General features: G+C 36.8%; 1 protein-coding gene across 5 annotated transcripts; it reads left to right on the top strand.

Annotated features, from left to right (window-relative positions):
* Nucleotides 1-24,442: 24,442 nt before the first annotated feature.
* Nucleotides 24,443-86,845, top strand: LOC121975077 (importin-9). 5 transcript variants are annotated; one of them, XM_042526456.1, is made up of 33 exons: nucleotides 24,443-24,733; nucleotides 25,352-25,413; nucleotides 25,547-25,639; nucleotides 25,951-26,122; nucleotides 26,257-26,372; nucleotides 26,481-26,567; nucleotides 26,656-26,772; nucleotides 26,921-26,984; nucleotides 27,067-27,209; nucleotides 44,919-44,966; nucleotides 45,062-45,130; nucleotides 45,354-45,429; nucleotides 46,673-46,803; nucleotides 47,657-47,716; nucleotides 47,885-47,954; nucleotides 48,033-48,097; nucleotides 48,229-48,290; nucleotides 48,363-48,483; nucleotides 48,558-48,615; nucleotides 48,734-48,846; nucleotides 76,548-76,625; nucleotides 76,725-76,787; nucleotides 76,943-77,038; nucleotides 77,133-77,242; nucleotides 83,573-83,762; nucleotides 84,792-84,906; nucleotides 85,541-85,653; nucleotides 85,722-85,799; nucleotides 86,008-86,073; nucleotides 86,147-86,278; nucleotides 86,366-86,425; nucleotides 86,493-86,573; nucleotides 86,659-86,845. In XM_042526456.1, exons 1-33 carry the CDS (start codon nucleotides 24,610-24,612, stop codon nucleotides 86,707-86,709), a joined length of 3,084 nt encoding a protein of 1,027 aa, XP_042382390.1. In that variant the 5' UTR covers nucleotides 24,443-24,609; the 3' UTR covers nucleotides 86,710-86,845. The 5 variants fall into 5 exon arrangements, 4 of the variants coding, with proteins under 4 accessions (XP_042382390.1, XP_042382388.1, XP_042382389.1 ...); XM_042526454.1 differs by having other exon boundaries at nucleotides 86,490-86,573; XM_042526455.1 differs by having other exon boundaries at nucleotides 48,731-48,846.
* Nucleotides 86,846-144,179: the final 57,334 nt, after the last annotated feature.

The following is a 144,179-nucleotide window of genomic DNA, read 5'->3' as shown; positions in this document are numbered from 1 at the left end:
CTTTAAGTTTACTGTCGTTGCCGAATGCAACCGATCCTAACTTTTTGTACTTCAGTTTAGTAAACTTCAATTTATCTCCAGTCATATGTCTAGAGCATCCGCTATCCAACATCCATTGATCTAACTCCTACACATGAAGGAGTTTGAGTTGGATTTAAATGGATTTAAAGATGGCTTATTTGAAGTAGACTCTTTAGATTTCTATTTTACTCAATTATATTTGAAGTAATTCAGCAAATACTTAAACCTATTTTGAACTTTTGAGTTGATATAATTAAATTTTGACAAGAATAATAAAGTTAGTTAACTTTGGAATAATATTAAAGATAGTTTTAAAATATTTAAGTTTAAAATAATTTTGAAATTTGAGTTTGAAATTTGAGTTTAAAATAATTTTCAAATTTAAGTTTAAAATAATTTTGAAATTTAAGTTTTTTTTTTTTAAATAATTTTGAAATTTAAGTTTTTAAAATAATTTTGAAATTAAAGTTTTTAAAATAATTTTGAAATTTAAGTTTTTAAAATAATTTTGAAATTCGAGTTTTTTAAAATAATTTTGAAATTCGAGTTTTTAAAATAATTTTGAAATTTAAGTTTTTGAAAATAATTTTGAAATTTAAGTTTTTGAAAATAATTTTGAAATTTAAGTTTTTGAAATAATTTTGAAATTTAAGTTTTTAAAATAATTTTGAAGTTTAAAATAATTTTGAAATTTAAGTTTTTAAAATAATTTTGAAATTTAAGTTTTTAAAATAATTTTGAAATTTAAGTTTTTAAAATAATTTTGAAATTTAAGTTTTAAAAATAATTTTGAAATTTAAGTTTTTGAAAATAATTTTAAAATTCGAGTTTTTTTTTTAAATAATTTTGAAATTTAAGTTTTTGAAAATAATTTTGAAATTCGAGTTTTTAAAATAATTTTGAAATTTAAGTTTTTAAAATAGTTTTGAAATTCGAGTTTTTAAAATAATTTTGAAATTTAAGTTTTTAAAATAATTTTGAAATTTAAGTTTTTAAAATAATTTTGAAATTTAAGTTTTTGAAATAATTTTGAAATTTAAGTTTTTAAAATAATTTTGAAATTCGAGTTTTTAAAATAATTTTGAAATTTAAGTTTTTGAAATAATTTTGAAATTCGAGTTTTTAAAATAATTTTGAAATTTAAGTTTTTGAAATAATTTTGAAAATAAGTTTTGAAAAGATTTTAAAATGATTTTGAAATTAAGTTTTGAAAGTAATTTTGAAATTTAAGTTTTTAAAATAATTTTGAAATTCGAGTTTTTAAACTAATTTTGAAATTTAAGTTTTTAAAATAGTTTTGAAATTCGAGTTTTTAAAATAATTTTGAAATTTAAGTTTTTGAAAATAATTTTGAAATTTAAGTTTTTAAAATAGTTTTGAAATTTGAGTTTTTAAAATAATTTTGAAATTTAAGTTTTTAAAATAGTTTTGAAATTTGAGTTTTTTAAAATAATTTTGAAATTTAAGTTTTTGAAAATAATTTTGAAATTCGAGTTTTTAAAATAATTTTGAAATTTAAGTTTTTGAAAATAATTTTGAAATTCGAGTTTTTAAAATAATTTTGAAATTTAAGTTTTTAAAATAGTTTTGAAATTCGAGTTTTTAAAATAATTTTGAAATTTAAGTTTTTGAAAATAATTTTGAAATTTAAGTTTTTAAAATAATTTTGAAATTTAAGTTTTTGAAATAATTTTGAAATTTAAGTTTTTAAAATAGTTTTGAAATTTAAGTTTTTAAAATAGTTTTGAAATTCGAGTTAATTATCAATTTGATTTTAATTACTTAGTCATCTCACCCGATCTAAATTTTCAATCAGGGAATCCTATTATTTTTGTGAGATGAAATATGGTTGAATTTTTAGGGTAAGGTTTAACTTTGTGTTAGATTCAGGTTTAGCTTTGGGTTCAACAGGTAGACATTCTTTGGATAAACTTCTGGGCTATGGTGAGTCACAAGGAGCTCATTAAAGTAACCATGCCTTTGAGGTCTTCCAAATAGTCCTACCCATTGAACTTAATACTAATCCTTGGTCTAACTAGTTAGGATCCATTTAAGGGTAGCTTCGGTCAGTTCCACTTGGCCAAATGCACCAGGTCGAAGCCATATCTTCCTAGACATGCGATGCCCAAGCTTCCCTAACGTACTATCATCCAAAAACTTCACCAGTACTGAGGTTCAAGTTAAACTTATCCCGTTTTAATCTGACCTTAATTACCTTGCCGGGTAATCTATTCTTGTTTTACCCATTCCGGGTAAATTAGGTTCAGTTACCCTGTCGGGTAGTTCAGTTGGAGGTGCCAGCTAGTTTGGATCCTCCATCTATTTTTCAATTTAATTTTGAATTTTTAATTTAATTTCAAATTTTGAATTTAGATTTTGTAATTTGAATTTTGGATTTTTAATTTAATTTTGAATTTAGAATTCTGTAATTTGAATTTTGAATTTTAAATTTTGAATTTAGAATCTGTAATTTAATTTTTAATTTAATTTCGAATTTTGAATTTAGATTTTGTAATTTGAATTTTGAATTTTTAATTTAATTTTGAATTTAGAATTTGTAATTTAATTTAATTTCGAATTTTGAATTTAGATTTTGTAATTTGAATTTTGAATTTAGATTTTTAAGATCGTTTTCATATTAGTTTTCCCTAGATCACGGTCTCGATACGGTCTGTCGAGGTAGTATATTTGATCCTTCGGAACCCAGTATTGGCCAAGTCCAACTTGATTGATCAATTTGGACTTGGGGACCCATGCTTGGACTGATTTACTACTTTGTTTGTTTATTAGGGATAAATAAGATTTATATTTCTTTTTACTTTTATATCCTAGCCCAGTTCTATTGTAGACGGCTCTTTGTGTCCCAAGAATTAGGTCCAGATTCTTGGATCCTAGAGAGAATTTTTCTAAAGTAATTTTTAAATCTTTTAACTGATTCTTCATATTTGAATTTTCTTTCTCAAGTTGTTGTACTTGAGTTGAATCTTCAGTTTGAACTTGATCAGGTAAAGATTTTGAGTTAGTTACTCCTTTAAGAATGGTTACTTCTTTTAGAAGTGACTTAATTTTCAAATTTGATTTAGCTAATTTGTGAAGTAAATAATTGACTAAATTATTAAGCCTAGGAATACTTACAGCGGAGTCTGGCCCTTCGGAAACGGATGCGGATCCGTGGCTTTGTTCGGAGTCAGCTTCTGACTCGCTCTCGGATTCGATGATCTGGTCCCGGGCCATCAATGCGAGTAAACTCGTTTGGTCGAGTTCGTCGTCTTCGTCCTCCGAAGAAGATTCGTCCCAGGTTGCTTTTAGGGCCTTCTTCCTTCTTTGCTTTTTGGCCTCTTTTTGGTTGGGACAGTTGGCCTTGATATGGCCCTTCTGGTTGCACCCGAAACATGTGACTTCGAATTTTACCTTTGAGTTCAATTGGGCCTCCTTAGATTGAACTGCCTTCTTCAGATCTTTCTTGTTGAAGCCCTTCTTCTTCTTGTAGAGTTTCTTTACAAGATTCACAAATTCGCTGGCCAGTTCATCTTCTGAATCTTCTGAATTGGGTTCGTCTTCTGATTCTGATTCAACTTTTCGCCGTCCTCTTGATTCCCGTGTTCGACTCGTTCCTGCAATCAAAGCAATACCTTTCTCGGATGGCTATGCATTAGTTTGTTCATGGAGTTCAAATTCACTAAATAACTCGTCTAATTTTAAGGACGACAAATCCTTAGAGACTTTGTAGTCATCCACCATTGATGCCCACAATGTACTCCTAGGAAATGAGTTAAGAGCATACCTTATTATATCTCTGTTTTCTACCTTTTGCCCGATTCCATGAAGGGAATTCAGAATATCTTGAATTCGAGCATGTAAAGAACTTGCCGTCTCTCCTTCCTGCATTTTCAAATTGTATAGTTTATTAAGTAACAAATCACGCTTACTTACCTTGGTTTCCGAGGTGCCCTCGTTCTCCCATAGTTCCTTTGCGGAGGAGAATGGACCGACTCTGTTGAGCTCTTCTTTGGTCAGACCGCACTGGATGGTGCAGGTGGCTTTGGCGTCGGCTTCCACTTTTTTGATAAATGCGGGCTCCCAGTTCTCACATGATGTAGGCTTACCGTCTATACCAGTTGGTAGTTGTAGTCCTGTTTTGACGATCATCCAGGTGTCGAATTGGATTTTTAGATATATCTCCATCGTCCCTTCCAATATCCGAAGTCTTCTCCGGAAAATAGTGGGGGACGAACGGTGCTATATCCTTCTTGTTGGGCCATTTAGATCTACGAAAACAGAAACAACAAGATCTATTCCAAGACTAAGTCTTGGATTAGTAGTGCGGGAGGAAAGAAAGAAAAAAAATAACAGGCTCAAGTGGTATTGACCAACTTTGAGCAGAAAATCGATTCGTGAAAAGAAATTAGAATATAGCTATGAGGCTAAATTCTAATCGACTTCGAACAAAACCACGAAAAAATTTGTCTCGAATAGTGGTTGCACTGATTCAAGACGACCCCGCTTTGATACCAATTGTTGGATCGAGAAGCGCTAGGGGGGGTGAATAGCGCTCGTGGCTATTTTGTACGATTATCGGAAATCTATCGAATTATCGGAGTAATAAGCAGCGGAATAAAACAATCAACCACAGAGACACAGGGAATTACTTCGTTCGGAGCCTAAGGCGACTCCTACTCGAAGGCCCGCGATCCTTGATTGCTTCCGGTGGGCAACAACTATAATCTCGATAAAAATTACAAGCTTCTTACAAAGAAAGTATTATAATAAAGTTATACCGACAACTTGAAGAAGAAGAAAGCGGAGCTCCGGGTTGTCGGAATGTTGTAGCAGCACTTCGGAGTGATTTTGTTAGCAGCACGTTGAAGAAGGAAAGCCTCAAAACTTGATTCTTGGAGATGTTGGTCGAAACCCCCTTATAAAGGGTGTTCAAGGCGCCTTGAAGGCTGATCAAGGCGCCTCCATGCTGCCTAGTCTTCCGCGTGGATCAGATCTGAACTGGTCGAACTTCATCCCTTGGAGGCGCCTTATACCCTGCTTAAGGCGCCTTCCAAGGCGCCTTATACTCCCTTCAAGGCGCCTTCGATGACGCCTCGGACACTGTTCATCCGAGGCTTTAGGTTGTTCCTTTGCACCTGCAAGATACGTTAGTCCCAAACAATATCCTACAACACAAAGTTAGCACAATAAACATGATAAATGGTATAGACAGTCTTCGGACTGTCCGAGTCTGACTTCGGATTTCCATCCGGACACCCTAGGTCGACCCGACGCCTATTGTTCCCTCTACGGGGAACGCGTCCTCACCTACTCCACTCAGGAGATTTACCTGTTGCCAGTCGATCCTCCAGATCGACTGGACTTTTGCTCAGCACTCGATGCTTCCGGACTTTCTGCTGGACATCCGTTTCCCCGGCTAGTCCAGTCTTTCACCTGGTTCGCGACACCAGGACTTTTCACTTAGGGTTACCACCCCCTAGGACTTTTGCCTGAAGCCATCGACCTGCCAAGACTTTCCGCATAGGGTTATCACCCCCTATGACCTAGGGTTACCGCCCCCTAGGGTTTTCCCTTTGCCTAACTGCAACTAGGACTTTCCTGAAATCCTCAAGTAGACTTGTTAGACTACAAAACATCTTAACTTTGAATTCTTTGCCGTTATCAAAACACGAGTTCGATTGTCGGATGCTTCCCGCACCAACACATATTGTATAATCATTGAAGGGACTAAACTTTAAATGCCAAAACATGTATAAGACATTATTAAATTGCAAGAACCACTAGTATCTCTTGTGAAATAGGTTTCATGTGCATTCGTCTGAAAATATTTATTAATTTACCCAATAAACTGTGTGAGATAATAACACCAAGTAGAACAATCAAGTCGAGTAAATGAAGTATCTTATAAGGAACCTTCGGCCTGCATAATATGTTGGGCGGGATGCTAACGCTGAGTAGAATGACCGAGCCAGACAATTATAATCACTCAATATATTTATGATATGACCTCCCATTAAATTCATCATAACTGATTACTGGATTGAATAATAAACTGGACAAGATAACGATTCCGAGCGAAATAACTAGGCCAGCTAATTCAATAAAACCCTTGTAATAAGAACTGGTATAGAAATTTAGAAGTCCGGAATTTAAAGACGCGAGAACATGCTCGCTTATAACCTGACCAGCAGCTCGGGAGTCTAGGATAGACCAAATTGAAGACTTGAGAGCTTAAAATTTATAGGCGCGAGAACATGCTCGCTTCTAACCTAGTTGGTGGCTTGGGAGTTTGGGACGAACTCGATCGAAGACTCGGGGCTTATAATTTGTAGGTGCGAGAGCATGCTCGCTTATAACCCTGCCGATGGCTTGGGAGTCTGAGACTGGCCGATCAAAGACTCGGGGGCTTATAATTTATAGGCACGAGAGTATGCTCACTTATAATCCTGCCAGTGGCTTGGGAGTCTGGGACTGACCGAGTCAAAGACTCAAGGGCTTAGAATTTGTAGGCGCGAGAGCATGCTCACTTATAACCGGGCTGATGGCTCGGGAGTCTAGGACGAACCCGATTGAAGACTCAGGGGCTTATAATTTATAGGCGTGAGAATATGCTCACTTATATCCCAGTCAGTATCTCGAGAGTTTGGGACGGACCCGATCGAAGACACAGGGGCTTATAATTCATAAGAACGAAAGCATGCTCATTTATAACTCTGCCGATGGCTTGGGAGTCCGAGACAGACCCGATCGAAGACTTCGGGGCTTATAATTTATAGGCGTAAGAGCATACTTGCTTATAACCTGGCCGGTGGCTCAAGAGTCTAGGACTGACCAGGTCAAAGACTCGATGACTTGGAATTTATAGGCGTGAGAGCATGCTCGCGTATAACCTGGCTGGTGGCTCAGGAGTCTAGGACTAATCCGATCAAAGAATCAAGTGCTTATAATTTATAGGCATGAGATCATGCTAGCTTATAACCCGGCCAGTGGCTCAGGAGTATGGGATGACCCAATCGAAGACTCGAGAGCTTATAATTTGTAAGCGTGAGAGTATGCTTGCTTATAACCTAGCCGGTGGCCCGGGAGTCTGGGACTGACCCGGTCGAAGACTTGGGGGTTTTTAATTTGTAGGCGGGAGAGTATACTCACTTATAACCTGGGGTTGGCTCTGGAGTCTAGGACAAACTCGATCAAAGACTCGAGGGCTTATATTTGTAGGCCCAAGAGCATGCTCACTTATAACTTAGCTGGTGGCTTAGGAGTCTGGGACTGACCTGGTCAAAGACTCGAGTGCTTATAATTTGTAAGCGCGAGAGCATACTCGCTTATAGCCTAGCCGGTGGCTTGGGAGTCTACGATGGACCCGATCAAAGACTCAGGTTCTAGGCATGAGAGCATGCTCGTTTATAACTCTACCAATGGCTCGGGAGTCTGGGACTAACCCAATCGAAGACTCAGGGGCTTATAATTTGTAAGCGCAAGAGCATGCTTGCTTATAACCCGACCGGTGGCTTGGGAGTCTGGAACTTAAGGAAAATCTTAGATAAATTCACCTGCATTCTCATTAAGTGTAAAAATTCCATATAATACACGAGTAAATTACAGGTGTACTTTTCAAGCCCTGTAAGGCTATAGATGATTTGTACTCTAAGGTCGCTCCAACCTTTTACCTTCTGTATCTTCGAGGTAGTAGAAGCCCGCGGTAAACTTTTGCATCACTTTATATGGTCCTCCCCACTATGGTTCCAACTTGTTAACATCCCCGACTGGCTTAACCCGCTTCCAAACTAGATCGCCAACCCTAAAAAATCAGGAGATAATTCTTCTATTATAATTTTACCTTATCCTTTGACGATAAGCCATTAGCCGAGCTACTGCATTGTCTCTAACTTCTTCTATCAGATCAAGCTCTATAAGGCGCTGGCCATCATTATCTTCATCGTACAACTGCCTCCGATCAGACTCCACACCAATCTCAACCGAGAGCACTACTTCACCACGATAAACTATGTAAAAATGGGTTAATACCCATCGCTTCTTAAAGGGTTGTACGATATGCCCACAGTACGATAGGTAGCTCATCAACCCAGCTTCCTTTGACATGGTCCAATTTAGTTTTGAGCCCTTTGATGATTTCTCTATTTGTTACCTTCGTCTGGCCATTACTCTAAGGATAAACCATAGACGTGAAGGCCTAGATAATACCATAGGTTGAGCACCACTCTTGGATTTTCCTACCTTGAAATTGTTTTTCATTATCTGAAACTAGTTTATGTGGGATTCTGAACCTACAAATAATATGCTACCATAAAAATTTGATAATCATCTGCTCGGTTATCTTAGCTAATCACTTGGCCTTCACTTATTTAGAGAAATAGTCTACTGCTACTGGTAAGAATTTTTCTAAGCAGGCGCTATGGGAAAAGACTATCCATACCCCCCTGATCGAACGAGCAGGAGACAATGGAAGTTTTCAATAACTTTGTGAGATGATGTGTGATGTTCTGGTGCTTCTGATAGGACAAGCAAGTTCTTACTAATTGAGCTGCATTAGCTTGCAAGGTAGGCCAAAAATATCCGGCCAACAATATTTTTCAAGCAAGAGATCGTCTACTCGCATGACTTCCACAGGAACCTTGATGCATTTCCTATAAAATGTATTGTATGTCATTTGATCTAATACATTTGAGCAAGGGACATGAGAAAGCCCGTTTATAACGATGATCTCCAATCATAGTGAATCGTCCGACCCTTTTCTTGATCAAGCGTGTCCGTTCTCCCTTGGCTGGTAAAACGCTTTGCAGTAAAAATAAGATGATTGGCGTCCTCCAATCACTTTGCATTTCAAGGGCGACCTGTCGCACAATACAGGATACTAGTAATGTTTATTCTATAAACTTATCCAAGGTCCATGGTACTATAGCGGAAGCCAATTTGGTAAAATCATCTGTTGTTTGATTTTTTTTGCCCGAGGAACCTTTCGTATAATCACTTCTTGGAATTCAGCTCTAAACTTCTCAAATGCCTCTATATAGAGCTTAAGCCACTCATTATTGATCTCAAAATTTTCTAACAGTTGGCGACTAACTGAGAATCTGAATAAATTAAAACCCGAGAAGCTCACACATGCCTAGCGGCTTGTAGGCCAGTTATTAACGCTTCATATTCTGTTTCATTGTTGGTAGCCTAATAATTCAGCCGAACATATAGCCGCATCCTGTCCTCCCTGAGTGATATCATAAGAATGTTGGATCGAGAAGCGCTAGAGGGGGGTAAATAGCACTCGTGGCTTTAACTCGTTTCGGATTCGTAGAACTCGTTCAGAATAAAGCAGCGGAAAGATTAAAAGAAATAAGCACACACACAGAAGATACTAGGAGTTACTTGGTTCATAGCCTAGGGCGACTCCTACTCCAAGGCCCGCGATCGTTGATCGCTTACTGTGGGCAACAACTATATCGTGCAAAATGTTTACATATATGTATTACAATAAGTGCAATAATAAAAATTTATACCAACAACAATAATCAGAATCTCGGAGCTTTGGGTCGTCGGGGACTTGCAACAGCACTTCAGGGTGTCTCTTATGCAGTAAGATGTAGAAAGGTCACTTGGAATTGAATGCATTGAGTGCTGCCTCAAGAGCTTCTTTTATACACTGCTGGAGGCGCCTCCAAGCCTGTCTAAGGCGCCTCCAAGCCTCCCGAGTCGCCGGCGTGGATCAACACAGAACTGGTCGCAACTTATCTGGTTGAAGGCGCCTCCAAGCCACTCCAAGGCACCTCCAACCTCAGGTCCAAGGCGCCTCCATCTTCATCCAAGGCGCCTCCAGCACTGCTTTGCAGCCAGCTCCATCTTTGCACCTGAGGCGCCTCTGATACTGTTCATCCTAGGTATAACATGCTCCTTTGCTCCTGCAAAATGTGTTAGTCCCAAACACATACCCTGCAAAACAAAATTAGCACATAATAGTCAATGTAAATAAGATATTGACAGTCTCCCGACTGTCCGAGTCTGATTTCGGATTTCCTACCGAAAACCCTAGGTCAACCCGACGCCTACTGTTCCCTCTACCGGGAACGCGTCCTCACCTACTTCACTCAGGAGATTTACCTTTTACCAGTTCAGTCCTCCAGACCGACTGGACTTTTGCTCAGCATCCTAAGCTTCAGATCTTCATGCTGGATGTCTGGTCCTCGACCCATCCGACTTCTACCCGATTCACGACACCAGGATTTTAACCTAAGGTTACCGCCCCCTAGGATTTTTGCCCGAAGCTCCGACCCGTCAAGACTTCCCGCATAAGATTACCACCACCTATGACCTAGGGTTACCACCCCCTAGGGTTTTCCACTTGCCTAACCACAAGTAGGACTTTCCTGAAACACTCAATCATACACATTAGATAACAATTAAGCTTAACTTTGAATCCCTTTGCCATTATCAAAATGAAGGTTCGATCGTCAGATGCTTCCCGCACCAACAATCTCCCCTTTTTTGATTATGGCAACCGAAATTCAAAGTTAAGTAAAAAATGCAATAAAGATAAACATAAATGAGCACAAGCATAAATCAAACATAAGCACATACAAAACTCCCCCTTAATAAAAATTTTCTTGTTATTTTGAAATTTCTTTAATTTTCTTTGAATTTCCTTATACTCTCCCCCTTTGCCATATATCAAAATAAATAAGAGAGAAATTGAGTATATAAATAAATGCTTAGCATTTTAGAATTAATTTTCTTGTAAACATTTAGCTAAGTTAAAAAAAATTGCCATAAGTTTGAAAACATAACTTTTTTCTTTTAAAATCTAAGTTTGAGAAATACTTTCATCTAAGATTTATCTAAGATTTTTCAAATGATTTTTAAAGAATTTTTAAAAGATTTTTCAAATAATATTTAAAGAATTTTTAAAAGATTTTTCAAATAATTTTTAAAGAGGTTTTAAAAGATTTTTCAAATAATTTTTAAAAGATTTTTCAAATAATTTTTTAAAGAATTTTTAAAATATTTTTCAAATAATTTTTAAAGAATTTTTAAAAGATTTTTCAAATAATTTTTAAAGAATTTTTAAAATAATTTTTAAAATAATTTTTAAAGAATTTTTAAAAGATTTTTCAAATAATTTTTAAGGAGTTTTAAAAAAAAATTAAAATAATTTTTAAAATAATTTTAAAACAATTTTTAAAATATTTTTTCAAACAATTTTTAAATAATTTTTAAACAATTTTTAAAATAATTTTTTGAAAAAATTTAAAATAATTTTTAAAATGATTTTTAAATAATTAATACATCTGATTATAGAGTTAATTAAGTTGATTTGAATTGAATTAATTTATTTTAAATTGAATGTATTTGATTATTTTTAGATTAAGTTTAACCTAGATTCATCTCACCCGATTCTACGTTATCAATCAGGTAATCTTAAGTAATTTTGTGAGATGATTATCTTTAATTTAGGTTAATTTTAAGGATTAATTTACATTTGAGTTAAACTTAGGTTTTCCAATTAGTCAATTAAATATGTATTTCAAATATTGGTTCCCAAGTCGTGGCGAGGTGCTTGGCCTTCTTGGGTATGGGATTATCCACCACTTCCTAGACAGAACCGCTCAAGGAAATTATATTTAATTTTCTTTTTGAAACCCCTAGATTTAACTGGACAAGTGTAAATTACGCCTACGTCCTTAAACTATCCTAAATCTAACCATACATAAAAAAATAAATAAACAAGCATCAATCAGTTCTATCTATTGGTAAAGATGGTCTTTCTATTGGCTCCCCCTAGATCATAGCCTCGATATGATCTATCAAGGTAATGGATCTGATCCTTGAGGACCCAATATTGTCCAAGTCCAATTTGATTAACCAAGTTTGACCTGGGGACCCATGCTTGAATTATGTTTCTATTATTTCTATTAATTAAGGATAGATATGATTTATATTTACTTTTGGTTTTGAATCCAAGTCCAGACTTGTTGTAAACGGCTCGCTGATTTCCAAGAATCAGATCCAAATTCTTGGAACCCATGGTGAACCGTTCCAACGTGTCCTTGAGTTCATTAATTTGAGTTTTCAAATTGGAATTTTCTTCTTCAAGTTGTTCGACTTGAGTTGAGTTTCCAATTTGAACTGGCTCAGTTAAAGAACTCAAGTCAATCGCTTCCTTAAGGGCTGCTACCTCCTTTTGGAGTGACTTGACCCGAACGTTGGATTTAGCCAACGTTTTTATCAAGTAAGGTACTAATTCTTGCAATTCATCTAAATGAGTTTCGGCGAGTAGGGCACTTACAGTGGGGTTCGGTCCTTCAGAAATGGATGTTGATCTGTGGCTTCGCTCGGACTCGGTTTCTGACTCGCTCTCAGTTTCTGAATCAGTTTTGACAATGTTCGCTTGCACTAGTAACGCGAGGAAGCTTGTCGGTTGTTCTTTATCAGTCTCGGATTCATCTGATGACTCAGACCAAGTCGCCTTCAACACCTTCCTTCTTTTCTTCATGTTTGGATAATCTGGCTTGTAGTGCCCCTTCTGGTTACAGTCGTAGCAGGTGACCCCAGTCTTGTCCTTCGTCTTCGTTTGAGTCACCTTTTTCAGCTTGCATATCTTCCGTACGAGCTTTACCAGTTCGTAATAGCATCGTCATCGTCTTCTGCGTATGATTCGTCTTTAGACTCGGGTTTGGTTTTGCGATTTACTTTAGCTTTTCGGGTTTTGCTTATACCTGCAATTAAGGCAATACCCTTCTCGACCGGGTGTGCATTAGTCTGCTCATGCAATTCCAATTAGAAAAAAGTTGATCTAATTTTATTGACGACAGATCCTTGGATACCTTGTACGCATCTACCATGGATTCCCACAAGGTATTCCTCATAAAAGCGTTGAGTGCATACCTTATAACGTCCCTGTTCTCCACCCTTTGGCCGATCGCATGAAACACGTTGACTAGGTCTTGTATCCGGGCGTGGAGTTGGGTAACCGTCTCACCTTCCTGTAATTTAATATTATACAATTTATTCAAAATTAAATCGCGTTTACTTACTTTAGCGTCGGAAGTGCCCTCGTGCAAGTCGATCAGCTTCTCCCATAGCTCTTTGGCGCTTGAGAAGGGTCCAACTCTGTTGACTTCTTCTTTTGTAAGTCCGCATTGTAGCGTGCAGGTTGCTTTGGCATCGGCTTCAACCTTCTTCTTTATACTAGCGTCCCAGTTGATGCATAGACTAGTTCTCCCACGCCGTCACGTGGAAGTTCGAGACCGGTCTGAATAATAATCCACATCTCAACTTGCGTCTTGAGGTGATATTCCATCCGGTTCTTCCAATAACCAAAGTCGTCTCCAGTGAAAAGCGAGGGTCGGGCTGTATTGAAGCATTCTTGGAGAGCCATGAAAGCAGAATCTCGCACACAAAGAAAAACAATGGAAAAGAATGTCCCAAGACTTAATCCTGGATTAGTAGTGCGGGAAAAAGATAGAAATGGAGATTCACGAATTTTGAGAAAAAAAAAATAATAAAATATTATTAAAATAATATTAAAAAAATATTATTTCAAATTTTTGAAAATGCGATATTTTGCTAATGCCGACCAATGGTGAAAAGATAAGAATGAGTTTTTTGAAAATGGTTTGGAGGGAAAAAATGAAAGGCGTACCTATTCAGAGCGACGAAAAAAAATGCTCGAACGGTAGTTGTACCAATTCAGAGCAACCCCGCTCTGATACCAATTATTGGATCGAGAAGCGCTAGAGGGGGGGTGAATAGCGCTCGTGGCTTTCACTCGTTTTGGATTTGTAGAACTCGTTCAGAATAAAGCAGTGGAAAGATTAAAAGAAATAAGCACAAATACAGAAGACACTAGGAGTTACTTGGTTCTGAGCCTAGGGCGACTCCTACTCCAAGGCCCGCGATCGTTGATCGCTTACAGTGGGCAACAATTGTATCGTGCAAAATGTTTACAAATATGTATTACAATAAGTGCAATAATAAAAATTTATACCAACGACAATAATCAGAATCTTGGAGCTTCGCCGGGGACTTGCAACAGCACTTCAGGGCGTCTCTTATGCAACAAGATGTAGAAAGGTCGCTTGGAATTGAATGTATTGAGTGCTGCCTCGAGAGCTTCTTTTATACACTGCTGGAGGTGCCTCCAAGCCTGTCCAAGGCGCCTCCAGGTCTCCCGAGTCGCCCGCGTGGATCAGCACAGAACTGGTCGCAACTTATCTGGTTGAAGGCGCCTCCAAGCCACTCCAAGGCGCCTCCATCTTCATCCAATGCGCCTCTAGCACTGCTTCGCAGCCAGCTCCAGCTTTGCACCCGAGGTGCCTCCAAGTTTCATGGAGGCGCTTCGGACACTTTTCATCCTAGGTATAACATGCTCCTTTGCTCCTGCAAAATGTGTTAGTCCCAAACACATACCCTGTAAAATAAAGTTAGCACATAATAGTTAAGGTAAATAAGATATTGACAGTCTCCCGACTGTCCGGGTCTGACTTCGGATTTCCTACTGGAAACCCTAGGTCGACCCGACACCTACTGTTCCCTCTACCGGGAACGCGTCCTCACCTACTCCACTCAGGAGATTTACCTTTTTCCAGTTCGGTCCTCCAGACTGACTGAACTTTTGCTCAGTGTCCTAAGCTTCCGGTCTTCATGCTGGATGTCGGTCCTCGACCCATCTAGACTTCTATCCGGTTCGCGACACCAGGATTTTAACCTAGAGTTACCTCCCCTAGGATTTTTGCCCGAAGCTCCGACCCGCCAAGACTTCCCGCATAAGGTTACCACCCCCTATGACCTAGGGTTATCACCCCCTAGGGTTTTTCACTTGTCTAACCGCAGTTAGGACTTTCCTGAAACACTCAATCATACACATTAGATAACAATTAAGCTTAACTTTGAATCCCTTTGCCATTATCAAAACTAATGTTCGATCGTCGGATGCTTCCCACACCAACAAAGAATGCTTATGCTATTGTCTTGCCGAGTTGAGGACCTATCCACATATATTTTTCAAGTCCCCTTAGGCACAGGATTTGCATCTCTGTTATGAAATTAGCTAAGGCTTGAGTCTTGATAACCGCTCGAGGTTGATATTGTATGTCATATTCGTTGAGCTCCGTGGTCCACTTAATTAACCTCTCGGAGGATTTTGGGTTAACAAGTAGTCGACCCAAAGTACTATTAGTAAGTACCATGATTGGGTGAGAAAGGAAGTAAGGACGCAACCTCCGAGAAACTAAGACTAATCCATGCACTAATTTCTCGAGTGTGGTTTGACGACACTCAGCTCCTTTTATAAATGACTTAAGAAGTACATAGATTGTTGATCTTTTCCCTCCTGCCTCACTAACTTTGATCCGATTGCATGCTCATTAACTAACAAATACACCCACAAATGTTCGCCCGTCACTAGCTTAGCAAGTACAGGCAAGGCAAACAGATAATCTTTTAACTCCTTAAAAGCTTTATCACAGTTATCATCCCACTAGAACTTGGTCATCCTATGGAGAATCTTGATAAAAGGCAAGCTTAGATCGATTGACTGGGAGATGAAATGAGATAGGGCGGTGATTCGGACAACCAATCTTTGTGCCTCCTTCAGATTGTGCGGGGGAGCCGTGTCTCAGAGGGCTTGAACTTTGCTCGGATTGGCTTATATCCCTCGCTTGGTCATAATGTATCCTAGGAACTACCCGTTCTTTACTCTGAACAGATATTTGCTGGGGTTGAGATTTAGTCTGTAGTGCCTTAAAGTCTGGCAAGTTTCTTCCACATCGATATATAGATCAGTCGCTCGGAAGGACTTGATAAAGATATCATCCACATAAACTTCTATATTTCACCTGATCTACTTTTGGAACACCGTGTTCATAAGTCGTTGGTAAGTAGCACCTGCATTCTTAAGTCTAAACAACATAACATTGTAACAGTAAGTGCCCTCAGCAGTTATAAAATTAACCTTCTCCTGTCATCCTTGGCAAGAGGTACTTGATGGTAACTTTAATAGGCGTCCAGCATGTAAATTAGCTCGCATCCAGAAGTTGAATCTACTATCTAGTCAATCTTTGGTAGGGGTAGTAATCCTTGGTGCATGCTTTGTTGATGTCCCTGAAGTCGATGCAGACCCTCCATTTGTTTCTCGGCTTGGAAAACAGGACTATGTTGGCTATCCAGCTCAAGAATTGCACCTCTCGGGTATAACCGACCTCCAATAGCTTGTCCACTTCTGTTCGGATGATTTTATTTTGATCAACCTCGAAGTCTCTTTTTCTCTGCTTAACTGACCAGCTTCAGGAAAGACATGGAGTACGTGCTCCATGACCATGGGGAAAATCTCGGTGATCTCTTTGGGCTCCCAAGTAAAAACATCATTGTTGCGTGTTAAACATTCAACAAACTCTTCTTTAAGGTCTTGAGGTAGGTCGGACGCTAGTTTAGTAGTGGCTCCCGACTGACTGGTCAGATTTGAACCTCTTCTTTGTCTTCATAGGCTAAGATGGGTTGTGCCTCCTGGATGATATTGACTTCTATTTGTTGCATCTTCTGGGTGGCATTAGCCTTGGTCTTGACAATTTTCATATAGCACTTGCGTGCTACTAGCTGATCCCCCTTAACTTCCTCCACCCGGTCATCCACAGAAAATTTTATTTTCTGACAGAAGGCTGAGATTGCTGCCCGTAATTCATTTAAGGCCGGCCGGCACAAAATGACGTTGTAGACCGAGGGAGCGTCCACAACTATGAAAGTCAATCGTTGTATCCTCATTAGGGGCTCCTCCCCTAAGGATGTGACCAACTTTATTTGGCCGAGTGACTGGACCTCATTACCCGTGAACCCATATAAAGGAGTTGTTATGGGTTAAAGCTTGCTCGGGTCTATTTGCAATTGCTCAAATGCATATTTGAAGATGATATTGACTGAGCTATCTGTGTCAATGAAAGTACGATAAATGTTATAATTTGCTATAACAACCATAGTTATCAAAGCATCATTATGGGGGGACTTCCACCCCCTCTATGTCTCTAGGCCTGAAGTTGATTTTAGGGTCGACCGTCTGCGGTGTATTGCATCGACCACATGAATCTCTAAGCGACGAGCATATGACTTTCTTTCTCAGTTAGAGTCTCCATCAGTTGGACCCCAATGATCATGCCAATATCAGCCCGAGCGGTATTATTACGGTTCTCCTCTTATCGGGTTAGGAGTTCTGGTTGGACCCGAATGGGAGCTCGCGCTGCTTAGCCTGTCGTCGGTCTCTCCTAGGCGAGCCGTTCGACCTTTGATAAGGGCGACATTTGGGTGACGGGAGCATCGAAGAAATATTTGGTTATTGGTCTAGTGATTTGTCAAATTATAACAATCCATATTATCGTAGGTAGCTGACCAATGGTATGTGTACCACTGCTGCGGGGCTCCCGAGGGGGTTCGGGATATCTTTGCTGCTTGGCCTCTATATACTGCATGACCTGAGGTCATGGTTTTTGATGTTGAGGCTGAGGACCTGTTCAAGGTCTTCTATGTGGCAGAGCGGGTAATGCTTGACGCTCAGGCGCTGGAATCGCAACTGTTGCAATGACTTCCTTCTTCCAAGTAGCCTGCACCTCCTCAACATTAATAAACTCAATCACCCAGTCCAGCAAATGATTGAAGTTTCTCGGGGGTCTTCTCACCAAGGAATGAAAGAAATCATTATCGGCAATGCCCTGGGATAAGACGCTCACCAAAATTTCAGTAGTGGCCATAAGAACATTCATGGTCACTTGATTGGATTTTTTGATATATCTAAGTGTCTCTTTGGGCCTTTGCTTGGGTAAGAAAAGGCTCAGGGGTGTCTTCTAGTAACGGTGACTATTGACGAAGTGATGAAGGAAAGCCTTGCATAAATCCTTAAAACTCCGAATGAATTAGACTCACAGTTGCTTGAACCATCTTTGTCGAGCCGGCAAGTGGTGAGAAACACTTGGTATTTCACATCGTCAGTATATTAATGCAAGAGGGCGACATGCTCAAACTTAAGGAGATGATCCTCAAGGTCAGTTGACGCCGAGTATTCTCCTATCGCTAGGGATTGATATGTTTTGACAGTTTGTCTTCTAGCACCCTCTGGGAGAATAGGGTGCTATTTGCTTAGGGAAGTTGTAAGTTATTGAAGCCTTTCCCCTACATCCATCTCGGATAGGTGCTTCTCTAGAGGATTATTAGTGTAGTCCTTCTTGACCTATATACTCAGGTGACATGCAAAAGAGTGCTCGATGGTGTAGAACTAGTGAGTGAGACGCGGGTGGCAAATGAGCTGGGCTTTTCTCCCTAGCTCCTCTTTTCCTTTGATGGGTTGTCATTGATATGACGGGATTAGGTGATGGCAAAGTACTACCGATAGCTACATTTTGTTGTTATTACTGTTGTAATAGTTTTTGTGCTCAAACATTGATGAGCAGATCCAGATCCTCTTGGGTTAGCGTATCGGTGGTGAGTCTTTCAGCTTCTTCCATCTCTGATCTTTAGATATATACAATGCCAAATTTGATTCTATCTGAAAACTACATAGATGATGTAACAACCCACCCTTCTTACTACTACTCTCTAAGGGCGACCGTTACCTGACTTCTACTCTACTTACTAGTGTCACTTATGCTAGGCCCTCCGACTCTCAAGTCAGTATAAGTTTTGACAGAAGAATGAAGAACAATAGAGAACATGCGCACGAGAGTAAGTTACAGATGTTCAGAGAATGTACCTTCACTACGGAGAGGACTCCTCTTTATATACCACCTCATATAACCTACGCAATCACAAGATGGTGAAGTGTGTCAGAGTTTGTTAGGTAAAGAAAAGTATATGACATAGGTTGTTAGAGTGTATACTAAAAGCCTAGCTTTTGGTATAAACATTTATCTAGAAATAAGAATCACATTGGTCAAATGTCTACATTTATGATAAATGAAGTTGTTCAATTAATTTATATTGTAGATAACATGGTGTGTGGTAAGTCTTGCAATCCCCCTCTCGACCTCTCCATAGTTCACCACCACACACATCCATCATCACCACCACTGTATTCCTTTATCTTAGCTTTTTCTTTATCTAGTAGGAGGAAAAGAGTAAGTATACCGAAATATTAGTAAGTACTAACTATCTCAAAACTCGAAATGCATAAATGAAAATAAGTGCTTAAACCGAAATAATAAAGCTATATGTGATATGTATACTGGAAATTATCAATGGGTCAGATTTAGTTCAAGAAACAATAACAATGTAAACTTAGAATCAAAGAAACTAACCATTCTTATTTATTCTAAGCTTGGAACTTATTTCATTTCTTGTATCCTTGTTAGAAATTAATCTTTTAATTTCTATCCTTTACTTTCTTCTTCTTTCTTTCTTTCTTTACTTTTCTTTCTTTCTTTACTTTTCTTTCTTTCTTTACTTTTCTTTACTTTGGGCCCGTGCTTAGTACCATCTCAAATAGGTGGAGCCACCATAAAAAGAAGGAGACCCAAATGGTCACCGGATTTGTTTAACGACAAGCTCTTGGATGGAATGACTTATTACTTAATTTACTTGTTATCTCCTTTTAATTAGACCTTGGTCTTTTCTTTACTCCTACTCTCACCTTTATTAGAGCTTATTAGAATCCTTTAGATATATATCCAACAAGTATAGGATTACAACTAACCAAGCATGCTATATAAAATGACATAAGTGAATCTGAACTCTAAGCATGATATAAAATAAAAACTAAAAGCAAATCTGAACTTTCTAAACATGAGAGTAAAAAGAAAGCACATCTGCTCTTACTAACATTCTACAATAGAATAGAGAAAGAAGACTAATTTGATCTTTACTGATTAGTAGATTAAATGGATGCTTTACTATTTACAAAACAAAACTAATGATCTAACAGCTAACAATAGGAAAAATCTAAACAACATGCTAAACTCATTCAAATTTCCTTCTCCTCTTCTTTAACAAACCCATGGCAGCAAAGGTAGATTAACCAAGCTAGGGCAGCAAAAGGAAATTAACTGTTCATGCTCATTAAGTGGCAAGGAAAACTAAACAATTTAATTTGAGTTTCATAGCAGCAAGGGAAATTACACATGCTCAACTAATTGCTAATGGGAACTACTCAAATTACTTAAAGCTTCTTCTCAGCTTCCTATAAGAACTCACGGCAGCACAAAGGGAAAGGGTTGATACCGTTCAGTCCACAGCAAAGAGCCAAATACAAACCGAGCACACATTTTAGGGCCACACGGCTTATCAATTCCAAGCTAATCATGTACAAGAAGTAATCTACTATGCCAGGTTCCAAAATTCTGTACAAAGCAAGGAAAAACTATAGGGAGCTGTTACCCGCAGCTTCTGATCCCAATTGTACAGTAGACCCGAAACCACCTTGTTAAAGAAAATTCTGCACAACATGATCCTAAACAAGAGGAATCATATCCCTAACACAATGACAACCAAATCCGGAAGCAAGGAAAAAAAAACGAACAATGCAAAGCTTCGGAAACAAGATGTAGGACTTACAAGGAAGAAAAAGGGAAGGAGGGCTTCTAGGGCTCGGGTAGCAGCTTTTCCGGCGTGTTCTCGGAGCTCTCGGGCTTCTCTCCGTCGGGAACAGCCACCGTGGATGAGGGACGGCTGGAATCAAGTCTCGCCGGCGCCGGAATCTCCAACCCTAGCTCGCTCTAGGTTTCCGCCGCAGCTTTGCGCCGTCGCGAGGGAGAAGAGCGAAGGAGATTAGGTTTTTGGGAGAAAAAGTTAGGTTTTCTTAAAATCCCAAAACTTATTTCCTTTTATAAGTATTCGGATATAACCCAACTATACTATAACCTTATTTAACTCTATATGAGATTAACATAAATCTCTTATCCCAGCTGGTCAAGCCGGTTTGGCTTGGTTCAGTCCGACCCGGGTCCCGGGTTCAAACCTCACTTCCAACGCTTTTGCCTAAACTTTTGATTGTGCTTAACGGTTAACCTAAAGTTATTTTAGGAAATTAAATATTAGATTTCTATAAAAGGTTTTGTCTAGTCGGTGGTGGTTGCTCCCATATCCAAGAAGGCCGTGTGCCTCGCCACGTCAGTACTGGGAACCGATTATGGAAATTAATATTTAATGGAATTAATAACTTAAGGTGATTTGGGTCGAACGTGTTAAGTTCCGCAGGAGATCCAAGTCAAAACCTAAAAGAACAAATAGATTAAGTTTTGGATCAAACGTGTTAAGTTCCGCAGGCGATCCAAAATTTAATTTAAAAGAACACATGGTAGCTAGGAAAAGGTTCAGACCTTTGTACAAAATTTTTGTACAATGGAACCTCTAGGTTTTCCGAGTAGCAACCAACATAGGCAATGTACAATAATTATCTGAGGAATCTTCCCTCTACCTATATATATACCTCTTTTATCGTTTATAGCTTTTGTTATTGCTAGGGTTGCTAAAGGAATATGTTGTAATAAATCGTCAACTAATGAGAGACATGATGGTTCCTAAAAAAGTTTCCAGAAGAATATTCTCTGACACATAGTTATTATTCTGACAGGTTGTTAGAATCCTCTGATTATGCTGTCAACTGAGTATGTCCAGGCCGACCTATAAGGTGGCCATCTTTATACATGTTCTCACATTAAGATGCTTTATTAGGTATTGAAAGCTATGTAGAAATCCGTTTGAGAAATAATATGGTGCCCTTGGCGTACTGGAAATTCATCTCTGAGCAATATGATAACCCATGTGTTTTGAAATCCATTTGATAATCTATGTGTGTTATAGATCCGTCCGGGCTGCAATATGAAGATAAGCGTCATAGGCCCGATCGGTCTTTTGTCCGACCGAGCGTATAATGGGCTTTTGGAGAAATGAGATTGTGTTATGAGAGGTTCGGTTGGTATTTTAAGCCAAAGTGTCTTAGGTCCAGTCAACCCTTATCCGATCGATATATAATAACTTGTATGTAAAGTGCCCTTGGCATTTTGATCGGGTTTATAAAGTTATCTTATACTTATGCATAGAAGAGATGGGTATGATGTTATATAAATCCGTCTGGTTCTATTATTGAACAGATACCTATAGGGTTGACCGATGATCAAGTCGACCGGGCATATGTAGAAAGACTCATATAGAGTAAGGAATTTGACCTTCCCTTTGACCAGGTCTATGACTGGACGAATGTGAGGTGGGTCGATCATCCCGATCGACCGTCCTTAAACTCGATCAGCCATTAAGTGATCAGGCATGCCGTCTCTTTAGTTTAAGGGTAAAGTACTTAATCCCTTATGTTCGACCGGTTTAAGAGCTGGTCGACTTTTTTTCGCATAGCTTGGAATCCGGTCAGGTTAATTTGGCGAACCTTAGCATTGGGTAACCAATCAGAGCCATATGGGGAGATGTCCTCCTCCATTGTCTTTGACAACCATATTCCTTTAACTGACCATTATATCATCTCTTGAGTTCGCTCATTATAACTCGTATCAATTATATAATTTTGATATGTTCACAAAGAATTTAAGTTAAATTAATGTTGTGTTTATTGATGTGATGTATCAAATGTGTAAGTATAAAGTAGTTGACATGCCATGTATAATAAATGAAGTCTAAATAAGTCCAGGTCAAATTAAATAAGTTCAAGATTTCTTAGCACGTCAATTGTAAGTCAATGAGGCTTGTATTTTTGTAATTAATTGGATAGAACTTTCGTTTAGATGAGAATCAACTAAGAAAAAAAAAAGTTGTTTCATAACTAATAACTCAATCAATTGATAGGTACTAAATTTTTAATTAAATCAGTTTAGATTAGTTGCCAGTATAGTAGGTAGAACTAATGTTGTTTCTTAACTAATAACTCAATCGATGGGTACTAAATTTTTAATTAAATCAGTTTAGATTTGTTGCCAGTATAATAGGTAGAACTAATCGATCAGGTCATGTCTACTTATAAAATTATGAATCTGTAATAATCAATCAATCTTTTGTGATAATCTCAATTATTTATTTAAGTAAAAAAAAAAGTGAAAAAGTACTTTGGGATGCAGAAAATATACTTCCTCGTTGTTGGTAAGGTTGTATTGATAATCATAATTTAATGTTTTTAAAGGTGCTGGTTGGCAAGGAGTAACAGATATATTCATGGACAAAAATCAAATGGGTATTCATCATCATATGAGCATTTTTTTTTATTAAAGTTAAATGAGCACACCTCTACACATTTTTTAAATAATCGATCCAAAATATCTTTACATTATCTCATCATTTGAATTATCTCATCATTTGATCGTATTGTAGAAGTTAACATCTAATTTCTATAACATGTAGAAGTTAGAAACTAGCTTCTTTAATATATTATATTATCATTCAACCATGTAGAAGCTAGATGCTAACATGTAGTAGCTAACAACATAGTTGCTACAATTATAGAAGCTAATATAATTTTTACAATGGTAAATTTATATCATTTTAACTTTTTTTTTGTGAGATAACCTGATTAAAATAACATTTCAATGAGAAAATCAAAGGATGGGGGCTCTATGACACTTATTACTTTTTCAAATGAATATAATTTAATCGTAATCGAGGATGTAAAATCTAACCTATAACTTTTACAACTTGTAGTAGTTACGGGCTAGTTTCTATACATTGTAGAAGCTAGTTGGTAGTTTCTACATGTTGTAGAAGCTGACAGGTAACCTTTATAATAACATTCGAATGTATGGATATTTTTGGAATAAGGGGTGCTTATTTTTTTTAGAAGGGGCTCATTTGACTTTTTTTTAGAAAAGTGCGTCAATTTGATGCTTTTGTTAATTTAGGGTGTCCTTTTGATTTTTTACCCTATATTTATTAGTGGTTATGGACCATCCATCCAAACCCAACTTTGCTTTTTAGATTTTTTTGATAATCGATGAAAAACTTTCGTGGAGGTGAAATGATCACTAATAAAATTAATACTTGGATTACTAAAAAAAAAAAAAAAAGATATATATTCATTTTATCATGAATGGGAGCGTCATAGTCCCCACATGTAACCGAATTGATACTCAGATAAGATTTTGCCGTTAGAAAGGTATGGTTTAATTTCCAACTGATATAAATGCTACTTAGGATTTTCTCATGCCCCTATCTAGTTATCTCCATCACAAATGGGAGGGGCATATCATTATTTTGAATGAAAAATGATATGCTCAAGGAAAAAAACTCAAGAAAAAAATTTAAGAATAGACACATAAAATAATGAAATCCAAAAAAAATGAAATGATTGACCATAACTTTATATGTCTATTCTTAAATTTTTCTTTAAATTTTTTATCATTTTTTATCATTGAATGTTTGGGCCTAGTTTAGTAATTTCTGGACTTTTATCTCAGCCCAGATGGTAATGCATATAGCTCGTGCCAATTCCAGAAGGCGCGCTCAATCCCATACATCGATGTCCTATAAAACCCTAAACTCACTGGCCCCTACCGTTCCCCCGTCCTGGAGCAGCCACCCGACGAATCCCCGACTCCGATCCCGCCGCCCTCACCTTCCCCTTGCCGGTCGGAGCCCCTCACCTTCACCGTCTCCTTCCCTGCGTTTATCTATATGGAGGACGCCGTGGATCGGGACCAAAGGTGGTTGTTGGATTGCCTCTCGGCGACTCTCGACACTAGCCACGACGTCCGGTCCTTCGCTGAAGCCTCGCTGCAGCAGGCTTCTTTGCAACCAGGTTCTACTTTGTTGGTTTCGTTCGTCTGTGGTCCATGAGTGTCGGAAGCTGACAATTTTTCATGATAGTATTGCTGTTTTTGAGATCTTTTTTCAGTAGGACTTTTGGCTGCCTTTTTTCAACGCCATTTAAGTGATAGTTGCATTTTGTCACTGGAAAAGTGACTCCAATAATTTATCGGCGTCATTGCTTGAATGATGAATTGTTACTGGATTTTGTTTGATAAATTTGGACATGCAAATTCTCCTGAAATTGTGAACTTGAAACAACTTAACGTTACTATTATATTACTCTCTAATTTATCGATTTGAAAATTCTGTGTTTTTATTGCCTCTACTTAGATTAGCTTTTGGCTTACTGCCATGGAGATTTGTGATTATTACTTAATTTTATTTCCCTTCCTCGTTTTGTCTTTCTCACTTGATTGATCTTTCGCATGATTTTCTCATTTTATGGTCACTACTGCAGAGGTGCTTATCATTTTGATTCATGTCTCTTTAGTCAACTTTTTGATGCATCATATTTTTATCTCTCTGCCGCTTCATTCTTCTGATAGTAAAATATCTACTTAGTGCTTCTCACTATTGCTATAACGCTGTTACATTTTTCCTTGTGAAGGTTTTGGTGCTGCTCTATCAAGGATCATAGTGAACAAGGAGATCTCATTTGGATTGCGACAAATATCCTTCTTAATTTTAAGTTACATGTATTTCCATTGGTCATATTTTGATAGTAATTGCTTTCATGCTGCATTGCTTGTTTTTTTTTTTTGCTCAACGAACTCTATTTATCGCTAGACTTAACTTTCAGTACTTGGCAGCTGTCTTGCTGAAGCAATTTATAAAGCAGCATTGGCAAGAAAACGATGAGAACTTTGTACATCCTGTTGTTTTGCAGGATGAAAAGGTTCTTTTTCCTTTTCTTTTATATAAACTAAAATTTGTGTTTTACATAGATGTTTGCTATAGGGGATGAGAGGGAAGTTCAAATTTGTTCCATTTATATCCATGTAAACCAGACTCAAATCATTTCTAACCATGTTAAGCATTATTTTCACTATTCTTAAGTTACATGTTTCACGTACACTTTTCTCGTTCAATTCTTTTGTCATAATTTGGAATTTCCAAAGGATCAGCTGATTCCCATGCATCTGTTTGGTTTGCATGCCTTTTCATGTAGATTCTGTGAACTTAAGTTGTTTTTTATTTGTGCGACAGGCAATTATACGTCAACTTCTTCTCTCTAGTTTGAATGACTCTCATGGGAAAATTCGTACAGCTGTAAGCATGGCAGTAGCATCCATTGCTCACTATGACTGGCAAGAGGATTGGCCTGAACTTTTGCCCATCCTTCTGAAATTAATTAGTGACCAGAGCAATTCCAATGGAGGTAACTTTAGAATCTTGTTAATTTCCCGTGTCATACTGCTCTGCATTTTGACATCTAACTAATACATTTTGTATTTCTTCCCCATATTTTTTCTTTTCCTCACTTGATTATGTATGTTTTTGTCCTCCATGCAGTTCATGGATCTTTAAGGTGTTTAGCTCTTCTCTCTGATGATTTGGACGATACACTGGTTCCAAAATTAGTTCCCAATTTGTTCCCATACTTGTACACAATTATATCTTCTTTCCATGTAAGTCCTTGCATAAATAAGCTCTGGTGTTGATACTACATATACACTGGTTTACTATGAGCTAGCAGCTTGTTTGGTCTTGCTTAAGTTTATTTTTTCATTTTATAGTTGTATGATAAGTCCCTTCGCGCAAAAGCTCTTTCTGTGGTACACTCTTGTGTTTCTGTCTTGGGGTCCATGAGCGGAGTATATAAGGTGAGCAATCTTCTTTTTCAGTAAGGTAAAACTATACCGTTTATTTCCCACTTTTGCTCAAAAGTTTGTCACTGATTTCTTGGTGCAGTCGGAAACCATAGCGATGATGATGCCCATGTTAAATTCATTGATGGAACAGTTCTCCATCATTTTGCAAGATCCTGTGAAGTCTGAAGATCCTGATGACTGGAGCATCAGGATGGAGGTAGATGCATTATGTTTGTACACTTGTGTAATTTTTTTAATATGATGGAATTATTTATGTGAATGTACTGTTGTGACATTAGATGCTAAAGTGCAATTTTTTTTATGACGATAGAATTCTTTATTGGAATGTGCTGTTGTGACATTAGGTGCTAAAGTGTCTCTTACAGTTTGTTCAGAGCATTCCCAACCTTAGTGAAATGCAATTTTCTGGTAAGTTGTGCATCTGGAAATCTGGAATGAACTATGAAGAGTAAATTTTCTATCTCATGTCAACAATCAATTTGTGCTGCAGTCATTCTTGCACCATTGTGGCAGACATTTATTTCTTCCCTAGAAATATATAAATTATCATTAATAGAAGGGAGTGAGGATCAACATGCAGAGATGTATAATTCAGACGGCGGTGAAAAAAGTCTTGAATCCTTTATTATTCAGGTACATGATTCATTTATGAACTCTTTTGTTATGCATAGTTTTACCATTTTTATTTACGCTAAAAATTACATGTTTTCCAATGAAAAATCAATTCAGATTTTTACTAGGCTGATATGTAAAGTATAAGTGAATAATAAATTTATATGAACTTCAGTTGACGTGGCTTTCATTGTTATTGCACCATAAAACATCTGTAGTTGCCTGCTTTCAGGCTGAATATATTGTACTAATCAACTTAGCAATCCATGCAAACTACTTTAGTCATGCCCCAAATGAGTTATCTTCCAATGGCTAGGGAATATTCACTCTGATGACACAACAATGCCATTGGTACAATTCTTGTGTTGGCTAAGGAGTATGCCATTACTCAATTTTACAAGATACAAGAGCGTTAAAGGTTCATTTGAACTCCATTCAAAGTTTTAGCAAGAGACTCCGGCAATATTGTTTTGGGTTAATATTGTTCCGTTTTGGTCTTGTGCCAGTCACTCTAAGGAGAAGGAGACAAAGGAAGAAGAGTACAAGATAGATGAAGCATATGAGGAAAAGGTGGAGGAGGTAGAGGAAGAGGTGGAGGAAGGGGAGGTAGAGGAAGAGGAGGAATAGTTTTACTTTTCAAAGTTGCGTAGGCCTAATCTGCTTTGTTGCTTGTAGAAGAGGAAAGCAACTTGCAACATTCGTGGAGGAGGGAGGTGGCTCTTAGTTCTCATAGCATCCATCTTGTGCCTTTTGTGTTCCGATTAGTGGTCGGAACAAAATTTTTTGCACATGCCAATTGATATGGAACTAAATTTGATTACTCTAAGAGCATCACACATACACACACATGAGAGCAAGGTTTAAAATTTCGACCCGTGTCGAGGGTTCGGTCCCAGATTGGAACGATACTGTTTTGGTATCGTATCATACCGTGCCGATACAGTTTCAGTATTTTTTATTTATATATAGTAATTATTAGATAAATATGTTTATTATATATAATTTAAAATAAGTTGTATATTCATTTTATATAAATTTTCAAATATTGGACAACTTATTATGGTTAGAAAATTATAATTAAATATATTTTTTAAAGAAAATTAATTATTTATTCATTTAATTAATTATTAATTTAAATAATATATATTTTAAATAGTAAAAAAATATCAATTAAAGAAGAAAATAGTAAAAAAATATAAAATAATAAAAAATTATCATAATATAAATCTAATTTATTAAAAAAATTTAGAATTTTTAAAGGAAATTTTAAATAATAAAAAAATATTAGAATATAAATCTGAATTATTATAATTTTTTAGAAATTTAAAATATTAACAAATAAATTTTCAGAATATTAATTAATAAAATTAATTAATTTTTTTTAATTTTAAATATATTTTTTTATATATTTTATTAGGATAATTCAATTAGAGTTTATAAAAGTCTGTTTGAAATATCACACATACCTTGGGAATTGTTTAAATTAATTAAATCAAAATTTAATTTACTCGGTGTTAAAAACATCGCTGATCGTTGCGGGGATTGCGGGGGGCGTCCGGTGGCACCGCAAGCGTCCCGCGACACTTCAAAATGAGAGTATGTAATATTAACCAAGAATAAATAAAATATTATTTTATTATGTATACAATCTAAAATTTTGAAATAATGTATAACAATATTACAACCATCAAAATTAAAATTTAAGAATAAATAATAGTAAAATGATAGAAAAGTTCATGAGCCATGCGAAAATTTGAACTTAAAGTAGCAATGATGGCATAGAGTAGCAATTAATATTCCTAACGACTTAACTTGACATGCCTACCACCTGCCTCAGTTTAATTTGGAGGCAAGGATGACGCACAAATAATCAAAGTAGAAAGGAAGCAAAAAGAATAATAAGAAAGTTAAATGCAGATGCATAATAATATATAGAGTCTATTCATCACTATAATTACCCAAGATCGAACACAATATATCATGTATATCTCCATCCTTAATGAAAACAACGCATCATTATACAAGAAGGGTGAAATACCCCTATTGGCCCTAGGGATTGTTCCAACATAAAATGTTGCTAAGTCATTTGATCTTCTACTTTAATTGTCACGTGCACTCTATATCCCTTGAGTTGTGCTATCCCAATTATGCATTGACTATCTGAATCATAGCATATCTGACTATCCTTGATTAAGCATTGGTAACCTGACCCTGCCCCGCGTCATCAATAACCATGGATCACTCTAATCACCTACTAATAAGCCTCTTGGATGAGTCTTCGACCACTCCTATCGTACCCGAACTCATCCCTGTGCTATGAATAACAAGTACTCTATAGGTTTCTCTATGCTAGGGTAATGTAATAAATATGCACACATTAGTGGAATGCCATGCACATTGCACAACAAATACCTAAACATAAGTAAAAACAAGTATATTATAAATCCACCACATCATTAATAAAGTGAATGCAAAACAATATCGGATTCTAAAATCAAGAAAGTATATTTAAAAATATATTTTTAAATATCTTTCCTTCATTTTATGTATAAACTTTTACTTTTATATATTTTATATGTAGCGAAAAAAATATTGATTTATTCCCATGGAGTATCCAGCAAGAAGAAGAAGTTTCGAGTTTTTATGTGTATCAATTGGAAATATCGACAAATTCTTGCCATTGGTATTATGTGTATCAATAATGAACAAATCCATGAATATTACAGGTCAATTGATAGAATTCGTGCGTTGTTCCCGGGGGAGAGAGAGGGAGAGGGGGGGGGGGATGGTTGCATTAAGTGTTGACCATGGACACTTGTCATCAATGTTTCCAATTTCCATATTATCCTTCATTCAAGTTCTAACAAACATCTTTCCGCTTAGGGGAGAGGAAAAAAAGGTTACGCTATACAAACAAGTTTCGAGTTTTTTTGTTGATGAATTTCTACCAGATAACTCATCACTTGTGAGCAGCCCATTGAAATGGCCATGATATTGGAGCGATGTTTATATTCCAATTTTGACCCAACCCAAAACAATCTTTTGAGGCCCTCTTAATTTATTGGAAGCCTTTTCAGAAGTGCGAAACCAGAATTCCAGAATAGTTTGAGCCCCAACTTCAGTTAATTAATTCAAGTCTTCCACTATATGAGAGGCTAAAGTGAAGCAAGTCATTCTTTTTGCCATCTCCCTTCAGTTCCTCTTGAGATCATGTGGTTTTTGACTTATTAAGAGAAACACTTTGTTCAACTCATTCTAGGCATACTCTCAACCATGGTTTAAAGTGCTATGCCGAGATAGTCGAAACGGGCAAAATATTTCGTTCCGTCCGATGACCGGCACCGGCACAACCCCGACACCAAACCCGTAACAGTTACGACGTGTTGAACGACCCCATGGCCGTAATGGAACGGTCGCTCGACCCCACAACAACAGCTAAGGGGTCGCATAACCCTTTTGTTGCCACCGCGGAGGTGTTACGTGACCCTGCGACCACTGTAGAGGGATCGCACGACCATCGCGGTTGCGTCGGAGGAGTTATGCGATCCTCGCGACCATGGCTGAGGGGTTGTGCAACCTTGCGGCAGCGCCGAAGTCGCGCGAGCTCGCGAGTGGTGTATAATTTTGGATTTTTTTAATTAAACTTAGGTTATTTATTTTAATCAACTCTTAGCTATGATGAAGATAATATAAAGAAGTTTTATTAAATCCTAATAAAATTATCTAATTAATTTTATATTTAATTTATTTTAATTTAAAAATTATAATAAATTTCTTTTTATTTATTTATTTATCTATTTTTATATCTTTTCCTTTTTTAAAGATTATTTTTTATATTATTTATTTTTTAAATATTTATGTTAACTATTTTATTTTTTAATGAATATATTTTATATTTAAAAAATGCCGAAACTATATCGGCACGGCATGATACGATATCGAAATTGTATCGTTCCGGTCCAAAATCGAAACCTTGGCACGGGTTGAAATTTTAAACCTTGCTCTCAACTAGTATTCCTAAAAATAGAAACAAAGAAGATAAGAAGATAGGGCAAGGGAAGTTTCATTTTGAAGCAAGCCCTTCAACTTATCCACTATCAGAAAGAACAAGGACCTAATACTTACAGACTTGGGTTGGGATAGAAAACTGATTGACACCTTCTTTTTGATTATCTTTATTCTTTGCTCAGCAATTTTAAAAAAGAACTGAATTGGGAAGAAAGTGACCTTTTCATTTGGGATGAAAGGGAACAAAATAAAAGGGTTATCGGGAAACCTTGAAAGGTCTTCGACGATCTTAGACATCCCAACCTCAACCATGGTTTAAAATTTCGAGTTATATCGAAATTTTGGTGTTACTATCGTGCTGATATGATTTCATTATTTTGTAAATAGAAAATATATATTAATTAAATATTAAAATTTAATATAAATATTAAAAAAATAAAAAAAATTAAAATAAAATAATCTTTTTGAAAAAGAAAAAAATATGTGTTTTATTACATATTTTTAGAATTAAAATAAATAATATATATATATATATATATATATATATATTAATGAGATAGTTTTATTAGGGTTTGATTAAGTTTGTTTAGATTATATTATTTATAGTAGGCTAGGAGTTTATTGAAATTATTAACCTAAGAACCTAAGTTTAATTATTAATTTCTTCTGCATCCCACTCGCAAGACGTGCATCCCCACTGTTACCCAGCCTCCATTATCTCGTGGAGTTCGTTGCAGGGTCTGGACAGTTGGTAGGCAAAAAGACATTTCGCTCGTTTCACCTACATGGAATGTAATTTTAGTCCATTCCTCAAACACAATCAAAGTCCATAGACTAAGGTCTAAAATTTTGAATTGTGCCAGAATTTTGATTTTGACTATTACAATATTGTTTGTGCATTGTGACGATGATGGATTAGAGGTTAAAGGAGGAAGAAGATAAGACAGAGGAAGGAGTCATTGATTGTGTCGAGTGCTATTGAGTTTTGATAATTTACCAAAATGATATATTTTGATTATTTTGCTCGGCATGGTACGAGATTTCAGACCATGCCATAGACGAAGGTAAAGGTAAAAATCATGTAATTTCTAAGGAAAAGCAGCCAAGTGAGAGGTAATTGAGGATGATCACTTAATGCAATTGATGAGTATTAATATGATTAGAGTGACGAAACATCATCGTCTTAAAATTCTAGTCTAAAAACTTCTAGTGGTGAATCAAAATATGTTGACGTATATGTGGAGAAATCAATAATAATGCCAAATTTAATTTGAGTATTGGAAAAAATTATGGTTGATCTTACAAGGATGCTGCCAGAACCGATACTTCCATTCGATATATGACATCCTTTTGATGTTAACAAAGTGACATGTTATGTGCTTACGGAATATATTCTAATTATCCATATAAATTTTAATTTGAAATTATGATGTATCATTTTGTATATAGAAATACATTTATTTGTTTTTATCCAATAATTTTAAGTTGTTCAATGATCGAAAACTTATATGAAGGTAATACAAAAGAAGTATAACAAAAACTATTTTTAGATAAAAAGCAAGAAACATATAGAGCATGGTTTAAAATTTAGTACCGTGCCTGGCAGTACGGGTGGAATTTGCCAATATGCCCGCAAACAGGCTTACCATCAGCGTCGCGGGCTGTCACGATCCCACAGTGACCTCTGCAGGGTCACAAGGGTGCCGCAATCCTGCAATTTTTTTTAATATCTTGATTAAAATTTTTATTTTTATTTTTTAAATTAATATATTTTATATTTAAAAAATATTGAAACCATATCGCATATTAGCATGATACAATACTGTATCAAAGTCATATCCTTCTAGTGATAAATTGAAATTTTGATACGGCTTAAAATTTTAAACCAATAACAACTCATGCATTTATATAATGTCTTCACCATATCAATAAATCAAAATCACCATATTTTCAGCCCTTTACTAGAGAATATTAAATCTGATGTTTTACCACATATAAATAATTTTACATATTCTCAAAATACAAAAATTACATTGAATTAATTTAAAAATATGACAATTTGGATTCAGTGTACATCTATATTAATATAACATAAAGCAATGTTGATAAGCATCCAAATTTTTGACTTGTGACAATTTGAAGTCAAAGACTAATCTTAATGATCATTCTAGATGCAAGTTCTCATATTTGATGTTTCTGTAATAAAACTTTGAATGACAAATTATTTTATCATGTGCAATAACAAAACAAAATTTGAAATTATACTTTATTAATATCAAAACATGAGCTCAATAAAAACCTATAACATAAAATTACTAGTGAACATCTATAGCAACTAAATGTTAAAAATTATTTTTAATTAATATGTTGTTCCACTTCGGCACGACTTGAAATTTTAAATCTTGGATATGCCCAAAGGAAAAAAGATCAATAGTTAGGAGGATTGCTTCTTTTTGTAACAATAATTTTTGTTTGTAGACTAGATTATAGTTTCAAGTGCCTATTTATATTGCTTGGTACTATTAAAATGCATTGTTCTGGTGGATGATTGAGGTGAGTAAAGGCTATTGTGGTGCTCGTGCCAACACAATTTCAATACTACTACCAACCGAGATATGACCTATCTCAATTTGTACTATCTGGAACTAAAGCAAGAAGATTCTCCTCCTATGACGATTATGCTTGTTGATTATGGAGAGGAGATGCAACACTAAAAAGAGGAGGGGGATCAAAAGAACCAACTAGAGCATAAGTGATAAAAAAGCGGAATGAAATCAAAGTTGGAGAATTTAAGATCTATCCATATCTCATATCTCATAGTTGTCAAAAGCGCGTGGCGTAAAAAAATGCTCAAGGGTCTTGACGCTTAAAGTGAAAAGTGCACACTTTATGGAAAAGGGCACCTTTACTGAAAATAGCACAATAAACAAAATATTTTCAAAAAATTAAAAATAAATCAAAAGTTTTTGAAAATGTGATGGGATTGTTATATTTAACATGGTTAAGCGAAATAAATAATAATCAATTAATACAAAAAAAATACAAAATAGTAAAAAATAAATAAAAAAATTAACATGGATTAAGATGACTTAAATTAATAATAATCACAACTGCGACTCAAATAAATAATAATTACAATTGAAATCATCAATAATCAATCAATAAAAAGACAAAACAGTAAAAAAAAAATAACAGACAATGAGATTCTTACCAATATTGAGGAAGCAAATAGGAGAGGAAACTGACAGAAGATGTGGCGACGACTTGATGTGAGCCAAGAAGAGGCATTGAAGGGAATTGGGGGACCTATGATAAGGTCCAAGACTAAGAGAATGAAGCAAGCTTTGGAAGGCTTAATAATGGGGCTCAAGGAAAAGGAGGATCAATGCACAATGGAGGCAAACAACTAAATGGATCACATTCCTTCAATTTGAAAGTGAAATTGAACCAACATGAGGACCATTTTCGTATGCATTTTTGGGGGGTTTTTCTAAAGTGATTTTTGATGTCCTTTGGGGGGTTTTAATGCATTTTTGGAGAGTTCCTAAGCTAGTATTAAAATACCATGCATGCATGGTTGCATTAAGCTAGTATTAGGGATTAGTGGTTGCATTAGTGGATAATAAATACCATGCATGCAAGCATGATATTTATTGCATAATTAGTGCTTAGTGGATCTTAGGGGATGTTAAATAGGAGAACTCTTGTATGGCAAATCAGGTGAGTTTGAATGAAAATTTGAGTTTCTCTTTCGTGAGAGCTTCCTTCTAGTTCTTAGGCAAATAACTAATTCTGATCTTATCAAGACAACTCGTGGCGATCAAACCCCATGACTTATTACTCATCTTCTCATCTTGAGTGTGGCATCAATACCCTTCCCCAAGCTGAATTTCAAGGCGATCCATTTACAAGGTTCTTTATCACGACTAGGCAGATGGAAGGCAATGAAAGGTGGATGACCAGAGGCGAGAGAAGATTGATCGATTTTGTGAGGGTTTAGGGCTTTAAGCCTTTCACCTTGGCGGAGCCAAGCGGGAGGTGGCGAGAAGCAGAAGGCAGAGGACCAAAGGCAAGAGAAGATGGGTTTAGGGCTTAAGCCTTTCACCTTGGCGGCAACGCAAGGCAAATGGGATGCAGCGAGAGGAGGATGGGAGGCAGATTGATGTGAATCCAAAGAGAAAGATATCTCAAGAACCCACAACGAATGGAAGAAGAAAGAAAGAAATAACTAAATCGATAAGATTGATGAAAAGAACCTCGACCCAATGCTTAGGAAAACATGAACCTTGGTATAGAAGATGTAAGACGCTACAACCTTGGGATGGAGGTTGATAAGTCTTCGAACGCCACGGAAATGCCTTGATAAGTTCTAATTCAATGAAGAACCAATAAGTGAGAGCCTCACCTCGCTTTGAATTAAAAAATATGTCAAAGATATATGTGTGGTCGTCACCCTCTTTATTTATAGCTATAAGGTGATCAAAAAATCCTAAAAGGCCAAAAGAAAACCCATTTAGTAAAGGCCTATGTTGAGCCTATAAATCCCTACTACATAAACATGAGTGCTAATTAAGTTCATCTAAGGCTTGAATTAGGTTGACTATGCCGAATGACTTGCTTTTGATCAAACCTTCTTTAATGGTAGCTTTGGCCTTCACATCTTCAATTAGTACATTAAGTGCTTCCTTCATTTTCTAGCCTTAGCCTTTGTAATTGGGCCTCCATTGATGCATAATGGATCATTATTAACATCTGGAGTGGGTTGAATGATTCATATCGTTAGCTTATTGCTCTCTTTCTTTGACTCCATCATTCCCCCTTTCCCCAAAAGGATTCATCTTCGAATCTTGATCACCTACATCAAAGGAAGAAAAATCAGAAACATTAAATGTAGCACTCACATTATACTCACCTGGTAAGTCAAGCTTGTATGCATTATCATTGATTCTAGCAATGACTTGAAATGGATCATCTCCTCGTGGATGCAACTTAGTACGACGTTTAGTAGGGAATCTTTCCTTCCTCATATGAACCCAACCCAATCTCTGGGTTCAAAGATCACTTTCTTTCGTCCCCTGTTGGCTTACGTAACATATTGTTCAGTTCTCTTTTCAATTTGCAATCGAACTTTTTCATGCAATTGCCTCACAAACTCAACTTTTCTAGTACCATCTAAACTGACATGCTCAGAGACAGGCAAAGGTGACAAATCTAATGGAGTTAAAGGGTTGAACCCATATATCACTTCAAAAGGTGAAAAATTAGTAGTAGAATGCATAGATCTATTATAAGCAAATTCAACATGTGATAAACAATCTTTCCAACCTTTTAAATTCTTTTGAATGATAGCTCTCAATAACGTAGATAAAGTTCGATTTACTATCTCAGTTTGTCCATCTGTTTGTGGATGACAAGTTGTAGAAAGCAAAAGCTTTGATCCTAATTTTCCCTATAGTGTCTTCCAAAAGTAGCTTAGAAACTTTGCATCACGATCTGAAACTATGCTCCTCGGTACTCCATGAAGCCGCACAATCTCCCTAAAAAATAGATCAGTAATATGGTTAGCATCATCTATTTTCCTACAAGGAATAAAATGAGCCATTTTAGAAAATCTGTTCACAACGATAAAAATAAAATCCATACCTCGTTTAGACCTTGATAGTCCTACAACAAAGTCCATGGAAATATCAACCCAAAGTTCACTAGGAATTGGTAAAGGTGTATACAATCCATGAGGTAAAGATCTAGAATACACTTCTCACAAAACTTGATTACATCTCGTTTCATGTGTGGCCAAAAGAAATGCTCTACCAACACTTCTAGAGTTTTTCTTATTGCAAAATGCCTTATTAGTCCCCCACTATGAGTTTCTTGGATTAATAATTCCCTTAATGAACAATTAGGGACACACAACCTATTCACTCTAAAATGAAATCCCTCATGCCTATAAAACTTTCCAAATGCACCATGTTCACAAACATCTAACATATTTCCAAAGTCAGGATCATTAGAATATAGATCTTTAATGTATTCAAATCCTAACAATTTAGTGTTCAAAGTAGAGATCAAGGTATACCTTCGAGACAAAGCATCTGCAACAATGTTTTCCATATCTCCTTTATATTTGATCATATAAAGGAATGATTTAATAAACTCCACCCATTTTACATGACGTCTATTCAACTTACTTTGGCTTTTCAAATGCTTCAACGATTCATGATCAGTGTGAATGATAAACTCTTTGGGCCACAAGTAATGTTGCTAAGTCTCTAAAGCCCTCACCAATGCATACATCTCCTTGTCATAAGTTGGATAGTTCAAACCTGCTCCACTAAGTTTTTCACTAAAATAAGCAAGAGGTCGACCTTCTTGTATGAGCACAGCTCCAATACCTATTCCTGATGCATCACACTCAATTTCGAAAGTTTTAGCAAAGTTAAGTAATGCGAGTAATGGTGCAGAACATAGCTTCTCCTTAAGTAAGTTGAAAGTTGAAACTTGTTCACTATCCCAATGAAACCCAACATTCTTTTTAACAACTTCAGTCAAGGGTGCAACTATAGAACTAAAATTTTTAACAAACCTCCTATAGAAACTTGTCAACCTATGAAAGCTACGTACCTCAGTTATCGTTTTTGGTGTTGGTGACTCACGAATTGCCTTAACCTTTTCTTCATCAACTGCTATTCCCTTAGCGCTAACAATATAACCAAGAAACTCTATTTGACTAGTGCAAAAAGAATATTTTTGAAGGTTAGCATACAATTTTTCATTTCGCAAAACAAGTAGAACTTTTTGCAAATGATTGCCATGCTAATCTAAATTCTTACTATAAATCAAGATGTCATCAAAATATACTACAACAAAGTTTCCAATATAAGCACGTAGAATATGGTTTATTAATCTCATGAAAGTACTAGGTACATTAATTAGCTCAAATGACATGACTAACCATTCGTACAAACCATACCTAGTCTTAAAAGTAGTTTTCCATTCATCTCCCTTACGCATGCGAATTTGATGATAGCCGGACTTTAAATCAATTTTAGAGAAAATGCAAGAACCACATAGTTCATCTAGCATATCATCTAATCTAGGAATAGGATGACGATACTTTAACATAATTTTGTTGATAGTCTTGCAATCAACGCACATTCTCCAAGTTCCATCCTTCTTAGGCATAAGCAAAACAGGAACTGAACAAGGACTCAAACTTTCTCGGACATACCCTTTTCTCATCAACCTTTCAACTTGTTTTTGAAGCTCCTTCATCTCCATAAGATTGCTCCTATAGGCTGGTCAATTAGGAATGACTGCTCTTGGAATGAAGTCAATTTGGTGCTCTATTCCCCTAAGTGGTGGTAATCCATCAAGAACTTCTTCAGGAAAGACATCATCAAATTCCTGCAAAAGAGATTTAACAACACTAGGCAAAGAAGGGTTAAAATTGTTAGTATTGAAATAAGCCTCCTTGTACAAAAGTATAATCATCGGTTGTTGAGAATAAAAAGCTCTCTTAACCTTTTTTTTTTTTTTTTTTTGCATAAAACCTCCCTTTTTTACTCTCTTGCTCTAGATTTTTTGTTTCTTTTTCATTCTTTTTTTCACTCATCTCATCCTCACGTTTTCTTTTCTCACACTCCTTTTCTTTTCCATTTTTTTTCTCTCACAATCTTCTTTTTTCACTCTTTTTTTTTATCCTCAATTGATCTTCATATACTTACTTAGGAGTTAATGGTACAAGAGTTACAAGTTTACCATGCATCTTAAAAGAATATTTATTTGTGAAGTCATCGTGCATGACCCTCCTATCAAATTGCCATAGTCTACCTAAAAACAAATGACTTGCTTGCATTGGTACTACATCACAAAGAACATCATCATGATACCTACCAATGGATAATGAAACCAACATTTGCTTAGTGACCTTAACTTCCTCGCAATTATTCAACCATTGTAGTTTATAAGGTCTTGGATGTTTAGTGGTAGGTAAACATAATTTTTCAACCAAGATAGTACTAGCAACATTAGTGCAAATTCCCCTAGCTATAATCATACTGCATACCTTGTCTTTGATGTGACAACGGGTATGAAATATGTTGTCTCGTTGTTCTTCATCTTCTTCCTTCACTTGCACATTTAGAGCACGCCTAGTGACAAGGGCTTCATCTTCGACGGGATACTCTTCTACATCACTTTCCATCAATGGTGGCACGACATTATCATCTTCGGACTCACTCTCATTTTCAATATCACTATTTTCTTTCAAAATCATAATTCTTTTGTTTGGATATTGTGAAGCAATATGTCCTCTTCCCAAACACTTAAAGCATTTAATATCTCTATTTCTTGAAGATTGGATAGGTTCTTTAACTTTGACCAATGGAGAACCAACATCTTTATTCTTCAAAAACTCGGTCTTACTCTTTGATGCAAATTTATCATCTCTTTTGTTCCAACTAGATTTCCAAGTGGATGAGTTTTGACCATGCTTGATTGAACCCTTCCTTTTTGAGTTGCCTTTCAACTTTCATGGACATATGCACCATATCTTCCAACTCCACATAATGTTGCAACTCCACTACATTTGTAATTTCTGAATTCAAACCTTGTAAAAATCTTGCCATAGTTGCTTCTCGGTCCTCCTCCACATTGACTCGAATCATGGCAATCTCCATCTCCTTGTGATATTCCTCTAAAGTTTTGGATCCTTGGGTTAGACTTTGTAGTCGTTGGTATAAATCTCGATAATAATGTGATGGCACGAACCTCTTTCTCATAATAGATTTCATCTCTTCCCAAGTACCAATGAGTCTCTCGTTGTTTATTCTCCTGCTTAGAATAATTTGATCCCACCAAATAATAGCATAATCAATAAATTCAATAGCAGCTAGTTTTATCTTCTTCTCTTTAGAGTAGTTATGACAATCAAACACTAATTCAACTTTCTTTTCCCACTCCAAATATACATCTGAATCGCTTTTGCTTTGAAATGAAGGAATCTTCATCTTGATATTTCCCAAGTTTCTATCAACATAATCATTCATTCTTTCTCTTCTACCACCAATTCTAGCATGACTAGATCTGCCACAAGAAACTCTATCATCAATGTCCTCAAATACACCATCATCATCATCATCATTGTTGTTGTAATTTAAACTCCCAAGGGTATTAGGATAAAAGATAGGAATTGATATAAAAATATAAGTTGCATAATTGAAAACTGATATTAAGGACTGAAAGGAAATTTGTCAGAATTAAATCTTGGATGAATTTAAAAGGAAAATATGGAATTGGAAAACGCAAGTATACTAGGCAAGACATGCGGAGTATACTAAGCAAGACTTTAAAGTAAATACGGAATTAGAAAATACAAGTATACTAGACAAGACTTTAAAGGAGATGTGGAGTATACTAGGCAAGACTTTAAAGAAAATGCGGAATTGGTAAATGCAAGTATACTAAGCAAGACTTTAAAGAAAATACGGAATTGGAAAATGCAAGTATACTAGGCAAGACTTTAAAGGAGATGCGGAGTATACTAGGCAAGACTTTAAAGAAAATACGGAATTGGAAAATGCAAGTATAGTAGACAAGACTTTAAAGGAGATGCGGAGTATACTAGGCAAGACTTTAAAATACGAAATTGGAAAATGCAAGTATATTAGACAAGACTTTAAAGAAAATGCAACATTGGAAAATGCAAGTATAGAAATAACAATTCTCTATACCCTCTTTTTTTTTTAAAAAAATTTTCGGCCCTTTTTTTTTTGTTGAAAATATTTTTTTTCTTTTTTTTTTTTGAATTTCAGCCATTTTTTTTAATAGCAACTTGACGACTAAAACTCACTAAGATTGAGATGATAATGATAAGTAGATAATGTTGAACAAAATAAATAAAGATTCAAGCACAAAAGAAAAAGAATAATGAAATCGATTTAGAAAAACCAAAACTCTGATACCAAATGATGTGAATCCGAAGAGAAAGATATCTCAAGAACCCACAACGAATAGAAGAAAAAGGAAAGAAAGAGCTAAATCGATAAGATTGATGAAAAGAACCTCGACCCAATGCTTAGGATAGCATGAACCTTGGTATAGAAGATGGAAGACGCCACAACCTTGGGATGGAGGTTGATAAGTCTTCGAACGCCACAAGGAAATGCCTTGATAAGTTCTAATTCAATGAAGAACCAACAAGTGAGAGCCTCATCATGCTTTGGATTGAAAAATATGTCAAAGATTCATGTGTGGCCGTCATCCTCTTTATTTATAGCTATAAGGTGACCAAAAAATCCTAAAACGTCAAAGGAAAGCCCATTTAGTAAAGGCCTACTTAGCCATTTTAAGCTTATGATTTTATTATAATCCAAATAAAAGTAGAAATTGAGTCTAAATTGAGCTTACAAATCCCTACTACATAGACATGAGACTTAAGTGCTAATTAAGCTCATCTAAGGCTTGAATTAGGTTGACTATGCCGAATGACTTGTTTTTGGTCAAACCTTCTTCAATGGTAGCTTTGGCTTTCACATCTTCAATTAGTACATTAAGTGCTTCCTTCATTTTTCTAGCCTTAGCCCTTGTAATTGGGCCTCCATTGATGCATAATGGATCATCATTAACATCTGGAGTGGGTTGACCATGATTCATATCATTAGCTTCTTGCTCTCTTTCTTTGACTCCATCACAGATGGCCAGAGGTGAGACTCGAGAGAAGATCAATGGGTTTAAGGCTTTTAAGCCTTTCATTTTTTTTAATTAACAACTCTGCCAAACTTTTAAAAAAAGTTGACTTTTCTAAAGTGCGAAAGCGCATGCCGCGCGCTTTAACACAAAGTGCAATAAAGCGAGTGCTTCAGAGGCCTCGTGCGCTTTTAAGCTCTCTAAAGCACATGGCTTGTGCCTCGCGTTGCTTTGCACTTGAGCCAACGAAGTGCTCACTTTTGACAACTATGATATATCTATATTTATTCTAGCTCCAATCGTTCTAGTGCAAGTATAGAGGTGGATGTGTGAATAGATGAATATATAGATTGTTTGCTTTGAATGCCCATTTGGAATTATAAGTCTAATAATGGATGTGTAAATGCATGAATGGATATATCTCCATCCATTCATTTGATTGTTTGGTTAGAATGAAAAATCAATCAAGGGGATTAGGTGAAGGATAAAGATTTTGTTTTATCCCTCATTTTTGATCCACCCAAATTGGTAAGTTGGAAAAGATGAATGAGAATAATTATTTAATTACTAAATTACAAACTTTGGTTTTGGTTCATACCTAAAGGAGGCGAACTTAAGCACACCGAAAAACTCAATTTATTCAATCCTAAATTAATCTAATTTTTGTCAACTATAAATAGTTGCTTGATTAAATATGAAATATTAGTCTTAACATGTAGTAAGAAACAAACTTGAAACTCAATTAATGTTATTCAAACCTATTTTTCTGCAATCGTAAATGATTACTCCATTGATATGCAATTTTCATTAATCAACTTAAATATGTTAATAACTATAAAATATAGCTACATAATATGAGTTATGCACGAATAAGTATTTGAATTATCAATAAATCCTTGACCCATCATTGAATTTCATTGTACTTATAAATTTTCTACTATTGTTCTTGGTTCTTGGACACTTGTTCGTATCTTTATCATGTACCTATGCTTCTTTTAATTTCAATTATGCTAGTTCAACTTCCGATTATACAATACATTATGATACTTGATTGACCAATTTAAATACCAAATATTGGCAATATTTATTTTAGAATGAGTGATGAAACATTATGAGGTTGATCTCACATGTTGCTCTAGGAAGTAATGCTCCTATCCAATGCAACATTTAGGCTCCTAGTAAGACAATAGTGATCATGGTTTAAAATTTCCTACCATGCTGGGCTACACATGCGGAATTTGCTGTCTTGCTCGCCGTCAACACCGTGGGCTACAATGATCCTGCGTCGACCTCTACGTGGTCGCGGGAGCATTGCGATCTCACTTTTGTTAAAAAATTATTATTAATTTTTATTTTTTGTATTTTTTAAATTTAGATTAAATTTTTTATTAAAAAAATATTTTTAATTTAAAAAACATTTTTAATTAATATATTTATAAAAATATCAAAACTATATTAGTATGACACGATACGATATTGAAACTGTATCGTTCTGGTCATAAATCAAAACTCTGAAATAACTCGAAATTTTAAACTATGGTAGCTATACTCTTACTAATAATTTATTAATAAAGTATGATATAATTTAATTTGATTGTTACCATAGTTGTTTCTATGAGATTTTAGTAATCGACTATGCATAGTTATTTAAGGTGTGAGGTGCCAAAAAGTGCATATGTGCTATGGGGCCTGAGGTGCACGGTGACGCTTTATCGAAGTAAGACATTTTTGGGTATAACTTTTTACAATTCAAACATATATAGGGAATTTTTACTAAAATATTTCTCTAACAAAATCATAGTTTATAAAATATTAAAGAGTATTGTAAATATAAAATTCACTAGCGAATAACTATGTTATACACATAATTCAAATTAAACAAAATTCAAAACTAATTTACAATTTTAACTACTAATGAAACAATAGAATCGATAATAAAAAATCTGAACTAATTTACAATTTAAATTTGCGAGGAAAAGAAATATACCGTTATTATGATGAAACAAAAGAGAAAAACTACCAAAATTTGACGCAAGAAAGTGTAACCAAATCCAGAACACCAATGTTAATGTTGTAGTAGAGAAGAGTTCACATTTGAGAAGGGAGGTTGATGTTGATTTTTTAAGAGAGGAAGAGTCATGTAGAGAAATAAGTTTGCAAGGGAGGTTGATGTTAATTTTTTAGGGGAAATAAAAAATTTAGTGCCGCATGAAATAAGTGCTGGATGAAATAAGTGTTGCATTGATGTTACGTAATTAATTAAAAGGGTAATTAAATGTATGAACTGACCTTTAAAAGTTTTTTTTGGGCCTGATTTGCATCTTGCTTCAATGAGGCGAGAAAAATTGCGCTTGTCTCCTCACACAAGGTGCGTGCTTAAGTGCGCTTCTTTCAAGCAGTGCGCCTGAGTCACTACCTAGGTGCAAGAGGCTCACTTGGTTGTGCCCTGCACCTAGGCGCAATTAGGCAAGTGCCTTTAATAACTATGCGACTATGAATCTATTGTATTCTTGTTTAGGTAGTAAACAAATGAAATGATATGAGATCAAAAGAGTGGGCCTGGCCCATAACCATGTTGGCATGGTCTGACCTTGGCTGATCATGCATAGTATCAACATAGCTTAACACATCTTATCTGAGTGTTTCTATGATATTTTAATTTAATTAATTAGAAACTATTGTATTCTTGTGTTTGGAGTTGGAGGTAAACAAATGAAATGAAAGTGGATTCATAAAGGGGCCTGGTAGCATTGTCTGACCCTTGCCGACCATGTGCAGTATCAGCCTGGCTTAACACTGAGATGGTACCTATATACCTAATCGCTACAAATGCCTATTAAAATACATGCTTTTTTATGTTCACTTTGTCCCAATATTTTCATTTAAGGTAAGAATCTAGTTTGTGTTTTGTTCCAACATTTTAATCTAAGGCCAGAATTTAGTTTTTGTCTTATTCCAGTATTTTCATCTAAGACAAGAATCTAGTTTGTGTTTATTTCTTGATGGATCATCTTATGGTTTTTTTATTGATGTTAGTTATTTGAATTCTTATTAACTTTGGTGGGGAATTCTAGATTGGCAAAGGTATATATGTTCACACTCTACCATCATTTTTTAATATCTAATCATTTTCTGAATTTTTTGTTCATCCCAAGCTGGTACTTGTTTGAAATTTGAAGGTTATTGGTGGGAATTTGAAGGAACTGATTTATTACACTATAGGGTTCCTGCAGATAACAAAAGAACAGGTATTGCCTTAAATTATTCATTGTTATTTTTTGTTGCCAGAGTTTGGTATTGGTTTTTCCATCAGGGATCCCTTATTTTGGTTATTTTAAGCACACATGTAAATATTTTGACAGAAGTATTTACACTTACAGGGACATAAATGATTTTTTGATCCTTCATGTCGATAGTTATTTATCAGTGAATTTCATTTGTAGTGTCTAGTTGGTTTTCTCTTTTTTGTAGGAACACAATTGGCTACTAGATGTTAACCAATATGTTGCAGATGAGGATGATGCAACTTACAGCTGTCGTGTATCAGGTACACAATTTTGACCAAATGATATTTGACTCTTATCTTCCTTAATAGGAATGAGAGACAGTCTGTCCTTTTAAATTTACTTGGCTTGTATAGATTCTTAGAATTTTGTGCTTTAATTGGACAAGAAAACTTGATTCTAGAAGAATTATATCATCTTTTGTATTGGTTGCGATTTATTTAGTGTGTTTCTTAGCCATGTTAAACAAAGGTTTGAAATCTGGAGCTGGAGCCGGAGCCGGAGCCGTGTCAGAGTTTCAGACTTTGACGGGAATAGTATTGTTTTGGTACCATATCGGCGTTTCAACGTATGGTGTTGGTGGAGAATTGGATGGAGAAGTCAGAATGAGATGAAAGGGAAAAAATAAGAAGAGAATATCTATTCCTAATTCTCATATGGAACGATACAATTTTAATATTGTATTGTATGATAAAAACTCAAAAAAAAAAAAAAACAAACAAACGTAGCATGTCAAAGGGGGTCAAATGTTAGTATGAGATGATATTCATCGACATGATTAACACAATAATATAAGATAAATTACTTGTGCCAAATAGTTTCAATTAATCTTTGAGTTTCGGTAATTTATCGGAATCATACATTTCCATCATGCTGCCTGTCACTGTACAAGATTTCAACCCATGTGTTAGACATTTGACTATGAAATAGTGCAGTGTTAATGGAAATATTCATTAATGACTTATTACTTCTCTAAAGGGAGGGAAAGGAAAAGAGTGCAAAAGTATTTTTTCTGGCAATTCAGTTAGGTAGATTTAGGAATCACATAAAGGAAGGCAAAATAGGAAGATGTTTTATGGGGTAAAACTTCCTTATCTTTCTTGCCTCGAATAACTAGCATTCAGAGGAACTCCTTCCCTTTTATGTGCTTTGAGTATCCTTGAATATCCATCGTGTTGTTATGCCAACTTTTATTTCAATTTCCTTTATGTTATGTATCTGTCTTGTAATGCCAACTGGTAATGGATCCTCTTTTACAGTTTCATGCTGTTGTGCAGTGAACTAGTTGATCTGTAGTCATTCATTTGTAGTTTTACTTAGTTTTACTGTGTTGTGGATGGCTCATTTGTAATTATCACTTGATGAAATTAAGGAGAAGTAGCTAACATCTGTCGAAACATCTTTTTTAGTGCCTAAGTGTATTTTTCCATGATATTACTGGATTTTTATTTTATTAAAATATCATAGTTTGCTGGGCCTTGTATATTTTTATAAATTACCATGCAGGATCTATCTTACTGGAAGAGTTAGTAAATGCTTTTGATGGCGAAGCCATAAACTATGTGATTGAGTCTTGTCAAAGCCGGTTTTTTGAAACTTGTCAAGCGAAAATCACTGGTTCTGCTCATTGGTGGAGAGTGAGTGCTCTCTCCAGTTAATCACTTTGCACTATTTTGGTCTTTCATTTGTCTGAAATTTTTTTATTTGTTACAAGGAGCATGGAGAGATTAATCCCACATCTTGAAACGAGGATATTTAGATATACTTAAATATCAATAAATCTCCCCCCTAATTGCCTTTGCTCTCTTTTGGGCTTTAACACGCTATTAAAGTCAAGCTCTCACCTCTTAAAAAAAATGTTAGGCCCAAGGGAGCATGTTATAAGTAGGAAGTGAGATGAAGACCCTAAACTCTAGTCTCTAGTTCCTTCTCAAAATTTTGATTATTAAAATATACTTAAATATCAAGAGATTCCCCACGTATCACCTTGACATTTTGAGTTGGATTGGACTCTCTTAAGCTTTTGACATTACCTAATATGATATTCTTCTATAATATGTATTAACAAGTTTATTTTTATCTTCTCTCGCCATGTACTTTTAGCTCAACAAGCTTAGACATTCTAATCATTGCATTTATAGGTTACTTTGCAACATCTCCATCCTGTGTAAACATTGAATCATTAATCATTTGGCTGGGAATCTTTAAATTATAGTATTTATGAGTGCAAGAAAAACGCAAACAATGATGTCAGATCTCTTTTCTTTATACTCTTTTTTGTTTTGTTTAATATATACACGAAACTCACTTGAATACCATTTTTGCAGAACCATGGCTTGCACTTTCTATTTGGCTATTGATGAATTTAATGAGATGACATCTATTTCTTCTTTTCTTGAAATTGATTTTTATCTTATGAAATGGTGGTTCTCATATTTGTTTGGTTGTATGTGCCCATTGTCATATATCTAACCTGTATAAGTGTTTCAGTTACGTGAAGCTTCTCTATTTGCGCTGGTTTCTATATCAGATCAGTTGATTGAAGCAAAGGTCTGCTTACTTTTCTACTTTATTTGAAATGTTGTAGGCAATAAGATTTACATTCAGATTACCATGTTATTGTGTCCTATCTATGATTGAGTTTCTGATAGTTCAACCCTTGCTTTCTTTGAGTTTCTTTTTCCAAATTTGTAACTTGGCTGACACTCTTGTTTTCAGGGTTCAAAAGTTATGAAATTAAATTTGGGCAATCTTCTTGAGCAAATGATCAATGAAGATATGTTAACAGGTAACCAACGATTTATTGGGTCACTTGAAGAGTTGCTACATTTTCTAGTATCTAACTCAATTGTCCTTTTGCTGCTAGGGGTCCATCAATGTCCTTTTCTTCATGCACGTGCATTTTCTACTATATCCAAGTTCTATTCCCTTGTATGAAATATTTGGTTTCAGATAAGTAGACAAGTATCTGAGTATTTTAATGGCCTATGCAGATACTTGTTTCTAGTGTACATTTTCTAGCCACTAAATCTGGTTTCTGAGTATTTTAGTGGCCTATGCAGATAAGTAGACAAGTATCAGAACAGTTATTATATGCTGCTATTCAAGTAATTGCATCAGATGTGTAAGAGATGTTTTTTAGCATTTGCAATTTGTTCTATAAGATCTTTTGCTAAGACTATACCTCATTGTGCAGCCCAGCACCTGTAAAAGTTGGTGCCTGCAGGGCTTTAATTCAACTTCTGCCTCTTTTTAGTAATAATGTTCAGCCATATATAATGGGCTTGATGTCTTCCCTAACAACTCTTTTGAGACAGGTAGGCTATGTTTTACTTTTCACGTTTGTTTCCCCTCTTTTAGATTGTCTGATTACTATTTTATCTATATGTAGGCATCGGAAGAAACTTTGCATCTTGTACTTGAAACACTGCAAGGTGCCATCAAGGCCGGTTGGTATATTTGAACATTTTCAATCTCATTTATCAAATGTGGAACCTGAATATTCTCTCTCTTACATGTTTGCATAGGCAAATGTTAATCATTCTTTTTTCATTTTTACTGAAGTAGGTCATGAACAATCAACAACAATTGAACCTGCTATCTCACCCATCATTTTGGACATATGGCTACAACATGTTTCAGACCCGTTTATCAGTATTGATGCAGTTGAAGTGCTGGAGGTAATTTCATATATTGCTTTGGACAGTTGGAAATTTGATTAATTTTGATTTGTTTGGTTGCTATGCAGTATATCTGTATCATGGTACTTTAGTAGGTGGTATTTGGCAGCTAGAATGAGTTGTAGAATAACTGAAGTTTAGGGCTGAAGATTGACCATCTTATTTATGGCTTCAAATGCTAATCATAAAATTGTCTCGACCAAACATATCATTCAAGCACCAATAAATATTGAGATATTGATCACAGACTGACACAATTAGAATTTTCTCGTTCTGCCATTGCACTATGATGTGGAATGGGTTAATACTGGCATGTCCAAGGATAAAGCCAGAGGCGCTTCCAGAAAGCGAAGCTTGAGTGAAGTTTGGACCAAAGATTTACTTGTTCTTATTTATTTTATAGAGGAAATGAAGCTTTTACACAATTAATTCATATCAAATACCACTTGTTCCCTATTACAAATGGTATAGTTTCATCAATTTAGCTTTATTTTGATATTAAAAAATAATGCAATTTTTTTTAAAAATAAATATTAGTTTTTGTATCTTGTCCAACGACAATAACTACTAGACAAGTAGGCAATAAAGTTGAGTAGAATAGAATAGTTGACTATATTTTACAAAGAAAAAAAGAATGATTTTGTTTTTTTTTCTCTTTTGGATTATAGTTATTACATTTTGATCTCATTTTGACAGTTCTCAACCTACAAAAATAATGTTGTTGCAAACATAAGCATTAATTTAGGTGAATATAAATTTTACATAGGTCTTTTTTAAGATGTAGAATACACATCTCATATGATGAAGCCCTTTCTTGCTCTTTCTTTGGTTAGTTTGATCCATATTTTGTACCTCCAATATCTATGCCTATTTCAGCATTAATTTTGCTAGCACAAGTCTATCTCAGCCGTTAATTATGTTATATTTATGTACATGTAGAGAACACATTCTACTACCATATATACGTGGTCCAATATTTAATTTATGATTTTTAGAATATTATGAGTTTTCCATAACTAGAATATTACCAGAATTAATAATCCCATCTGATGCACAAAACTACTTTTGCTATTATAAGGTATTATTAGTTGATATACTTGTTATATTTGTATTGTTGTTATTCTAAATTTTAATTCACTTAATTATGTTTAGTCTAATAATTGGAGGAGACAAGCAAACTAGGTAGAAGAGGATTCTAAAAATTAAAACTCATTTGAGTTGAGCTTAGCATTCAATGAAGCATGCCAAATGTGCGCATGCCTCATTGTATTAACACTTAATCTAAGGATTTAAGGAGTGACACGACCTAAGCTAAATTTGGGAAAGAATTTTCAACAAACATTCGGTAGCTTTTCCTATACATGACCACGGTTCGGAATTAACAATTCAGTTCAAATAATTTTGACCCTTAACTTTAACCTTCAAAATCGATTACAATTCATGGTATGGAACTGTTGGTTGTGGTTTGGTTCACGGTTCACAATTATTATTTATATTTTAATTTTTAAAGAAATATTTAAAAAATTTAAATTTAGAAAAGTAAAAAACAAGACTTGAATTTTTTTAAGTTGCCTATATATTCTCTTTAGGGTATAAGGAAATTAAAGCCTATGTAGTTTGCTTATTTTTTTTACCTTTATTACCTTAGGAAGTGATGTTCACTCACTTTCATTTCTGATTCTCATAGTGGTGCTCCTTTAGTATCAAGATATTTTAGCTCGTCCTCTAAAAGTTGCATTTCTTTTATTCTTTTTATGGCTCTTGTCCAATCTAGTAGCGCTTGAGCTTCCAAAGAGTTGGGAGCTAAAATAAATTGTCTTTTATTTAAGATATTACTTCAGAAACTAAATGCTTGTTTTACGAGAGTTGACACTAGACAAGCTATAATCTTCTTAGCTATGACAATGAAAATGGGATAACTTTGGATCTTTTGTGACCATCATCGTAATATATTGAAAATCCTTCCGATTCATTAAAATTAAAGGAAGTCATAAAATAATTCTCAAATTTTGTTTTGAACTTGTGGATCTTCGTGAATTATTCATACATTTTTGTAATAAAAGTTGTGCCTTTAATGGTCTAAAACTACTACTACCACTTTTCGTACTGTGTGTTTTAGGTGCATTACCTTTTAATTGATATTTTAAACTATAGTCTTTTAAATATAATATAAATTGATTCTAGTATCTTTTACAATTAATACAGTATCGAAAGAACAAGCATCTTTAAATGATATTAAAACATCATACATAACTAACATTTCATGCAAAGCATCTAAAGTGTATGATTTTAAACAAATGCAACTAAATAAATATTAAGAATATAATAAAAATATTTTTACCATTTTACCTTCATTGCTAACAGTAAGAAGATAGAAATTTATTAGAATTATATTCATTTAAAATAAAATTCATTACAACTAATTGAGAAGTAAGATAATAAACATGAGATAATTGTTGCATCATTAAATCCCTTTAAAATTTCATAAATGCGGTTACATATATTCTATTGGTGCAAAAGTAAATATACATTGATATTATTAACATTTTATACAAAAGTAAAGACAATAATTAAGCCCTGTAATAATTTATACATTGAATTCCAATGTATTGGTACATCATATAGAAATTTTTTAGGTCTCATTCCATTAATTTATAAACTCTCCCCTATTATTTTATTATATTAGAATGTGACCACAAATAAAAAATAATAATTTTAATTGGTCTAATTTTATGTTTTTGAAGTACTTATTCCATCTACCACTTTAAATTTAAAAATGACATACACATTGAATATGAAAATATAAACCACCACCGATAGTAGGTTGACATACAATTTTAAATTCTTTAATACTTGCAATTTAGAACTGCCATTATCAAATATTATTTAAAATGTTTTAGAAGTTAATCCATATTCTTATTCTGATATTAAGCACATCAATTTAGATATGTTATGAGCTATATATACTTCATCAAACACTATGCTAGCAAATATTTTTAGATTGACCAAGAGTTATCAATCCAATGATAAATCACACCTATATATGAATGAGTTTGCTAATAGTGAACATAACGATACCTTTTATTTAACTTACTAAAATTTTCAATTAAATATTTTTTTTATCTTGCCTTATTAATTTTTTAATTGTGCGAGTAAGTGTAGTTTTGGGAACACCTTTAGCAATTGTGTAATTTGGTTAAGTGATCTTTGATAAAAATCTTTAAATGTGTATTTAAAACTAAAATCATAAAGTGTTTAATGAAATAAATCTAGCTAATGATTCTCATAATTTAATATTAGATTATTTAAATGCATTAGAATATGTACCTCCACTAATCTATGAAAGTCTGGATAATTGTGTTTGAGAACGATTCAAACTCAACCAAATGCTTAGTTTTAACATATCACTTCAATGACCAATAAGTGCAATCCGATTGAAATTTATAATACACATTGCAATGCTTGTTTTTTTGCATGCATTTCTCCAGATGGAAGAGTGAATGTTCTCAAAATATTTTGGTAAAAATAAATGATTTTAGAGGTGTGGTATCTTGAACTCTAGAAGTTTCTATACTTTTTTGCGACTCGATGTCGGTAATAGCTCTAGCTCATCATCGGTAAATTCAATATCATTGACATCCAAATTCGAAATTGTTTTTGTTCAAAGCAAAACCTAAAATCGTGTCTTGGTAACCACGAGTTACGCCTTTATATAGGAAAAAAGATATACAATAAAAGACAAAAATACCCCTATAATTATTCTAACACTCCCCCTCAAGCTTGAGAATATAGATCATATGCACCAAGCTTGTTACATATGTAGTCAATTCGGGGACCTCTAAGCGACTTAGTGAATATATCTGCTAGTTGATCATATGAGTTGACAAAACTAGTAGATATTTCTCCAGATATGACTTTCTCTCTGACAAAGTGACAGTCAACTTCAATATGTTTTGTTCTTTCATGGAAGATTGGATTTGAGGCAATATGCATAGCGGTCTGGTTGTCACATATGAGTGACATTTGTGTAACCTCTCCAAACCTTAGTTCCTGAAGCAATTGTTTTAACCATATAAATTTTTAACTGGCAATAGCCATAGCTCGATATTCTGTCTCTGCACTGGATCTTGCCACAACATTCTATTTTTTGCTTTTCCAAGAAACAAGGTTACCTCCGACAAATATACAAAATCCAGAAGTAGATCTTCTATCAGAGGGAGATCCTGCCCAATCTGCATCAGAATACCCCATGACTTGAGTATGTCCTTTGTCTTCATATAGAAGACCCTTTCCTGGTGCACCCATGATATATCGAATAATGCGAGTCACGGCATTCCAATGTTCTTTGCACGGAGAGCTAAGAAACTGACTTACTACACTTACTGCAAATGAGATATCCGGACGAGTGACAGTAAGGTAGCTTAGTTTCCCTACCAATCGCCTGTACCGTTCAGGATCTGAAAGAGGCTCCCCCTGATTTGGCAGGAGCTTGACATTAGGATCTATGGGATTATCGACTGTCTTTGAGTTTAACATTCCTGTTTCTTCCAGAATTTCCATTGCATCTTCCTTTGGGATATAATGATCCCATCTTTAGACTATCCCTAGGAAATATTTGAGTTTGTCGAGATCCTTTGTCTGGAAATATTTAAAAAGATGTTTTACTTGTGAAATCCCAAGATGATCATTACCTGTGATGACAATATCATCAACATAAACCACTACATAGGTGCAACCAGTAGATGAGTGGCGATAAAAGATAGAATGATTATCCTCGCTTCGAGTCATGCCAAACTGTTGAATTACGGTACTAAATCTACTGAACCATGCTCTGGGTGACTGCTTGAGACCATATAAAGATTTCCGCAAGCGACATACAAGACCAGAGGACTCCTCCTGAGCAACAAAACACGAAGGTTGCTCCATGTAGACTTCCTCGAGCAGGTTACCATGTAAGAATGTATTTTTGATGTCCAATTGATGAAGGGGAAAATGACAAATTGCAGCAATAGACAGGAAAAGACTCACAGAAGACATCTTGGCAACAGGAGAAAAAGTGTCTCCATAATCCAATCCAAATACCTGAGTATAGCCTTTAGCGACAAGACGAGCCTTAAGTCGATCAACCGTGCTGTCTACACCAACTTTCACAGTAAACACCCATCGGCAACCAACCACTGACTTCCCAAGAGGTAGAGGAACTAGATCCCAAGTCCCACTGCTCTGTATGACACTCATTTCATCAAGCGTAGCCTGTTTCTATCCTGGATGGGCAAAGGCATCACCTGCAGTCTTTGGAAGAGAAACAGACGACAAGAAAGACAGACAAAAATAATAGGATGGAGAAAGACGATGATAGCTCAAAGAAACATAGTGAGGAGAAGGATTACGTGTGGAACGCATACACTTTCGAAGTGCAATAGGAACATTAGAGTCAGGAGATGGGACCGGAGGAAACGACGAAGGACTTGGCTCCAAAGATGTGCCCACGGCAGTGTCAGTGTTGGTCGGCGGCAAAGCAGAACGAGGACGATGCTGATAAACCTGCAAAGGAGGGGACGAGACTGGAGATGATTGAGGCGCCTCCGAAGGACAAAAGATAGTTACTGGTGCAGGTGGAGAGGGAGAAACCTCGGTCTGTGAAGCGGAAGGATAAAAAAAGAAACCGACTCAAAGAATGTGACATCAGCAGAGATGAAGTACCGACGAAGAGTAGGGGAATAACACTTGTACCTTTTCTGAGACCGCGGGTACACACCAAGGAAGATAGAAACCCTTGCGAGGTGGAGGTCCTTTGTGTCGAGAGACCAAAGCTGACGAGCCGACAGGAACAGAAGAAGGCATCGTCAAGACTTTGGCCGGGACACGGAGAAGAGTCGCCCAGGTATTGTTCATGGTAGCTTCTGTGGGGCTGCCCAGGATCTGGTCACGGACATGAGAATAATATGTGGGCAGACCATATAAAGCCAGAGACATAAAAAATTTCTTCCGATTTTCAAACTCTTCATCAGCAAAGAAGGCTAGAGACTGAACCCAGATAAGTTGACATTGAATCCTTAATCTGATGGGCGCTGAGGATGGTCATGAGATCTTCACAAACTTGATAAGTCGTCGAGAGGTGTTTGTAAAGAGTTGTTGAGCTTGTGTCCAAACAGCTTTGCAGGTTTTGTGAGTATGAAAGACATTCCTAAGAGATGGATGGATGGTGGCTCGGATAATACAACACAATTGAGCGTCAACCTTCTTTCACAGAGGACGATCGACGACTTGAACATCTTCTTCAGTTTGAGTGAGATGTGTCTCATAACCCTGTCCAACAAGCCAAAGCTCAATGTGAGATGCCCAAGAGATATAATTTTTACCATCCAACCTCTCGGAAGAAAGAGGTGCAGTGATATGGTTGGTAAAGATTGAGGTATCTGACTTTGGAGCGCCAGATGTAGCCATGAATAGAATTGTGAATCGGGCTTGTTGGCTGCTGGTGACAGGGCAGAGGAAAAAGGTTGGCCTCGACGGGCGGGAGGAAAAGAGATCGAGGGTAGTAGAGGCAGAGGATGGAGCAGATGGCGAGCAAACAGTGTCTGAGCCGGCGCCGGAGGGGAAGCGGAAGGTGCGGCGGGGTCCAGGAGTAGGCGGAGGATGGCTAGGGTGAGAAGCCGACCTGGGAATCCCTGGCGACGAAAGCAACGCCACGGTGGCCCGCGTGAGCGAGGTGAGAGACTCGCCGTAGAGGGACGAGACACGGAGGCAGGACTGCGGCGGTGGAGGACGCGGAGAAGATCCGTGAGGTTGGATTCGAAGGAGTCCAGATGAAGTCGATGGTGAAGCCTCGATCGGAGAGAGAGGCGTGGTAATCAGAGCGGCGGCGCAGGGGGAACGGATGGGGAAGAGGCAGATGGCTCGGGAGAAAAGAAATTAGGGTTTTAACTTTGGCTCTGATACCATGTTCAAAGCAAAACCTAAAATCATGTCTTGGGAACCACGAGTTAGGCCTTTATATAGGAAAGAAGATATATAACAAAAGACAAAAATACCCCTATAATTATTCTAACAGTTTTCATCTTGACTTTGCAAGATCGAGATGAAGTTCCTTCCATTTTAGAGGTGGGGTATCTCGAACTCTAGACAATCCAAATTCGAAATTGTTTTCATCTTGACTTTGCAAGATCGAGATGAAGTTCCTTCCATTTTAGAGGTGGGATATCTCGAACTCTAGACAATCCAAATTCGAAATTGTTTTCATCTTGACTTTGCAAGATTGAGATGAACTTCCTTCCATTTTAGAGGTGGAGTATCTCGAACTCTAGAAATTTCTATACTTTCCTAAGTCTTAGATGTCCATCATCGGTAAATTCAATATCATCAACATCCAAATTCAAAATTGTTTTCTTCTTGCCTTTGTGTGGCCGAGATGAATTTCCTTTCATTTGAATTGAAACTTGAAGTTGAAAATGGTCGAAATTTGAGAATTTAGAGACACGAGTAGAGAAATTGGTGTAAAAATAATGAAACAGAGTAGCCTATTTATAGCATTTATGGAAAAATGGTCCCTTGTTAAAAAAGAGAGAAAAGAGCCATTTGTTAGTTGGAAACACTTTCAATGACTATTTTTTTTAAAAAAGCATGTAAACGGGTAATTCAAACCGGTGTTTCATGATTAATTTTGGGCCAGAACTATGATTGGTTAGTCTAGCGACAGACTGATTACAATTCTTGACTATTAACCCGGGATGAGTAACTGGCCCATTGACCTTGTTAAAGTTCCGGGGTGGACCTAAACTTGTGGTCAGGTGTAGCATCTCTCCTGTATTATGCTTAAATCCTAAATACAAAAATTCACTAATAGGTTTCTTACAGCTCAAGTGATGCCACATAAACACAAACAATCAAAATACTAAACATTCAAACAAATATTTTAAAAAATTTCATTGAAAAGAACCTGAGCGACAATCCAATTCAGGGTATGAAATATGAAAGTCACAAACACACACTAATAGAATCCAACTTCTGCACTCTAAGCAAACTGTATAAACAAACCCGATAAAATAGCAAATCCATAGGATGATCTTCAAGAGAAACACTCAACTAGATCAGATAAAACCCCTAAAGAGCAAGTAGAAACTGATATGGTGTTATATGGTCCTCCCCTCTAAGATGATCATAGGCGTGAAACACTTTGTACCTAGAGATCTAGGGGCAACACAATAACAAGTAGGGCGTCAGTCCGCAATATATCAAGACCAACAACTGATATAAAATGTGAACAAGAAGTAAACTCTAGAAACATTAAAATGATAGCATTAAACCACTATTGATGTCTCTTGGATGCAAAGATAGCTATGAAAACATAATATTTGTCTAGAACATCCATATAATCTGCATGAGAGTGATTAATTCACCATTTAGAAATAATATAAGTATCCATAAACATGACAATGAATCGATGTAGCCATGTCATCATGCAACCATATAGAAAAAAAATGCATTCTCGGTCGATGCTCCATCTATGTAAGCACCTTTCAGCAGATGTCAAATGCGACTACCCATGCATGTTGTGTGCCTGCACCATTATGTGGTTGATGCTATTAGGTTATTTAGTCGACGCCAAATGGTTTAAGAGCTATAGTTGCTGTCTCAACCTTATGCAACAGAAACATGCAAATAACCAACATGTCCCTAGTTTGTATTTAGTACCCTACCTTAGGTGGTTAGCCAAAATTTAGGATTTAGGAGTGTCTCCAAGTCATTCACAGTCCTGCACTATTGCATCAACGATCCTCAAGTCATCCCCGTAACTAGAGTTAGGTCAATATCTAAAGTATGCTATTTAGCTATGAGGTTAAGAGGATTTTCAACTCTTCAAAACGAGGCTTAGTTTTCCCTCTAAGAATGCTCTTACTAGATTTAAGGGTGCTGCACTATATAGCAATAAAATCCTTGTTAATGCTTAACAAGCAACACATCCTACCTCATTCTCGTAAGACAAGCTTACACTAGCAAGTTCCTTATTACGTCCCAAAGCTAGGATTGCCAACCACAAGCATAATTTTTTTTTTTACGTCTTTTGTAAACATTGGAGGCTCACTGTGTTTATGCTCGTGCCAAAACCATTCCTTCGTCACTGAGAGATTGCTTCTTTTGGACATTCGTACATATTTATGGAGTGCAACTTTGGATTCCAAATCTTTATTTTTGGCTAACATCCCTTAAGGATTCTAAGTAATCCATCTAGGGTTCTAAACGATTTTATCATAGAAAAAGTTAAGGCCTAAAGTTTACCAAAGTCCCTAGGATTTTTTGATGTTGTTAACCACCATGGAGGAAGGAGAGGAAGAAGAGAGGAGGGAGTCTGCCATAACTTTGAATATTGTTCTTCCCTCAAGGATTCCCCCACCAACATGAAGGATCAGATTTGGAGAGTAGAGGAGAGGGAGGTTTAGTTAGGGGAGGTTGAGAGGGGTTTCAATAATTTGTGTTGGGGGTGGGGGATTTCAGCTCCCCTTGTGTGTAGACAAGCATACCCAAGCCTCAGATCGTTAGTTGGGTAAATTATCTCTTGTGGCACATTATAAAATAACCCTTAAAGTTTTTCCTATCCACTATTAAGCCCTTAGACATCCTTAAGTAATGATAATACTGAGTTTCATTATTGACAATACTGGAGTCTTGTGTCAGAGTAATGATGCTTAGTATTAATGGTAAATTAGAAATTGAGGAAGGAGATGAAGAAGGTCAAAAAAGAAAAGAAAAGAAAAGAAGACAATAACTAGAAAATGTTTATTGTTGTATGTCGTAGTTTTGATCCTCGACAAGTAAAAGGTGGTTTCAACCCCATATTGTGCTCACACTTTGCATGGTTTGTGACATAAATGTAGCATGCTAAAATGAATTTAGATGTCCTCTATTTTGTTTAATATTTTCACTTTTTTTTTTCTTATAAACATAAGATGATATCAATCATATGCTTAATTGAATTTAATTTTGTTGTATATACTGCACCAATGATACATTTTAACATGTATTGAAGCATGATATAATCGTTCGAAAACTTTTGTGGGTCGAGCCGATCATCCCAGGATTAGTCGGCGTAAGCTTGACACATGGTGCCAACTAAATAAAAGGAAGCATGATATATAAATCTAGATGTGATTATTCATTTAATTTTTTAACATAAATTTTCTACTATTAATAAACTATATCAATATTATATTAAGAATGATTTTATTCATTTTTACTAAAATGCTTTTTGACATAAATTAATATAAATTCTACTCTGATAATTTTATTGTACTTAATTTATTTTTTTATAAAAATCATAGTAACTAATTAGCTACTTGAATTAGAATTTTAGACAAAAACAAGCCACAAAATAATAAACTTTATTGAAAATTAAGGTGTGTTATAGTATACTAAGGTGGGACGAATGTTAGCATGACATGATACTCATTAGCACAAACAACATATGGGAGATTACCTATGTTGATTAATATTAAAATTATATGTTGTGTGTGTTGCTCGACATGGTAGTAAATTTCAAACCATGCCATTTATTAGTTGAAAGTTCATCAAAATTAGTTATAATATGAACCTTCTTAAAACTAAAATTGTTAAGGAATCAAACAACTATTTAGAACTATCATTTTGATTAGCTTATTCCATATTGGAACCTTCAAAGATTCATATGTACTTGGAATTTATGAAATTGCACATCTCAAAGAGGTTCTATTACACTCCGTAACGTAATTATCTTGTAAGGATTTTTGATCTATGCATTTTTAGATCTTGTTCAACTTTGAGCTCAACAAGGTTTAAAATCTCGAGTTGTATTAAAGTGTCGATCTTTGATTGAAATGATACCAATTCAATATCATATCGATGTTTTGATGCATGGTGTCGGTAATGAATTGATGTTGAAGAGGGAAATGAAGCGTAGGAAAGAGACGTATTGTGGTTTTCATTCTTATACTATGCTTGACGAAACAGTCAAAACATATCATTCCAAAATTATCGACACTCGAAATCACTCAACATAGGTAATGCCTCATTCCTATTTGAACCTTCAAGCATCAGAGCGTCGACCTGATACTAGAAGTATCTTTTCAGTTTATAACTAAAATTACAATATGGCTCTAGATTTTGAACTACAGTGTTGACTGGCATTGAGTTTCAATGATTTACCGAAATGATATATTTTGATTGTTTTACTCGGTATGGTATGGTATGATATGAGATTTCAAACTATAGAGCACAACATATAATATTTTGTATGCTTGGTGTTGTTAAGGAAGTCAATAAATTTGACAAGAGCAAGTTGTGTCATGCCTCCCACAGTGTAGGCATGCTCAGTGTTTAAAATACCATACTTGTTGATACTGTTAGCATTTCGAGCCGCAAAAATCGCTTTTGCGTTGCGGAAACCCCGAAGCTAGCCACGGATTCATGTGAAGATATATTTAAAATTAAATCATGTACATGTTTCTACCCTAGATCTACCTTAGATCTACATGAAAAGAGAGTTACCCTTGTAGCGAAGCCCTTCGTTTATCCCGCTCGTCCAAGAGTTGCCGGATCTTGTAGGGTGTCAAGTGTATACCCCTCTACAAGTATCCACACGGACAAAAGGTGGAGAAGAACCACTTAGAGTGTGCTAGCACTCTTGGGTGGCTCGGCAATGGAGGAGAGGGAGAGAACAAGAGAATGAGAGGAGGAAGAAGAAGACTTCAATTGACACACAAAATGCTTAATGCACACAATCAGTGGCCGACCACTTTTAGAGGCTTTTAAACCTTCATGTAATACCAAGAGTCATGACTCTTGGTCTCCCTCATGAGGTGGCACACACTTGATGTAGCCATGATGATGTGGACCATCATCATTGGCCGACCCTATGCCAAGTCACAATGAGGTGACAATTGGTCAAGTCAAACTTGACCCTTCATCTTCCCTCTCAAGTCAAGTCAAACTTGACTCATTTATCTCCCATGGTTGATCAAATCCAACCATTGATTCAAGTCAATTTGATATAATGAATCTCTATTCTTTGAATTAAATTGATTCAATAAGTCATAATCTAAATTAGACTCATTCAACACATGAATCAAATTAAGTCTAACTCAATTAGTCTAATTTGGATTACTCTTAATCTAATTTGGTTCATCATATGAACCTAATCCTCTTGATTCATCATATGAATCTATTCTTCATCTAATTGCCCTTTGTGTATGACCCTATAGGTTCTTGTAACGTTGGCAATGCTCCTAAACCCATTTAGAAGCATAAGTAATGAGTGGTATCTAGCAACACATCATTACTACCCAAGTTACAAGAATGTTGAGATCCAACATCACCTTTGTGACCACTAATTGTGACTCTCACAATATGCGACAATGTCCTTCTATCCTTGACATCTAAATTGATCAAATGAGGCATAGATCGTGTCATCCTCTAATCAATTTATATCTTGAACTCCAAGTAGACTCACTCTAAACAAATGAGCTCAATATCTCATATTGACTCATTTGGGCATGACCATGCACTTAGTGGTCTCACTCTATCAAGAATCATGATGTCACTCCCGTCATATAGGAGAGATAGATCCCATCTACATCACTCACATCCCTCTGCATAATTTGTTACATACCTAGTAATCGTCTTTATAGTTCACCCAGTTACGGGTGACGTTTGACTAAGGCAAAGTATGCAACTCCTTATGTAGGAACCATGGTGATTTCAGGTCCAAGGACTAATAGTCATACTAATAGTCACATGAGAAAGTATATGACACTCATATAACGATCCATGATACTTTCTCATGGCGGGTCATTCAGTATACATTCTCCAATGCATACCCATGTGTCAACTTGATATCTTTATATCTATGACTTGTGAGATCAAGTCATCGAGTTGACCTATATACTAGTCTTATCGCATTAACATTGTCCCTGAATGTTAATATTTGACTAGAAATGATTAAAAGTAGTGTTCTCTATATCATCTCACTATCAATTCAATCAATCGATTGATATAGATAAGAACCTTCTACTCAAGGACGCTATTATACTTAGTTATTTGGCACCAATACAAGTAAGTATAATAACCATATAAGAAAATGCATTTATAAATATATAGGAATATGATACATCGAGTCCATACAACAATCATCATATGATTGACTCTAGGGCTCTAACTAACAGATACAACAACAACCAAGCTTTATCTGAGGTCAGCTATATGAATCCTTTTACGTCATTGAGCTCTATCTCCTACTATATCATCTATATTTAAATAAATTTCATCTTATTTTATTGTTGCTAACCAAGTCTTTTTTGGTCTTCTTCCTCGTTTGATATGCGTGTTTGTCATAGTTTCACATCGCCTAACTGGAACATTTATTGGTCATCTAAGTATATGTTCGTACCATCTTAAATGTGTTTTCGGAGTTTTTTCTCAATAGATGCAACTCCGACTTTCTCTTTAATGCTCTCATTTCTTATTTTGTCCATCCTCGTATGTCCACATACCTACCTTAACCTTAAAATACCGTACTTGTTAATATGGGAGGAATTTATCGTTTCGCTTATCGATCGAGATGGTATCCATATCGGCCTCGCGCGAGGCCGTGTGGACGCGCGAAGCTTCAGCACGGACCCACGGTGACACGAATCCTCACGTGAGGACTCCGCTACTGCATGATGCCCCCATAGACCCTATGGTCGTGCGAGGCTGCCATGAGCTTCGTTCGGTCCTGTGGTCTCGTGGCGACATTTTTTAAATATTTATTCCTTTATTTTTTTGAATTTAAATTTTCATTTTTGAATTTTTTCCTTTTTATTTTTAAATTGTTAATTCTATTCCTCTTAATTATTTTCTTTCTCCTCTATCAATTTCTTTTCTTATTTTTTTCTGTAAACACATGGAATTTTTTTTAGGAATAGAGTTTCTTTTTCTCTTTAAATTCGTTTCCTCCACCCACTCACATGGGTTAATACAAAAACTATAAGAGAAAAAAATACCTCTTGAAAGATAAAGGAGAAATTCTCTTTAAGGATAGATTAGACATATTGTTAGAAAATATTAAAAATAAAATTAAATATAATATAATTCTTAAATACTAATACGATTGAATTAAATTATTTTTCGGATATCCAGATATTTCTAATTGTCTAAAAGTTTCTCAAGAAGTTTATCGTGCAATGAAAGAGGAATTTGATGGCAAAAAAACATTAAAGTATAAACAACAATGACAACATGAACTTGTTGATAGTCGAAGCTCTAAAGAACTAACATATGATGAATTTAAAGGTCATTGGGAAGTTCCAAATGACAATGATTTTTTAGAAGCTCTCCGTCTCTCGAACTCAATATGATTATGAGCAAAATATGTCACATAGAAGTGGCTTAGCTGGTGCCAGTGGAAGTGACTCAAGTAGTGTAGTAACATTGGGAAGGAGTGCAAGTGTTCGTATTATTTCATCATAAGGTGATATTGGTTGTTTTTTTTCCTTCTATGGGACGAAGACGTGCCGTTGATATTGTTGATATTGATCCACTGACATTCCCAGATCAAGCTAGCAAACAGATTAGGATTGATGATGCATATACAAAAGAGAAGAAGAAATCAATCGGTTAAAGTATTGCTAAATTTTTTTATTTTAATTATATTCTTCCTAATACAGCAAACAACACATACTACCGTAGCATGATGTCTAACATCTAAAAATTTGGTCCTGATATTCAACCTCCAACTGCATATGAAATTATCGGTCTATATTTAGATGAACAAGTGGAAGAGATCAAGACTTAGATCCTATCATGCAAGAAACAATGAAGCTTATATGGGGTTACATTGATGTGTGATAGTTGGACATGACCTACACGGATGCGCATTATCAGCTTTCTACTATATGACAATAAAAGGTGATATTTCATAAATCTATTGATGCAACTCTACATATATCATTTGATGGATAGTATAGTTCAAGAGATAAATGTAGAACATATAATGTATGTGATTACAGATAATGGTGCCAACTTTAAGAGTGTTGAAGAGTTATTGGAGCAAAAGTATCAAACATTATTTTTTGGACACCATGCGCAACATACTGTATCGATTTGATGATGGCAGATATCGGTACACTCGATATAGTAAAGAAGGAAGTGAAAAAAGGTCAATCTTTAACAAAATTCCTCTATAATCATCATTAGGTTTATGAATTAATGAGAAAATTTATTAATGGGGAGATTCTGCGAAAGGAGCGACTAGGTTTACCCTTCATTTTCTCCTGTTAAAATCGTTGAATCAGGAAAAAAAAGTTGGATTGAAAGCCAAGGATTGGGAAGTCTCTCGATATTCTAACACGACCGAAGGTAAGGAGGTGTACAAAATTATTAGATCTGTTAGATTTTGAGACTATATCGCAGATATTCTTATAGCATTAGAACCATTGTACGTTGTTTGACAAGAAGCTACAAATGGACAATGTTTATCACCTAATTCACGAATCAAAAGAGAAAATTAAGAGACGTCTATAATTACCAACCAAGTATCAACATTACATTGATATAATCACTACAAGATGAGACGATTAAATGGGAAAATATATTCATTTGGCTGATACGTATTTTTAATAATAAGTTTTTTTAATATTGTTATTAGTAATTATATATGTTTAATTATTGTAGGTTATTATCTCAATCAGACATATAATATCGTTATAATCTTAGCACAAAACATGATTTATTAGTAGCCCTCAGATATGTAATATCAAAACTACATACAAATAGAGAATCAATTACCGAGACTATTAATGAAAGTCGATTATTTCAAGAGGCATATAGTCTTTATTACAGTGTCATGGAGATATAAAAGGATGTAGATAATATAGTAAAAATTATTGCTAATTATTGTCAATAAATATAAATACTATTTTAATTTTGTTCTTATTTATCTTATAACTGAGTGGTGGTTATAATTTGAGGATCAACTCCAAATTTGAAAATGATTACAATACTAATTCAGACGTCTTCAAGTGGTTGTGAAAAAAATTGGTCAACTTTCTCCTTCATTTATACAAAAGTTCGACATCGCCTTTCTTATCGTCGCTTGGAGAAGATGGTGTACGTTCATTATAATATGCGTCTTCAACTAAGAAGAATATCAAAAGAGAATGATGAACAAGTCTGGTGATGTAGACCCATTTGATATTGGATTTGTCCAAACTGAGAATAATCTAATGATGGATTGGTAGAACGCTGTTGAAGCTGAGAATCCATTACTTGATGAAGCAAAAATCCCATCACGACCATCTCAATTTCTTAATAGATTAAAAAAATACAAGTGAGCGTAGAAATCTATGAGGAAGAAGATGATGATGATGAAACTTTTGATCAAGAATTTTAATTTTCTAGATCTCGGTCTAGTCGTTTTGAAACATCCCAACCCCAAACTCAACCAAAGTCCATAGAAAGCAAAGTTAAAGCTCTTGCAAGTTTTTACTAAAAAGAAAGAAAAAAAAGGCAAACTTCCTCTGCTTTGACGAAGGGGTCGATTGAGTATTAGAGAAAATCCACTCGATGCAATTGATGAGCAAGAACATGATTATAGTGATGAAATATTTGGTGGTAAAAATTATGTAATGTAAGATAGATTACACATGGATAGTAATGTTGATAGCAGTGTAAGTACTCATGGAAGTGATGATAGTGGTGATGCATTTGGTGGTAAAAATTATGTTCCCTCTACTCTAGCACCGGAGCCATGAACATGTGAGATAGATTACACACATGCAACTCAAGATTATGATCATGGAGCTAGAAGTAGAGCTATTTAATTTCAACGTCAATATAAGGATGACAAACACAAGAAAACTCATAAATCTCAAGATATGCGGGAGAATTTAGCTGAGATTGATTTTGGCCGAAGTTCATCATACTTGTAGCCTTCTTATTATAACTCTGATGCATCATATAACGATCCATCATACCAGAGCTCGGGAACATATGCTTATCATTCCGATTTTAGTGGCGATAGTTTAAATCCAACTTCCGAATCGAGACACGCTGATGGACATGTGGAGAAACCAATATCAATATTACATGTCATGAGATAATTATTTGATTTGAGCGTTGGAGACCTATGGAATTAACCTAAATAGAATATTAAAAGAATCAATGATTCCATTTTATTCACGCCACTCCTTTTTGTATTAGTAAGTTAATATGTTATAATGTATCAATTTTAATTTAAGTTATTGATAGATAAATTTTCTTTAAAGAAAATTATATATAATTATTTTTTTAACTATATTAAGTTGTCCAATAATTGAGAATTTATATAAAATTAATATAAAATTTAATTTTAAATCATGCATAATAAATATATTTATTTAATAATTATTATATATAAATAAAAAAAATATCGAAACCGTATCACGGTACATTACTGAAATCATATCTAACTCCTCAAAATTTGCCTTCCGTTTGTCTTACTGTAATTAAAGAAGTCCAACAGCTGGTGCATCCTCCACCAAAGTAGCAGGTACACCTCCAACCTTGCAAAACCCAGATTCAAAGGAAATCTATCAAAATCCGCTTTCTTTCCTTTAACTAATACTGCCTTTATTATTTTCAAGTAATTAGACTATGGAGCTCCAAAAACTACTGGATGATAGAAGTTCTTTGTGTTGTTCCCTTAGAGACTCGTCTATTAAATTGATGTTGTGTACTTCCCATGAATTTGATTGACAATGGCAAGAGAGAGCTGTTCATATCTACTGTAGTCATATGGTAAAGTGGTTGAATCAGCAACATCAAGGTATATCAACAAAATCAGCATCACCCCGAGCAATGATGTAGCGATAGAGCGCCTTCTCAATCTCCTAAGCATCGAAGGATTGAGTCCTAATTTCGGCAAATTAACGGATGAATTTCTCTTAATGGGCGGTTAACCTATGAACATTAGGCTCGTTCACTGTGAGTACTTCTCGATTTATCCTGATGGTTGGTGGAAAACTTCCGTGGGGTCGATCATCCCAGGATTAATTGGCTTAAGTTGGATACCTGGTGCCAACTAAAAAAAAAGAAAAGAAAAGTGGTTTACATTATTTCCTTTTGACGAAAATCAACACTCGCCACTTGTATCCTTCGACAAAGAAAATGTCAGAATAGAGTTTCTTGGTGTTCATCCTCAAGGAATTTTCAATTGTTCACCTATATTTAATGTAGGAGGATCCTCCACTCTGGTGCAATTGCTAGCTTGGCTGATATAACTTCCATCGGCTGAGATCCCTTTGTAAACTCCTGATGTGGAGCCATCATCTCCTCGTCCTCTTGCTGCTCACTCCCTTTATTTAGCCACGACAGTTTGTATGACTTAGGATGACGGTTTGTTTTCAACTGTAATTTTTGGACAACCTCTTCAGACAAAACATTCTTGCAACTGTCACAATCGATGATCATTTTATAGACTTTATTTGCAACTGTGCAAGTCGTGGAAAATATTGATTCTCAACCAATCATTCCTTGAATCGTCTTTAAGAGTCAATAGATTCTAGCGAACGACTAAAATCTAATGGCTATCACCATAAAACACCTCGTCAACTTCATCATCGTCATACACTGGCTCGTTAATCGCCTTAGTCTTGTCTTCCACATTCTCAATCAAAATTTTTTTGTCATGTAATGACTGCTTGATAGAATGTGAATCTTGAGGGTGAACTGACGAACGATTTTAATCACTCGTAATCATTGGCTTTCAGTTTTGTGGCTTTTCACCAACTAGGGTACGCTGGGAATTTACATCCTGCCTCAATATATAAAGTCGCCGAGCTATGATTGAGTGTATCCAAAGGGAAAAAAGTGATCTTTCATCATCTTCTTCATTTTCTCTTAATCCGTGATCTTGGCCTTGCCTTATATTCTCGTGAGCGTTGCAATTACTCCTACCATGTTGATGCTCAGCTCTTGATGACAACCAATTTAACTTTCACTTGATTAGACACTTTTTGATAATAAAAAATTATCTCCATTTCGTTAATTCAATCAATAAATTTCTTTGTCTATAATGTACCGAAAAACTTGGAAAATGAACATGAAAACTGAAGTCTACATATACTCCTCTCGACCATAGCGTTCTAGGAACTAAGCATGATTGCGATATGAGTTTTTGAAAGCAAAACTAGAATCATGATAAAAGTTCTCATGCTCTTCAAAATCTCGCGCTGCTAGATGCTACGATTAATGCCTTTATAAATCCTTAATTGTCATGCTACGATTACGATGTAGGACTTTCTCATTTGGAACTTGTACATTACAATCCGCCATTGAAACTGATGATGTCTCTCTGAAGCAGATGTTAAAGCTTTGATACCAACTGACTTTGGACAGAATAGTGATTATTTTATGACTAAAGTTAGAGTGGAATTGTGGAGAAAAACAAGATACGAGAAATCAACAAATGAAGTAAAACCGCCATGTCTGGAAAAATGAGTTCTATTCAATAACAAAAGATAATCTTTAAAATCAAATTAACCGTTGCTTATATAACCCCAAATCCTAAGATGCAAAAAAAAGGAAAAAAAAAATTCTAATAGAAAAGAAAAAATTTTAATTGACCCAAAATCCAAAAAATCAAAAACATACTCAAAATCCTAAAATGTAAAAGACTAAAATAACTCTAAAAATATAAAATATTCGTATCCTCTGAAAATGCCTTAAACAATGTTTTTTTGCTCAAGACATGGCCATTATGGGTTAAACCCGAATAAAAAATTATAGTCTTTGAAAGTTCGGGCCCTCTTATATCAATATTACTAGAAGCCTACAAATGTAAGATAAGACCTAAGTGTTAGGACCGTTGGCGGCCGGCTAGAGGGGGGTAAATAGTCCCTGCACAAAAACAAACAAGAGTACCTTTCTCGGCTTATAATTTAAACAAACACTTGCATAAGAATAAATAAAAGATAAACTAAAAAGACGAGGCTCACAGATTTACTTGGATACAACCGGGAAGGTTGTTAATCTAAAACAATTGAATCACACTAAGAATTTCCTTCAAGCAGAGAAGCCTCTTACAACAATGAACACACAGAAAAAGAAAGCTAAATAAAACAGAAAGCGTCTACAAGTGTTGTTGCACTATTTTTTGTTGTTTTAAAGCTTTGGGAGCAAGGCTGTTTATATAGCCTTGCTCGGGGCGTCTGGAAGGATTTCAGGCACCTGGAGTGGGATAGAATTCTATCCCCGATGCGTCGGTCAAAGTTCATGTTGATCTTGATAAAATTTGGGTTTCGACCGCCCGGTAGGACTCCGGGCGCCGCAAAGGGGAAAGTCAACATTTTGTTGACTCTCGCCAGGCCTCCAGCTTCGGCTCCGCTTGCTTTGGTCCGGGGCTTTCGCTCCGATTCCGCTTGCTTGGGTGATTTCGACCATTCGGAATATCGTTTATACGAACCCAACTTCCGGCCTTCTCCTCGAGCAAGCTTTCGCTCCGGCTTCTTGTTCCTCGGAATCATCGCGTGCTTCCTTCTCGTCCTCCAGCGTACTCATTCGTAGCTTTTCGTCTCTCGGATGCACTGAGCCCGTTGGCTCTTTCCCGTGCTGACTTTCAAGCTAGCTGTGTCTTTTGCTTCTCGAGCAATCTTCCGCTCTTGGTTTTTCGTCCCTCGGAAACACCGCACGCTTCCTTCTCGTCCGCCGGTGTACTCTTCCGTAGCATCTCGTCCCTCAGACGCACCAGCCCGTCGGCTCTCTCCCGTGCCGTCCTTCTCGTTAGTTGCGTCTTTTGCTCGACTTCCTGTTCCTAAGTCCTGCACACTTAGACACTGTATTAAATACAACACGACCTAACCTAACTTGTTTGATCACATCAAAATAATCTTGGGGTACCAATAATCTCCCCCTTTTTGATGTGAGCAACTCAAGTTAAGTTAGAGTTAACCAACATAAAGTAAAAGCAAAGAATTTGCAATTCAAGTGTAAAAATAAATTTTTTTAAATAATTGTAACTTTTAAAAAGTTTTAAACTACCTCCCCCTAGACTTAATCTTCCCTTGTCCCCCTTTGATCACGTAATGGGTATAAAAAAAAAATCTAAGAGTAACTTGTCAAAAAAATAAGAAAGTTTTTTTGGTTTTAAGAGAGACTTTGATTTTCCAATATTTTTTAAAACACTTCTCAAGTTTTTGAAAAACTTTAAAAATAATTTTGATATCACTTTTAAAAAAAAAAATTGTAACGCCAATATTTTTAGAAACTTTAAGTTTTGTAAAAATAATTTCTTAAGTTAAAAAAAAATATTTGAGTAATTTTGGTTAAATAATTTTGTTAAAGTAAAGCTGATGCTTCCAATAAAAACTTTGATAAACAAATAATTTTAAAAGACTTTAAGTTTTTTTAAAAAAAATTCTACGTTAAAAAAAATGCAAAAAAAATTGTTTGAGTAACTTTGACAACTATTTAAAGCATGATTTAATTATATTTAAATGTTTTTATCAGTTAGTTAATTAAACATTTTATTTCATTAATTGGTTTCCAAGCTGGACGAGGTACTAGACCTTCTTGGTTATTGGAGCAACAATCACTTTCTAGAGAAAGTCTCTTAAGGAAATCAAAGATTTAATTTTCTCGTTGAAAGTCTTAAGCCTAATTAAAGTTCAATTTATATAAGATTCGTGAACCTAATAGAAGTTCCTTCCAACTGGATTAATTAAAAATTTCTTTGGGACATATTTTCTGGATAGTTTTTTGATTTGGCCCTTATAAAATCTAACTTGCCAGCTTAGTCTATTAGAATTTTCGGTTTTAACATTTAAGCATGCAAGATTTGTCAAGTCTTCTACTAGTACTTTCAATTTTTAATTTATCACAATCTTCTACTAGACAAGATTTATCTAAAATCAATTTCAATTCATTGTTTTCTTTTTCTAGCATGCAACAGGTTTTTGATAGCAATTTAACAAATTTGAACATCTGATCAGGTGGAAGAGATCGTACCCGACTTACCTGGTCGATCCCGTTATTCGTAGCTCCCTCTAAATTGCTGCTTTCTTTCGAAGACTCTTCCCCTTCATCGATGCTCATCTGGGATGAGCTTTCTATGTCCTCAGGAAAGAATTCAGCTATAAAGGTTGTCTCGGTAATTTTTTCGGTCTCGAATTCTTTTGACGACGACTTGGTGTCCATTGAGGAGTTGGTTTCGACTTCAATTGGTTTTTCGTAGAGCTTTAAGAATTTTTCGCAAAGTTCTTTCGCACTTTGGTAGTTGCCGATTTTGTCGAGATACTCCACCGGTAGTACACTTGTTAAATGATATTCAACCTTACTGTTTGACGTGAAGTCATCGCGCTGCTTTTTGGTCCAGAGGTGTTTTTTAATTTTTTCTCCGTTTGTGTTCTTTGGTGCTTCATAACCATATTTTATTTTTATTAAAATATTAAAATATGTTTTAAGAAATACCTCCATTCGTCGCTTCTAAAACGTAAACTCCCCCTCGAACATTGGTGGTAGATGTTAGCTCCAGCAATCTCGTTACTTCAGTTGGCGATTAGTTCTTCTGAGGCGTCCTCACTCTAATACCACTTGTTAGGATCCTTAGCGGCCAGGTATAGGGTGGTGAATAGTCCCTGCATAAAAACAAACAAAAGTACCTTCCTCGGCTTATAACTTAAACAAACACTTGCATAAGAATAAATAAAATATAAACTAAAAAGACGAGGCTCACAGATTTATTTGATTACAATCGGGAATGTTGTTAATCCAAGGTAGTTGAATCGCACTAAGAATCTTCTTCAGGAGGAGAAGCCTCTTACAGCAATGAACGCACAGCAAAAGAAAGCTAAACAAAACAGAAAGCGTCTTCAAGTATTGTTGCACTATTTCTTGTTGTTTTAAAACTTTGGGAGTAAGGCTGCTTATATAGCCTTGCTCGGGGCGCTCGGAGGAGCTCCAGGCGCCCGGAAGGGCTCCGGGCGCTCGGACTGCGTCTTTTGCTCGACTTCTTGTCTACCTAAGTTCTTACACACTTAGACACAGGATCTAACCTAACTTGTTTGATTACATAAAAACAAACTTGGGTACCAACAATCTCCTTCTTTTTGATGTGAGCAACCCAAGTTAAGTTAGAGTTAACCAACATAATGTAAAAACAAAGAATTTGTAATTTAAGTGTAAAAATTAAAAAACTTTTAAAAATTTTAACTTTTAAAAAGTTTTAAACTACCTTCCCCTAGACTTAATCTTCCCTTCTCCCCCTTTGATCACATAATGAGTATAAAAAAAAAGGGTAACTTGTCAAAAAATAAGAAAGTTTTTTTGGTTCTAAGAGAGACTTTGATTTTCCAATATTTTTTAAAACACTTCTCAAGTTTTTGAAAAATTTTAAAAATAATTTTGATATCACTTTTAAAAAAAATTTGCAACATCAATATTTTTAGAAACTTTAAGTTTTGTAAAAATAATTTCTTAAGTTAAAAAAAATTATTTAGTCATTTTGGTTAAATAATTTTGGAAAAGTAAAGCTGTTGCTTCCAATAAAAACTTTGATAGACAAATAATTTTAAAAGACTTTAAGTTTTTTTTTAAAAAAAAATTCTAAGTTAAAAAAAATGCAAAAAAAGTTGTTTGAGTAACTTTGACAACTATTTAAAGCATGATTTAATCATATTTAAATGCTTTTGTCAGTTAGTCAATTAAACATTTTTTTTCATTAATTAGCTTCCAGCTGTGGCGAGGCACTAGGCCTTCTTGGTTATTGGAGCAACAACCACTTTCCAGACAAAGCATCTTAAGGAAATCAAACATGTAATTTTCTCGTTGAAAACCCTAAGCCTAATTAAAGTTCAATTTATACAAGATTTGTGAACCCAATACAAGTTTCTTTCAACTGGATTAATTAAAAATTTCTTTGGGACATATTTTCGGGATAGTTTTCTAATTATGCCCTTATGAAATCTAAGATGTCAGCTTAGTCTTATAATTTTGGGTTTTAACATTTAAACATGCATGATTTGTCAAATCTTCTACGTATACTTTCAATTTATCATTTTCTATTTTTAATTTATCATAATCTTCTACTAGACAAGATTTATCTAAAATCAATTTCAATTCATTGTTTTCTTTTTTCTAGCATGCAACAGGTTTTTGATAGCAATTTAACAAATTTGAACATCTGATCAGGTGGAAGAGATCGTACCTGACTTACCTGGTTGATCCCGTTATCCGTAGCTCTCTTGAACTGCTGCTTTCTTTCGAAGTCTGTCCCTCTTTATCGATGCTCATCTGGGATGAGCTTTCTGTGTCCTCAAGAAAGAATTCGACTATAAGGGTTGTCTCAGTAATTTCCTCGGTCTTGAATTCTTCTGACGACGACTTGGTGTCTATCGAGGAGTTGGTTTCAACTTCAATTGGTTCTTTGTAGAGTTCAAGAACTTTTCGCAAAGTTCTTTCGCACTTTGGTATTTGTCGATTTTGTCGAGATCCTCCACCGGTAGTATGCTTATTAAATGATATTCAGTCTTACCGTTTGACGTGAAGTCATCACGCTGCTTTTTGGTCCAGAGGTGTTTTTCAATTTCTTCTCTATTTGTGTTCTTTGGTGCTTCATAACCATATTTCATTATTAATAAAATATTAAAAAGTACCTTCCTCGGCTTATAACTTAAACAAACGCTTGCATAAGAATAAATAAAAGATAAAATAAAAAATCGAGGCTCACAGATTTACTTGGTAACAACCGGGAAGGTTGTTAATCCAAGACAGTTGAATCACACTAAGAATTTTCTTCAGGCGGAGAAGTCTCTTACAACAATGAACACACAAAAAAAGAAAGCTAAACAAAACAGAAAGCGTTTACAAGTGTTGTTGCACTATTTCTTGTTGTTTTAAAGCTTTGAGAGCAAGACTGCTTATATAGCCTTACTCGGGGTGTCTGGAAGGGTTTCAGACACCTGGAGTGGGATAGAATTCTATCCTTGATGCGTTGGTCAAAGTTCATGTTGATCTTGATAAAATTTGGGTTCCGGCCGCCCGGAAGGACTCTGGGCGCCGCAAAGGGGAAAGTCAACATTTTGTTGACTCTCTCCGGGCCTCCAGCTTTGGCTTCGCTTGCTTCGGTCCAGGTCTTCGGTTCAGGTCTTTCGCTCCGGCTCCACTTGCTTGGGTGATTTCGACCATCCGGAATATGGCTTATTAGAATCCAACTTCCGGCCTTCTCCTCGAGCAAGCTTTCGCTCCGGCTTCTCGTCCTCCAGCGTACTTTTCCGCAGCCTTTCGTCCCTCGGGCGCACTGAGCCCGTTGGCTCTCTCCCGTGCTGACTTTCTCACTAGTTGCGTCTTTTGCTCCTCGAGCAATCTTCCGCTCCTGACTTTTTGTCCCTCGGAAACACCGCACGCTTCCTTCTAGTCCGTCGGTGTACTCTTCCGCAGCACCTCGTCCCTCAGACGCACCGAGCCCGTCGGCTCTCTCCCGCGTCTTTTGCTCTACTTTCTGTGCTCTTAAGTTCCTGCACACTTATACACAAGGTTAAACACAACACGACCTAATCTAACTTGCTTGATCATATCAAAACAACCTTGGGGTACCAACACTAAGGATCCTTTTTTTAACTTATATGCAATGCTTTGTAATAAAGTAAATTATTTTGTTTTATTAATTTAATAAAAGTAGCACAATTCTTTAGAGCACAATACCGAAACTTTATAATAAAAGTAATGGTTTCATTATTTTATTAATTTAATATGAGTAATATGTATCTCCTTTAGAGCGTAGAGTTGAAACTCTATAATAAGAGTAATGCATTCATTATTTTGTTAATTTATTATGAGTAATCGCGTAGCTTCTTTAAAGTGTGGTACAATTCATATATTTGATATAAGTAGCTACGCTTTAGTATTAAATTGGAGCAAAATGTGATAATGCTCATCTGTATCGTCAGCTCTCGGTTGGATATAGACAGTTAAATCAGGGGGCATTTTGCCCTAACACAGCGGCCCTTTGCATTGGGAGGTCAGACACCTAATGAGGTATTTTGCACCCACTGAGAATTGACCCCAAGACCTGTTGGAGCAACTACCCATGTAGTTACCAACTGTGCTAGCCCAAAGCATTAAAGATTTCATGTGTGCAAGCTATCTCATGTTAATCAACATTTCGATAAAAGTGTTATTAGAATCATCTACAATGGATAAACAACTATTTTATATAAAAGGACAAGCAATATAGGAGAAACTTTCATGCAACTAAAGATAAGTTCATAAATAATTTTTTTCTAAAATAAAATTACAATTAATCTCATAGCATCTATTTCATCAATTTAAATTATACTCGAAACAAATTTGAGAAAAAAGCACGAACACTCACCTCTATTGAAAAATCTATTTCGACACTTGCATGGCCACATGAGACAACCTCATTCCTATTCCACCCTAGAGAATATACATCAAATTAATATTTGCTATAACCTTAGAATATCAAAATAAAACCATGGTAAAGAAGATTACCTTATGCATAATCATTGAGATCAAGAATAGGGAAGGTAAGAAACGTGATCAAATTTCATTCAATCACCACAAAATGATTCTAGCACAAGGACGAACCAACTAATAGATCACACATGGGGTAGTCACTTCTCGACAGAACTAATCACAATCACAAATGAAATACCAAAAAACTCACCTTGGAAAAATGTTACAAATTGGGGAAATCATAGATGCAACACGCTGCCCTAAAATATCAAGAGAATGATTAATAGTCATTCAGCTGTGAAAATTTTCAAAAATCAAAAAGTAACATAAGAATTCTCCTACCAATCTAAAGGGAATCATTGCCCTAGAACAGATCATAAGAGATCACACGCCATGGGAAGAAGAAACCACAAGGTCATGCCGAGAATTTCACCAAAATTTGACATTGACTCACTGCTGCCCCAATCTTTACAGAGAGTAGGATGGGACAACTTGATTGTTGTTTAAAGAGGTAAAGATTTTTCGAAACTCTGGGGATGTTGATTGCAGGTAGTGGAGCTGTGTCAAGTGAAAGAAGAATGAAACAATCTGATGTTGGCAAAGTTGGTTCCAATCAACAACAAAGTGGTGTCTTTTCCAGAAGGTGGTAGCTGAGGGCACAAGAGACCTCTGATTACTCATCTCAATGAAATGTTTAGGCAGATAAGAGTGACAGTGGCTTCTCTGTTGGTTGCAATTGGTGGTGGTGGCAATTGGTCTCTTGATTACTTGGAACTTGGAAGATGGTGCTCCAGGGTGGTAATTCTTGAGAGAAGAAATTGGGAGAGTTGGGGAGAAGTTTGGTGGTGCTCGCACAAGAAGACAAAGGAGGGTGGCCGGCATCGCTCATATAATTGGAAAGATTAGAAAAAAAAATTGAGTCGGGAGAGAGGCAGTGGTCAACACAAACCAAGTAGTGTTTCTAGGGTTACTATCTTAACCTCCAAGCAATTAAACCAGACCAACCAATCCAAATTTTTTTTCTGGTTCAGCTAGAATTTTTTTGCTTTTGGATATAGCAGGTTGCTTGTCAGGCTTTCTTGAAATCTCCAGCTTATGTGTTGCTTCCTGTGTTTCTTAATGTTTTTGTATTTTGTAGTACATATTGCTTAATCATCTGAACATGGATATGCCCCTCATTGTTCTAAAATTTCTTTAGGCTTGGTGTAGTTTACATTTGTTGACAACGTTATGTAGCATTTCAGGCAATCAAGAACTCTCCATACTGTCTAGAACCACTGGTGTTACGAATTCTACCTCCGATTAGATCTGTGCTGGAAAAGGTAAAGCTTAGTAAGATTATGATTCTTGTGGTATTTTCTTTTTTCGATGTGATGACACATTCCGAGTCATTTGGTCTTACAATTATTCATATGCATCAGCCTCTGTTACAGCCTACTGGTTTAGTTGCTGGCTCTCTGGACCTTCTGATCATGCTATTGAAAGTAAAGTTTTCTGCATGCTTATCTACTTATTCTTGATGTGAACAATTTGAAATATTCTTTCTCTTCATTTTACTTATTCTTGATGCGAGCAATTTGAAATATTCTTTCTCTTCATTGACATGTTTACATCCATTAAGTGCTATTCTATGTTATAGAATTCTCCTGTAGACGTGGTAAAAGCAATCTTTGATGCTTGCTTCAACCTTGTAATTGAAATTGTCCTTCAAAGTGATGATCATGCAGAACTGCAGGTATAGTTATTTGTTTATCTATAGTGTTAGTGCAGGCATTTATTTTTGTTTTTATTTTACATATTTTGCACTCACTCCAGTAATTAAAATTCAGAATGCAACAGAATGTTTGGCTTCCTTCATCTCTGGAGGCAAACAAGATTTGTTAGTATGGGCTGGTGACTCAGGTCTTGTAATGAAAGGTTTACTAGATGCTGCTTCTAGGTAATGTTGGTCTAAGAATTTATGTTTTTTTAAACTGAGAATCATCCTAAATGTTATGTTCAGTTTCTTTTAGTTTTTATTCTGACAAGAATTTTCATTTATCTGTCTGTAAATTGACCTTCGATTTTATCAAGATTGTGATTGTATGTCATAATGGTTCACATATGAGTTATGAGTAGCCTTTGTAGTTCATAAATGAGGTTACTTTGATTATATGCATTATCGACTTAAAATATGAAGTTCAATTAATTCAAAAGGTGCAAATCATTTACTAATGACCAAAGTTATCAGATTGAGGTTCACATCATCAATTTTTGGTGATTTTTTTCATTGGGAATTGTGTCAAACTACGAATTGTATGGTTCAAATAAAAAATTATAAGATATGTTACAAAGATTTACTTTATTCAGAATTAGTTTTGATATCCAATATAGTAAAATAATACAATATTCTATTCAATAACCAAATAGTATAGATGTATTAAGTTGATGACGACTTATAACCAAGATCATGATTTAAAATTTCATTTTGGGCTGGGTGAAATAATAGGTGAAATTTATCGTTTTGTTTGTTGTCACTGGCACCGTGGGGTTGTGGAGGCTGTCGTGATCCCACGGAGTGGAGGCCCCCGCAGAGACCGTTGTGATCCTGAGGCGAACTCTCGGGGGCTGCGTCGGGGATGCTCGTTGGCACAACTGTAATGCAGAGAAAAGAAAACTTAAAGTTTTATTAATAGCTTAATCAAAGTCTAATAAAACTATCACATTAATTTAATATATATATTACTTATTTTAATTCCGAAAATATATAATAAAATATATATTTATTTATTTACTTATCATACGGAAGCAGTGTGATCTCATATATATATATTTTTAAATTATTTAATTATTTATATTATTTATTTTTTAAATATTTAGATTAAATCTTTTATTTTTAAATAATCTATTTTATATTTAAAAAAAATACCGAAATCATATATGGGCATGATACAGTACCAAATTCGTATCATTTTGGTCATAAATCGAAACTCCAATACGGCTCGAGATTTTAAACTATGACCAAGATATATACATTCATGTAATTAAAAGAAATGACTAAATGAACAGTAAGAAATTTCTTTGTCAAATGCTTTTAATATAGAAAAATTATTATGGTCCAACGGAAGACAACTTTGACATGACATGGCTTGTAAAGCACCTTTGTTTTCATGTTTATTGCCATTTAGTTTAGTAAGGTGAAAACTTTTTGCTCTTGTTTTCAGGCATCAATGTACCTGGACTTTCTTCCAACTTAGTGTCAACTTGATAAGATTTTCTTGGCGATCAATTTTGACTTTGAGATCTTCTTTTTTTACCCCTTTCAACATAATATCCTTTCTTTGTTCTTTATAAATAATTATTTAATTTTTAATATATTGGGTTTAATTAAAATTCTGGATGGCGGTTGTCGACTTTGGTAAGACTGCATGATTTTACACATCTATTTAAAGTATCATATGATACAAATCATGAATTGTATGATTTTTTTAGTTTATTTATTTTTTAACTATGATCGTAATGAACTTGTGTGGGTATTTCTTGACTTTGTTTATAAATTCAGTTGTACCCCCTTCATTAAGCAATCTGACTATATGGTAGCAGTATCAAATGGAATACTAACCTGTATCATTGAACATATTTAATAATAGCTAAGCAATAAATCAGAGTGCTACAAAGTTATGGCATGTGATACCTAAACCTGGTTTGACCACACAAAAACTAGCTTTTAGTACTCATTAGTGAACCACTTGGATCCCACATAGTGGAATAAGACTTGGTAGTTGTTGTAGTAGATCACTTGGTGTTTTCTCTTCCATATCGATGAGAAAATTTTGTTTTTTTGGTTTAAGACTTCAAATTCAGGTTGTTGCTGATCATGTAACTTTTAGTGCAATTTTAAGAATTGAACCATAATAACATAGAAGGAAAAACATGAAGTAGTTACTTTATATAGAAGTTAAGAGATTCATTTGTTTGTTTGGTATCAATTATGGTCCTTGGTCAGACTAGTACTATACTCTGCTTAGTCTACTACCAAAATTAGATAAAATATAAGCATCTTTCTTGCTAATCAATATAGTTGTGCTCGCTTACATGAAAGTTGAATCACAACCAAGTTGATCCTCATTGTCAAAAGTTAAATCACCCTATTATTCCCATTCTAAAAGATGTTATACAAGGAAATGACACTTTGTTCGAAAACGCAAGCGGCCCCTCGTCTGGCAGCTAGCGTTCCAGATTTTTCATCTCACCGGAGGAAAATGCCCAGTGTGCCGTAGTTGGGATTTGAACTGTGGGTGCTTGGGAAACTGCGTTAGCACCTTGCCGTTGCACCATGGCCTGGGGCCCCATCGTGTCACCATTGATACTTAAGCTAGTTGCTTCCATTGCAGATTGCATGCAGATTAGAATATTTTGGTCATAATGGTTGCATATCCATAACTATCGGAGTTCATGTCCTCTATATACATAGAGAAATTAGAGAAAGAATGTTGTTCAAGTGGTTTTGTGTTTTCTACACATTATACATTAGAATAATTTCATTCATTATGGATAGGAGTGCTCTATGGAAAATGTGAACAAGTTCTCCATTGAGGATGACAAGGAGCAACTAGCGGTTTGAGTGAGTAGATTTGAAATGAAGGTGTTGTATATTCATTAACTTAATGCACTCGAGCCTTTTAGTGATTGGGATTGATCATGCATTTTAATATTTGGGCAAATAGTTTAAGTTATGATTTCTTTTGTATCTAATGTGTGTATTTGAGCCATGTAAGATTTGGAGAAATACATATAGAGATGACATGGTGCGACCAAGGTTAGTGGATACCTGATAGCTCGAGGTCCGTGGAGATTAGAGGATGGTGTGAGACATTAGAGAGACCATAGGACAAGAGAATTGGAGTGTTACTATGCCTAGGAGGCTAGTTACGTAGGAAGGTTGTGAAGGATGACACATGGAGTGAGTTTAGGGTTCAAGATCATTGAGTTGAGTGTACCCAAGGGGAGAAGGTAGAGCTCACATAAGCAAACTCAAGCTTAAAATTGGTCGTATTGGCTTCCATCGGCTAGTAATGGATCCAATTGAATGGTAGTCAACATCGATAGATCCTGATGACTTGAGGTTCATAAAGATCAAAGAAGAATGGCATGATACATCTAAGAGACTACAAGATAGGAGAATTGGAGTGCTAGTGTGCCTAGGAGGCAAACTATGTAGGCAAAGTGTGAAGGATACATGTGTAGTGAGCCGAAGGCTCAAGTGCATCCATGGGATACGAAGCGACAGGAGACAACATTGTAGAGGTGTAGCTGCATAGGTCTTTGTGAGTTGAGTGTACTCGAGGGGATAGGGTAGAACTCAACATAAACAAACTTAACCTTCGAATTGGTTGTCTTGGATCTAGTTGATTGGTGGTTGAGGAACCCAATTCCCTAATGTCTATGTAGAGTTATGGGGATTGTGGTTGTATCCAATTGAATAATAGTGGACATCAATCGATTGGTGATGGCTGAGCCAATTTGCTAGTCGACTCAGGTTGTTCATAGTCCAACCAATTAGGGAGTTGACTGATGATCTCACTCGATTGATGTAAGAATTTAGGCGACTCATGCTACAACAGAAAAGCTAGAGAGAGTTATTGATGGAAAAAGTTGTGCAATAACGACTGAATCAATAATGACTACAGTGCACCAATTGATTGATGGTGCAAACTAGTTGATTGATAGGCACTAGCACAATAGAACGATAAATTCTAGTAGCTAAGTTTGGAGGGCTATAAAAAGGGTGAAGAAGTCTCATTTAGAGCCAATGCTTATTGAGATATTCTTATGATCATTTAATCTCATTGTAATTTTTCTCTTCTTTCTTTTGTAAAGCCTCCTTGTATTCATTGAAAGCATGTAAGAGGTTTTCCATCTCTGGATCTTGACCGAGGAGGAATACATAGCATTTCGGAAGCGACCCACTGAAGGATCATAGGCCATGGATTAAAGTTTTGGGGACTGCCAAACTACATAAACAAATGTATTAACTTAGTAATTTCATGTTCGTTGCGAATTTGTTGTTGTAAACTAACCATGCAAGAAGAAAAGGTATTCACCCCCTCTACCTTTTGGCATCTAAACTTCACGGTCCCAAAAAGTGTTATCACTTAATAAAGTTTTAGGTATACTATAAGGGAATGCACACAAATCATACGTTGTCAATATACCTTTTTTTTTTTTTTTTTGCTTCGTTAGCTTATCTTGGCATCAGATTGTTGGTAGGAAGATATGTTCTAATTATTCTCCAATCCATAGTTGTCAAATTCGGAAATTCAGTATTGGGGACTGGATTGGGGACTTTATTGGATAGTCAAGGATCTAAGTTTTGATTGCATTCTATTAGTAGGATCAATTAAATCAAAATCAATAGGAAAAATAAAAAGTGAAAGAGATAATAATACAATAATTTCATATTTGAGATTATATCATGCCCCAAAATCTTAAAAAGAATAATGTCTATTATATGTCACTGCATTTGCAATTATTAATTATGTAATATATGAATAGTGTCATCTATTATTTAAATTCATAAATAATAAAAATAAGTGATAACTAATACTAAAATAATATTTTTATTTTGGATTACTAATAAAACTAGATTGTTATTTTTTTTTTAAAAAAATCCCTTATTATATTCAAGTTAGTTAAGAGCGTGATAAAGGCTCTTTCCTTCCCTTATGAGTTTTCTGTATGTGTGTGTGTGTGAGATAGAGAGAAGTGCATTAAACATGACTAGTTTGTTTTCATCACTAGGGATATGGTCCAATGGTAAGCAAATCTCTGTGTCTCATGTCATGTAGTGGAGACTGTACCACTACGTAGAATCCAATGCATATGGTCCCATTACATTTTATTGGAGAACATTGATCTCTACCAGTCTACCAAGCCCATCAAAGAAGTGTTGACGCAGCTATTAATTGTTATTTAAAGTTTGCAACAAGATGGTAGGAAAATACTTTACTAGATGTGCATGGGGATTTTGAAGATACTTTCTAATGTTGTCATTTATTCTCGGCATAGTTATTTAAAGCACGAGACGCCTAAAAGTGCATAAGTGTAGTGGGGCCTGAGGCGCAATGCACAAGGTGAGGCGCAAGCCTTACTAAAGTAAGGTGTTCCGGATATAAATTTTTACAATTCAAACATATATAGGGAATTTTTACTAAAATATTTCACTAACAAAACTATAATAGATAAAATATTGAACAATAATGTAAATATATACGTTATACACATAATTCAAATTAAAAAAAAAACTTATTTCTAAATCATCAAAATCTTCATCAACTTTCTCAATCATATCATTATCATCATCATCATCATCGGATATTTCAGATTTTTATAGCTGAATCTTCATCGGTTTCGTAAGACCAAGCGCCTTAAGTGCGTTCGGTGCCTCGCACAAGGCGCACGCTTAAGGCAACGAGATGCAAGAGGCTCGCTTGGCTCCGCCTTGCGCCTAGGCGTAGCGAGGCTAGTGCTTTTAATAACTAGGATTCTAGGTTTCTAGCATTTTATTTTACCTTTGTGATTATTGGTTTGCTTATTCTTTGGGACATCATTACAGTTTCATATAAGGGTTACCTTTCTGTTAATTAAAGTTAGTTCTCCCTTTTATTGCACAATGTCTTAAATATGAGTATCAGAATGAGTTCTGGCTTTGTTCCAAATGGTTGATGTTGGTGCAGGCTTGTATTGAATCAAGGTACATGTCAATTGTGTCAAGAATTACTGCTGTAATGTGGAACAGAATTGAGACTGACAGTACCTATTTCTGCCACTGCCGCCTAATTTTGGTTCACCATATTCCGGATAAAGGAGGAGGGGTTGTGTTAGGTTGCCAACAAACATTCAACTATGACAAATGTTCAATGAATGGATCCATTAAACTTGCTCACCAGCTGATCTTCATCCACAATTTCCCTTTGAGAGAGCATCTTCACACGGTCACCAATAATGTGAAATGGGACGTACCACCTTTCTTGATCATGTTCCTTGCTAGGTTTAGAATGGTTTGGCCAATATGAAATGAGCTTTTATACCATATGTATCCTTGTCATTATGATGTTAATCAGATTCCTTATACCCATTCTTCTGTTATGTCTTTCTGTTGGCTTAAACATAACACTAAATTTTAAATTTCTTAAGTCATCCAGTGTAGTTTACATCTTATTCTGATCTATTAAGACATGTTGCCTTATGAGCATGTGCATGTTCATGGATTTGTAGAAATGCTTCGCAGGCTCCTTGATCCAGATATGGAAAGTTCGGGATCACTTTTTGTGGCTAGCTACATTTTGCAACTTATCCTACACTTGCCATCACAGATGTCTTTGCACATCCATGAGCTTGTTGCTTCTGTTGTTCGTCGAATGCAATCATGTGAAGTATTTGGGCTGAGAAGTTCTTTGATTCTTATTCTTGCTAGACTGGTAATACATTTTACTGGAACACTTTTATATATCTTCTTTATGATTTCCAGTTTTTTTTTCTTTTTGTATATTGATTGATTATTTGCTTGCATTTTGACAATCATACTAAAACTTACAGATAGTTGTTACTAATATGCATCTTCTGTTACCAGCAAACTCTTTGCATGAAAACTATGCCTTTTGCCAGAGTTATGTAAATGTAAAAGAGTAGTTGCTACTTGCAAAATTTGGCTTGATTTGATGAGAATATGGCATCTTTTGTTTTTTATTGTTCGCTGGGTACAATTTATGTAGTAGCTATTTTTCCACTTCTTGATTTGAATGATTTTGGGAATTAGCTAAAACATAGTGACAATAACAAACCAAATCATTTAGATGACTTTTAATTTTGCTTAAACTTCTGTTTCTTATTTATTTATCCCTTGTGCATTTAACTCAAATTAATCAACATGTATAGTTACAAACTCTATTTGTGTGAACATGGTTATACCTTCTTAATTTATTTTTTCTCATTTAAATTGGTACTACACCTAGTCCCTTTAGACTTATTTTATACAATAAACTCAAATCCTTGAAAATCTAGGGACTCTATAGGAGCAATTGGCAGGGCGTACCTATGTAACAGTAAGATGTTGGGTTGAAATGATTGCAATGGAGTCTATATAATGTTGATTGTTTTGAGCCAATCCTTGATCCATTTATATCTAAGAGTTTAATTAGGCGATTGGTTAATTCATGCTTTGATATTCAAAAAGATCTCATGCTTCATGGGACCTTCCTAGATCTATATTGCATTCGTAATAATCCAATCCACTCAGCATCAATATCTTGGCAGACCTAATCCATAATCCAACAGACCTTAACTATGTTGAACAAGTTGGTATTGGCTAACAATATCAGTTGGGAACTTTTGGGATCCAAATCCTGCTACCATGTAGTCCTCTGTTTATTACGATACTGGTCCTGTGATCCTAAGTTTATTATTTGTTGTTTCAATGAATATGATGTTCTCTCTTTTACTGTTTTTAGGTACATAGCAGTACCCCAGATGTCAATCAGTTTATCAATCTAATGCTTTCTACTCCTGCTAAAGGTTTTGAGAATGCACTGGTTTATGTGATGCCAGAATGGACTAAACTGCAGGGTAGGTATTATGTCTAAACTCAGTTTTCTGCTTACACATTTGCAGGAAACTTACTGAAGTAGTATGAACTAGATGAAATATAAGAAACCAAGGTTTAAAATTTCAATCTTGACTGCTTGGACTTCCACTGCCAATACCAGTTGGATTTTCATTTTGCCAAGTCCTTGTTGGTCTTTCCATATGCCAACTACCTATTGGAATTTTTGTCTACCAACTACTTACTGCACTTTCCAATTGCTAATTACCTATTGGACTTTCCATATGACATGTTGGACTTCCCATGTGTCAATTCTTTTGGTGGACTTTCCACTTGGTAAATGTCTAATTGACCTCGATTCTTTTGGACTTTGTTTAATGTCAAGGACTCCGTCACTCTTGACCTATATAACATTTCGGCCTTACTTTGTCCAAACACATTGTTCAAATATCAAAACACAACAATCATCATCGCTTAGTCTAAGGGTACTAAGCCGGGATAGATTGCACCAACATTATGGATTCTTCATTTAAGAAGGGATAAGGCAATAGTCTATGTGGACCAATATTAGGTCAATGGATAACCATAAAAACTTTTCGACTATCAACTTACAGCTTTTTTGACTTGACAAGTCAAAATATTCATTTCATGTTGTAGGTGAAATTCAAGGAGCCTATCAAATTAAGGTAACTACATCTGCATTGGCTCTGTTACTCTCAACACGGCATGCAGAGTTATCTAAAATTAATGTCCAAGGAGATCTAGTCAAGGTTCAGGATTCTTCCTACAACTGTCTTTCTTTGAGTGATTAGGAAACTCATTCCCTTTGATCATGCAGTCTAATGCAGGCATAACTACACGATCGAAAGCTAAATTAGCTCCTGAGATGTGGACCATGATCCCACTCCCTGCAAAGGTATCTGCCACATTCTAAAATATTAACAGTTGGTTTTGCTTTAATCTGATTGCAATAAACTGTTAAAAATAGTTAGATTCTTAAGATGCCATTCTTTCATTGACCTGCAAAACGTATTTGGAATTTGAGTGCTTCAGCAATTTAATATTCACTTTCATGACATTTTTTTTAAGTCCTGAAAGAGTTATTTTTTTTTCCATGACTGCAGATCTTTGCGCTGTTATCTGATGCACTAATTGAAATTCAAGAACAAGGCTTGGACGATGAGGATGAGGTAACTAGGTGATTTCATTCTCTTCCACAAATCTGTTACAGTGGAATCTTCACTAAACAATTGGTTGCTTCAGGATAGTGAGTGGGACGAAGTTTCCAACGATGAAAATGGTGGTGTGCAAGATATACTTCATCCAATGGCAGTACCATCATCTGTTAATCCCTCAGTTGAACATCTTGATGCCTTGGCGAAGGCATTTGATGATGTCAGAATGAACAATTGCCATAACGACTACTTAGTATTTGCTATCATATCAATTCTGACATTGCCTTGTGTGTTTCTAAATTTGCAGGATGATGATAATGATGATGAATATGATAACGAACTTACTAAAGTTGATCCACTAAATGAGGTAGGCTATAAGTAAATTTTGTGACGTACAATATTGTTGTCCTCACAATATTCTTCATGTCTAGCAGATCAAACTAGCTGATTTTTTGACAAATTATTTTGTCAACATGTATAATACGGACCAATCACTTTTTGATTATCTTTTCCAGGTACATTTCTACATCATTTCAATAATTTTCATTTATAAAATTTATCTATAAATGCTCATGCTATTCTATTTCTTGTTTACTTCAGAGTCTGGCAGATGTACAGAAATCTGTAGTTGGAAATGTTATAAACAAGTAGCTTGAGTTGAGATTTATTCATTTGTTCTGGTTCATTAGTTGAGGAAGAGGTGCCAGCCAAAGTGTTTTAAGTGTGGCGGATGTGGTTGTAACACAGTTTTGAATGTGACTATAGAGAACTCAGTAATTGCTAGATATTTACCGTCTTATGACAGAAAATTCAGCGAAAGGCCAAACTGATAGTAGTCTTAACAGAAAGAAAATTCAGCAAAAGGTCAAACTGTTTGCACCTCATTCAAGAGAAAAGCTATCTTTCCGTTATGATTATTATCAATTTGCGGTCTTTCAAGATATACGCCTTCAATTTTCTCAAATTGATCTCGATATTTAGTTAGTTACAGCCCACGTCATCCATTGTCATCGTAAGTTAAGGCCAGCCTTGCAAGCAAGGAGTGCCCACCGTATTAAAATTGTTTTTTTTAATTAAGCTATCATGTTTTTAAAAATTTTAGACTAAATTAGTTTATTTGAATCAATAAATTAGATTTTGAATGTTGAATTAAATTGAATTGGGGATGCTTAGTTTAGTTGTATTGAAAGAAATTAGGGAGATTTCGAGTTCTCTTTCGCTCCCTCTCTGTTGTTATCCCTCCCTTGATTTACTCTTGCAATTGTTGCTCAGCAGCCGCTGCCAATGCTATTGGAACAAAGAGACGTCATCTTTGACCGTCTCCCCTCTTCTTTCTCTTTATTGCTTTCCTTTGCTCCTTACGCTTAAAGCCACCTAGCTAGTCTTGGTTTATTTGGCTCCGATGTTTCATATCATTGAAACACATACATGTTCCATGAATCAAATAGAATGATGAGGCAAGGGATTGATTATATCATATTTTTGTTATTAGATTATTCGCTTTATATTTATAAAGAGGGACCGGTGACTGTTTATTAGCAGTGGGAGTTAAAGTTCCTTAATTTGAATCTATCTTTATGATTTGGTGGGACTCATTTTGGAGGGGGAGTACATAATTTTATATTTTTATAAATTACGATTAGTATGTAGTGGAAATACACAAACAATAAGAGAACTAAGACAAACAAGCTCAGCTCACACAACTCTTTTATGCCATTTGGAACCTGCTCGACAGCCTATTATTTGAGGGTTATTTTTAATTAATGATCAAATTCAAAAACTGAAGAAAGTTATTGATCTAACATCAATAAACTACAACGATTAAATGACCTATGACCCACTATCGATAAGTTGAATTATGATTCATTTCTTTAGCTTAGATCTTTGTGTGCTCCGCTATTCTTAATTTTTACACTCTTTTTGCTCAATTTTCAAAATCTTGCAAGGAGTGTAAAAGTTTCTCTACTTTAGAAGGCTTTCAAGAAGGAAAAAAGATACTAGATTGTGAGAAGTGATTCACCGACATTATGGTCATTCTATTATCGTTGTGTTCTTATGAGATACAAGTTCAAAACTTTTGAAAAGTTTCAGGGAGAAGTATTAAAGTACTTAGATCAAATTGTGATGGTGAGAATAAGATTCTCTTTAAATGGATCCTTTAGGAACATCAGTATTACCAATAGTTCTCTAGTGACAATTGGACAATATAGTGCTTGTCCATAGCTCGGGTAGTGATTTAATTATAGGTTAGTCTTTTTAAAAAACAAATTCTTGCAAGCTATTATTTTAAACATTTTTAGCCAATCAAGTAATGTTTATTGATGTTTGGATCTTTGTTTATTGTGATATACCTCGGTATATTCGTCTAGGAGATCAACCGTGCCGGAAGTGAGCCGTCCTAGAGGTGAGACACATGGTCCTCACAAGAAGTGCGTGCCTCACTTGATCGAGCAAATCTCGAGAGGAGAAGGCTTGGTAACTTATCACGGGACTCCAACTGTGCACCACTTTAGGAACATAATTGATTGGGAACATTCCCATTAGAATTACATAGGACTTCAACCTTTTACTCATTTTGGGAACATCCTCGAAAAGGTTACATAGGATTTCAGCCTTGTACACACTTTAGAAACATCTCCAAAATGATCACACAAGATTTTGTCATGATGATTGTTGACATCCTAAATACTATTCATTCTCTTAGCCTTACTAAAGTGACTGCTTTCTTAGGGAGGTTCTTGTCACGATATTCCACGGTCCTGTAGGTGTTATCCCCTACTTCGTGATGCTGAATTTAGGTAAACCCATTAGGCTTTGTTATAGTCAATAGTATCTAATGTGCATAGATTATATATGTTTTTATGTATTATTTGATGCATATTTACTTATATTTTATAAGCATGATTTATGTTATCGCACCCTATTTTATCATTATATCAACATAATTACTTTTTTTGTTCAAAAAAGACTACTTTTTATGTATTTTTATTTACAGGACATAATTTGGAGCAAAAATAAACATTTGAGCGGCTTTGGAGTAAAATAAGCAAGGCAAGGTCGTGCCTCTCTAGGCACGACCATGCTTATTCATTTACATGGTTGTGCCTCACAGGGTACATGGCCGTGTTTCCCAGGCATGCCTAGAATTATACACGACACAACGTTGCCCAAAGGCATGCTCGTGTCTCGCTCCAGCCAAACCAACGTCGAGGTTGTGCCTAAGGGACATGGCTATGCTTTAGTCCAGCACACTCTACGGGTAGGTCGTGCCTCCTTTTTCTAGAAATCCCATGGGTAGGTAGTGCCTGAGAGGCATGGCTGCACCCTCTTCTCGTGGCTTACACGCCATGGTCGTGCCTGCCGTGTGGTATGGGGTTGGAATCATGTTTGCTGTGCGTAGATTGTTTATATGTATTATTTGACGCACATTCACTTGTATTTCTTAAGCATGATTTACGTCATCACACCCTGTTTTATCATTTTATCAATTAGTTACTCTGTTTATTTGAAAAATTGCTTTTTGATTGTTTTCATTGATGGGACATGTTTTTGGAGTGAAAACGAAGCAAAAATACACATCGAAGCAACTTTAGAAGAAGAACGGTAAAACATGGCCGTTCTTGTCTTGGCATGACCATGTACCAACTGACATGACTGTCCTTGGAGACATGGTCGTGTCTCATAAGAGTTAGCCACAACTTGCCCAGATAGACACATAGCATGGTTGTGCCCTAAGGTACGACCATGTCTCGCTCTAGCAGGACAACACTGAGGCTGTCTTTTGACACGACCCATACCTCCTTTCCAGGGTGATGGAGTCAAAGAAATAGAGTAACAAGCTAACGATATGGATCATGGTCAACCCACTCTAGATGTTAATGATGTTCCATTATGCATCAATGGAGGCCCAATTACAAGGGCTAAGGCTAGAAAGATGAAGGAAGCACTTAATGTACTAATTGAAGATATGAAGGCCAAAGCTACCATTGAAGAAGGTTTGACCAAGAGCAAGTCATTCGGCATAGTCAACCTAATTCAAGCCTTAGATGAACTTAATTAGCACTTAAGTCTCATGTCTATGTAGTAGGGATATGTAGGCTTAATTTAGACTCAATTTATACTTTTATTTGGGTTGTAATAAAGTCATAAGCTTAAAATGGCTAAGTAGTCTACATATGCCTTTACTAAATGGGCTTTCTTTTGGCCTTTTAGCGTTTTTTGGTCACCTTATAACTATAAATAAAGGGGGTGACGGTCACACATGTATCTTTGACATATTTTTAAATCTAAAGCACGATGAGCCTCTCACTTGTTGGTTCTTCTTTGAATTAGAACTTATCAAGGCATTTCCTTGTGGCATTCGAAGACTTATCAACCTCCATCCCAAGGTTGTGACGCCTACCTTCTTCTATACCAAGGTTCATGCTTTCCTAAGCATTGGGTTGAGGTTCTTTTCATCAATCTTATTGATTTAGTTCTTTCTTTCTTTCTTCTTCCATTCGTTGTGGGATCTTGAGATATCTTTCTCTTTAGATTCACATCGCAATACCCCTAGGATCGCTCAGAAAAGAAGAATTATGTGTAGGGGATTGTTCACCGGCAGCATTACCCCTAGGATCGCTCAGAAAAGAAGAATTATGTGTAGGGGATTGTTCACCGGCAGCATTACCCCTAGGATCACCATCTATTAATCAGTCACAGTATGAGTTGAAGCAATTGCCAAAACACTTGAAGTATGCTTATTTGAAGGAGAATCAGCATCTACCTATCATTATAGCCAGGATTTAGAGCCAGAGCAGGAGAGTAGATTATTAGAAATTCTGAGGCAGTACAGGAGAGCCATTGGATGGACACTGACAGATATTCCTGGTATCAGTCCTTCTATTGTATGCATAGGATTTATTTAGAGGAGGATGTGAAACTAGTGAGAGAGCCTAGAGGAGACTTAACCCATTGATCCTTGAAGTAGTCAAGAAAGAGGTAACTAGACTTTTACAAGCAAGTATCATCTACCCTATTTCTGACTGTAAGTGGGTAAGTCCTATCCATGTGGTTCCCAAAAAATCTAGAGTGACAGTGGTAGCTAATGAAGAGAATGAGTTGGTGCCCACCAGAGTGAAAAATTCTTGGAGAGTTTGTGTGGACTACAGGAAGCTGAACCAAGTAAACAGGAAGGACCACTATCTTTTGCCTTTTATTGACCAGATGTTAGAGAGGATGGCAGGTAAATCACATTATTGCTTCCTTGATGGATATACAGGACATTTTCAGATTTACATCGACCCAGAGAATCAAGAGAAGACCACATTTACTTGTCCTTTCGGTACATTCGCTTACAGATGCATGCCATTTGGACTTTGCAATGCTCCAAGAACCTTTCAGCGATGTATGGCAAGCATTTTTGGAGATTTATTAGAGCATTGCATGGAAGTTTTTATGGATGATTTTTCTGTATATGGTTCATCATTTGATGCATGTCTGGGAAATTTGTCTAGGATTTTAGATAGATGCATTAAGACAGACTTAGTACTTAATTTTGAAAAGTGTCATTTTATGGTTGAGCATGGAATTGTTTTAGGTCATATAGTCTCTAGGAGAGGTATTGAGGTAGATCCTGCTAAAGTTAGTGCTATATCTTCTTTATCTTACCTCGCATGCATGCGGGATATTCGAGCTTTCCTTGGCCATGCAGGATTCTACAGGAGATTTATTAGAGACTTCGGTCAGATTGCTCTTCCATTGTCTCAGTTACTTCAGAAAGATGTGAAATTCAGAAGTGCAAAGAAGCCTTTCAGAGATTAAAAGAGGCTTTGATTTCTGCACCTATCATCAAGCCACCAGATTAGACTTTACCTTTTGAGCTTATGTGTGATGCTTCAAATTTTGCTATAGGAGTAGTGCTTGCACAAAGAGTAGATGGAGCACCACATGTGATCTGCTATGCTTCAAAGACCTTGGATTCAACTCAAGCAATTACACCACAACAGAAAAAGAGCTTCTTGCTATTATTTTTGCTTTAGATAAATTTAGATCATATTTACTTTGTTCTCATGTGGTTGTATTTTTTGATCATGCAGCCTTAAAGTTTCTCCTCAAGAAGCTAGATGCTAAGCCAAGATTGATTAGATGGATGCTTCTTCTTCAGGAGTTCGATTTGGAGATACGTGATAGAAGTGGGAAGGAGAACTTGGTTACAGATCACTTGAGTAGAATTGAGGGATACGGTGATCACACGACCATTGATGATGATTTCAGGGATGAGCAACTTTTTCAAATGCATGGTGAGTCACCATGGTATGCGGATCTGGTTAACTTTTTAGTAGCCCATGTTTTTCTTGCACAATTTTCAAAAACTCAAAAAAAAATAATTTAAAAGTGATGCAAAATATTATGTGTGGGATGATCCTTATCTATAAAAATTTTGTAGTGATTAGATCATTAGGAGATGCATACCTAATTTTAAGTTTCAGTCTATACTTTCATTTTGTCATTCATCTGAGTGTGAGGGACATTTTAGACCACAGAGGACTGCTAGGAAAGTTTTAGAGTGTGAATTGTATTGGCCTATCCTTTTTCGTGATGCTTATGTTTTTTGTAGATCATGTGATAGGTGTCAAAGAGCTGGAAACATAGGACCTAGGAATAAAATATCTCAACATTACATGTTATTTTGTGAAATTTTTGATGTGTGGGGTATTGACTTTATGGGTCCATTTCCCATCTCTTTTGGATTTTTATATATATTATTAGCAGTTGATTATGTTTCCAAATGGGTGGAGGTCATCCCCATAAGGACTGACGATTCTTTAGTTGTTGTTAGTTTTGTCAAGTCACATATTTTCTGCAGGTTTAGAATACCAAGGGCCATCATTAGTGATCAAGGGACGTATTTTTGCAACAGACACATTGAAAGCTATGTTGAGCAAATATGGGGTTTCATATAGAGTTTCTACTCCTTATCATCCCCAAAAAAATGGGCAAGCTAAGGTATCTAACAGAGAAGTAAAGGTAATTCTTGAGAAAACTGTGAGACCTGACAGGAAAGATTGGAGCAAGAGATTAGATGATGCACTTTAGGCTTACAGAACTGCTTTCAAGACTCCTATAGGGATGTCTCCATATAGAATTGTGTATGGAAAAGCTTGCCATCTTCCAGTGGAGATTGAACATAGAGCTTATTGGGCAATTAAAGCTTGTAATTTTGATGCTAGCCTAGCAGGAGAAGAGAGGAAATTGCAACTCCAAGAGCTTGAGGAAATTGCAACTCCAAGAGCTTGAGGAAATTAGGCTAGAGGCATTCGAGAACTCACGGATCTACAAAGAAAAGACTAAGAATTTTCATGACAAGCGCATTGTAAGTAAGGAATTTAATATTGGTGACAAAGTGCTTTTGTATAGGTCATGGCTCAAGTTGATTAAAGGTACATTGAGATCTCGTTGGGAAGGACCATATGTTGTAACTAATATTTTTTCTTATGGAGCTATTAAGGTTAGGGAGGAGTCCACCAATTGGATTTTCAAAGTTAATGGGCATAGACTCAAATTATTCCATGAGAGTGGCAATGGAGAGGTGATGCAAAGGATGAGCACTATTGGTGCTATCTACCCAATTAAAGGGGAGTTTGTTCCAGCTTAGTCTTTCTTTTGTCTAGTTGTTTCAATAAAATCCTTTGTTTGCATATATTGATTTTGGTTTAGAAGAATAAATTCTTTACTAAGGGAGTTTCTTTATTGCATTTGGTTTTGATTTTCGGAATAAGAAAATGGTACCCCCCTTAGCATCTTTCTATGATATGTTAGAAATGGAGGATGTTAGCTATTTTTTATTGTTAAGTTTTAGGCTCATTGTTATTATTGGCCTCATTATTTTCTTTAGGCTACTACTTGATGATGGACACTAGAATGATTGTTTGGATGATATTTTCTTTTTCTACCTAGTGAGTTTTGAGCCTTATTGTGTGATTATTCAAGTCTTTCAAAACTATTATTCAGTGAGTGATTCATTTTTTATTAAAGTTGTTCATTTTTTACATCTTGCCCACATGTTCTTGTAATTTTTCTTTTCTTTGATCATTATATCACCTTGTTTCTCTCATGCTATTTTTGGATGTGGTTACTTTGAATGCTATGATGATAATTTTCTTTTGGCCGAGATGGACCAAGATTTAAGTGTGGGGGAGGTGTGCCGGAATTGTGGATGTTTCATATTAGAACTCAAGAGAGTGTATTGGAATTTAGTGTAGATGCTATGAAGTTGCACAGTTCTTTTCTGTACGGGGAAGGATGGATGGTTCATTAGATTGATTGTATGCTAAGCCTTATCATTCTTTGAGGTTATTCATGTATAGAGCAAGTTTTAATAGTGTTGAATTTGGAAAAGTGCTAGTATGGTGATACTTTCAAGCTATTTGAAGATGTTTGTTGAAGAAAGTTTTGAAATGTTGGAATTTGATGGTATTGATGATATTAGCTCTGTGCCTTAGCTTTCTAGATTGAAAAAAAATGGAAAGCAAAAAAAAAATTGAACAGAAATGCAAGGTATTAAGAGGTGCAGGAACTAAGGCATTGTTGTTGTGCAGTAATGAAATGCAAGTAAAGAATTAAAATGATTTAGGAAACTGAACAATTACCTTGATTAGCATTGCAGAAGCTAGAATTGCAGAGATGAAATTGTACATTAAAGAAATGTAGGAACAGGGAATTTGATCATTGCTGGAAAGTTGGAAAGATATATCAAAATTCGAGAGCAGCAACAAAACTAGAAGGAAGATCAAGTAGAGCTTTGAAAATTGCATAAACAAATAGTATTCTTTCATCTCCATGACTTCTACACACTTGATATCTGAACTGAGAGCTAGAAATTACTGAAACTATACAAGGAGTTCAGAAACAGAATTGTGACAGTGGGTTTTTATAGCTACTGGAATCTTATCAAAATGGATTAGAAATTGAAATTCAATTTGTGAGCATCATTCCACTAATGAAGCAATTGAAATGACATCATTTAATCTGAAAAGAGGGAAGAAAAGGGTAGTGTTTGATATTCAAAACAGTGAGGTTAAAAGAGAAAACAGAATTCAGTGTTGGAGTTGTATCATGTATGTACCAAAATCCTAGTAGCATCCCCTAAATCAGTGACAACATTTATTGCCAATGTCTTTTATAATTTGGATGGTATTGATTTGTACTTTCAAATTGCTGGATATGAATTTGATTAGAAGCTATTGTATGTTATCTTATGGTTGCTGATGTAGGAATTACAAAAGAGTGAAAAGAATGTTGATGAATTGGAAGTTGTTCAAGACATAGCTACAAACTGTAAATGAAGAAAAGTTCACTGATTTCAGAAATATTAGAGGAATCTAATAACAAAACTAATTATTGAGTATTGATAAATAAGATCTTGCACTTACATAGTATAACTGATATATAGATTAAGAGTTTGATACAAACAGTGGTACAAAGTGAAAACTGGGATTTGAAGATTGAATTGAAGATGATATTTTGCAGTTAGAGTAGATGTCTGAATTGTTGTAATTGAAGTTTGAATTCAAACTGAATATGGTTAGGACTTGATGAGGATTAAAGACAAAAGAAAAGTTACAGAATGGAGAATGTAATTGATTAAAAGTAAGCTAAAAATTAGGGACTGGATTATGATTTCAAGAAGATAGATTTTAGCTAAGTTTTGTTGCTATTTCTGAGTTGAGATAAATTAAAATTCAAAGTACTTGGGATTCAATATCATATGAACCATCTTATTAAACTCAAATTACTGGAAAATTTTATATAAATAGCTATAAAATTGTATCTGGAAATTTAGGTACAGAGTTCAAAATTGAAACTGCAAGTTTGACAGATTTTGAGGAACAATTTACTGCTTTTGAAACAATGAGCATATTCAAATATCTGGTTTTAACAAGGGGTATTGATGAAGTCTCTCTACTTTGTTAAGCAAAATTTGAAGTCTTAAATGCATAGACTCGAGGAAGCTGAAATCTATCTACTGAGGAGCAAATTAAGTGCCAAGACTGAAAGTTATCATCATTGCATTCTAGTTCCATGTCTTCCAACTTTAAATGAGACTTTGCTTTCCTTATTGCCTTTCTAACATTAACTCTTTCAATTTCATTTGATTTTTGTTTCCATTGCCATTCAAATGAACCTTCATAATTATGAATCTTAGTATCTGTGATGATGGTGAAGAATAGACGAGAAGCAAGCATACGGTAGTGCTTAGCCATGAGTAGTTCGAGAGACCTTTACTATTAATCATATTGTGGATGTAAGATGAGTGCCACCCAAAAGTTTCATTCGTGTGAGTGTGTGAGATGTTATTTTCAAACTATTCATGATGGATGCAAGTTATTATGTTAGCCGAAAATTAAATTTGATGTCCATGAATGCTTGGGTTTTGAATTTGACAATTTTAGATGGTTACCTTCTCTATTTTTTAATCATGTTTATGAATGTGTTTAGGGGGTACCATTAAAGTAGGATCTTTAGTTTTCTTGACTTGCATGAGACATGCAATAATAAGTATGGGGGATTTTGATGATGTGCTTAGGTGGTACTATATTTTAATTGGAATTGTTTGGTTTTGGAGCTTATTTTGATTGAGGAATTGATTTGTGAGTTAGTTTTTGCTAAGTAAGACATATCTTGAGTTAATCTAATTCGTTACTTTTAATTCATGATTTGTGCTTAATATATTTTACTCTTGGGTGCAGGTGAATATTTTGGACACATTGGTTATACTTGGATATATTCAAATTGGTTAGTTTGGATTTGGATTTGACTCGAGCCAAGTAATGTTGAATCTGAACCAGACAAACCCATTGAACCAATTTAGGCAGAATTCAAAAACCCAACTTCGGCACGGTGACCAGTGGCTTGTGCTACTGTTCACCGTGTCACCATCGTCTTCTCCAGCGCACGGGATGCAAGCACCATCCACATCCAGATCAGCGATCAAGTCCTATCATCGCAGATGATATTTTGAGTGACCGGCAATCATCGTCCGAGGAACAAGCCATGACAGAGGGAGGTTCTCCTGTCTGCGATTCCTGCGCATCGCACACCACAGACGAGCTCAGATCGAGGGAGGTTTCCCGATCTGAAGGCTCTACCAATCAACAGATGGTTCAAAGGAGTTTTCTCGGAGTTTTTTCTTCCAATCCATCTTCCAATTTGCTCGCGACTTCATAATCGATTGGCGATCGTGATCAATTCTTCTTCCTCTGTTCTTCGAGCGGTGAGCTTTCAATGTGATCGCGAGCTTGTAGGGAGGTTTCCACTAGTTGCGCACATCTAAATTCCTAGCCAAGAATTTTAATCTGACCTGTGATTGCTCAAAGGGAGTTTCCAAGAGCTTCTTTGCATTGCGACATAGAGATGGGATCATATTTGTGATTTGAGTTTGTGGATGTTTCGTAATGATATGAATCCAATGAGAAAGATATCTCAAGAACCCACAACGAATGGAAGAAGAAAGAAAGAACTAAATCGATAAGATTGATGAAAAGAACCTCGACCCAATGCTTAGGAAAACATGAACCTTGGTATGGAAGATGGTAGACACCACAACCTTGGGATGGAGATTGATAAGTCTTCGAACACCACAAGGAAATGTCTTGATAAGTTCTAATTCAATGAAGAACCAACAAGTGAGAGCCTCACTGTGCTTTAGATTGAAAAATATGTTAAAGATACATGTGTGGCTGTCACCCCCTTTATTTATAGCTATAAGGTGACCAAAAAATCCTAAAAGACTAAAAGAAAGCTCATTTAGTAAAGGTCTATGTAGACCACTTAGCCATTTTAAGCTTATGATTTTATTACAACCTAAATAAAAGTAGAAATTAAGTCTAAATTAAGCCTACATATCCCTACTACATAGACATGAGACTTAAGTACTAATTAAGCTCATCTAAGGCTTGAATTAAGTTGACTATGCCGAATGACTTGCTCTTGGTCAAACATTCTTCAATGGTATCTTTGGCCTTCACATCTTCAATTAGTATATTAAGTGATTCCTTCTTCTTTCTAGCCTTAGCCCTTGTAATTGGGCCTCCATTGATGCATAATGGATCATCATTAACATCTAGAGTGGGTTGACCATGATCCATATCGTCAGCTTGCTCTCTTTCTTTGACTCCATCATTCCCCCTTTCCCCAAAAGGATTCGCTCTCGAATCTTGATCACCTATATCAAAGGGAGAAAGATCAGAAACATTAAATGTAGCACTCACATTATACTCACCTGGTAAGTCAAGCTTGTATGCATTATCATTGATTCTAGCAATGACTTGAAATGGACCATCTCCTCATGGATGCAACTTAGTACGACATTTAGTAGGGAATCTTTCCTTCCTCATATGAACCCAAACCCAATCTCCGGGTTCAAAGATCACTTTCTTTCGCCCCCTGTTGGCTTGCGTAGCATATTGTTCAGTTCTCTTTTCAATTTGCAATCGAACTTTTTCATGTAGTTGCCTCACAAACTCAGCTTTTCTGGTACCATCTAAACTGGCACACTCAGAGACAGACAAAGGTGATAAATCTAAAGGCATTAAAGGGTTGAACCCATATACCACTTCAAAAGGTAAAAAATTAGTAGTAGAATGCACAGATCTATTATAAGCAAATTCAACATGTGGTAAATAATCTTCCCAACCTTTTAAATTCTTTTGAATGATAGCTCTCAATAAAGTAGATAAAGTTTGATTTACTATCTCAGTTTGTCCATCTGTTTGTGGATGACAAGTTGTAGAAAACAAAAGCTTTGTTCCCAATTTTACCCATAGTGTCTTCCAAAAGTAGTTTAGGAACTTTGCATCACGATATGAAACTATGCTCCTCGGTACTCTATGAAGCCGGACAAGCTCCCTAAAAAATAGATCCGCAATATAGTTAGCATCATCTGTTTTCTTACAAGGAATAAAATGAGCCATTTTAGAAAATCTGTCCACAACGACAAAAATGGAATCCATACCTCATTTAGACCTTGGTAGTCCTACAACAAACTCTATGGAAATATCAACCCAAGGTTCACTAGGATCCTTGGGTTAGACTTTATAGTCGTTGGTACAAATCTCAATAGTAATGTGATGGCACGAACCTCTTTCTCATAATAGATTTCATCTCTTCCCAAGTGCCAACGGGTCTCTCGTTGTTTCTTCTCCTGCTTAGAATAATTAGATCCCACCAAATAATAGCATAATCAATATATTCAACAACAGTTAGTTTTACCTTCTTCTCTTCAGAGTAGTTGTGACAATCAAACACTAATTCAACTTTATTTTCCCACTCCAAATATACGTCTGGATCGCTTTTGCCTTGAAATGAAGGAATCTTCATCTTGATATTTCTCAAGTTTCTATCAACATAATCATTCATTCTTTCTCTTCTCCCACCAATTCTAGCATGACCAAATCTGCCACTAGAAACTCTATCATCAATGTTCTCAGATACGTCATCATCATCATCATCATTGTTGTCATCACGGTTATATTGTCTTGAATTTCGTGTAGGAACTCTACCCACTTGGCTATTTTGCAATCCTGAAATTACAGCATCTTGTCTCTCTATTCTGTCGAGGATTTGATTGAATCTGATTTCTATGTGTTCCAAGTGTTGTCTCAAGGCTCGTTGTTCAAATGTTTCTCTCGGTCTTGCTTCCTCTCCACTTGTCGCCATTAATGCAATCTGTTGACACTCAATCATTCAACTCACTAATGTTAGCTCTTTAAAGAACTTAGAATGGTGGCAATTTTCTCTATAAGCGTTCGTTGACTAATTTAAACTCCCAAGGGTATTAGGATAAAAGATAGGAATTGATATAAAAATACAAGTTGCAGAATTGTATATTAAGGACTGAAAGGAAATTTGCCAAAATTAAGTCTTGGCAGAACTTAAAAGGAAAATACAGAATTGGAAAATGCAAGTATACTAGGCAAGACTTTAAAGGAGATGTGGAGTATACTAGGCAAGACTTTAAAAAAATACGGAATTGGAAAACACAAGTATACTAGGCAAGATTTTAAAGGAGATATGGAGTATACTAGGCAAGACTTTAAAGAAAATACGGAATTGGAAAACACAATTATACTAGGCAAGACTTTAAAAGAGATGCAGAGTATACTAAGCAAGACTTTAAAAAAAGATACGGAATTGGAAAACGCAAGTATACTAGGCAAGACTTTAAGGAGATGCGGAGTATACTAGGCAAGACTTTAAAGAAAATACGAAATTAAAAAATGCAAGTATACTAGGAAAGACTTTAAAAGAAATGCATAATTGAAAAATACAAGTATAGAAATAATAATTCTCTACACCCACATTCTTTTTTTTCTTTCCTTTTTTTAAATTTTTGGCCTTTTTTCTGAAATTTTTTTTCTTTTTTTTTTTGAATTTCGGCCTCTTTTTTTTGCCGAAAATAATTTTTCCCCTTTTTTTTAAAAATTTCGACCTTTTTTTGTTGAATTTTTTTTTTTTTTTGAATTTCGGTCTCTCTCTTTTTTTTTTATAGCAACAAGATGACTAAAAACTCACTAACATTGAGATGATAATGATAAGTAGATAATGTTGAATAAAATAAACAAAGATTCAAACACAAAAGAAAAAGGATAATGAAATCGATTTAGAAAAATCAAAACTCTGATACCAAATGATGTGAATCCAATGAGAAAGATATCTCAAGAACCCACAACGAATGGAAGAAGAAAGAAAGAAAGAACTAAATCGATAAGATTGATGAAAAGAACCTCGACTCAATGCTTAGGAAAGTATGAACCTTGGTATAGAAGATGGTAGACGCCACAACCTTGGGATGGAGGTTGATAAGTTTTCGAACGCCACAAAGAAATGTCTTGATAAGTTCTAATTCAATGAAGAGCCAACAAGTGAGAGCCTCACCGTGCTTTAGATTGGAAAATATGTCAAAGATTCATGTGTGGTCGTCACCCCCTTTATTTATAGCTATAAGGTGACCAAAAAACGCTAAAAGGCCAAAAGAAAACTCATTTAGTAAAGGCCTATGTAGACTACTTAGCCATTTTAAGTTTATGGCTTTATTACAACCCAAATAAAAGTAGAAATTGAGTCTAAATTAAGCCTACATATCCCTACTACATACACATGAAACTTAAGTGCTAATTAAGCTCATCTAAGGCTTGAATTAGGTTGACTATGCCTAATGACTTGCTCTTGGTCAAACCTTCTTCAATGGTAGCTTTGGCCTTCACATATTCAATTAGTACATTAAGTGCTTTCTTCATCTTTCTAGCCTTAGCCCTTGTAATTGGGCCTCCATTGATGCATAATGGATCATCATTAACATCTAGAGTAGGTTGACTATGATCCATATATCGTTAGCTTGTTGCTCTCTTTCTTTGACTCCATCACGTTATCTAGATCTTAGATTATATTGTTAGATCTTGTGCTCTCATGTGAACAAAACCCAAATCTAATTATGCACTTTAGAGTAGATGGAATTTTAAATTCTGTTCTTTTGGTTTTCCTTTCTAGATTAGGGATTCTAATGTTACACACATTATTTCTTCATATAGATGTTGAACTGAGTTCGTGTTGTTCTGTAGTTGAGTTTTAAGTTCTCACTTCAAAGTCCTGTTCACAGTTTCCAATGGTGCTTAATCCAAAACCAGTGTCAAGAGTTTAGTTGCATTCAATTCATGATTTCTGCACTTCTAATCGATTAGTTTGCTCTGAAGTTAAGTTTCCTTTGAATTGTTTCACTTGGTTCAGTTAAGCTTCAAGTGGTTTAGTTTTATTTCGACAAGTGCCATTTAGTGCAGTTTTAATTAAGATGCTAGTTTTTTCTTTGCTTAGATTTAATCCATTTGTTAGGTTAGCTTGCTGTTAGATTCGTTTACTTTTAGTTGGTCTTATGTCATTTAGTTACTTGTTGTTTAGATTTAATTTCTATAGTAGAATACGTTTTATCACATTGCACTCGGTTTGGTTAACTTGCCATTTCAATTCTAATCTAGCAGTAACCAAATCTTCATTTCATTAGAAATCCTCAAAAAGGAATATCACAACTTAATCATTCACACATTGGCTAGTTAACTTGGAAAAAAAAATATGACTTGGGACCTATGCTACATCTCTTTTCTTGGTTTAATATGGGTTTTCAAAATTTATTAATTTGACGTACCACGTGACAAGCAATATGTTCTACATCACTCCTCCAACTAGGGCTACATATGTGAGAGTGTGCTGAGGTCATTACATCGAGCTTTCTGTTGAGCTCCTCTATTAATGTTTCTCACTTGTGTAGCTTAATGCAATTCTTGATTGTATGACCTGTCTCCTTACAAGCTTCATAATGTTGATCAGGACACTGATTGTAAGTAGAAAGGTAACCCCATTATCTTAGTGAATAGTTAAACTGTAATGGACAACTCTTGTTCAGATGACCTATTATACCACAACGATGACAATAGACTTTAGTAGCATTCACAACAATCATTTGTAGGGTCCTTTGAATTGAAGCATACATCATTTTATTCAAGGAAGGAATATCCATCTAAAAGATAATAATTAAAATGGGATGGATATGTAGAAGTAAACAAAAACAAAAATGCAAAATTAAAAACAAGAGAAAGAAAAATACAAAAAGAAAAAAAATATCTAGAGTAACTCAAATGTTAATTAACTAATGTTAATAAAAAAATCTCCGACAATGACATCAAAAACTCATTGATCGTTCGCAAGTGTACGGAATAGTCGTTAAGTAATAAAAATATTGATTCTCAAGAACTATTGACTAAGCACTAGTTGAGTTCGCATGGTGAATTATCTAGACAATCAAATATTGATTGGAGTCACGAACGTAAGAGATCAAGAGAAGAGAGAGAAGAGAGAAAATTTGAGAAAAGGATTTGAGAGAGAGAAGAGTTGGCTTGGGGAAGGTAGTTCAAGGATTTCGATTTCATTGTGATACTCTTTAATGTAATATGGATTTTCAATCTCAATTCCTCTATGTCTATGACTCGTAGGGAACCTAAATGAATACCGATGCAACCCCATGACAGTATCACTAAAGTGCTCTCCCCATTGACATTTGATGCTACTAAGTAAAAAGGGCAACATAGAAGGTCCAATTTAGTGGTTACCCGTTGTCACCAAAGGACTCCCAGTCATACGATCTAAATTACTCTATCACCTCCTAGTATTGGATTGGGGAAAACTCATTAAGCACTACTTAGAGTCTCCCTTGTATGGATTTAGCCTCCATTTCGAGGGAATGCTCGAGATATCCAGTTTAATGGTTACCCTCTATCACTAAGGGACCCCTAGTCATACAATCTCGAGTATTCCTAATACACAATGACTAATCCATACATCCATCCAATTAAACAACAAGTGTTAGTAATAAGGATTCACACATGCATTCAATTGAATAAGAACTAAGCACAAACATATTATAGAATTAAAAGACGGGCATATCCAAAAGTTTTACATCAATTCGCATCACAACTACTCTCTAGTTCTAAAAGGAAGATCTACTCCATTGTAAAGGAATAACACACCAAGAACACAAAATAAAACATTCTTACAACTCCAAATGGAAGATAGAGGAGGAGAAATGCTTATCACAGAGTTTATCGGTGTCTTCGGGATGCTTCCTTCCTTCGAAGGTGGATCGATGATGCAGATTGATGAAAATGGATGTTCTAGGATTTCACCTAGAGGAGAAAACCCTTTCTCTAGGAAGGGGGTGGAGCCCTAAACAAAAGATGATGAGAAAAGGGGAGAAAACCCCCTTTTATAGGGTCCGGGCCATGTGGCCCTCGCCCTAGTGTGCATGGCCGTGCCTCTTGGCACAGCCAGCCCATGCAGATAGCGTAACAAGTGACATGGTCAGGTCATGTGCCTGGCTGAGAAAATGAGGCATGGTTGGGTTGTGTGACCTACTGCTCGGAGGGGACACGATCGTGTGACCTGTTGCTCAGAGGGGGCATGGTCATACCTCTAGGCATGACATGACCGTGTGGATTGCTAGGAAGAGAGGCACAGACGTGTATGACCTACCCCTTGGAGGTCACATAGCCATTTATCTTGGCCATGTGAGGTAGACATGGCCATATATGGCCCTGACATGGCCCTATAAAGAAGACATGGACGTCTATGGCCCTGACATGGCTCTGTGAAGTAGACATGGTTGTGTCTAGACCTGGCAAGGCCCTGTGAGGTAAAAGATGTAACACCTATAAATTTTCTCTATTCAAAGAGGCAAAAAGAACTAGAAGAAGAGAAAAACAAAATAAAAATAAATTTAAAAATGGCCTTGGGCAGGATTGAACCCAAGACCTCTTATATATGATTGGTTAGAGTTTCCATTAGGGTGGTGGTAAAGCATCACACTAGCAATAGGAAACAATTCCCTATAAGCAGATTTTGGGAGAAGAGATGCTTCAACTTCCACTTAGTATAAAAGGTGAGGGATGAGATCAAAACCTAAATCTCTTCATTTTTCCTTCTCCCATACCTAGCCGAAACTCCTTTCCTCTTCTTCTCTTGTAGTTTTGGCCAATAACTCTAGGGTTCCAAGGTTCTAGGTTCTTCAAGAAGAGAATCTAGAGGGGAGTTTTCATCAGGATTCGTACGTACGAGGTGGGTGGTTTGGAGATCAAGGCATACAAAAGAAAGTGTTGCTTTTCTTACACCCTATAAGAGTAAGATCTAGCGAAAGAATGTAAGTACTCCTCACTTGCAGTATAAGTTGTTTCGATTATGCATGAAGGAACCTATTTGTGGTATGTTTGTATGGTTGTATGCATGATTAAGAAATTTCATGTTAAAGTGCATGTTAAAGAAGATATAATGCATGATATGTAAAGATGTCCCTCTAAGTTTTGGGATTAAGAGCATGTGAGTACTTTAATTTGCTTCCCATTAAGTTTTTGGGACTAAGAAGCAAAAATCAAGTGCCCTAAGATGCTTCCCAATATGTGTGGTGGATTAAGTGCACATAAGGTGTTTGTCGAAATGAAAACAAGTGCAATTATAAGAAAATACTGAGTAGAAGAAAGTATTTTACTTTAAAATGACATATACTAGACACAAGGTTAATGGGATAGGCTCCTAGATTGCCCCTAGGCATAAGTTCGCCTAGTAGTACCTTAATAGGTTCGGGATTATCTACCTCAGATTTTATTAAGGATGCGCGCAAATGGTACATTGTCGGACCCAAGAAAGTTGATTATTATGTCCACTAATATGTATGATAAAGTTTTCAAAGTGCATTGGTTTGTTGAAGTGAAACCATCATTAAGTGGAGAACTTGAGTTATAAAGTATAGTGTTGGTGAACTCTATGATATGCCAGGATTTCTGTTTCGTTACATTACTAGCAAGGTTTAAGTTGGTGTTTAGCATTTCTAAAACTGTTTAAAAATACATATCATGTGCATATTTACAAAGCATATGTTTTAGTGTGAACTATACTCGAGTGCATGTTTGTTGTTTTCTTCTCAAACAGTTTTACAATAAAAAGGGCATGCTCTCTTTAATGCGTAGTTTTGTGAGTAGATGGTACTTACTAAGCCTTTGCTTATAGTTTGCATTTCCTTATACTGTAGATAAAGGTAAGGGAAAGCTGGAGTAAGAAGGGATAGCAGGAGCAATGTTTGATGGTATGGGTGACGGAACAATGGGAAGCGATCCTAGAATTTGCTAGTATCTGACCATGTTAGATTTTGTCGCAGATGGACATATGTTTTTATCTCCGCTTAGTATAAAAGTACTGTTAAAAATGGTGTACAATGAATTTACGGTTTGGTAGTAGTTGAAGTGTCAAATGTTCTCCATAAGGTTGTAGGATAAAATGATAAGTCAAGAAGGAGTACAAAGGGGGAGAACCACTCCTTTTTGGGTGCAGGGTGTGACCCCCACACGGCCGTGACACGACCGTGTGGAGTCACACTGGCCCAACCCTCTCCCTCTCGGCCAAGGTTGCACGGCCGTGTGCCACACACGGCCATGCAAAGTTTAGTCTCTGAAAAAGTCGCACGGTCGTGTGCCACACACGACCATGCAAGGCTTAGCCTCTGGGAAAGGTTGCACGACTATGTGCCACACACGGCCATGCACCTCTCCTCCTCAGGAAAAAATGACAATGTCGTGTGGATTCACACGGCCGTGCACCCCTTTGACTCAGCCGAGGTGACACGGCCGTATGAGCCACACGGCCATGCCCCTCTTCGTTACAGCCAAGGTGACATGGTCGTGTGGAAGCCACACGGCCGTGCCCTGACTCCAGCAGGGAGGACCTTACACGGCCGTGTGGCACACACGGTTGTGCCCTGCTCTAGCAGGGAGGACCTTACACGGCCGTGTGGCATACACGGCCGTGCCTAAACTAGGACTCAGTAAGGCTACATGGTCGGTCATCACCACACGACCCAGATCCTAAAGTAGTCCTAAACTTCATCTTAGCTCTATTTCGCTCCCAAAACATGACTTAACAATCGAAGCAAGTTCGGAGTAGATCTCTGAACCAAACAATGTACATACAATAAGGTCCTTAGTAGTATGGAAAGAAGTAACGTCCGTGGCTTGAGTTAAGGTTAAGAAGTGGGGTTGTTACAAGTTTCCCTTGCTTATTCACTTCAGCTCTAATACTCCATTTTGCTATGAAATTACATCAATGAAAATACAAAGAGAAGCAGATCTCTGAACAAAATAAGTAGCATGTTAATAAAATGATGACAATGAGTGTGATAACATAAATCAAATATAATATATGCAAGTGAATGTACGTTAATAATAGTTTAAATGCATGTATAACCTACGCACATTAGTTCTCTTATTTTATTTTTTTAAGCCTCGTTCTATTTTAAGCTTTTTGATCTAGTTCAAATTGGTGCAATCACCTCTTTTAGGTAAGTTTTCTCATTACAAAATACTTTGAATTGGTACAACACGAATCAAGTCTTCTTATTTTTATCATTTCCCACACTACTAATCCAAGATCTAGTCTTAAGATTTCTTTATTAGTTTGTTTTTCGTGTGTAAGGTTCTATTTCTAATGGCCTAAAATGAAGGTTACATCACTGCTCACCCTCCATTCTTTAGCGGGGATGATTTCCCTTACTAGAAGAAAGAATGGAGGTATACCTGAAAACTGATATCGATCAATGGTTCACCATTCAACAAGGATACATGGCGCCAATAAACAAAGCAACAAAAGTACCTCTCGACCCATAAAATTAGAACCTAGAGATGAAGAAGGCGCAAATTGAGTTCAAAGCTGTAAACACTCTTCAATACAAATAGACCATAGAAGAACTTAACTGGGTTGCACCGTTCGAGAATGCCAAAAAAGTCTGGGAAAAACTGATCGAGCTACATGAAGGCACATGCGATGCAAAAGTAACAAAGTGTGACTTATTATTAAATAATTTGTTTAATATTAAATGCCGGATAGAGAAACAGCAACTCAACTATACGTAAGAATCAAGGACATTATAAACGGGCTCCACCTAATCGACCGCCAACTAGAGAACATAGATGTAATAAGGTATGCTTTGAATGTTTTCCTCGAAGTGCACTATGCGCAGTAGATGCTTATAAAGTTTCTAGGAATTTAAATAAATTAAAATTAAATGGGTTGTTTTGTGAACTTGAACTTCATGAACATACTAACTCAAAAAAGGTCGAGAAAAGTGTGATTTTTCTTACAGGTTCATCAAAGGAAACGAAGACTAGAACTCGAGTAAAGACTGAGTTAGAAGATGAATCTAACTCATAAATAGACAAAGAAGAACAACTAGTGAACATGGTGAGAAAAATATTTACTAGAAGAAAGAACAACTTCACAAAGAAGGACTTACAAAAAGTGATCAAATCAACATCCAATGACGCAAATGCAAGGATCTACAGTGCTAAACACGCAGAAAGCACAGCGGAAAAACTAAGTAGATCCTTCCACCTTCCAAAAGAGCCATGCAAAGGAGAAAATCATATACTAAGTTTGTTAAAAGGAGTTATACCTTTATTGTATAAACACGAAATCCCGACAATAAAGATCTCAGCACGATCATATGGGCGCCTCACAGTATCCACATGAACAAGCCTTCTGTCCGTCTCATGAACTCAAAAAGTGGAGAAGAAAACCAACAAAAGGTTGTGCTAGCAACCACAAAGGGAAGGTTTCGGCCAAAGGTGGAAGAAGAGAGAAGAAGAAGATGTACCTCTCAAAATGAGATGGAAAAAACCTTTTGTACTTCATCCAATGAATATACTTAATGAGCATTAACACTCCATTAAGACAAGAGCCTTTTGGTCTTCCTTCAAGAATTCAAATCAACATTTGAATTCTTCATGAGTCAATGGTCAATTCTAAAATTGACCTTTCATCTTCCTTTATGCAATTCAAATTCAATGAGTCACTATCTCATTAATTTGAATTGATTCAATGAGTCTAGTATGAATTGGACTCAATCCAATAATCGGATCCAATTGAGTCTAACTCAATAAGTCTAATTCAGATTAGACTTAATCTAATGATACATCATATGAACACATCTCCAAATCAACTTGTTATTTGTGTGTGACCTAATAGGCTCTCGTAACGTTAGCAATGTCTCTAAAACTATTTTAGATATATAAATAATGAGTGACATCTAGCAAGACATCATTGCTACCCAAGTGGCGTGAATATTGAGATCTGACTTAACCTTTCCATGTCTATTATCTTATATGACTTAATCATTCTATCCTTGATATCTAGATTGATCAATGAGGTATAGACCCTGTCATCCTCTTATCAATCTTTGTGTTTGTTGATCTCTAAGTAGACACATTCAATCAAATAAGCTCAATATTTCATATTGACTTATTTGAGCATAGTCATGAATTCTTATGTTCTACTAATCAAGGGGCTCATAGATATCACTTCTGTCATATGAAAGGGATAGATTTCATCTACATCACTCACATCCCTCTGCATAACTTATTGCATACCCAATGATCGACTTTATAGTCCACTTTGTTACATGTGATATTTGTCGATACCAAAATACATAACTCCTTATGTAGAGAACAGTAGTGAATTTAAGTCTAAGGATTATTTATATTAATAGTCATTATGAGAATATTTATGACACTCATATAGCGATCCATGAAACATCTCATGGTGGGTCATTCAATACATATTCTCTAATATACCTATGTGTTAACCTAATATCTCATATCCATGACTTGTGAGATTAAGTCATCCATTGACCTACATGCTAGTCTCAACGCATTAATATTGTCCTTGTATATTAATGCTTGACTAGAAATAGTTAAAAGTAATATTATATATATCTACAATATCCCACTATCAATTCAATCAATTGATATGTTGTAGACTAAAATCTAACGCCCTAGGATATTATTATATTTATTCATTCAACACTGAACTGAAGTAAACATAATAACTAACTTTATCTTTTATTAATTAGTGAAATATGATACAAAAAGTACCCTTGCCAATTATCTCATAACTGGTACTAAGGCTAATACTAACAATCTCCCACCAGCACTAGTGTCAATCACTGAAATATCTAATATCCAGTGACCTAGTGTGATGATCATGTTTCCTCTATGTCAAAGCCTTGGTCAAATGATCCATAATGTTAGCATCAGTCGGTACCCTGCATATAATCTCTCGAATGAGATGGAATCGCCGTAGTATGTGTTTGGATCATTGATGAGAGCAAAGTTCCTTAGCCTGTGTAATAGCCCTATTGTTATCACAATAGAAGTCTATTAAGTTCGCTATATTAGGGACAACATCAAGCTCTGTAATAAACTTCTTGATCTAAACAGCCTCTTTAGCTATAGCTGAAACGATAATATACTCAGCCTCTATTGTAGAATCAGCGATTATGTCTTACTTTGAACTCTTCTAGCTGATAGCACCACCATTTAAGTAAAATATATACCCTAATTATGATCTGAAATCATCCTTGTTAGTTCGGAAGCTAGCATCGGTGTAACCCTTTACAGCGAGCTCTTCATCGCCTCCAAATATCAAGAAATAATCTTGAGTTCTTCTCAAGTACTTAAGAATATTCTTGATTATTGTCAGTGGCCTTCACCTTGATCTAACTAGTATCTTCTCATCATTCTTAATGCATACGAGATATCTGGCCGAGTACAAAGCATGATGTACATGATAACCCCTATAGTAGATGCATAAGGAATCTGATTTATGCGGTCCCTCTCTTCCTTAAAAGAGGAGGATTGAGTCTTCGAAAAATTCACACCATGTGACATCGGCAGGAATCTCTTCTTGGAATTCTGTATGGCGAAATGATTAAGCACCTTATCAATATATGTACCCTGACTTAGACCAAGCAATCTCTTAGATCTATCTCTATAGATCTTGATGTCTAATATATAGGCTGCTTCATCTAAGTCCTTCATTGAGAAATAATTCCCAAGCCAAGTCTTCACAGACTACAGTGCAGGGATATTATTTTCAATGAGAAGTATGTTATCTACATACAATATGAGAAAGATGACTGTGTTCCCACTAACCTTCTTGTAGACACAAGATATGCTTTATTCTTGATACAACCAAATGCTTTGATTGTATCATCGAATAAAAAATTCTGGCTTCTAGAAGCTTGCTTCAATTCATAAATGAATCTTTGCAACTTACACACCTTTCCAACATACTTTGGATCTATAAAATTCTCAGGTTGTATCTGTTGGGGTTGCAAGGTTGCAAACATAGTCCCATATTGGAAACACATGGGAAAGATCATGGGTTTATAAGAGAAAAGATATCTCCATTGGCATGAAGCCTTTTGGGGAGAGCCTAAGAGTAAAGCCATGAGGGCCTAGGCCCAAAGTGGACAATATCATGTAATTGTGGAGATATCTAAATTCTTTTCGATCCTACAATTGGTATCAGAGCCCGGATTGCCAGAAGGTTTAACCATCGACTGCGCACAAGAGCTATGGTCTGATTGAGCCATGTGGGTACAATATTGACCTCGAACAAAGAAAGTGGGGGCTCCTATGTTCGGATCAAGAGGACCAGACACCAGGCAGGAAGTCCTAGTTGCGGCTAGGCAAGGAAGTCCTAGTAGGTCGGGTGGACCGAAGGGACAGGAAGACCTGGTGGGTCGAGGATCGGACGTGGGAAGCCTATGGTCCTTTGTTTGAGGGGATTGTTGGGGTTGTAAGGTTGCAAACATAGTCCCATATTAGAAACACATGGGAAAGATCATGGGTTTATAAGAGAAAAGATATCTCCATTGGCATGAGGCCTTTTGGGGAGAGCCCAAGAGTAAGCCATGAGGGCCTAGGCCCAAAGTGGACAATATCATGTAATTGTGGAGATATCTAAATTCTTTTTTATCCTACAGTATCATGTATACATCCTTGAGTAGATTTCTATTAAGAAATACAGTTTTGACATCCATCTGTCAGATTTCATAATCATAGTAAGCTGCAATAGCAAGCATGATCTGAATAGACTTGAGCAACACAACTAGTGAAAAGGTTTCATCATAGTCTATATTATGAATATGCTTGAATCCTTTTAGCCACCAATTTACCTTTATAGGTATACATATAACCATCCATGTCAGTCTTTACTTTGAAAACCCACTTACACCCAATGGATTTGATCCCTTCAGGTGGATCAACTAAGGTTCATACTTGGTTAGTGTACATAGATTTCATTTTGAATCTTTATAGCCATTTCTTAGAATTTGGGGCCTGTATAGCTTGCTAATAAGATGTAGGCTCATTGTGACCAATAAGCACTACATCACCATAGTCAGATAAGAGAAAAGAATATCTCTCAGATTGACGATGGGTCTATCAGATCTGCGTAGAGCTTGTTCTACTTGAACAGGTTATTTCTTCACAACTTCTTATGGTGTAATAAAATCACGATCCACAACATCTTGTAGTACCTGTTCAATTTCCATTAAGGCTTCGGTGCTAGTTTATGTATCTTAAATTTCTTTAAGAATGATTGTACTCCCACTAGGTTTTCTAGAAATAAATTTCCTTTCTAGAAATACACCATTTTTGGCAACAAATACTTTACCTTGTGTGAGATGATAAAAGTAATATCCCTTTATTTCCTTAGGATATCCTACAAAATAGCATTTGTCTAATTTGGGTTTTAGTGTATCTAAGACTTGTCATCGAATCTAAACCTCACAACCCCAAATCTTCATGAAAGATATCTTGGGACTTATCCCAATCCATATCATATATGGTGTCTTTATAATGGCCTTAGATGGAACGCGGTTAAGTGGGAAAGTGGTCGTCTCTAGAGTATGTCCCTAGAAGGAAGTAGAAAGATCTGTTTGATTCATCATCAATCGTACTATATCTAATAAAGTATGATTTCTCCTTTCTGATCCACAATTCCATTGTGGTGTTTCGGATGGAGTGAGTTAATATATGATCCTACACTCAATAAGATAGTCATGAAATTCTTGGCTAAAATATTCCCCACCTCGATCTGATCAAAGCATCTTAATACGCTTACCAAGTTGATTTTGTACTTCATATTCTTGAATTCTTTAAAATTTTCAAAAGATTTTTATTTGTATTTCATTAGATACACATAGTCATATCGATTGACATCATCAATAAAAGTAATTAAATACTGATAGTCTCCTCTGGCTACTATTTTGAAAGGGCCACAAACATCAGTATGTATGAGTCTTAACAAATTATTAGCTCTTTCGCTATGTCCACTAAATAGAGTCTTTGTCCACTAAATAGAGTCTTTGTCATCTTACCTTGAAAATAAGATTCGCATGCCTCATATGATTCAAAATCATATGAGTCCAAAAGTTCATTCTTATGGAGTTGGGATATGCGACTCTCATTTATGTGACCCAAGCAACAATGCCAGAGATATATTTGGTTCAAATCATTAGACTTGAACTATTTGGTATTTATGTTATATGTTGGGTTTTCAAAGTCTAGAACATAGAGTCCATTCATAAGAGGTGCATTACAATATAGAACATGTCATTTAAATAAATAGAACAATATTTGTCCTTTATTACAAATGGAAAACCCTTCTTGTCTAAATAAGAAATAGAGATAATGTTCTTAGTTAAAGCAAGCACATAACAACACTCTTCTAGTTCTAAAACAAGCCCTGTGGGTAAAGGAATATGTTCCTACAGCGATAGCAGCAACTCTTACACCATTGCCTACTCATAGGTCTACTTCGCCCTTCGTCAATGATCAAGTCTTTAGAAGGCCTTGCATATTGGTGCAAATATGAGATGCACAGCTAGTATCTAATACCCAAGAAGACGAGATAGATAGATTGACTTCTATAACATATATACCTGAGGCAGAAGTCTTACTTCTCTTCCTTTTCAATTCCTCTAGGTACAACTTACAATTCCTCTTCTAGTGTCTGGTCTCACCATAGTGGAAGCAGGTTCCTTCCTTAGCAACCTCACCTTTGGGTTTTAATGCATGAGACTTTCCCTTGCCTTTGACTTAGGTCTTACCCTTACCTTTAGGCTTCCATTTGCCTTTGCCCTTTTGCATCTTCAGTATGTTACTAAGCTTTGCCTTCTTAAGGTTGAGTTCAGTAGTTCTCAACAGCTTAACATCTTAGGCAATTGTTTGTCAATTTCATTCATGTTATAGTTCATGACGAACTGACTGTAGCCTTTTGATAACGATTACAGAATAAGATTAGTGGTCAATTCTTGGCCTAATGGAAATCCCAAACTTTATGGTTCCCTACATACCCAATCATTTTGAGTATATATGGTCATATCGGACTGCCTTCTTGCATCTTACATTAAAATAGAGCCTTAGAGATCTTAAATCTCTCATGTCTTGCTTGTCCTTGATATAGTTATCTAAGATGTTCAACTATATCATACGCTTCCATGTTCTCATGTTGCTTATACAACTCAGAGTTCATGGTAGCAAGCATAAGACATGATACATCTAATGCATCATCTTGATGCTTTTTACAAGCATCCTTATCATCTCTAGTGATAGTAGTAGGGGTGTTTCAGGAATGGGTTGCTCTAGGACTTACAGTTTTCTTTCTTGCTTGTGAACTATTCTCAAGTTTCTATACCAGTCCAGGAAGTTTGCTCTATTGAGCTTGTTCTTATCAAGGACAGATCGTAGAGAGAGAGTATTCAACGTATTTAATGACATGGTGATCTACAACAATAAAATAAAGAAATAAGTATCATATTTAGATCATTTAATTAGGCCTTTAATTAAATGATTCTCCCATTGAATTATAAAGCTTGGTAGGAGCAAGTCATGGATGTGGTTTTACCCATACTATTAGCTCCAAATCCAATCACAATGACATTCATGTGGGACAAGATCCATATTATACCTCATCTTCAGTTAGCATTGGCTAATTGCGTAAGACTCATATAATATGTTGGTCAGGGAACACTAGACAATTGAACCTGAGTTTTGATAATGAAAAAAGATTTGAAAGTTAAGATGTCTTGTAATTTAACAAGTGTGACTGAGCTTGCAGGAAAGTCCTAAGTGTTCTTAGGTAAAAAGTCCTAGTAGATTCTAGGCAAGTGGAAAACCCCAAGTGAAGGTAACCCTAGGTCTTAGGGGTGGTAACCTAGGTTGTGGAAAGTCCTAGCTTCGATAAGGCAATGAAGTCCTAGTTTGGGGGACTAGGCGAAGTTTTGGTAGGTCGAGTACTTTAGGCAAAATCCTAGATTCGAAGACTCTAGGTGAAAATCTTGGGGGTTACGGACACGAGGTGGAAGTTTGGATGGGTCGTGAAGAAAACATTCACCATAAAGTCCTAAAATCTCGAATGCTAAGAAAAAGTCTAGACAGTCTAGAGAAATGGTCTGGCAAAAGGTAAATTCTCCTCAGAGGAGTAGGTGAAGACGCATTCTCCGAAGAGGGAACAATAGGTGTCGATTCGACCTAAAGTTTCAACGAAACTCAAAGTCAGGACTGATAGTCCGAAGGTTGTTAAAACTTATCTTTACATATTATTTTCCTTTTATTCTAACTCTCTTTTGCATGAAACTAACAATTTTAGAAGGTCAGATTTTACCTTGTTCGGCCAACTAAACATCCGAATCGGTCGATCGAACCCCTAAGCTAGAAGATCAAATTCTAGCTCACAATGAAGTGTAGACCGAGGGATCGGGCGACTGAACAGGGAGGTTCAGTCGACCAAACATTGGATAAACTTCAGACCAGGTTGATCAAATCAGATAAGTGGAGGAGTGTTGAGGGTTCGGTCAATCAAACGACGGGATCAATCGACTGAATGAAGGTCTTATCCGAGTAGCAACATTTGGACGAAGAACTGGGCAGATTCAAACAGGATTAGTCGACCGATCAGGGGGATTGGCCGACCAATCAGCATTTAGTCAAACTTGATCCCGAGATCAGTGGATCTAGATCAGGCTCAACTTCGCTATAAAAGGAGGCCTCGACCAAGCACTTCGACAATAAATTTTGGCAATCTCTCTAGTGCTCATTGCTCCAAAGACAAGTCCATGAAATCGTAACGCTGCTCCGACGACCAAAAGCACGCCTCTCTAAATTCTAAAGTCGTCTATGTAATTGTTCATAGTACTTTAATTACATTATCATTGTACTTTATCTCTGTACTTGAATTTTCAAAACTATAGTGATTGTCCAAAGAAACCACTCTTAAGTGCAGGCCTTGGAGTAGGAGTCGCCACAAGCTCCGAACCAAGTAAATCTTGGTATCCTTGTTTTGTGTTCTTTACTTTCTGTCGCATTTTACTCCGATTGATTTTAAATGAAAAAGTGAAAAGAAACTACGAATAGTATTCACCTCCCTAGTACGTCTCGATCCTACATAATATAGGTAGACAACGTGTATTAATTACATCAAATGTAACTCCTATATAGCTAGATGAACAATATTATTTGTTCATTTACTTATCTTATGAAATTCATATTATATAACTAATCGCCCAAGACTAGTATAATTTGAATTACATCGTATGAGATATGTCTCTAGGTTTTCAATCCAATTGAGATAACTTAGTTAAGTTATACCCAAAGTCCAATATTGTTGCACTTTACCAAGATAAATAGAGTCACTTTATTTTTGAAAAACCTAACTGCAATTAATCAAGCTAATAGTGAGTACCAAACTTTAGTAGGCATATGAAAAATGAGTTAATTATGATTAAACTACACATGTATCGCATACAATCATGGCACATATCAACATATATGCTAAATTAAACGTGACATGGTTATCACCCCATCAACTATGATCTTCTCAAGCCAATGAGAAGATCGAAAGGTGAACCAAGGTTAAAGCATCTTCTCCAAGTGCTTCTTTGGTCGTCGTGTATTGTTGTCTTTCTCCCCTTTTTCACCATCATCCAATAGACTAGTTCTTTTCTAATTTGTACATTATAAAATCTAAAGAAACCTCAAGTTACTGTAACGACCCGCCTTCTACTAACTAATCTGTAAGGCCAGACCGTCACATTATGCTGTGCTAACTATTCCATGACCATCATTAAGTCTAAGTGCGGAAGCTGTACGAATCAAAATTTTGCTAAACTATTGTCATTCCTTGTTCTATACATGCTAGGGGGTGTAATCTAATCTATTCATAATATAATTTACATCCCTCATGGTTAAGGAGCTGAACTAGAGGTTTCCCAGCTGTTTTCAGCCCTCCCAATCGATCCACAGATCGATTGGAATGGTCGAATCGATCCGGGGATCGATTCAGCAGGCTACTGTATGCGGGTCTCAGGTTGGATCGATCCAGTGATCGATCCGGCACGCTACTGTGCTCGGGGCAATATTCTGGATCGATCGGCTGATCGATCCAGACTGGCCAATCGATCCAGTGATCGATCCCATAGCCTTCTGTTCACAACAGAATTTGCTGGATCGATCGGCTGATTGATCCAGAGGCCTACTGTTCATGAAACAAGTTACCCAGTCGATCAACCGATTGATTGGGAAGCCCCCAATCGATCAGCTGATCGATTGGGGGTTCTGATTTCATGCCTAAGGTCTGATTTCAGCACTAACTCATGCCAAATCACATACAACAACTCCAATAATGACTTAGAAACATCCTAATGACACTAACTGACATTCTAAGCATGAACACTAATAATCTGAACAGGTCTTTCATGATTCATAAAATCAAAATAACTGAAAATAAAGAAAGTATCAACTCAATAAAATGCTAAAGTTTCAGATGTATTTCTAGTTTCTCCAAGGTCTTTATTCCAAGTTCCATCCACACACATCTTCATCGCATTGTCCTCCAGCCTCCACTAGTCCATCTTTCCTTTACCTTTATCTGCAGTATAAAGAAAGAGTATCTGTAAGCTTTACGCTTAGTAAGAAACCATCTACCTCACAAAACATGCATACGATGCAATTTATGTTTTTAAAACATGCTATTTGAAATACATACTGAATATGCTAAGCATGGCATGACATACAACGTATAGAAGCAAAACTGATCATGGCAATAAAGCTAATAACAAACTATCATGTTGTATTAACAGAAAGCTACACTGATATAAAACTGAGCTAAGCTAATACTAATCTGATTGCTAAAGCTGAACTGAATTCACATAACTATTTTGTGATGTTTGAAAACTATATTCATAATAGATTAAAATACATAATCATGTTGCTGTTTGGGCCCGGCAACTGTACTTGCTGTGCGTGCATCCCTAACTAAACCCGGGGTTGCAAATTTCGAATCTAGTAGGGTTACTAGGTTAGCTGAACCTAGGGACGACTATGGGAGCCCAACCCAATGGATATCTAATCCAGTACAGTGCCACTGAGAAAATAAAATACTGAACATAGCTAATTATTACTTGTCTTGCTTTTTCTAGGTTATTTGAACCTAGAACTAGGTTGTCTGAACCTAGTGGCGACTGTGGGAGCCCACCCATTGGACATCTAGTCCTATAAGAGCTATAGCAAGACTAAATAAACTGTGAAAATGCTTCTATTGCATTTATCTAAGCTAATAAAATGCCTAAATTGCATTTTGACTGCTCTAACAATTTATTCGAACACTTGGTATGCGCTAGCTCGCATCCTTTGTGCCGAAAGTCTACATACTACTAAACCGAAGCTTAAATTCATACGAAAGCTACTTATACTGTAGGTGAGGGGTTTCTTACCTCCTGTTTGGATTTTCTTACGATTCTAATCGCTAGATCTCCGGAGGAGACGATCCTTTCGACGATCTTCTCGCGTCCACGCATTCCTCTCGCGGAGGGGAGCGTCCTCGTGTCGGAGTCGTCGCCGGAAGATGCTCCTAGAGCCTTTGGGATGAAACCCTAGCCCTTCGGGCTTGGTGCGTCGAGAGAGAAAGAGGAGGGAGGGGGCGGCGTGAGGTTAGGGTGAGGATGAGAAAAGTTACGTTAAAATAACTCTTCACTTATTTCCTTCCTTTTTATATTAAGTGGGTAATTTCGCCCAACTCTAATATAAATTTAATTGATCCCCTTTCTTTTCAGCACGGCCCTGCTGGGTTCACTTGGTTACTAGAGTCCGCTATAAGTCGTAGGACCCAATAGGTCTCAGGTTCAATTCCCGCGTAGGCTATTTTACGGTTCTATTTGTTTTTGCTACTTCCGATGCTCTAAAAATTCTATAAAAATATCCTAAAATTCCAGAAAAATCGTAGAATACTTCTAAAATAATTTTGAGAATTTTTGGGCATTACAATCCCCCATACCTTATAAAAAGTTCGTCCTCGAACTTAGAATAACTCTGGGTACTTCTGTCTCATACTGGCTTCTGTCTCCCAAGTTACCTCTTCTACTGTGTGACTGTGCCAAATAACTTTAACTAATGGTACTTCCTTGTTCCGCAATTTCTTAACTGCTCGGTTTATTATCTGAATAGGCTGACTGTCATAGCTGAGGTCTTCGCGGATTTGTACCGACTAGGGCTCAATCACCTGGGTGACATCTGGGATATGCTTCTTCAGCATAGAGACATGAAATACATTATGGACAGCTGACATTTCCTGGGGTAGCTCTAGCTCATATGCTACCTTGCCCACTCTTCTGCTGATAAGGTATGGTCCCACATATCTGGGACTTAGTTTTCCCTTTTTCCCAAAACGCATTACTCCCTTCATGGGAGCTACTCTGAGGAACACTGAATCCCCAACTGAGAACTCTAAAGGTCTACGCCGTGTATCAGCATAGCTTTTCTGGCGACTCTGAGCTGTCTCTATCCTCTGGCGGATCTGCTGTATAGCTGCTGTGGTATCTGCTACTAGATCTGTCTGAAGTTCTAGTTCTTTCTGTTCACCACTCTCATACCAGCAGATTGGAGATCTACACCTCCGCCCGTAGAGAGCCTCGTAAGGTGCCATACCGATAGTGGCCTGATAGCTGTTGTTGTATGTAAATTTTGCTAAACTCAGATATTTGCACCAACTTCCTTTGAAATCTAGGGCACATGCTCGGAGCATATCTTCAAGTACCTGATTTACCCGCTCTGTCTGTCCATCTGTCTGAGGATGGAAAGCTGTGCTGAACTTTAACTTCGTGCCCAAAGCTGACTGTACACACTCCCAGAAGTGTGATGTGAACCTACTGTCTCTGTCTGATATAATGGTTCGTGGGACTCCATGTAGTCTAATGATCTCCTTGAGATACAACTGTGCTAGCTGTTCCATGGAGTAGGATATCCTGATAGCTAAGAAGTGGGCTGATTTAGTCAACCTGTCGACTATTACCCAGATAGTATCAAAACCATTCGTGGTTCTGGGTAGTCCCACTATGAAATCCATGGAAATGTCTTCCCACTTCCACTCAGATATCTGAATGGGCTGTAAAACTCCTCCTGGTCTCTGATGTTCTGCCTTAACCCTCTGACAGGTTAGGCAGATGCTGACATATCGAGCGATGTCCCTCTTCATCCCATGCCACCAAAAACGTTTCTTCAAGTCCTGGTACATTTTGGTGGAGCCTGGATGCATCGCATAGGGAGTCTTGTGAGCCTCATCTAAAATCTTCCTGCGTAGTTCCTCCTGATCTGGAACACATAATCTGTCACCAAAATATAATACCCCGCTATCTGATATTCTGAACTCTCCACCTTCTGATTCTGCTATCCCTTGCTTGATTTTCTGAATTTCAGGATCCTGTTCCTGAGCTGTCTGAAGGTCACCAAGCAAGGTAGACTCTAACGTCATAGTAGAGAGCTACCCAACTATGAGTTCAAGACCGAAGTCTGTGATCTCTTTCTGTAGTGGTGGTGACATGACTGCCAAAGATAATAGGGCAGCACTGGACTTTCTGCTAAGTGCATCTGCTACCCTATTTGCCTTTCCTGGGTGGTAGAGGATGTCTATATCGTAGTCCTTGACCAGCTCTAGCCATCTGCGCTGTCGCATATTCAAATCCTTCTGAGTGAAGAAGTACTTCAGACTCTGATGATCTGTATACACTCTGCACTGAGCTCCATACAAGTAATGTCTCCAAATTTTGAGAGCGAACACCACTGCTGCAAGCTCAAGGTCATGAGTAGGATAGTTCTTCTCATAATCCTTGAGTTGTCTGGAGGCGTAGGCGATTACCTTGCCGTCTTGCATTAGCACTGCTCCTAGTCCCAACTTAGAGGCATCACTATAAATATCGAAACTGTCTGTGTTCTCGGGTAGAGCTAGAATAGGTGCACTGGTCAATCTTCTTTTTAACTCGCTGAAGCTGTTCTCGCAGTCCTCTGTCCACTGATATTTCCTATTTTTCCTGGTGAGAGCTGTCAGCGGGGAGGCTATCCTGGAGAAGTTCTCTACGAATTTTCTGTAAAAACCTGCTAATCCCAGAAAGCTTCTGATCTCACTAGCGTTCTTGGGTCTTTTCCAGTTACTCACAGCTTCTATCTTACTGGGGTCTACCATGATACCATCCTTTGAGATTATGTGACCCAGGAAGGACACCTGATCTAACCAAAATTCACATTTTGTGAACTTGGCGTACAACTGGTTCTGCTGAAGGGTCTGCAATACTGCTCTTAGGTGCTCTGCGTGTTCTTCCTTAGTTCCTGAATAGATAAGAATGTCATCGATGAACACGATAATGAACTTATCTAAGTATTATCTGAATACCCTGTTCATGAGGTCCATGAAAGTAGCTGGAGCATTTGTCATGCCAAAGGGCATGACTACGAACTCGTAATGTCCGTATCTAGTCTTGAATGCTGTCTTGGGTATATCCCCTTCCTTGACTTTCACCTGATGATAACCTGATCTGAGGTCTATCTTAGAGAACACTGCTGCTCCCTTTAGCTGATCGAACAGGTCATCTATTCTAGGAAGAGGATACCTGTTCTTGATCGTGACTTGGTTCAGTGCTCTGTAATCTATGCACAGGCGCATGCTCCCGTCCTTCTTCTTCACGAACAATACAGGCGCTCCCCATGGTGAGTGACTCGGACGTATGAAGCCCTTGTCAAGCAGCTCCTGTAGTTGCTCATGAAGTTCTTTCAGTTCTGCTGGAGCCATGCGGTAAGGCGCTTTGGAGATAGGATTTGTACCGGGAATGAGTTCTATCTCGAATTCAATCTCCCTGTCTGGTGCTAAGCCTGGTAACTCTTCAGGGAAGACTGCTGGGTAGTCACATACAGTTGGTCCCTGTCCTGACTGGTACTGACTACATGTGCTAAAAATCCCGTACATCCTAAATCCATTAATCTCTGTGCTTTCATAGCGGAGAGAAACTTTTTGGCCTTTCTCTTGGGTTCTCCGATGAACTCGAACTGTGCTTCGGCTTCAGGTTGGAATACCACTTTCTGTTTACGGCAATCGATGGAAGCACCGTATCTGATCAAGAAGTCCATTCCAAGGATGACATCGTAGTCAGTCATATTTAGCACTATCAGATGTAGCGCCCGAAAATTCTCAAACTTGCATTAGAATTATTCCGTGATTTTTCTGGAATTTTTAGATATTTTTCTGGAATTTTTAGAGTAATGGAAGTAGCAAAAATAATTAGAAAACGAAAACGGCCTAAGCGGGGATTGAACCCGAGACCTATGGCTTGGGGATAATACTAGTAACCAGTTGAACCCAGCAGAGCCGTGCTGAAAGGAAAGGGAACCAATAAAATTTATATTGGTATTGGGCAAATTAACTCCTTAATATAAATAGGAAACTTAAGTTGATTTGGGTTATTTCTTTTATTTGGTTCGGCAACTTCTCCCTCCCCAAACCCTCACCGACGCCAACCCCATCTCCCTCTCTTTCTCTCGGCGCCAACACCCAAGGAAGCCTAGGGTTTCATCCCTAGGGCCATAGGAGTGCCTTCCGGTGACATCTCGGGCACAAGGACGTTCCCCTCCACGAGTAGAGCACGTGGACGCGAGCGAATCGTCGAGAAGTCGTCTCCACCGGAATTTTTAGCGATTAGATTTGTAAGAAATCTAGCATACGAGGTAAGAAACCCCTCACCTGTAGTATAAGTAGCTCTCGTTTGATTGCATGCTTATAATTTAGTTATATGTAGGTTTTTATCGACATCTAGAGTGTATTTAATTCTCTTCGCAGATTTAGGGGTTAGTTGAGTACCTCTGGATGGGCCGGACGCGTTTCTCCTCTTCAGATAGAGGTTCTAGACGTCGTCGGGTGCCTAGAGGTGTTTTCCCTATTAGAGAGGAGAGTTGGAGCACACTAGGTGCTCGATAAAAATGTTTAGCGCAACATTAGACAGTTTTAACAGCATAGTTAAATGTATAGAAGCGTTTAAACAGCATATCAGTTTTATTCCAGCTTTATGGGACTAGATGTCCAATGGGTGGGCTCCCACAGTCGCCTCTAGGTTCAAACAACCTAGTTCTGGGTTCAGATAACCTAGATTCAGCTAATTAGCATTTCAGTATTTTACTTTCAGCAGCGGCACTGTACTGGATTAGATATCCACTAGGCTGGACTCCCATAGTCGTCCCTAGGTTTAGCTAACCTAGTAAACCCTACTAGATTCGGAACTTGCAATCCCGGGTTTAGATAGGGATGTGCGCACAACAAGTACAGTTGCCAGGGCCCTACAGCAGCATGTTTAGTATTTTCATCTATTATTTATAATAGTTTTCCAAATCAGTTTTAAAACATAATGGAATTCAGTATTAGCTCAGCTTCAGCTTAGCTCGCTTTTGTATCAACTCAGCTTATTTCAGTTGTTAAATATGATAGCTTCATATACAGTTATAGACATGTTATGATCAGTTTTATTTTTTGCTCAGCTTATGTTATGCCATGCTTTGTATGATACCATGCCATGCCATGCTTGCATATTCAGTATGTTTTTCAAACAGTATGATTTAAAAGCATATTTGCATTGTATGCATGATTTAGTGAGGTAGATGGTTTCTTACTAAGCTTTTTAGCTTACAGATACTATTTTCCTTATATTGCAGATACAGGTAAAAGGAAAATGGACTAGCAGTGGAGGCTGGAGGTCAGTGCAGATGAGGATGTGTGTGGCATGAACTGGAATAAAGATCCTAGGGATCTAGTTTTATTTTACTACGCATTAGAACTTGTAGCAAGCCTAGTTATTAAAGTCTTGTTCTCTTTTCCCTTATGCTTCGCATTCTAGTATGGTTAATGGTATGAACTAGTGAACATGCATTATATTATGTCTTGAATGTTGCCAATGTATGGTAGAATAGTTATTAGTATATGTTAGAGTGGTTGCAGGTGGTTTTGGCACGACAAGGTGTCAAAATCAGCATTTCTGATTTCGTATCAGGAAATCAGACGCTGGATCGGTCTGCTGACCGATCCAGTAGTGTGCCAGGCTCCTGGATCGGTCAGCCGACCGATCCAGACAGATACAGTATGCCACTGTATCCTCCTGGATCGGTCAGCCGACCGATCCAGCACGATACAGTAGCGTTCCAGCCACACATGGATCGGTCTGCCCGACCGATCCAGTGGGGAACTGAATGCCCCATAGCTTCGATCGATCTGCGGATCGATCGGCAGGACTGTAGTTAGTTGGGAAGTTTAGTTCTAGTCCCTAGCCCAGTTGGGATGTTCAGTTTCCCCTCCTTAGCATATGTACACCAGCAAAGAAGGTCTTTAGACCTTTCTTAGCAGTTGTATCCGTCATTAGTAGACTAAAATTTTAATTAGCCCAGCTTTCCACACAGTCTAGTTTAGCATAATTGTAGCGACCGGCCTTACAGCCAGTACCCAGAAGGTGGGTCGCTACAGAGTGGTATCAGAGCAGTGTTCCATATTTCCTACACACACATCAGCATTGTACCTGCAGCTTCCAAGTAAGAATACCTCTACTTAATTTATGCTCCTTGTTTTGTTATTACAGTTCATGTTTATATGCCTACTGCTTGTTAGTATGTGATAGTTTTTGAACATGATATCAGTAGTTATATAACTGTGATTACATTAGTTATGTTATGTTCTCTATGTCCTTAGAAATGGCACGAGGACGCCCAGCTAGAAGGGCACTAGCTACTGAGCCCCAGCAAGAGGCAGGCAGTTCAGTGCCTCCTCCAGACCTTACAGCATTAGTGGCTCAGTTACAGCAGCAGCTAGCTGAACAGCAACAGGAAATAGCCACCTTAAAGGCTAATCAGCAGAGTACCCCCACAGTCACCCCGGAACCGAATCTGACGACTCCAGAAGTCTTAGAGGTTCCACCAGCCAACGCCAGCACCAGTACCAGCACCAGCAGTTCCAGCAGCTGAGCCAAGAAAGGAAGCCTATCTGATCCAGTGGCAGCGAGTCAAGCCAGAGAACTTCTCAGGCACTAGTGAACCATGGGATGCACAAGCCTGGTTCAAAACACTGGAGAGCACGATGGAGCTTCTGGACTGGCCAGAACACAAGAATGTGAGGTGTGCCTCCTTCTGCCTGACAGGAGAAGCACGCATGTGGTGGGAAAGAATCAGAACGAAGCGCCCAGTAAACCAGATGTCATGGGCTGACTTCGAGAAGGAGTTCTTCGAGAAATTCTTTCATATACGGGTTACAAACCGCCACTACGACGAGTTCACTGAGTTTCGTCAGGGCAACCTTTCAGTTGAGGAAGCCGTGAAGAAATTCAACAGGTTGACTCGTCTATGCCCAGAGCTAGTCAGCACAGAGAAGGAACGAATCCGGTTGATGCTCAAGATGCTGAGGCCAGAGATAGCGGTGAACGTGGCTGGTGGCATACATAGGCCACAAACCACAGAGGAGTTAGTGAGTAGTGCCTTGACCACAGAGTATTACCAGAACAGCATAAAGCAGCAGAAGCAGGTCTCCTAAGAGTCCAAAGGCCAAGGAAACCCTCACACTCAAAAATAGCAAGGCCACAGCTCTAACTGGAAAGGGAACTCCAACAGCAAGCGCAAATCAGGGAGTGACCCAAAAGGAGGACCATCTAGCAAGCGACCCAGTTATCCAAAGTGTGCTACTTGTGGGAAATTCCACCCAGGGGTTTGTCGCAAGGGCACACGAGGATGCTTTGAATGTGGACAAGAAGGGCACATGGCCAAGAAGTGCCCGAACAAGACCAGTCTTCCTCAGCCACAGCAGATTCAGTATGCAGGCCAACCAGCTCAGTTATATCAGATGCAGGCCGCTCTAGAAGGTCCACTTATCAGCCAGGGCAGATTAGAAGCCCCTCCAGCTACGACGAATGCGAGGATCTACTCACTCACCAGAGAGGACGTAGCCAATGCCTCGACAGTTGTCACAGGTCAGATTAGCATTTTTCAGTATAGTGCTACTGTTCTATTTGATATTGGGGCAACCCATTCATATATGGCCAGGGTGTTCTCTGAAAAATTAGAAATACCCTCAGAGGTACTCAGTGGTCAGTTTTTGACGGCACTACCTTCAGGAGAGATCATGGCATCCACGCACTGGCTCAGAGCAGTGTCGGTCATAATAGCAGACAGGGAACTCTTTTGTGATCTGATCCTGCTGGAAATGACTGACTACGACGTCATCCTTGGAATGGACTTCCTGATCAGATACGGTGCTTCCATAGAGTGCCGTAAACAGAAAGTCGTATTCCAACCCGAAGCAGAAACACAGTTCGAGTACATCGGAGAACCAAAGAGAAAAGCCAGAAAATTTCTCTCAGCTATGAAGGCACAGAAGTTGATGGATTCGGGTTGTACGGGGTACCTAGCACATGTAGTCAATACCAGCCAGGACAAGGACCAACAGCTAGCAGGGGTCCGAGTTGTATGTGACTACCCAGCAGTCTTCCCTGAGGAGTTACCAGGCCTAGCACCAGTCAGGGAGATTGAATTTGAGATAGAGCTCTTCCCCGGCACCAATCCTATTTCCAAAGCGCCATATCGCATGGCTCCAGCAGAACTGAAGGAACTTCAGGAGCAACTACAGGAGCTGCTTGACAAGGGCTTCATACGCCCTAGTCACTCACCATGGGGAGCGCTTGTACTGTTCGTGAAGAAGAAGGATGGAAGCATGCGGTTATGCATAGACTACAGAGCACTGAATCAGGTCACGATCAAGAACAGGTATCCTCTTCCCAGAATAGATGGCCTGTTCGATCAGTTAAAGGGAGCAGCAATGTTCTCTAAGATTGACCTCAGATCAGGATATCACCAAGTCAGAGTCAAGGAGGGTGATATACCGAAGACAGCATTTAGGACCAGATACGGACATTACGAGTTCGTAGTCATGCCCTTTGGCGTGACTAATGCTCCAGCTACATTCATGGATCTCATGAACAGAGTATTCAGGGAGTATTTAGATAAGTTTGTTATTGTGTTTATCAATGACATTCTTATCTACTCAGGAACTCAGGAAGAACATGCAGAGCACCTGAAGATAGTACTACAGACACTTCAGCAGAATTAGCTATATGCCAAGTTCACGAAATGTGAATTCTGGCTTGATCAGGTGTCTTTCCTAGGTCACATCATCTCAAAGGATGGTGTCATGGTAGACCCCAGCAAAATAGAAGCAGTAAGTAACTGGAAAAGACTGAGGAACGCTAGTGAAATCAGAAGCTTTATGGGATTAGCAGGATATTACAGAAAGTTTGTAGAGGACTTCTCCAGGATAGCCTCCCCACTGACAGCTCTTACCAGAAAGAACAGGAAATTTCAGTGGACAGAGGACTGTGAGAACAGCTTCAGTGAGCTAAAAAGGAGATTGACCAGTGCTCCCATTTTGGCTCTACCAGACAACACCAGCAGCTTTAACATCTATAGTGATGCCTTTAAGTTGGGACTAGGAGCAGTACTGATGCAAAACGGTAAGGTGATCGCCTATGCCTCTAGACAACTCAAGGATTATGAGAAGAATTACCCTACTCATGACCTTGAGCTTGCAGCAGTAGTGTTCGCTCTCAAAATTTGGAGACATTACTTATATGGAGCTCAGTGCAGAGTGTATACAGATCATCAGAGTCTGAAGTACTTCTTCACTCAGAAGGATCTGAACATGCGACAGCGCAGATGGCTTGAGTTGGTGAAGGGCTACGATATAGACATCCTCTACCATCCAGGGAAGGTCAATAAGGTAGCCGATGCACTTAGCAGAAAATCCAGTGCTACCTTATTATCTCTTACAGCCATGTCACCGCCCCTACAGAAGGAGATCGTAGATTTCGGTCTCGAACTCGTCGTTGGACAGCTCTCTACTATGACCTTAGAGTCTACCTTGCTTGGTGATATTCAGTCAGCTCAGGAGCAGGACCCTGAAATTCAGAAAATCAAGCAAGGGCTAGCAGAACCAGAAAGTAGAGAATTCAGAGTGTCCGATAGCGGGGTGTTGTATTTTGGTGACAGACTCTGTGTTCCAGATCAGGAGGAGCTACGGAGACAGATTTTAGATGAGGCTCACAAGACTCCCTATGCGATGCATCCAGGTTCCACCAAAATGTACCAAGACCTGAAGAACCGTTTTTGGTGGCCCGGGATGAAGAGGGACATCGCCAGATATGTTAGCATCTGCCTCACCTGTCAGAGGGTCAAGGCAGAACATCAGCGACCAGGAGGAGTTCTGCAGCCTATACAGATTCCAGAATGGAAGTGGGAGGATATCTCTATGGATTTCATAGTGGGACTGCCCAGAACCACGAATGGTTTTGACGCCATCTGGGTAATAGTCGACAGGTTGACTAAATCAGCCCACTTCTTAGCTATCAAGATATCCTACTCCATGGAGAAGCTAGCTCAGTTGTATCTCCAGGAGATCGTCAGACTACATGGAGTCCCACGAACCATCATTTCAGACAGAGACAGCAGATTCACATCACACTTCTGGGAGTGTGTACAGTCAGCGATGGGCACTAAGTTAAAGTTCAGTACAGCATTCCATCCTCAGACAGATGGTCAGACGGAGCGAGTAAACCAGGTACTCGAAGATATGCTCCGAGCGTGTGCCCTAGATTTCAAGGGAAGTTGGTGCAAATATCTGAGCTTAGCAGAATTTGCATACAACAATAGCTATCAGGCCACTATCGGCATGGCACCTTACGAGGCTCTCTATGGGCGGAGGTGTAGATCTCCAATCTGCTGGTATGAGAGTGGTGAACAGAAAGAACTAGAGCTTCAGACAGATCTAGAAGATAGAGACAGCTCAGAGCCATCAGAAGAGCTATGCTGATACACGGCGCAGACCCTTAGAGTTCTCAGTTGGGGATTCAGTGTTCCTCAGAGTAGCTCCCATGAAGGGAGTAATGCGTTTTGGGAAGAAGGGCAAGCTAAGTCCCAGATATGTGGGACCATACCTTATCAGCAGAAGAGTGGGCAAGGTAGCATATGAGTTAGAGCTACCCCAGGAAATGTCAGCTGTCCACAACGTATTTCATGTCTCTATGCTGAAGAAGCATACCCCAGATGCCACCCAGGTGATTGAGCCCCAGTCGGTACAGATCCGCGAAGACCTCAGCTATGATAGTCGGCCTATTCAGATAATAGACCGAGCAATTAAGAAATTACGGAACAAGGAAGTACCATTGGTCAAAGTTATTTGGCACAGTCACACAGTAGAAGAGGCAACTTGGGAGACAAAAGCCAGCATGAGACAGAAGTACCCAGAATTGTTCTAAGTTCGAGGACGAACTTTTTATAAGGTATGGGGGATTGTAGCGCCCGAAAATTCTCAAACTTGCATTAGAATTATTCCGTGATTTTTTTGAAATTTTTAGATATTTTTCTAGAATTTTTATAGTAATGGAAGTAGCAAAAATAATTAGAAAACGAAAACGGCCTAAGCGGGGATTGAACCCGAGACCTATGGCTTGGGGATAATACTAGTAACCAGTTGAACCCAGCAGGGCCGTGCTGAAAGGAAAGGGAACCAATAAAATTTATATTGGTATTGGGCGAATTAACTCCTTAATATAAATAGGAAACTTAAGTTGATTTGGGTTATTTCTTTTATTTGGTTCGGCAACTTCTCCCTCCCCAAACCCTCACCGATGCCAACCCCGTCTCCCTCTCTTTCTCTCAGCGCCAACACCCAAGCAAGCCTAGGGTTTCATCCCTAGGGCCATAGGAGTGCCTTCCGGTGACATCTCGGGCACAAGGACGTTCCCCTCCACGAGTAGAGCACGTGGACGCGAGCGAATCGTCGAGAAGTCATCTCCACCGGAATTTTTAGCGATTAGATTTGTAAGAAATCTAGCATACGAGGTAATAAAAATGTTTAGCGCAACATTAGACAGTTTTAACAGCATAGTTAAATGTATAGAAGCGTTTAAACAGCATATCAGTTTTATTCCAGCTTTATGGGACTAGATGTCCAATGGGTGGGCTCCCACAGTCGCCTCTAGGTTCAGAAAACCTAGTTCTGGGTTCAGATAACCTGGATTCAGCTAATTAGCATTTCAGTATTTTACTTTCAACAGCGGCACTGTACTGGATTAGATATCCACTAGGCTGGACTCCCATAGTCGTCCCTAGGTTTAGCTAACCTAGTAAACCCTACTAGATTCGGAACTTGCAATCCCGGGTTTAGATAGGGATGTGCGCACAACAAGTACAGTTGCCAGAGCCCTACAGCAGCATGTTTAGTATTTTCATCTATTATTTATAATAGTTTTCCAAATCAGTTTTAAAACATAATGGAATTCAGTATTAGCTCAGCTTCAGCTTAGCTCGCTTTTGTATCAACTCAGCTTATTTCAGTTGTTAAATATGATAGCTTCATATACAGTTATAGACATGTTATGATCAGTTTTATTTTTTGCTCAGCTTATGTTATGCCATGCTTTGTATGATACCATGCCATGCCATGCTTGCATATTCAGTATGTTTTTCAAACAGTATGATTTAAAAGCATATTTGCATTGTATGCATGATTTAGTGAGGTAGATGGTTTCTTACTAAGCTTTTTAGCTTACAGATACTATTTTCCTTATATTGCAGATACAGGTAAAAGGAAAATGGACTAGCAGTGGAGGCTGGATGTCAGTGCAGATGAGGATATGTGTGGCAGGAACTGGAATAAAGATCCTAGGGATCTAGTTTTATTTTACTACGCATTAGAACTTGTAGCAAGCCTAGTTATTAAAGTCTTGTTCTCTTTTCCCTTATGCTTCGCATTCTTGTATGGTTAATGGTATGAACTAGTGAACATGCATTATATTATGTCTTGAATGTTGCCAATGTATGGTAGAATAGTTATTAGTATATGTTAGAGTGGTTGCAGGTGGTTTTGGCACGACAAGGTGTCGAAATCAGCATTTCTGATTTCGTATCAGGAAATCAGACGCTGGATCGGTCTGCCGACCGATCCAGTAGTGTGCCAGGCTCCTGGATCGGTCAGCCGACCGATCCAGACAGATACAGTATGCCACTATATCCTCCTGGATCGGTCAGCCGACCGATCCAGCACGATACAGTAGCGTTCCAGGGGTTTCGGGTGCCTGGATCGGTCTGCCGACCGATCCAGTGGGGAACCGAATGCCCCATAGCTTCGATCGATCTGCGGATCGATCGGCAGGACTGTAGTTAGTTGGGAAGTTTAGTTCTAGTCCCTAGCCCAGTTGGGATGTTCAGTTTCCCCTCCTTAGCATATGTACACCAGCAAAGAAGGTCTTTAGACCTTTCTTAGCAGTTGTATCCGTCATTAGTAGACTAAAATTTTAATTAGCCCAGCTTTCCGCACAGTCTAGTTTAGCATAATTGTAGCGACCGGCCTTACAGCCAGTACCCAGAAGGTGGGTCGTTACATCAGATCACAAAAGAGCTCTCGGTTTGCTATAATGACTGGCACTGCTCTGAGCCAGTGCGTGGATGCCATAATTTCTCCTGAAGGTAAGGTCGTCAGAAACTGACTACTGAGTACCTTTGGAGGTCTTGCTAACTTCTCAGCAAATGCCCTGGATATATAAGAATGGGTTGCCCCAGTATCGAATAATACAGTTGTACTTTGCTGTAAAATGCTAATCTGACTTGTAACAACTGTCGAGGCATTTGCTACATCTTCTCTGGTTAAGGAGTAGATCCTTGCATTCGTCATAGCTTGAGGGGCTTCTAGTCTGCCCTGGCTGATGTGTGGACCATCTAGAGCGGCCTGCATCTGATGTAACTGAGCCGGCTGGCCTCCATACTGAATCGGCTGTGGTGGAGGAAGACTAGTCTTGTTCGGGCACTGCTTAGCCATATGCCCTTCCTGTCCGCACTCAAAGCATCCTCGTGTGCCTTTACGACAAACTCCAGGGTGGAATTTCCCACAAGTATCACACTTTGGATAACTTGGCTGTTTGCTAGCTGGCCCTCCTTTTGGGTAACTCCCTGGTTTGCGCTTATTGCTGGAGTTCCCTTTCCAGTTGGAGCTGTGGCCCTGTTGTTTCTGGGTGCCTGAGCCTCCTTGCCTTTTGACTCTGAGAGAACTTGCTTCTGCTGTTTGATACTGTTTTGGTAGTGCTCGATGGTCAGAGCACTGCTGACTAGTTCTTCGGTGGTTTGCGGCCTGTGAACGCCGCCAGCCACGTTCATTGCTATTTCCGGCCTCAGCATCTTGAGCATCAACCGGACTCTTTCTTTCTCTGTGCTGACTAGTTCAGGGCATAGACGAGCCAATCTATTGAATTCTTCACGGCTTCCTCAACTGATAGGTTGCCCTGACGAAACTCAGTGAACTCGTCGTAGTGGCGGTTGGTGACCCGCATGTGAAAGAACTCCTCGAAGAATTCTTTCTCGAAGTCAGCCCAAGTCATCTGGTTCACTGGGCGCTTCGCTCTGATTCTCTCCCACCACATGCGTGCATCTCCTGTCAGGCAGAAGGAGGCGCACTTCACCTTCTCGTGTTCTGGCCAGTCCAGGAGCTCCATCGTACTCTCCAGTGTTTTGAATCACTGGTGCCTGAGAAGTTCTCGGGCTTAACTCTCTGCCACTGGATCAGATAGGCCTCTCTTTTTGCCTCTGCTGCTGGGGCCACTGGTGCTGTAGGCTGGACTGGTGGAACCTCTATAACTACCGGGGTTGCTATGTTTGGTTCCGGGGTGATAGTGGGAGTATTCTGCTGATTAGCCTTTAAGGTGGCTATCTCCTGTTGCTGTTCAGCTAACTGCTGCTGTAACTGAGCCACCAATGCTGTCAGGTCTGGGGGAGGCACTGAAATGCCTGCCTCATGTCGGGGCTCAGTGGCTGGTGCCCTCCTAGCTGGGCGTCCTCGTGCCATCTCTAGAGACATGGAGGACATACATGACTAACACAATCATAAGGGAGTAACTATTGTTATCATGTCAACTACTATCATGAACAAGCATGCTTTAGTCATATCTAAACATGAAACATGAAACATAAAGAAAGTGAGAGATGTTTTTACTTGGAAGCTGCAGGTTCAATGCTGATGTGTGTGTAGGAAGTATGGAAGCTGCTCTGATACCACTCTGTAACAACCCGCCTTCTACTAACTAATCTGTAAGGCCGGACCGTCACATTATGCTGTGCTAACTATTCCATGACCATCATTAAGTCTAGGTGCGGAAGCTGTACGAATCAAAATTTTGCTAAACTATTGTCATTCCTTGTTCTATACATGCTAGGGGGTGTAATCTAAGCTATTCATAATGTAATTTACATCCCTCATGGTCAAAGAGCTGAACTAGAGGTTTCCCAGCTGTTTTCAGCCCTCCCAATCGATCCACAGATAGATTGGAATGGTCGAATCGATCCGGGGATCGATTCAGCAGGCTACTGTATGCGGGTCTCAGGTTGGATCGATCCAGTGATCGATCCGGTACGCTACTGTGCTCGGGGCAATATTCTGGATCGATCGGCTGATCGATCCAGACTGGCCAATCGATCCAGTGATCGATCCCATAGCCTTCTGTTCACGACAGAATTTACTGGATCGATCGGCTGATTGATCCAGAGGCCTACTGTTCGCGAAACAAGTTGCCCAGTCAATCAGCCGATTGATTGGGAAGCCCCCAATCGATCAGCTGATCGATTGGGGTTTCTGATTTCGTGCCTAAGGTCTGATTTCAGCACTAACTCGTGCCAAATCACATACAACAACTCCAATAATGACTGAGAAACATCCTAATGACACTAACTGACATTCTAAGCATGAACACTAATAATCTGAACAGGTCTTTCATGATTCATAAAATCAAAATAACTGAAAATAAAGAAAGTATCAACTCAATAAAATGCTAAAGTTTCAGATGTATTTCTAGTTTCTCCAAGGTCTTTATTCCAAGTTCCATCCACACACATCTTCATCGCATTGTCCTCCAGCCTCCACTAGTCCATCTTTCCTTTACCTTTATCTGCAGTATAAGGAAAGAGTATCTGTAAGCTTTACGCTTAGTAAGAAACCATCTACCTCACAAAACATGCATACGATGCAATTTATGTTTTTAAAACATGCTATTTGAAATACATACTGAATATGCTAAGCATGGCATGACATACAACGTATAGAAGCAAAACTGATCATGGCAATAAAGCTAATAACAAACTATCATGTTGTATTAACAGAAAGCTACACTGATATAAAACTGAGCTAAGCTAATACTAATCTGATTGCTAAGGTTGAACTGAATTCACATAACTATTTTGTGATGTTTGAAAACTATATTCATAATAGATTAAAATACATAATCATGTTGCTGTTTGGGCCCGGCAACTGTACTTGCTGTGCGCGCATCCCTAACTAAACCCGGGGTTGCAAATTCTGAATCTAGTAGGGTTACTAGGTTAGCTGAACCTAGGGACGACTATGGGAGCCCAACCCAATGGATATCTAATCCAGTACAGTGCCACTGAGAAAATAAAATACTGAACATAGCTAATTATTACTTGTCTTGCTCTTTCTAGGTTATCTGAACCTAGAACTAGGTTGTCTGAACCTAGAGGCGACTGTGGGAGCCCACCCATTGGACATCTAGTTCTATAAGAGCTATAGCAAGACTAAATAAACTGTGAAAATGCTTCTATTGCATTTATCTAAGCTAATAAAATGCCTAAATTGCATTTTGACTGCTCTAACAATTTATTCGAACACTTGGTATACGCTAGCTCGCATCCTTTGTGCCGAAATTCTACATACTACTAAACCGAAGCTTAAATTCATACAAAAGCTACTTATACTGCAGGTGAGGGGCTTCTTACCTCCTATTCGGATTTTCATACGATTCTAATCGCTAGATCTCCGGAGGAGACGATCCTTTCGACGATCTTCTCGCGTCCACGCGTTCCTCTCGCGGAGGGGAGCGTCCTCGTGTCGGAGTCGTTGCCGGAAGATGCTCCTAGAGCCTTTGGGATGAAACCCTAGCCCTTGGGGCTTGGTGCGCTGAGAGAGAAAGAGGAGGGAGGGGGCGGCGTGAGGTTAGGGTGAGGATGAGAAAAGTTACGTTAAAATAACTCTTCACTTATTTCCTTCCTTTTTATATTAAGTGGGTAATTTCGCCCAACTCTAATATAAATTTAATTGATCCCCTTTCTTTTCAGCACGGCCCTGCTGGGTTCACTTGGTTACTAGAGTCCGCTATAAGTCGTAGGACCCAATAGGTCTCGGGTTCAATTCCCGCGTAGGCTATTTTATGGTTCTATTTGTTTTTGCTACTTCCGCTGCTCTAAAAATTCCATTAAAATATCCTAAAATTCCAGAAAAATCGTAGAATACTTCTAAAATAATTTTGAGAATTTTCGGGCGTTACAGTTACATTCTAGGGTAGTCTAAATTTATAACAAGAATGCAAAGGAAGAGAGGCACTACACTCAGGTCGTATTATGAATTACAACATACACACATATCTAATCACATTGGGTTAAAGGCCAAAATCATGCACTATATCTTTATGACATAAAATATACTATAATTTCAACAAAGAATTATGAGCTGCAACGCCACTGCGGTCCCGCTAGTTGGTTAGCGAGCGGGGTCAAGGGGGCAGCGCCCCTTACGAGGTCATTTCAACAAAATTATTTTGCATACTCATTGTATGAGTTGCTATCATACCCAAAACTAGCCCACAAAAACTGAGACCCTACTACCCATAAAAATTGAGACCTTGCTATTCATAATAGTTTTTGGCCGAGACCTTGAAGATATTTTTATCAAACGAAATCAGCTCAAACACACATTCATAACATGTATGTAGATGTTATATCCTTTAGTTTATTCAACACAAACTATTTCATTCCCAATAAAAACAAAGACTCATAATCATACAAATCATAGTAAACATCTCATACAATTTCTATATCACATATGAAAATCTAACTATAACTTAGTATGCCTTTGCAAGCAGTCCTGATACCACTGTAAGGATCTATAACACTAAACACATCGAAAACGCAGCAGAAAAACTAACTAGATCCTTCTAGAAGATCCATGCAAAGGAGAAAATCATATACTAAGTTTGTTAAAGGGAGCTATACCTTTGTTGCGTAAACATGAACTCCCGACAGCAAGGATCTCAGCACGATTAAGTGGTGGCACCTCTACAGTATCCACACGAACAAGCCTTCTGCTCATCTCACGAACTCACGAAGTGGAGAAGAAAACCAACCAAAGGTTGTTCTAGCAACCACAAAGGGAAGGTTTCAGCCAAAGGTGGAAGAAGAGAGAAGAAGAAGATGCACCCCTCAAAATGAGATGGAAAAATCCTTTTGTACTTCATCCAATGAATACACTTAATGAGCATTAATACTCCATTAAAACAAGAGCAAAGGCAAAGATCAAGTGCTTTGGGTGCAACAAGAAGGGTCATTTCAAGCATGAATGTCTGAATCGAAAGGACAATAAATCCAAGAAGACAAAGAGGAAAAAGGAATTCCAAGTCACTTGGTACAAATATTCCTCAAAATAATCAGACACCAAAGATATTAAAGCAAGCTAGCTACCTCATGCTCATGACAACTAGACTTGAGTCTGAAAGTGAGTTAAATCAAGACAACAAGTCTGAACATGAGTCAAGCCATGAGTCTATACTCATTTCTAAAGGTTCCGATGAGGTATACCAAAATCTATCTGCTAAGTTTTTCAAAATTATTGAATGCATGAATAGGAAACTGTCTAGATATGAAAAACAAAATGAAACACTCTTTAAGAAAAATCAACACCTTAAGGAATAAGTTAATTCCCAAATAGAAAACACTAACTCAACTCAAGTCAAAAACCTTGAGGAAGAAAACTCTAACCTAAAAACTGAAGTGATTAATCTAAAAGACTTACTAGAAAAATTCACAACCAGATCCAAATACCTAGATATGATATATGAATCCCAACGAGTGTGTACAACAAATCTGGACTCAGATACAAGTCCAACTCAACAATCAAAAACTTTTATCTCACTAATAGGCCAAAATAAAAATTAAACCAAAGCTTGGGTTCCAAAAGCTTGTCTAACCAAACAAGTAGGACCAAACCAATATTATATACCAAAAAATAAAATCTACTACCTAAAAATAAAATGAGATAAATCTAATAACTCAAATCCAAAATTAAACTACAAACTCAAATAACTTAAGCTCTAATAAATCAAATTCAAACTTAAGCTATAAATTTAAATCTAATAAATCAAATCCAAACTTAAATTATAATCAAGTCTACTACAACTACAAAACAAATCGGCATAAACTTAAACTTAAAACAAAACCCTACTCAATAATTCATGGGGATATACTAAATTAGTTGGCACCTCCAAAATAATAGTCTACCCAGTTGGGTAACCAGATTTAGACTATAAAGATAATTTGACTCTTGTTCAACTATAGTACTAGCGTGGGGCGAGATGATAGTACGTTAGGAAAACTTAGTCTATGGAGTCAAGTGGGATAAGGCGTACCCCTCATGGTCTACTTAGCTAAGTGGAACTAACCTAAGATACATCACCACATCCTATTCTAGTTAGACCAGGGCTTTTCAGTAAGTTAATTAAATGAATAATTTCATTAAAAGACCTTGTCTTAGAAAGTGATTGTTGCTCTGATACCCAAGAAGGCCCCTGTGCCTCTTTACTATCTAGAAGCCAATTTTCTAAAATATGCATTTTATTAACTGATGGTTAAACTTAAATCTAACACAAAGTTAAATCATCTTCAAAACTTAATTAACTCATCTCATAAAACTATATGATACCTTAATTGAAAAATCAGACTGAGTGAGATGATTAAGGAAATTAAAATTAAATTAAATTTAAATTAAATTAAATTAAAAATAAATTAAAATTAATAACTTAAATTAAAATTAATAACTTAAACCAAAATTAATAACATAAATTAAATTGAACTAATAATTTTAATTAGATGAAATTAAATTAACAACTTCAATTAAACCTAACTTAATCTTAATAATGATTCAAAATTAATAACGACTCCTACTTTTTGTAGGAATTCAAGTGAATATTGGATAGTAGTTGTTCCAGACATATGACTGGGGATCATACCAAGTTCATTCAATTATAGTACAAGAGCTTAGAAACTATTGCCTTTGGAAACAATTACAAATTTAAGGTACTTAGGATAGGTAATATTGAACTCGAATATGATTTTGTTATTAGAAAAGTATTACTTGTTGATAATTTTAAAATTAATTTACTTAGCATTAGTCAATTGTATGATTCTGGTTATAAGGTTAAGTTTATATCTTGAATGCTTGATTAAGCACACAGACAACCCTAATATAAGACTTAAAGGGTTTAGAAGGGGCAACATCTATGCAATTAACCTAACTAGCTCCTCACTTAAGTGTCATTTGATACAAAAAAAGAAAACCTGGTTATGACATAAAAGATTATCCCACACTCACTTTAGAAACCTCACTAAATTAAATGACTCAGTTAGAGAATTACCAAAATTATCTAACTTAGACTTAACAATTTGTAATACTTGTTAACAAGGAAAATAGAACAAATCAACCCACAAACCAACTAATCAAACGCAAACTGATTCAATAGTCGAAGTATTATACTTAGATTTATTTGACTCACATGGAATTAAATACATTAATAGAAGTTTATATTGTCTGGTAATAATTAATAATCATTCAAGATTCACCTAGATAAAATTTTTAAGAAATAAAGATAAAACATTTGAAGTTTTTAATAATTTTTGTAATCAAACTAAAAATGAAAAAAGACCTAAAAATCAAAAGAATTAGAAGTGATAATGGGGTGAATTTAAAAATTATAGTTTTAACAAATTCTGCTTAGAAAATGATTATCACTACAAATTTTTATTTCTTAAAACACCTTAATAAAACAAAATAGCCGAAAGAAAAAAATAAAATTCTACAAGAAGCCACTAGGATAATGCTTAAAGAATACCAACTACCAAAATATTTTTGGGCGGAAGTTGTTAGTACAACTTATTATTTACAAAATTGGATAATAATATATATAAAAAAATAATAAAACCCCATTTGAAATTTACTATAATAAAATGTCTAATATTAAATATTTTAAAGTGTTTAGGTGTTTAGTTGACACATTAAATACAAGAGAACATTTAAGAAAGTTTACCTCAAAAGTTAAAAATAGAATTTTTTTTAGGATACTCACTACATAGTAGGGGATACAAAGTCTATAATAAAAGTACGCTAAAAATTAAAAAATAATAAATGTAAAATTTGATGAAAAATCCAAGGAACCTAACTCAAATCAACAACAACCTCAACCAATTGAATTTGTTTAGGCTAGCACTGATCAAGGGGGAGCAAATGAAAACCTAAACCAAATAGAAGAATATGAAGATGAACAAAAAAAAAATCCAAGAAAATGATCAAACGCAAACTGAGTCTAGAACAATAAGAGTTAGCTCAGACCACCTAGTTGAACAAATAATAGGTGACTTACACCTAATGATTCAAACTATATCATCATTTAGAAATTTAAGTCAAATAGCTTTAATTTCTAAAATTGAACCTAAAATAGTAGAAGAATCCCTACTTGACCCAAACTAGATTATAATCATGCAAGAATAACTAGCCCAATTTGAAAGAAATAAAGTCTAGGATTTAGTGCCATTACTCAAACATAAAAAAGTCATAGAAACAAAATGAATGTTTAGAAATAAACTAAATGAAAAAGAAAAAATTATTAGAAATAATGCTAGATTAGTAGCTAAAGGGTTTAGTCAAGTAAAGGGATTTGACTATGATGAAGTCTATGCCCCAGTAACCAGACTTGAGTCTATTAGAATACTACTAAGTTATGCAGCGCATAAAGGATTTAAACTTTATCAAATGAATATTAAATCCACTTTTTTAAACGAGCTAATTAAAGAAAAAGTGTATATAGGTCAACCACCTAGGTTTGAGAGTTTAGATCATGCTAACCATGTGCTTAATTAAAGAAAGCATTATATAGTCTTAAACAAGTATCTAAGGCCTAGTATGAAAGGTTAACCTCTTATCTAATTTTTAAAGGATTCAACCAAGGTTGAATTGATCCAACTCTTTTTGTAAAAAAACTTAAGCAAGATATTTTTATAGCTCAAGTATATATAGATGATATAATTTTTGGTTCGATAAAATTAGAATTTTTATAAGAATTTATAACCTTAATGGAACAAGAATTTGAAATAAGCTTAGTGGTTAAACTAACATATTTCTTAGGTTTACAAATTAAACAAACAAATGAAGGAAATTATGTTCATCAACAAAAATATACCTAAGAATTACTTTAAAAGTTTAGAATGGAAAATTCTAAAGAAATAAAAACATCGATAACCACTAACATAACTTTAGATAATGATCCAAATAGAAAATTAATAGATCTAAAATATTATAGAAGTATCATAGATAGTCTGTTATACTTACTGCAAACTGACATGATATTTTATTTGTAATTAGTATGTATGTTAGATACCAAATTCATGTTAAGGAATCTCACCTAGCTAATGTAAAAAGAATATTTAGATATTTAAAAGGCACACCCAATGTAGGAGTTTGGTATCCTAGAATAACTAATTTTGAACTCATAGGTTATTCTGACTCAGATTATGCCGGCTATTAACTAGATCAAAAAAGTATAAGTAATGGATGTCAACTCCTTGGATTATCACTTGTCAGCTGATTTAGTAGAAAATAATATTGTGTTGCTTTATCTACTATTGAAGTAAAGTACATAGTAATCAACGAGTGTGTGCCACAATTGTTATAGATAGTGTAGACATTAAAAGACTTTAAATTAGAACCAAAAAATGTAAAAAATATTTATTGATAATATAAGTTAAATTAACTTAACTAAGAATCTAATGCATTATTCAAGAATTAAACATATTAAAATTAAACATCACTTCATTAGAGATCATGTTACCAAAGGAGACATTGAACTCAGCTATGTTGAGTCCAAGTCAAATCTGACTGACATCTTCACTAGGCCACTATCAAAATTTGACTTTAATAACTTATGGAGAAAATTAGGGATGTGCAGGATAGACTAGAACTTGCTCTATTTTTACTATCATTTTTAAAAGAAAAACATATGTTTTATAAACCTAATTTTTTTATTAAAGCTATGATTTTAAAATTAAACTTTTATGGACTTAGCCTAGGCCTTCCCCTAGAAGCATGCACCTATAGTTTTAGGCAGCCAGCATCGCACAAGTACACTATGACTACCTTACATATGTATTCAAAAACTTAGAATGGTGTGAGATGCATAGGGTTGTGTCTGGACTTCAGATGGTTATATCAGTATATAAATATAAGTCTGGGCATTAAAATAGTACATTGATCAAATTTAGTAATCCTTCCTAGTAAACAACTAGTTGGCTAATATTACTTTACTTGATAAACCAAGTGAATGCTGCTATCTTCAGATAGCTAGTGTAAAATATGGCACCCAAATAATAATTAAATAATAAGATTATTTGAGAAATAATCTTATTAGATTTTTTAGGGATTTTTAGAAATTTTTCTAGATTTAAACAGAGTTCATAAGACATGTTTAAGGGGATAGAGCTATTGGGCTTGGATAAAGCCTGTTTGGAATATCCTTAAAGTAGAAGTTGATTTATTTAATTAAACCTTAAGTTTAATTAATTAACCAATGGTATAAAATTATAAACCTAGATTCTCTTCCTCTCCTCCCGATCCCCTTCCTCTCCCTCTCGTGGCGTGGAGCGCCCTCTCCTCTCCCGATCTTTAACGTTGTTGATCGATGGGTACCATTCTGATCGTCGCTACCATTGCCCAATAATCTCCCTTCTCCACTGACTCTCTTCTTTAACACCCGACTCCATCGCCTGACGTCGGGCCACCTCTGTCGTCGTCAGTGTAGCCCAGCGTTGCAGCTATTCAAGGGTCAGCCTATCACTATCTCCCTCTTCTAATTTGTTATCGTGCCTTAGTTTCCTGGTGTCGAGCCTTTCTTCCTCTCGCATCACTGTGACACCTTGATTCGTCGACGCCAGTGATCAGAGTCGTCATCACCAGGAGGAGAATCAACAAAGGGATTAGGCCTATTCTTTCCCCTTGCTCGTGGAGCTAGGAAGAGCTTCGGATCTTGCATCAGAGAGATCCACTACCTCTTCTTCTTCACTAGATCTTGCATCAAGGAGGTCCACCGCCTCTTCCTCTTCACTGGATCTAGATCAAGGGTAAGTCATGATTCGATCTCATCTTCTGTTTGTGATATGGTGATTAGTTGTTTGACCAATTGATGTGGCTCCGGGAAGAATCCCTATTCCAGCTAGAATCCTTGCAGGTGTTAGTGATCCGAACCAAAATTAGAGATCGATTGAAGGTAAGATCCCTTGTTTAAGGTTGTGGCTTTGGATTTTGGGGCTAATACTCAGATGTAAATGTGATGATGGTGTTATAGGGTATTGATTTGGGAAATCAACAACTCCACCTTATTTCGACCACTATTTCTGATAGCAACCTCCTCTGGCAACTAGGTCAAGTTGCTATGCTATGGATTTAGGTGAGTTTTGGATTGATTTATGCTTGAATTTAAATCCAGATTGGTTGGTGACATGGCTGGAATTGTTAATATAAGTTGAATAAGGATTTAATTGGTGGTTGGCTATTGATCATGTGATGGATTATGTATGTTGGATTTATGACGCTTAGTAGTTAATTCAATGGATTAAATGATTGGATGATTGTTGAATTGGGTAGTTTTGTGATGATGTTGGATGAATTAGACTAATCAAAATTAAGGTGAAGGAAATAGTGAGACATTAGTGTTTCTAATCAAGTTTGGGGTTTGTTTGTGTTATGTGATGTACATTAAATCTAAGTGTAGATATATATATTCTGTGATACAGGACTTTGTTATGAGACGGGCATGTTGACATGGAAGTTTTCCGACATGAGCTACATAATAAAGGCAGGTATTCTTTCCATGGCCTCTATATAGTTCTTTGAACTTAGTGCATGGTTATTATTCGATGGATTATGTTGTTTTACCTTAAATCTATCCGTATTGTTATCCTGCTTAATATTTATGTTTGACTTTTGAGATGATCTATTTATTTCACATAAGTCTTGAGTTTTGGATATCTATACTCTGTTATGTATATACATGTAGAGTATGTATAGTAGGAGATATCTTGTTGACTGAGTTACATGCTGATTATGCATTTGATGTTGAGTGTACACATAATTGGTATGTGTTGTAGGAGTCACCTGGTTGATTGTCCATTTGCATATTATGTGTGTATACTTGTCTGGTGTGGTTATTGGAGGTTTCTTGTTGATTATACCTATGTGGTTGTGTGTATGTGTCTGGTGTGATATTGGAGGTATTATGTTGATTATACCTACGTTGTAGGTTGCGTACATGTATAAGGTGTACGTGTCTGGTGATGCTACTTACTGTATTTGATATTTAGTAGACACTTGTTGGATCTACCCTTACCTATATATAGGTGTTTGATGGATCATGTATTAGAGATATTTATGATGGATTGAGGTATTGCATTGATGATGATTATGTCAATATCGTGTCGGTATCATGATTATTAGTATCATGTGTATCATTGCATCATATGCACACTGACGACCATTACTCCCTTGTGGTATGAGCTAGTTAACGGTCATAAATACATATGCATGCTGATGACCGTTGCTCCCATGTGGTATAGGCTGGTCCTTCAACCATTACTCTCTTTCGGTATGAGCTAGTTGTCAGTCATGTTAGTTGCTCATTCGACCACTGTGGGAGAGTGGTAGCTAGGAATGGAGCTAGTCCTGTCGTGCTCACTTGGATGCTCAGTGTTATACTCTGTCAGCCTCAGCCTCAGCCACTCATGAGTAGTGATATCTGGAGGGTACAGTAGTCAGGGGGCTAGAGATATGAGAAGTAAGGGACCCTGATGCTATGTAGTTAGATAGCTACTTAGCAAACTGTCCACCTCGGCCGCTATATAGTGGTATATGGAGGGTAGTACAGTTTTCCTCTCGGTCATACAGGGGTCGTGGTGTCTAGAGAGGTGGTGGGGTGACTATGGAGCATGCATGCACATTTGTATATGATGCGTGGTGCATCTTGTGGAGATATATTTACATACATGTCTAGTAGATACTAACTATATGTGATTGTGATATGTTACACTTGTTTAAGCTATGATTATTGCATATGGTTGTCATGCTGCATATATGTCATTTATTATACATGTATATGCTGTTGATTATATTGCTTAGGTGTTGCAAGCAGATCTGTTGTTGATCCTCGGTGATTTTACTGATCATTATAT

Source organism: Zingiber officinale, chromosome 4B (assembly GCF_018446385.1).
Source record: "Zingiber officinale cultivar Zhangliang chromosome 4B, Zo_v1.1, whole genome shotgun sequence".
Lineage (NCBI taxonomy): Eukaryota > Viridiplantae > Streptophyta > Magnoliopsida > Zingiberales > Zingiberaceae > Zingiber > Zingiber officinale.
This window is presented reverse-complemented; position numbering and strand designations above follow the sequence as displayed.

What these genes read in the sequence shown, in the direction of transcription:
- LOC121975077 (XM_042526453.1), top strand. Translation starts at nt 24,610, where the DNA reads ATGGAGGACGCCGTGGATCGGGACCAAAGGTGGTTGTTGGATTGCCTC. An exon ending in GCAGGCTTCTTTGCAACCAG is followed by an intron (nt 24,734 to 25,351) that starts GTTCTACTTTGT and finishes TTCCTTGTGAAG; the next exon opens with GTTTTGGTGCTGCTCTATCA. An exon ending in TCCAAGGAGATCTAGTCAAG is followed by an intron (nt 85,654 to 85,721) that starts GTTCAGGATTCT and finishes TTGATCATGCAG; the next exon opens with TCTAATGCAGGCATAACTAC.